This window comes from Arachis ipaensis, chromosome B3, assembly GCF_059453495.1.
Source record: "Arachis ipaensis isolate K30076 ecotype BB chromosome B3, ASM5945349v1, whole genome shotgun sequence".
NCBI lineage: Eukaryota > Viridiplantae > Streptophyta > Magnoliopsida > Fabales > Fabaceae > Arachis > Arachis ipaensis.
Window position 1 is genome coordinate 140,560,937 of NC_142438.1, and position 120,310 is coordinate 140,681,246.

General features: G+C 35.4%; 14 protein-coding genes, 1 non-coding gene and 1 pseudogene across 25 annotated transcripts; 9 read left to right on the forward strand and 7 right to left on the reverse strand.

The window, feature by feature from the left end:
- Nucleotides 1-6,638: 6,638 nt before the first annotated feature.
- QUL2 (QUASIMODO2 LIKE 2) lies at nt 6,639-12,145 on the forward strand. Of its 2 annotated transcripts, none has more exons than XM_088508841.1 (9): nt 6,639-7,768; nt 7,929-8,064; nt 8,286-8,526; nt 9,592-9,817; nt 10,007-10,163; nt 10,282-10,586; nt 10,814-10,946; nt 11,212-11,417; nt 11,749-12,145. In XM_088508841.1, exons 1-8 carry the CDS (start codon nt 7,248-7,250, stop codon nt 11,359-11,361), a joined length of 1,869 nt encoding a protein of 622 aa, XP_088364967.1. In that variant the 5' UTR covers nt 6,639-7,247; the 3' UTR covers nt 11,362-11,417; nt 11,749-12,145. The 2 variants fall into 2 exon arrangements, with proteins under 2 accessions (XP_088364967.1, XP_088364968.1); XM_088508842.1 differs by lacking the exon at nt 11,749-12,145 and adding an exon at nt 11,559-11,579.
- Nucleotides 12,146-19,337: 7,192 nt separating this feature from the next.
- On the forward strand, nt 19,338-22,082 carry LOC107634771 (14-3-3-like protein GF14 iota). The gene is made up of 7 exons (XM_016338193.3): nt 19,338-19,539; nt 20,196-20,502; nt 20,588-20,675; nt 20,754-20,863; nt 20,931-21,079; nt 21,188-21,244; nt 21,701-22,082. The coding sequence occupies exons 1-6, from the start codon at nt 19,467-19,469 to the stop codon at nt 21,241-21,243; spliced, it is 783 nt and encodes a 260-aa protein (XP_016193679.1). The 5' UTR covers nt 19,338-19,466; the 3' UTR covers nt 21,244; nt 21,701-22,082.
- Nucleotides 22,083-31,637: 9,555 nt separating this feature from the next.
- Nucleotides 31,638-33,935, forward strand: LOC107631832 (Carbohydrate-binding X8 domain superfamily protein). Its single transcript, XM_016335401.3, has 4 exons — nt 31,638-31,842; nt 32,147-32,386; nt 32,471-32,507; nt 33,383-33,935. Exons 1-4 carry the CDS (start codon nt 31,791-31,793, stop codon nt 33,651-33,653), a joined length of 600 nt encoding a protein of 199 aa, XP_016190887.1. The 5' UTR covers nt 31,638-31,790; the 3' UTR covers nt 33,654-33,935.
- Nucleotides 33,936-34,736: 801 nt separating this feature from the next.
- Nucleotides 34,737-38,809, reverse strand: LOC107631831 (alpha/beta hydrolase domain-containing protein VTE7). Of its 4 annotated transcripts, none has more exons than XM_088507506.1 (11): nt 38,682-38,809; nt 38,344-38,531; nt 37,751-37,848; nt 37,563-37,660; nt 37,417-37,466; nt 37,137-37,232; nt 36,910-36,999; nt 36,488-36,580; nt 36,098-36,193; nt 35,378-35,443; nt 34,737-35,217 (listed from the first exon to the last, which is right to left on the reverse strand). In XM_088507506.1, the coding sequence occupies exons 2-11, from the start codon at nt 38,518-38,520 to the stop codon at nt 35,062-35,064; spliced, it is 1,020 nt and encodes a 339-aa protein (XP_088363632.1). In that variant the 5' UTR covers nt 38,521-38,531; nt 38,682-38,809; the 3' UTR covers nt 34,737-35,061. The 4 variants fall into 4 exon arrangements, with proteins under 4 accessions (XP_088363632.1, XP_088363631.1, XP_016190886.1 ...); XM_088507505.1 differs by having other exon boundaries at nt 37,417-37,469; XM_016335400.3 differs by lacking the exon at nt 38,682-38,809 and having other exon boundaries at nt 38,344-38,583.
- Nucleotides 38,810-39,089: 280 nt separating this feature from the next.
- Nucleotides 39,090-42,170, forward strand: LOC107631830 (SPFH/Band 7/PHB domain-containing membrane-associated protein family). Its single transcript, XM_016335398.3, has 9 exons — nt 39,090-39,352; nt 40,029-40,152; nt 40,256-40,323; nt 40,405-40,464; nt 40,567-40,725; nt 41,061-41,207; nt 41,292-41,506; nt 41,623-41,731; nt 41,815-42,170. Exons 1-9 carry the CDS (start codon nt 39,233-39,235, stop codon nt 41,905-41,907), a joined length of 1,095 nt encoding a protein of 364 aa, XP_016190884.1. The 5' UTR covers nt 39,090-39,232; the 3' UTR covers nt 41,908-42,170.
- Nucleotides 42,171-42,919: 749 nt separating this feature from the next.
- On the reverse strand, nt 42,920-46,712 carry LOC107631829 (nuclear transport factor 2). The gene is made up of 9 exons (XM_016335396.3): nt 46,589-46,712; nt 45,792-45,967; nt 44,901-45,204; nt 44,544-44,779; nt 44,298-44,454; nt 44,065-44,186; nt 43,896-43,961; nt 43,570-43,624; nt 42,920-43,470 (listed from the first exon to the last, which is right to left on the reverse strand). The coding sequence occupies exons 2-9, from the start codon at nt 45,963-45,965 to the stop codon at nt 43,205-43,207; spliced, it is 1,380 nt and encodes a 459-aa protein (XP_016190882.1). The 5' UTR covers nt 45,966-45,967; nt 46,589-46,712; the 3' UTR covers nt 42,920-43,204.
- A 3,241-nt stretch (nt 46,713-49,953) lies between these two features.
- On the forward strand, nt 49,954-51,644 carry LOC148572623 (uncharacterized). The gene is made up of 4 exons (XM_088507662.1): nt 49,954-50,076; nt 50,306-50,654; nt 50,721-51,115; nt 51,210-51,644. Exons 1-4 carry the CDS (start codon nt 49,954-49,956, stop codon nt 51,642-51,644), a joined length of 1,302 nt encoding a protein of 433 aa, XP_088363788.1.
- Nucleotides 51,645-61,482: 9,838 nt separating this feature from the next.
- On the reverse strand, nt 61,483-61,554 carry TRNAT-CGU (transfer RNA threonine (anticodon CGU)). Its single transcript has one exon. It is a non-coding gene; the product is annotated as a tRNA-Thr (tRNA).
- A 56-nt stretch (nt 61,555-61,610) lies between these two features.
- LOC107631828 (Asparagine synthase family protein) lies at nt 61,611-68,118 on the forward strand. The gene is made up of 14 exons (XM_016335394.3): nt 61,611-61,751; nt 61,840-62,128; nt 62,472-62,656; nt 62,771-62,906; nt 63,115-63,327; nt 63,541-63,638; nt 64,258-64,372; nt 64,545-64,650; nt 65,422-65,515; nt 65,929-66,128; nt 66,367-66,466; nt 66,591-66,707; nt 67,118-67,174; nt 67,778-68,118. The coding sequence occupies exons 1-14, from the start codon at nt 61,671-61,673 to the stop codon at nt 67,889-67,891; spliced, it is 1,905 nt and encodes a 634-aa protein (XP_016190880.1). The 5' UTR covers nt 61,611-61,670; the 3' UTR covers nt 67,892-68,118.
- An 847-nt stretch (nt 68,119-68,965) lies between these two features.
- LOC107634770 (L-ascorbate oxidase homolog) lies at nt 68,966-71,014 on the reverse strand. The gene is made up of 3 exons (XM_016338192.3): nt 70,686-71,014; nt 69,503-70,609; nt 68,966-69,419 (listed from the first exon to the last, which is right to left on the reverse strand). Exons 1-3 carry the CDS (start codon nt 70,934-70,936, stop codon nt 69,122-69,124), a joined length of 1,656 nt encoding a protein of 551 aa, XP_016193678.1. The 5' UTR covers nt 70,937-71,014; the 3' UTR covers nt 68,966-69,121.
- Nucleotides 71,015-73,653: 2,639 nt separating this feature from the next.
- On the reverse strand, nt 73,654-75,720 carry LOC107634769 (L-ascorbate oxidase homolog). Its single transcript, XM_016338191.3, has 2 exons — nt 74,299-75,720; nt 73,654-74,211 (listed from the first exon to the last, which is right to left on the reverse strand). The coding sequence occupies exons 1-2, from the start codon at nt 75,642-75,644 to the stop codon at nt 73,911-73,913; spliced, it is 1,647 nt and encodes a 548-aa protein (XP_016193677.2). The 5' UTR covers nt 75,645-75,720; the 3' UTR covers nt 73,654-73,910.
- A 3,750-nt stretch (nt 75,721-79,470) lies between these two features.
- On the reverse strand, nt 79,471-81,203 carry LOC107633938 (protein SKU5 SIMILAR 14-like). The gene is made up of 2 exons (XM_016337526.3): nt 79,855-81,203; nt 79,471-79,771 (listed from the first exon to the last, which is right to left on the reverse strand). The coding sequence occupies exons 1-2, from the start codon at nt 81,201-81,203 to the stop codon at nt 79,471-79,473; spliced, it is 1,650 nt and encodes a 549-aa protein (XP_016193012.1).
- A 5,157-nt stretch (nt 81,204-86,360) lies between these two features.
- On the forward strand, nt 86,361-88,957 carry LOC107633937 (uncharacterized). The gene is made up of 3 exons (XM_021117617.2): nt 86,361-86,976; nt 87,060-88,058; nt 88,137-88,957. Exons 1-3 carry the CDS (start codon nt 86,361-86,363, stop codon nt 88,955-88,957), a joined length of 2,436 nt encoding a protein of 811 aa, XP_020973276.2.
- A 2,629-nt stretch (nt 88,958-91,586) lies between these two features.
- Nucleotides 91,587-98,761, reverse strand: LOC107631826 (RNA-binding CRS1 / YhbY (CRM) domain protein). Of its 7 annotated transcripts, XM_088507511.1 has the most exons (10): nt 98,267-98,707; nt 98,000-98,130; nt 97,842-97,912; nt 94,129-94,212; nt 93,968-94,042; nt 93,119-93,572; nt 92,463-92,864; nt 92,087-92,227; nt 91,821-91,881; nt 91,587-91,700 (listed from the first exon to the last, which is right to left on the reverse strand). In XM_088507511.1, coding segments are annotated over exons 5-10 (1,119 nt in total). In that variant the 5' UTR covers nt 94,027-94,042; nt 94,129-94,212; nt 97,842-97,912; nt 98,000-98,130; nt 98,267-98,707; the 3' UTR covers nt 91,587-91,698. The 7 variants fall into 7 exon arrangements, with proteins under 7 accessions (XP_088363637.1, XP_088363636.1, XP_088363634.1 ...); XM_088507508.1 differs by lacking the exon at nt 98,000-98,130 and adding an exon at nt 97,175-97,547 and having other exon boundaries at nt 91,639-91,881; nt 94,129-94,248; nt 98,267-98,761; XM_088507513.1 differs by having other exon boundaries at nt 91,639-91,881; nt 93,146-93,572; nt 98,267-98,740.
- Nucleotides 98,762-106,136: 7,375 nt separating this feature from the next.
- LOC107631825 (endoglucanase 8) lies at nt 106,137-111,131 on the forward strand. Its single transcript, XM_016335387.3, has 7 exons — nt 106,137-106,465; nt 106,570-106,983; nt 107,375-107,467; nt 107,555-107,716; nt 109,540-109,651; nt 110,100-110,263; nt 110,536-111,131. The coding sequence occupies exons 1-7, from the start codon at nt 106,250-106,252 to the stop codon at nt 110,860-110,862; spliced, it is 1,488 nt and encodes a 495-aa protein (XP_016190873.3). The 5' UTR covers nt 106,137-106,249; the 3' UTR covers nt 110,863-111,131.
- A 1,457-nt stretch (nt 111,132-112,588) lies between these two features.
- LOC148572624 (uncharacterized) lies at nt 112,589-113,453 on the forward strand (annotated as a pseudogene).
- The last annotated feature ends 6,857 nt before the right edge of the window (nt 113,454-120,310 follow it).

Genomic DNA, 120,310 nt, shown 5'->3' on the forward strand with positions numbered 1-120,310 from the left:
TTTTGTTTGAGTTGTTCTTTTATAAATAGTATGATATTGATATCTGTATAATCGTTGATTCAGTTACTAATTATTTTATCAATCAAATAATTATTCATCAGAAATAACTCTTATATAACCAATGTTTTATGCATGGAGAGATTGGCATGCTTCATTTTTAAACAAGTTGACGAGAGTATTTGGGATGGTGTGGCTGTTTCTAGAGAGGGACTTAGAGTTTCTCACTTGATGTTTGCAGATGACCTCCTCCTTTTTTGTAAAGCGAAGAAAAGTCAAGTTTAGAATGTTGTGCACACCTTGGAGTTGTTCTGTAAAGCTCCAGGTATGAAGGTTAACATTGAAAAATCTAAAGCTATTTGTTCTAAAAATATCTCTAATAGAAGGAAAGAAATGTTGTCTGGTGTTTCTCATATTCCTTTTACTAGTGGCCTGGGCAAATACTTGGGGGTGAACCTTAATCATCCTCGAGTTGCTAGATCTATTTTTTCGGACTCTTTAGAGAAGATCAAAAATAGGCTGGCTAGTTGGAAAGGTCGGCTCCTTAACAGAGCAGGCAGGCTTTGCTTAATTAAATCTGTTGCTTCTTCTCTTCCTATTTATCAGATGCAAGTGACTCTTTTTCCTACTTCGGTTTGTCAAAAGATTGATTCTGTGCTTAGACAATTCTTGTGGAAGGGAAAGGTGGGGGAGCGTTGTTTAAATTTGGTCAAGTGGAGCAAAGTTGTCATTCCAAGAAAATATAGAGGCTTGGGAATTAGAGATACTCAATGCGTAAATTTTGCTTTACTCGAAAAGCTTGTTTGGCAATTATTGCATAATAAAGATAAGTTTTGGGTAAGAATTATGTTGGCAAAATATTTATATGAGAGTTCTTGCTTTTCACCCAAATTTTCTAATAATGTTTCAAGCACTTGGTGAGCGATTTATAAGACAATAGAAAAGCTTCGTGATGGTTTTGATTGGTGTACAGGCAGGATGTCTCAATCCTTTTGGTATCATGCTTGGCGACCATGTGGAACGCTAGCTCCTTTGGTTCCTTTTGTGCACATTTCTGATTCTCACTTGAAGTTAGAAGATGTCTGGCACCTTGGGCATTGGCGGTGGGATATTCTTTGCACAATGATTCCGGAAGAAGTTAAACTTGATTTGATGCTCTTTGATCCTATCAAGCAGGCAGGAGATAAAACAGGTTGGTTTTGGACAAACTCAAATACTCTCACATACTCGACTAAAAGCGGGTATGAATGGCTATTGAAGAAGAAATTTGGCTGGAATGATAATGAAAATTGGCTTTGGCTTTGGCGCTTGAGAATACCGGAGAAGATAAAGTGTCTGCTCTGACTTTGCCTCAACAACGGAGTTTCCACAGCTAGTTACCGGTTTCAAAGAGGTATTTCTACTTCTGATTTTTGTCAGAGATGTTATCTTGCTCTAGAGGATATTAACCACTGCTTTAGGATTTGCCAAAAAGCTCGTCAGATTTGGATTAGCTTAAATTTGGGAATGACCGCTGAGGACTCTAGATTGGATTTTGTGTCTTGGATTCGTTCTAACCTCAACAAAAATGAGTTTCTCTTTGCAGCGGCCTTTTGGTGGATTTGGAGGGATAGGAACAATGACATCTTCCACCAAGATGATCCATGGAGTAAGGAGAAAATTGTTCACTTAGTTAAACATGTTGCTCGAGATTTCTCTAATGTTGTTATCAACCAAAAACATATTATTCCTTCTTCTTTGAAATATAACTGGGAACCACCTCCAATGAATGTCTGTAAAGTGAACTGCGATGCAAGCGTTTTTGAAAATGAGCAATTAGCTGGTTTTGGATGTATTATTAGAGACAGCATGGGAATTTGGATAAAATGTTGTTCTGTCAGTATACCTATTTCTAGTGTTTTCTGTTGTGAGCTTCATGCTATTTGGAGAGGATTTGTTATGGCTTGGGATTGCGAGTGCAAAGAGGTCATATGTGAAACTGATAATCTTGATGCGTTTCTTCTTGTTTCGCGAGGCACAACCAGCATGATTATGAATGACTCTGATCTGCTTGACAAAATCAAAGAGATGCTCCAGCGCAATTGGACAGCTACTTTAGTACAGTGTTCATCCAGCGAACAGCAAATAGAGCGGCTGATTTAATAGCTAAGACTGCTGTTTTAAACAAGCAGGTGTATTTAGAGTGGTTACTGCCTCCTAATAATTTAGACATTATTATTAGAGAGGAGTACTACTCTTTTTTTTAGGTCTTTTTTCTTTGTATTATGTTCAGTCACAAAAAAAATGTATAAAGTAATAAAATATATTAATATTCGACTTATAAATAAATAATAGGCGAATTAAAGCGGTCAGATCATATTTAAATTGAAATAATTTGAATTAAGAATTTATTACTGTGATTAGAATCAATCATGTAAAATAGGAATTTAATTGGTTTAGAAATAAATATTTGTTTTTGTAATGTATAATTTAAATCGATAATTTTACTTTTAATCCTTTATTTATGACATAATTTTTTGTTAAACAATCAGCGCCTATCACTAGACCATCACTGCTAATTTTTTTTTTTTTTTTAGACTATTGCCAGGCAATATCACATGCAATTGTTGAATTCTATCCAATTCCTTTTAAATTAGAGAATAATATAGTCACAAAAAAAAATTAGAGAATAATATGACATGTTTTCTTATTATTAAACGAAATAAATTAACTTATCATAATTAATTTTAACTTTTAATTAAACCTAAATTTTGTTAATTTAATTAATTTATTATGATGTATTTTTGTTTATAAATTATAAAATTTATTAAAAAATAGTTTAAATTTATAATTTTTTATTTTTCTCAAATTATATATTTATTAATCAATTTCAAATTTGCAATCACAAAATATAAAAAATCTCAAAAGACAAAGAATAAATAAAAAATATTCAAGAAGCACACAAAATTTAAAATTTTTAAAATTTTCTCTCTTTTGCTTTCTTAAATTTTTTGAAAAAAATAATAAAATATAAAATAAAATTCTTTAATAATTTTTAACTATAGTATATTTTTTTTTAATCTAACCTAAATTTTTTTAACCTAATGAATTAACTATGGTATATTTTTTTTTACAAATTATAAAAACGATTAGAGAAGTTCTATTTTATATTTTATTAGTTTTTCCAAAAAATTTAAGAAAACAAAAGAGAAAAAATTTTGAAAATTTTAAATTTTTTGTGCCTCTTGAAAATTTTTTTATTTGTTCTTTGTCTTTTGAGATTTTTTATTTTGCGATTGAAATTGATTAATAAATTTATAATTTGAGAAAAATAAAAAATAATAAAATTAATTTTTTTGATAATTTTTATAATTTGAAAAAAAAAAATACATCATGATTAATTAATTAAATTAACAAAATTTAGGTTATATTAAATATAAAGTTAATCATGATAAATTAATTATTTTATTTCGGTTAATAATAAGAAGATATGTCATAAGAGATAACTTATCCTTTAATTTAAGAAGGATTACATAATATTTAATTTTTTTTATATTAATATCTAAATGTTTAAAATTATTATTTTTTTATTATTAGCTACCAAACCATTTTATCTCCAATCAAATTCTCTTAACAATAAAAAAGACTTGATCTTAGTTATAATGTAAAGTAAATTCCATGAATCTACAAATCAAATCAAAATTTCAATTCCATTACTCCAATCATACTATATTATGAGTTGAAAGAAGGGAAAAAAGTGTTAGAAAAAGAAATAATTGTTTTTTTTTTTTGGAATAGTACGAAATAAAGGATAAACAAAAAAAATAAAAATTGAAATTGAATGAAAAGATAAATTAAAACTAAAATAGAAAATAAAAACGATAAAAATTAAATATAAAAAATATTCTATTTTTTATTTTATTTTTTGATATAAATAAAAAAAGACTCATTCAATTTAAATTGTCTATACTATAATGTGAAAATTGAATAGAATAGAATCAATCAAATCTTTTACCAAATCTTTTGATATAATAAAAGAGATTCAGTTAACTTCACTTATTCACACTAATTTTATTAAAAAATTAAAAAGTGTTTTGAAATTCTGTTAATTACTCTATAATAATTATAATAGTTTATGAGATATTTATAATTTTTATTAAGTCAAAGTAAAATAAAAATTTAAAAATATTTAAATTTTTTATATCACAAATATTTAAAATATTTTAAAAAATGGTAAGTACTAAGGTAGCGTTTGTTTTGAGGTACTGAGACAGAGACTGAGAGACTGAGACTCAGTATCGTGTTTGTTAGTTCAGAGACTGGTACTAAAATTTCTGTCTCTGTCTCTAAAATTTCAGTATTTCAGTACCTCTAAAAAGTAGGGACACAGGGGACTAAAATTTTTAGAGATGGAGACTGAAACTTTAATAACATTTTATACCTAAAATATTTTCATTTCAATTAATTAATTCTAATTTTACCCTTTGTGCAAATTAAATTAGAGTTTCATTCTTGTTTCAATTCCTGTCTCCCATTTTGCACCAAACAGAATATTGAGATTTATTTCAATCCCTGTCTCTTAGTCTCTGTCTCTCAGTCTTAGTCTTTCGGTCTCTGTCTCTCCACCAAACGCTACCTAAAGGAAATACGACAACATTTTGGAGTTATTTACTAACAAGAACAAAAGGATATTGTTTTTGTTAAGTGCTTTTTGGCACTTATTTGTCTTTGCAACGTGATTCACATATATAAAAATATCGGTAAATACTACCTCAATTCAATTTTTTAATAAAAAATTAACTTAATTTAAGCGTGAAATACTGAAATTTCATAAACACTATTTAACGTTATTAACTTGGTTCTCTTAATTCAAAGGTTCTACTTATGATGAATATTATGTGTTGTCAAATTTATGTAATATTTACAGACTATTTAACGTTATTTTCAGTTACATATAAATGTATCATTAATAAACTCTAGATCATATTTAATTATATTCTTTTGTCATATTTTTTACTAGGAAAGAAATAGAAGATGAAAATAACTGGTTTTTTTTTTCTTCTGTCTAATAAGTAATAACAATTAATTACTAAATGGACTCTTCTATAAAAAAAAGGATGGTTGATTAGTCTGCTAATAAAATTTTAATTATTCATCGTAAACAAAATCGATTATTGTAGGAAGAAAATATTTAATATTAAACATAGGGTTATGCTACGTGTATACTAAAATCAGTTACCAAAGTCAGTTACCAGTATAAAATACACATTGAAAATGAATTAAACCACACATATATTTATATACAAATACATTAGTAACTGATTTTAGTAGCTGATTTTAGTGTACAAATAACAATTCTCTTAAAAATATATATATATTATGACAAATTATTAACATTGATATACTTGTTAGACAATTGTCATTCCTTCTACACCAATACCCAAAACCAATAGAAGTTAGGTTTTGTTTTTTTTATTATAGATACGAGTAGGGGTGTACAGACCCGGCCGGGTCCGAAGGCTCGGTCTGGTCCCGAACACTTTAGGGGCTAATTTGGTGTTATTTCATTGGGTTTAGGGTCGGGTAAGGGTCTCAAAAATAGACTCGGTCATTATTTCGGGTCGGGTCCGGGTCATAGCTCGGGTCACCCGAAGTCGGCCCGGTGGCCCGGTCATCATACACAATTAATATTTTGTATTAGTGATGGATCATGACTATTCTTATGTGGAATTTAAGTATTATAAACCTTAATATTTTGTGTTATTAGTCATTATAAAACTATAAGTGAATGTTTTATGTTTAGAATGCATAAGACTTTAGACTAATGCATAATATTGTGTTATTTGTATTGATTTAAATATTTGGTATTATTAGATAATATTAGTATTGATTGTGGTTTTTTTTATAGTATTGATTGTGATTATACTTTAATTTTAAAGAAGGGTTGGTTTTTGTTATACTTTTCTAAGTGAAATTTACCATGTTAAATAATGGTTGGAGTCTTGGAAATTTGGATATTTTTACATGTTAGCTTACAAGAAGGTATCAACGTAATGTAATGTTAACGGCCCGGTTTTCGCCCGGTATAATTGTGGCCTGAAAGTGTATTAATTTCATCGGGTCTAGGATCGAGTTCGGGTCTAATAAATAGACCTGGTGTATATTTCGGATCGAGTTTGGGTCACATCAAACCTGGCTTCACCCGACCCATGTGCACCCCTAGATACGAGACAAGGATATACAAATATAAAATTATATTTAATAAATAAAGTATAAATAAAAATATTATATTTAAAGAATAAAAATATTAAATTAATATATTTTATGTTTATCATAATAAAAAATATAAAAATATTAATAAAAAATAAATTTTTATTGATTTTTAATTTTTTAATTAATTTTTTATAATTATATTTTTTTAAATTTTTAAATAAAAAATAAAAATAAATTAAATTTTTATAATTTATTTTAATTTATATTAAATAAAATATAAAATATTAATTTTATATTTTTATTTTTTATATCTTTATTTTTAGTATTTTATCTTGTTCATCTAGCCATAGGTAGCGCATTTAATTTCGATTAATTAATTTTACTTCTTTTAATGAAAACATTTGGATCTGATTAATAAATGATTGGTGTGGACTATGAGCTATTTTATTATCAATATATAAAGGAAAAAAAAAAAAAAAAGAGAAAAAGGAAAAGAGGAAAAGGAGCAATCTAAAGACTTTTGACACAACCGGAAATAGCGCTCTTCTTCCACCGTTGAGGAATTTGCTTGCTCAATCAAATCGCACTCTCTTCTCTTCACATTTTTTTTCTTCAACCAAAAACCCTAAATTCTCCATTTCCATTCACTGACAATTCTACGCTCTTTGATTTTGATTCGATTTACTTGGCGTTGCGTTTCTGAAATAAAGACAATAATAAAAACTTCGGATTCAGTAGTGACTTGTCCAAATTCTGTAGAGGCGATCCGAACTTTTGATCGGTGAGTTTGCGCGATCAGCATTGCTTGATAATCTCCTCAGATTCAGAATCGTTTGTTTCGGCGGGTGAAAATTCGAACTTTGTTTTATTCTTGTAATTGCGCCGAGCTCCTTGTTTCAATGCTTCCAAGGAGAGTAAGGAGGATTCACGCTTTAAAGCTATGTTCTGATTCGAAAATTAGGGTTCACGGAATTCAAAATTTAGTGCGGTTTTTAAATATATTGTTTTGAGCGTGTGAAAAGTGGCTGAAGTGAAGTTCTCGAGAATTTTCTTTGGACATGAGAAGCTCCTGGTTCAATAAATTGTTCATAATTATTGGTCCAAAACCGCCACTGAGCTGGTTAGTCGTGTGTCTGATCAGCGTGCTAGCTCTAATTGCATTGTTAAGTTCTTCTCCGTCTTCTTCCAGTGCCATTGATTCAGCAACTCGTAATCCGGCATCAATCGTCTACTCTAACTACAGAAGGATAAAAGAGCAAACAGCCGCTGATTATTTGGAGCTGACGTCTGTGTCGTCCGCTGGTGGCGCTAAGCCGAGGGAACTGGGAATTTGTGGAAAGGAGAGGGAGAACTTTGTGCCCTGCCACAATGTCTCTGCCAATTTGTTGTCTGGGTTTAAAGGAGGGGAGGAGTTTGATCGGCATTGCGAAGCGTCGAGGGGACTGGAGAGGTGTTTGGTTCGCCCTCCCAAGGATTACAAGATTCCCCTGCAATGGCCGATTGGCCGGGATGTTATCTGGAGTGGGAATGTGAAGTTAAGCAAAGATCAGTTTCTTTCCTCTGGAAGTATGACCAAAAGGTACTTCATTTATTTGTAGGATAGAGTGCGAAGGATGACCTTGTTTGGGTTAACAATTAAAATACTGTTCCTGCATTTCAGTTTTTGTTAGGTTTTCTCTGTTGTGATTCATACTTTTGTTGTTTGCACTTACTTTTTTTTCTTGGGTCAACTTCCATAGGTTGATGCTACTAGAAGAGAACCAAATTGCTTTTCACTCAGAGGATGGCTTGATCTTCGATGGTGTGAAAGATTACTCTCGCCAGCTTGCAGAGATGATAGGTTTAGGAAGTGATGCTGATTTTCTCCAAGCTGGTGTAAGTCTTATACATATCATAATCCGAAAATTGGTGTTCTTTGGGGAAGGATATAATGTTTTAGAGGGAAAGGGGTTGGGTATGACATTTCCATGTATAGGAAGTTAAGAAATGGTTCTGATATGCAGCTGTCTCTGTTCTGTCTTCTGATTCTAATCAAGGATCATGTTGTTTGGCTGAATAATATATGTGACTGATCTAGATTGATCTCATTGTAACAGGTTCAAACTGTACTAGATATTAATTGTGGATTTGGTAGTTTTGGAGCTCATTTGTTGTCACTGAAAATAATGGCAGTCTGTATTGCGGCATATGAGGCAACTGGAAGCCAAGTCCAATTGGCACTTGAGAGAGGCATCCCTGCTATGATTGGCAACTTTATTGCAAGACAGCTTCCATATCCGTCATTATCATATGGCATGGTTCACTGTGCTAAATGTGGCATCATTTGGGATGAAAAAAGTAATTATGGTTTATGAGCATTACTCTCATTTTTTGCATTGTAGATTTCCTTTTAGTCACATATATAATGTTCAATTCCTCTTGTTAGTATTATTTCTTTTCACGTTGATATATGGTGTCATATGTTTTGACAATTGGTATAGTTTTTTGTCAAAAGTTTTGTTAAATAACAAATGAGAGGAGATGATTAAGCTGTATCACATATGCGGTTGAAGCCTGCATGGCTGTATAAGTATAATAAGAATGTCTGTCAAATGCCAAATAGTTGATTGAGTTAACACTGATCCTTAATATAACACAATCTGTTGAACCTTGTTTACAAATTTATTCTTAGCCACTACCTAACAGTTGACGGTTTTGGGTTAGTTGATTCTTGACAGGTAATTAGAGCATCGTTAACCATATGTCATGATACTTGTCTCCCCACTCTTTATGACTATCGTTTTCTTTACGAGATAAAGTGGGCCTACAGCCCTATACATTATCCATTCTTTAAGCTTTTAGGGCTCGTGCATGAAGGGGTTTTTAACTAATAGCCATAACTTTGGGATTGTTGATCCTTGATGATGGACAGTAATAAGTTTTTTGTGCAGGTTTTGGATAGCAATTTCCGTAGCCTTTATGTGTTTCATATTTATGTATCTTCTATATGACGTATCAGGGAATGGATATCATTATAGTCAAGGCCTAATTCACTTGTATTAGATAGTTTATGCCTTTATGGCCAGTAGTCTGTGATCTATTGTTCCATGGCTGGATTATACCTTAGTTTTTTGGCATTTAAATTTTTTTGGGTTTATTAAATAATATAATGTTGGTTTCATTTGCAAGTAATTTGTTTGTCTCAATCAAGTTGATACTTGAAATGATGTAAGAATGGTCATATGAGAATCATATGTATTTTTTTCTTTTTCTTTCACTTCCATTCTCTGTAATTTCTCTATCATTTCCATTTCTCTTTACTTTTCCATCTTGCAATGACTTTTATAACATCGTGAATATAGTATAGCTTCTGCATGAACTTCTCTCTTTCTTTTGCTCACTAACATTGACTTCATCCCACAGATGGAATGTTCCTTATAGAGGTTGACCGTGTTCTTAAACCTGGAGGATATTTTGTTCTAACATCGCCCACAATCAGGCCACAGGGCAGTTCATCACGGGAGAAAAATAGAATCATGTTGAACCCAATGGAAGAGCTGACCCAGCAACTCTGTTGGACTCTTCTAGCTCAGCAAGATGAGACTTTTATCTGGCAAAAGACTGCTGATGTTGATTGTTATTCATCTCGGTAGGGATAGTGGTATAATGTGAACAACATAAATGACTAGTAATATTAGTCAATAGCTGTTTCTTTGATAATGCTAATATTAACACTTAGTCCTCCAATCCTTTTTAAAAACTCAATTGCTAATATTCTGAAACACTTACTCGTCCAACTATAGTTTTTTTTTGTTGAAGTTTATTTCTTATATTGTAGGAAGCAGCGTGGTATACAGCTATGCAAAGGAGATGATGCCCATTTATATTATCATCCTATTGTACCATGTATCAGTGGGACCTCTAGCAGGCGCTGGATTGCAATACAGAACAGATCCATTGGATCTGAGCTGAGCCCAGCTGAACTTGAAATTCATGGAAAGTATTGTGACTTATCAGCTTTTTGCAATCTGCATATTTCTACCTGCTTTTCTTCCGTAATTTCATTCCTGTTTTAAAATGCTTTGCCTTTTCAAAATTCCCTCTATCATTGCAGGAGTTCAGCCTGAAGAATTTTATGAAGACATGCAATTCTGGAGATCAGCAGTCAATAATTATTGGTCATTGCTTACACCACTAATTTTCTCTGACCATCCAAAGAGACCTGGAGATGAAGACCCAATGCCTCCATATAACATGATACGAAATGTTATGGATATGAACGCTAATTATGGAGGTTTAAATGCTGCTCTTCTAGAGGAGAAAAAATCGGTGTGGGTTATGAATGTTGTTCCCGCCAGGGCTACTAATGCACTTCCTCTTATACTAGATAGAGGTTTTGTTGGTGTTATGCATGACTGGTAAGTTGCTATTTGTTATTTGTGTATGCATGTTGGGTTTCAAACTGCTTTATATATGTTATATAGCAAAATCCATTTCTGAAGAACATCCAACTGTTCAAACCTCAAAATTTCCTCCTCTATACCATCTTTTTGTTTGAGTTCATCAACAAAACTCATTGTAAAATAAAGTTGATGCTTCTTCTGGCTTGAGTAGTTCATTGTTTAATCTGGCTATTGATCTCAAGGTGTGAACCTTTCCCCACCTACCCGCGGACATATGATATGCTTCATGCGAATGGTCTCATCTCACATCTCGCATCAGAGAGTTGCAACATGCTAGAATTATTCTTGGAGATGGATAGAATATTACGTCCAGAGGTACAACATCCCTGTTACTTACAGTTTCATGGTTACTATGGAAGAAAGTTCATCATTGATTTTGTACACTGTACTAACTACTGACGAAAAAGAGAGCAGAGAACGTATTCAGTTTTTGCCATGTGACTCTAATGATGCGTATTCATTTTATTGTTGTGATGCGCACATAACATAGTTTGTTGGTTTATTACGTATAGTTTAAGTATTAGAATATTGGAATGGTCCATAAAATCCTAATTGTCTATTACATGCCATCATTTTCTAGGGATGGATAATTCTTTCTGATACTATGTGGGCTATAGAGTTGGCTCGGAAGCTTGCAACACAGCTACGTTGGGAGGCCAGGTTAATTGATCTTCAGAATGGCAGTGACCAACGGCTTCTTGTATGCCAGAAACAATTTGTGAAAAAATAATTGGTTGAAGACTAGTATTTCTCACCATTGCATATGATCACGATTCTTTTGCTCTGGTAATTACTCACAATCACTTTCTAATCTGTATAGCATTTTCCCTTTTTTCAGTTAAACGGGGTAGAGATCTTTTATGAGACTTAAAAATTGAAAATTATGGCTGCACTAAAACAAACAAAACTCCGTGTTTGTTTAGGCAGAAATACATTTGCATTGGTCTTGATGGTGACACACTTGGATATTGATCCATGTACCATGTTGCATGTTGTAAAGAGTCTATGATATCATAACCAACCCCCCCAAAAAAAACGGCGTCAGAAATTTTGCATCTTAATGTTTATGTTGAGTGCCTGCTACGAATTGATAATTGCCCTGTTTGTAACATTACAGAAAATGGATATATTTTAGTTGGCACGTCTTGTATATAGAGTGCTCAAAGCCTTGACGTTCCCCATGTTTTCCACAACTGCGTCAGGGAATTGAGGAAGCTGTAGATTGTGAAGGTTCATGTTGAATTCAGTTCCACCTTAATTTTTTTTTGTTAATGTTGATTGTAGTAATTCATTCATCTAATATCTTTTAGCATTTTTTTCCCTTCATGATTTCTTTATTGAATCATTGATTTACTAGTTTTTGAGAAAAAAATTGTGAATGGCCTCGAAATCCAAGAATGAAATTGATATTGCAACTCCATCTACTTGGGTTCATCTGGTCTAACTTCGGTCGGCCGGTGATGATCTTAAACTCTCTGTCTTGCTGTAATTCCATTAAATACACTGTCTTGCTGAAATTCCATTGATTCCATCTAATGTCTTTTAAGAGACACTTGTTAAATTAAGACTTTCAAAATAAAATGTACTTGGAATGATCATGCTCTTGCAGATCCTTTTTTTATGTAATGTTTTACAGGTGAAAATTGAGTTGGACCCATCAGATAAATAAATAATTGAGTTTGATGGTCATTCCTGTTCCGAAATAAATAAACGAGGAAGAGGTAATAAATATAAAATAGAGAAATATAAATATAAGACTCTAGTATTATTATTCACCAATATTCTTATCTCACTATAATAGAGGTAATTTTTATAAAAATTATAATTATTTTAAGTTAAAGCCATAGAAAGAGAAAGAGTTCATAGTATAATGTAAAGAGAGAAAAATATTTGTTTTATTGCATGTGTATTGTTTCAGATATATGCTTCTATTTATACATGCATAGAGGTTTTTTTTCCACTTTCACTGAATGTAAGGACCTTGGTAACATAGTATTTCAGTATGGAAAAGATGAGCCGTCCATGGTTATCCATTTCATTCTTATCACAACACTCCCCTTAAATGATCATTTAGGATTATGTCTAGTTAAAACTTTACTTAAAAAAAACTCAATCGGAAAAAACCTTTAGTAAAGGAAATATGCTTAAATTGAGCAATGTATACTGTATTATTTTTAAATAGAACAGTTGGAGCTATCTTTTGATCAATCAGTCCACATGATGACAGAACATATTGGATCAAACTCCTGAGCCAAAAACACTCGCGACTAGCTTCATGTATCGCTAGTATTTCAGCATAATTACAGGATGTTGCCGCAATCGTTTGTTTTGTGGACCTCCATGATATAGCTGTACCACCATATGTGAATAGGTATCCTGTTTGAGATCTCACTTTGTGTGGTTCAGACAAGTATCCTGTATCTACATAGCCAACTAATTGTGACTTGGATCCATAGGGATAAAACAATCCCATATCAACCGTTCCATGAAGATTTCAAAATATTTGTTTGATTCCATTCCAATGTCTTCTGGTTGGAGAGGAATTATATCTTGCTAGTAAATTCACTGCAAATGATATATCGAGTCTTGTATTATTAGCAAGATACATTAGCGCTCTAATGGCACTAAGATATGTACTTCAGGACCAAGGATATTTTCATTTTCTTTCTTAGGACGGAATTGATCATTTTCTACATCCAAAGATCTTACGATCATTGGGGTACTTAATGAATGTGATTTATCCATATAAAATCTCTTCAAGATCTTTTCTATGTATGTTGTTTGATGAATAAAGATCCCATTTTTTGTATGCTTGATTTGCAGGCCGAGACAAAATTTAGTCTTTCCAAGATCTTTCATCTCAAATTCTTTTTTTAGAGTTTTTATAATTGTTCGAATCTTTTCAAGAGTTCCAATGATATTTAAATCATCAACGTACACAACAATTATAATGAATCCAGATGCAGATTTCTTTATGAAAACATGGGCAGATATCATCATTCTTGAATCTATTTTTGGCCAAATACTCAGTAAGACGATTATATCACATTCATCCAGATTGCTTCAAACCATATAAAGATTTTTGCAATTTAACTGAGTATAATCCTTGTGAATATTCATTGGATGGTTTAGATATCTTTAATCCTTCAAGGACTTTCATATAGATATCGCGATCTAATGAGCCGTATAAGTAGGTTGTTACCACATCCATTAAATGCATATGTAGTTTATAATATGCAGATAAACTGACCAAATAACGCAATGTTATTGCATCCACTACAGGGGAATACGTTTCTTTATAATCTATACCGGTTCTTTGTGAAAAACCTTGTGCTACAAGTCGAGCTTTGTAACGTACAACTTCATTTTTCTCATTTCGTTTTCTCACAAATACCCATCGGTATCCAACAGGTTTTACATCTTCTGGTGTACGGACTATAGGTCCAAAGACTTTACGTTTTGCAAGTGGGCCTTCATGGCTTCTTCCCATTTTGGCCAATCATTTCTTTGTTGACATTCTTCGACAGATCTTGACTCAAGATCCTTACTTTCATGCATGATATTTAATGCCACATTATATGCAAATATTTCATTGACAATTGTGTTATTTCGGTCCCATTTCTCTCCTGTAAAGACATAATTTATCGAGATCTTGTCATTTTCACAATTTTCAGGTACCTGAACGTTTTCTGGCGTTAAAATTATATCAGAATTTTGGACAACTGCAAGTGTCTTTACTATGTCTTTTTTAACAGGAATATTATTTTCTTCTTTTCTTTTTTGAGAATTTTTGTCTTTAGAACCGACAAGCCTGTCACGCTTCTGGCGTGAATTTGTTTCAGTGGCAATTTGTCTGACTGGGACATCAATTCGAATTGGGGTATTTTTCGCTGGTATATAATATTTGGTTATTCTCTTTGTATCGGAAAATGCATCAGGCAATTCATTTGCTATTCTTTGCAAATGTATAATCTTTTGAACTTCTAATTCACATTGTCCGGATCGAGGATCTAAATGCATCAAGGATGATGCATTCCAATTAAGTTCCTTTTTATGAAGCTTATTCTCTACCCCTAATATTGAAAATTTTGATTCATCAAAATGACAATCTGCATATCGGCATTTAAATACATCTCCAGTTTGTATCTCAAGATACCTTATTATAGAGGGAGAATCATATTCAACATATATCCCCAATTTTCTTTGGGGTCCCATTTTGGTGTGAGAAGGTGGTGCAATGGGAACATATATTGCACACCCGAATATTTTTAAATGAGAAAGATTTGGTTGCTGGCCAAAAGCTAATTACATAGGAGAGAACTGATAGTAACTTGTTGGCCTCAAACGAATAAGTGCTGCGGCATGTAAAATAGTTTGTTCTCGTAAGTAAGGGTCTAGCAATTAATTTGAGGTATTTAATAAGTGATTCTGCTAGCCCATTTTGTATGTGAACATGAGCTACTGGATGTTCAACACTTATTCCATTAGCAATACAATAAGCATCAAAAGCTTAGGAAGTAAATTCACCAGCATTATCAAGACGAATTGCTTTGATTGGATTTTCTGAAAATTGTGCTTTTAATCGAATAATTTGAGCCAGTAATCTCGCAAATACTAGGTTCCGAGAAGACAATAAGCACACAAGTGGCCATCTTGAAGATGCGTCTATTAGGACTATAAAATATCTAAAAGATCCACAGGGCGGATGAATAGGTCCACATATATCGCCTTGAATCCTTTCTAGGAATTCAGAGGCATCAAATCCAATCTTTACTAGTGATGACCTTAAAATTAACTTCTCTTGAAAACATGCAGCACAACGAAATTCACTAGATTTAAGAATTTTCTGGTTCTTTAGTGAATGTTCACGGGAGTTTTCAATAATTCTCCACATCATGGTTGTTCCCAGATGACCCAATCGGTCGTGCCAAGTTATGAATTCATTTGGGCTAGTAAATTTCTGGTTTACAATGGCATGCGATTCAATTGCACTAATCTTGGTATAATATAACCCAGATGAAATTGAGGGCAACTTTTCTAATATAACTTTTTCATTTGAATGATAAGTTGTGATACATAAGTACTCATGACTTCCCTCATTCATAGTCTCAATATGATATCCATTCGGCGAATATCTTTGAAACTCAATAAGTTCCTTAGAGACTTAGTAGACAATAGTGCATTATTTATTATGAATTTTGTTCCTCCAGAAAACAAAATTATAGCTCTTCCGGAACTTTCTATCACATTTCTTGAGTCAATAATAGTATTAACATATTCTTCTTTTGGCACAAGATGGGTAAAATATATATCACTTTTGAGAATGGTGTGCAAACTTGCACTATCCGCAAGGCATACATCATTACATCTTCATTATATATCCTTGTCATTTTTTTCAAAGATAAATAATAATAAAAATGAGTAGTAATACATGCACAGTCAAATTGAATTCTTGATTGTAATTATTTTTCTAAGAAATACTGTACATAATGTCATATACTAAAATTTTATTATTATCACTATTATTATTATTATTATTATTATTTTTAAAAGTTGACACATTTAATGATTTCAAAAATTTTTAAACATAAACATTAATATTTTATTATTTATATACATTATATTTAAAACTTAAATACATAGAAAGTAAAACTTAACAATAAATTTCTTACATTATTTATTTACATGAATATTTAATAATCTCACATATTAAACTATGTCATCATTGATCAAATGATCAATATTTCCTTCAAGATCCTCAAAGAAATCAGATACATCATAATGAGTGGTGGAATTTTCGGCATCATTTGAAACAAAATTTGTTTCCTTTTCTTTGTCATCCTTTTTCAGAGATGCTTGATAAAGATCAACTAGGTGCCTTGGGATACGGCAGGTACGTGACCAATGACCCTTTCCACCACAACAGAAACATTTATCCTCAGTTGATTTATTTTGCCTATTTTTTCTTTCTTTATCCTACTTCTAGTGAGATCCTTTATTGTGAACATAATTCTTTTTCCTTCCATAATTTTTCTTGCTACTAAAACCTTGCCATTTACCTCTTCTGGGGTAATGATTTGCCGCATTTGCTTCAGGAAATGGAACGGTACCAGCTGGTCGTGCTTCATAATTTTTTAAAAACAACTCATTGTTGCATTCAGCAACAAGAAGGCAAAAAATTAACTCAGAATATTTTTAAATCTTTTTTCTCGATACTACTGCTGTAGGAGCACATTCGAAGCATAGAAGGTTAAGAAAGTTTTCTCTAACATATCATTATCAATTATCTTTTTTCCACATGATTTCATTCGTGAGGTGATTCGAAATATTGCAGAATTATATTCATTTATGGATTTAAAATCCTGTAAACGCAAGTGCATCCATTCATATCGTGCTTGAGGAAGTATCACTGTCTTTTGATGATTATACCTTTATTCAAGATCTTTCCACAGATCTGCAAGATCTTTTAATGTGAGATATTCATTTTTCAATTCTTCGTCAAGATGATGACGAAGGAAAATCATGGCTTTGGCTTTATCCTTCTGGGATGTATTATTTTCAGCCTTAATAGTATCTCCAAGATCCATTGAATCAAGATGGATTTCAGCATCTAGTATCCATATTAAATAGTTGTTTCTAGATATATCAAGAGTATTAAATTCAAGATGAGAGAGTTTTGACATAATAAAAATTTGTTACCTGAGTCTTCCTAAATTTTTATCAGAGTCTCGTGCTGATAACGTGTTGTGAAATAAATAAATGAGGAAGAAGTAATAAATATAAAATAGAGAAATATAAATATAAGACTCTAGTATTATCGTTTACCAATACTCTTATCTCACTATAACAGAGGTCATTTTTTATAAAAAATTATAATTATTCTAAGTTAAAACCACATAAAGAGAAAGAATTCATATTATAATGTAAAGAGAGAAAAAAATATTTATTTTATTACATGTGTATTATTTTAGATACGTGTCTCTATTTATACATGTATAAAGGTTTTTTTTTCCACTTTCATTAAATATAAGGACCTTGGTAACATAGCATTTCAATATGAAAAAAATGAGCCATCATCCATTTCATTCTTATCACAACAATTTCCACTTTTGAAGTTCATTCTTATCACAACAATTTCCACTTTTAAAGTTGAGGGGTAGCTTATTTACTTTACACATGTTAATTAATTCTAAAGCTATATTTATTTTCTATTACTCTGTCCATGCATCCCAATCCAGCTGATGTAGGTTTTGACTTTTGAAGGATCATGCTTGTTTAGCAAACTGGTAATTGCGGTTTGTGTTCATACTTCATATCACATCACCATTATGGCCGGCTACTACTGGGTATTGGTCAAAAGAATGACATTATACAAAAATAAGCTAGACTTTATCTTAATTTTGTCCTCCCAAATATTATATCAACTCTCACCATTGTAAGTTTAATAACTATTATTCACCAAAATCAAACACGCCATAACTTTGAGTTGGTAGATCGAGGGCCTATCACTATTACATACTCATAGATGTAAGCAAAAAATAAGCCAATCTAACTTTGTTCTGTTCTCGCAACTAAAACAACTTCGATATCATATTCTAATTTAAAAGCTTTGCATCGGCATATCTTTATATTCTTAGTGATGGAATACTTTTGTTGTCCATATTCGAATTCTATGAATCGAACAAAGAATCTCACTCTATCAAGAGATGAAAATATTAACACGTAAGATCATGCTCTATGTTACGTTGAAAAACTCATCTCTAGGTTAGCCAACTTTGTTTTCTTTTTTGGTGAACCTAGTTCACATAATATATTAAGGCTCCGTTTGTTTACATAGACAGGACACGGAAACACAAAATCGTATTTGACAGAGAAGACATGGATAGAGACAATGTGTCCAGGAACACTGAATTAGTGTATTTTTGTTAATTTTTTATTATTATATTTTTCGTCTCAAATTTTTTGAATGAAAAAAATAAGAATAAATTAAATTTTCATAATTTGTTCTAATTTATTACCAAATAGGATACAAAAATACAAAATTTTGTGTCTTTATCCTTTATATCTTGTTCTCACTATCTTGTCTTTAAAAAACAAACGTAGCTTTAGTTACACTGCTTTTATTCTCTTATAATTTTTAGAAAATAATGTTGATGCACATAAAAGTTTTCTATAAAAGAACACACAAATTTCCTATAAAACTATCTCATTCTCCTCAACCTTTCGATTAGATCGATTCCTACAAAAGTTAATTGACAAATCAAACAAAAGTTCGGCCATTTCCACTCTTTCCATCCTATATAAAGACAGTCTATAACTTTTTTTTTCTTATTTGAATTGGAAACTAAATCAAATTATTCCAATTAAACTTGATTATTTTTATTTTTAACATGCCCCATGTCAAAGTCAAAGGAGACAGAAGTTGTACACCCTATAAAGAAGACATGTCCAGCAACAATACTGAATATATATTACCGGTATATACACGTATGTATGCATTATTGTATGGTGCACATAAATCCAAATCATCGTATGATTATTTTTAAGAAAGAATACAATTAAAGTAGATGGAATTACAGCATAGCAGTGAAGAGGTTGATTTCCGTTTTGGTCGGTTCCAAAATAATCTAACGGCACAGATTCGGTCTTACATTCTCCTCCACAACTTGCTCCTTCCTTTATAACAACTCCACCCCACCTTCCCTTCTTTCACGCATTCTTATTCTTTTTCTTCTTCTTTTTCTTCACAATCACCAAACACATTATTATTGTTGTTGTTGTTATTGCACATTATTACAAAGCTATTGTTGTTTTGATCTCTCTCTGATACAAACAATGTCTACCGAGAAGGAGAGAGAGACTCAGGTTTACCTAGCCAAGCTTTCTGAGCAGGCTGAAAGATATGAAGGTCCTTTTTAGTTTTTACCATTCCTTGTTATGATTTGTTTTTTTTTTTAATCTTAATTAACATAACTTCATTTCATTTTAATGATTAATCACATGTACATCATGCTTATGCTGAATGTATTATATTACTCACCTTCGGAATTGTTGGATTTGTTCAAAAAAGAAATGCAAATGCAAATGCAAATCCGAATAACAAACCCATTAGCTTTCATAAATCTAATTAAGAAAAGGACAAAAATTAGGAGGGATGATATGATTAGAAAAGAATATAACTAGTTTTTTATTTTCAAATTAACGAGAGTTGTTGCCTAATAAGAAATGGTGGTGAGATCCATTTTTATAGATACAAAATGTGTTATTAAGTATTATTATAAGAAAAATTGATCTAAAATACTTTATAAAAATATAAAAATATTATGTATATATTAAAAATCAACTACCAAATCAGTTATTATATATTTATGTATAAATATATATATTATTTAATTTATTTTTAATATTTATTTTGTATTTTAACGTATATTTTATATCTATATTTTATATTATTAGTCCATAAAAATTAATCTCTAATAATATATAATCAATTTAAAATAATATTAGTGTTATATGACTAGTGAATATTATTAATTATTAAAGAATTGGAGAAATGTGATGCAGAGATGGTAGAATGCATGAAGACAGTGGCAAAGCTGGATCTGGAACTGACAGTGGAAGAGAGGAACCTGCTGTCAGTGGGATACAAGAACGTGATTGGTGCAAGAAGAGCTTCATGGCGCATCATGTCTTCAATCGAACAGAAGGAAGAGTCAAAGGGGAATGAGGCCAACGTCAAAATCATCAAGGGTTACCGCCAAAAGGTGGAGGAGGAGCTTTCCAAGATCTGCAGTGATATTCTCGACATCATTGACCACCATCTCATTCCTTCTTCCCACTCTGGAGAAGCCACTGTTTTCTACTACAAGATGTATATATCATTCATCTCTCTTCTTAGAGATATAATTATTTATGTTATTTTTTTTAATCAGCTTAACTTTGTTTTCGTAATCCAGGAAAGGTGACTACTATCGTTACCTTGCTGAGTTCAAGACTGAGCAAGAAAGGAAAGAGATAGCTGAACAGTCACTCAAGGCATACGAGGTATTTTATAGGAGTAATTGATTTTTTATGTAATAATTGGTGGATGCTTATGTATGTTTGTTTGCATTGTATGAATAGGCTGCTTCAGCAACTGCAAACTCAGATCTTCCATCAACACATCCAATCCGTCTTGGACTTGCACTCAACTTCTCAGTGTTTTATTATGAGATCATGAACTCTCCTGAAAGGTATTATTAGGTTATATATGCTACTAGCTATGTATTGGGATTATTACTGAAATAAATTGAATTAAAGGGCTTGCCATTTGGCAAAACAAGCATTTGATGAGGCAATTGCGGAGTTAGACACATTGAGTGAAGAGTCATACAAAGACAGCACTTTGATCATGCAATTGTTGAGAGACAATCTCACTCTCTGGACCTCCGATTTGCCTGAGGATGGAGGTATTTCTTTATATTCATGCCAATATCAAGCTTTTATGTTTTAGTTATTTATAATATCTGATAATATATATACTGCATTCAAAAAGTAAATGCTCTCATTAAATGCAGGTGAAGAATTCAAACCAGTAGAAGAAGCATCAAAACCTGCCGAACCTGAGTCCTAAGGTATGTATTTGGAATATTTTTTATTCTTAATTTTGTTTGACTTAAAATCTAAATAGAAATATAAGATAGTATAATAATTAGAGGAATATTAGATAACTATCAGAATTTATTGGTTTAAGTCGTCAATTAATCACTAATATTTAAATGTATAAAATAAAGTATGTTGTTGGATTACTAAACAAAAAATTTAAACTAAAAAATTAAATTAATGACTAAGTGATAACTAAAAATAATAAATTCTGATATTCCTTTAACAATTTTTTTAATGACTACACTTCCTTTTTGTTGAAATACCAGTTTTTTTTTAAGTAAATTGTTCAAATATATTAATTTTTCAATAGATCTAAAAATAAGTTAAAAAAAAAGCTCAATTTAATAAAAAAAATATATTATTTTAGTCAACCAATCATAGTGTTTTTAAACAATTTTGACTTTTTTTTTGTCTGTTTAATTTAGATATTGCAGCAATGATAGGGATAAGAATAATCCTAGATATATGCAAGAAAGGCCAACTTTTCAGCATTTTTGTTGCAATGGATCTGGACCGGACAATATAATGCAGAGTTGCAAACCACAGCCACTTCCTAATTCTTGCGCTTTCCCTTACAATCCAACAACCAAAGCTTTTATTATTACTGCTTTATAATTTTTTTAATTAATTAAGTAGTAAATTGAAACAATATAATGATGAGTCATATTTACGTTCACCTACTAAAAGCATCTATTATTTTTCGATGATTACTTTTTAATTGATTCACTCCAAAATGTTTGTCTTCCCTCTATTAAATAGATTTTGTTGTTATTGGAGAAATTCTATTGTCTTGGTTTGATGATTTTTTATTTTTTGTTTTTTTTTTTTAATGAATTCTAAGTTACAATCGAAGTATTGAATGGAATGATAAAATCTAACTTAGAGATTATCAATTAGTTAGTAGTTACTGACAAACAAATATTCGAGAGTTTATGTCTATTAATCTAAAAAAATAAAACTTTTTTTCACCAAATGTATATGTTGTAATCTATAAAAACTGAATATTTAGGAATTTATGTGTCTATCTAAATCTAAATAACAAGAATGCCAAATATTTCAAATTTACAGTGTTCATGAAGCATAAAAAAATAACACATTATTGTCATATTTCATTTAGATATTATAATTGAATTCCCTTAAAACATGTTAGTAGTAGTATTTATACATTTACCATCTCAATATTCACCCTGGCGAACCCTACCCAGCCACCAAATTAAATAAGGCTCAATTGGATATTGATTAAGTAATTAATTAGGGAGTAAAATTACTATTCTTAAATTATTGATGATGTCATTTTAATCTGAGATATATTATTTTTAATAAATATACAACTCTACCAGAAAAAATAAACTTATTAAATTGAGAGTGACATTATTAATTTTATAACGAAAATAATCAAATATCCCCATGAACTAATCAAACCTTTATCCTTCACTCCTTTCTGAAGTGCTGTCCATGGGTCCAGTAACTTTCTGTATCTCTAATGGTCAAAACCCCAATTAAGCACTTTTTAGGAATATATATACAAAGTAATCTAAAAGCAATGTTGGAATTGCAAGCGGGTTGGTGGCATCGGATTTAATGTGATTTAGATTCAGTCCAAAATATATATCGAATCTATTTGTTATTTATTAGATTCGAATTTGATTTTAGATCCGATGAAACTTACACATTTTTTGGCCAAAATTATACCGGATAAAAACTGAGCTGTTAACATTACTTTCTTATAAGTTAGCATATAAAAATATCTAAATTTTCAAAACTTCAACTATTATTTGACATGATAAAATTCACTTAGAAAAATATAACAAGAACTAACTCTTTTCTAAAATTAAAACATAACCACAGTCAATATTAATATTGTCTAATAATACCAAATATTTAAATTAATACAAATAAGTGAATAACACAATATTATACATTAGTCTAGTTAGTCTTATGCATTTTAAACATAAAACATTAACTTATATATAGTTTTATAATGACTAATAACACAAAATATTAAGATTTATAATACTTAAATTCCATATAAGAATAATCATTATCTATCACTAATAACACAAAATATTAATTGTGTATAATGACCGAGTCACCGGCGGGCCGAGTTCGAGTGATCCGAGCTATGACTTGGACTCGACTCAAAATAATGACCGGGTCTAATTCTAAGATCCTTACCCAACCCTAAATCCAGTGAAATCACACTAAATTAGCCCCTAAAATATTCGGAACCAGGTCGGACCAGATTATGTACACCCCTAACAAATAGTAATCTTGTGCAATAAATAAATGAGTTTTGTATAGTGTGTTTCAAGTTTTATATATGATGTTTTATTTTTTTAAGAGATAGTTAAATAATATTTTTCTTCTTTTTATTTAAAAAATATATTTTATTTTTTTGTATAAGATTAAAATAAGGGGTAAGTACGATTTTGGTCCCTTAAGTATGGGGCCAGAATCGAATTCGTCCCTCTTCTTATTTTGCCATTAAAATCGTCCTTAATGTTTTTTTCGTATTAAAATCGTCATTTTTAATAAAAAATTTTGTTTTATTCCTAAACTACCCCTATTCCTATTTTAATAATAAAAATTATAAAATAAAAAAAAAAAAACAAAACGGGTGTTTGGGGAAGGGGGGAAGAAAACGCGTGGGTGGGGAGGGGAGGGGAGGGGAAGGGAAGGGGGGGAGGGAAGGGGGGAGGGGGCTGGCGCCGGGGAGGGAGCAGCTCGCTGCTGCTCGCGTTGCTGCCGTCAGACCCTGTCGCCGCCGTTCGTGCTTCAGTCGCCGCCACCATCGCACCGTTTGGAGCCGCCGTCAGACCCATTGAGAGGGGTCACGGGCTTGGAGCCGCCGCGCGTTCATCACCACCGCGTCCTCGCCGCGCTGCCGCCGTCGTCCTCACCACGCTACCGGGGGGTGGAGGTGGAAAGAAGGGGGGAACAGGGAGGTCGCCGCCGTGACCTCCTCGTCGTCGTCGCTTGCGCTCCGCTGCTGGTCGCCGCCTCGCCACTGCTGCTCGCCGCCTCTGCTTCTTGCTTCGATTTCTTTCTGCTTCGTCTTCTGCTTCTTGATTTGTTGAATCTTTGATTTGTTGATTTATCTCTGTTTGTTGTTTGCTGTGGTGGTGGTGGTGGTGGGGGTGGAGGGGAAGGGAAGAGCGGGGAGGGAGGTGACGTGGGGTGGGGTGGGGGTGCTGGGAAGGGAAGACAGGGAGGGGGTGACGCGGGGTGGGAGTAGGGGTGCTGGGAAGGGAAGAAGGGGAGGGGGGTGACGCGGGGTGGGAGTGGGGAAAGGGAAGAGGGGGAGGGGAAGGGGGAGGGGAGGCGAGGAGGGGGTGGGGGTGGAGGTGGGGGGAAGGGGAGGCGGGGAGGGGGTGGAGTTGGGGGGAAGGGGAGGACGACGCGGTGTGGTGGTGGTGGTGGGGGGAAAGGGGGCGCGGGGTGGTGGTGGGGGTGTGGGGGTGGGGGTGGGGGTGGTGGTGGTGGTGGGGGGTGGGGACGTAGGGGTGCTGGGAAGGGAAGACGGGGAGGGGCATTTTTGTCCAAAAAAATAAAAAGGACGATTTTAATACGAAAAAAAACATTAAGGACGATTTTAATGGCAAAATAAGAAGAGGGACGAATTCGATTCTGGCCCCATACTTAAGGGACCAAAATCGTACTTACCCCTTAAAATAACTACTCTTTAATGTATTAGACCAAACTACTATGTAATAATATTTTATATATATATATATATATATATTGTTTATTCAAGTTATAAAAATAGAGAAAAATATAGATTTTATAAATAGAAAAAAAGAATGTTATTTAAGTATCTCTGAGAGAAAACCATTAAACTCTAAAGTATTACTATAAACAGATGTACGGCGTTTTGGCCATTTGCTTTTATTTTTTGCTAGTTTATTCAACACTAAATTGTTGAGGTTAAAACTTAAAAGTTTACAATATATAATAAGAGTTTTAAAATATTTTAGTCCTCTAATAATATTTTTTTTTATAATTATTCACGTAATTAATATAAAAAATAATTATTTGTTGTGATATAATATTATATATATATATATATTTTGGTAGTAGATTAAAATTAAATTTATATAACAATAATTACCATCACTTCTTTTAATATGAAATTATTGAGCAAATAATTTTTAATAAATAATTAAGAAAATATGTATGTACAACTGCTGAAAAAATTATCAAAAATATCAATGAAATTTATAAATGTTGATAAAAGTATCCATAAATTAAAGAAATTAATGATGTACTTATGAAAGATGGGTTTTGTACGACAAAAATATTCAAATGCTAATTTTTGGGTATTTTACTTAAATAAATGAAACAAAAATCAATTTTACTGGATTTCCCTAAAACAAATTTCCAAACGTGTTTCCCTCTTCCTAATATTATGTAAATTGTCTTAGGGTGATAAGGGTTATGTAATTCATTAAACATGGCACCGTAGAACGATTTATGCATGCATGGCCTAGTTCGAAATAGCCATAAATTGTGCCAGGTACTCATGGTTACAACTTGAATATAAATCATCCCACCCTACTAGGATTCACGTGATTTTAGGTTAAAGCACAAAGACCCGCCACGATTAATATCCTTTTCTAACCCTAACAATCCTGATGCGATTTACGTTCTCTTTGCTAAACCTAATAGGCCTACCACGATTTACACGCAACGTAGTAACCCTGAGGAGCCTAGAACAATTTATGATGATAAAAATTTTATAAATAAACGAGTGTGGCGTAAACAAATCACACTTGAAGTTTTGTGAGTTTAGCGAGAGATGGCTGAGAGTATATTTTTATTAATTCATCATCGAGGAAAGATTGATGAAAACACAAGTGAAGGTGTTGTGTTCTCTAGTAAAAAACAGATAGGTGTATTTGTAAATCCGTCAAAAGACTTTGATGGAATTACATAGTAGGATATTACATGAGGCAGAAAAGTGTGGCAAAAAATGTGTGAAACAATTATTTTTTCGTATTCCTATATCACTGAGGCAAGGTTATGTTAAGTTTGGAAAGTACGAGATGCTTGGCGATGACGACGTACGAGCTATATTCCACAGCCAAGGAAGATTTTCCGACTTAGGCGCTATAGAGTTGTTTGCCATAATAGTTGATGTAGAGGATAGCTCTGGTGGATTCGCTCCGAATTCGCCAACTGGCATCATAGAAGGGAATTCCAGCGCCATTCCAGCTGGACAACCGGTGACTCCTTTAGTTTCATCCCCATCATTTGCTACTGATTTTTCCGTTCCGGCAGATGACTTGGGTGATGGGCGTACGTTTGGGCAGCTCGCAGTTGCAATGGGAGCAGCATCTATAGTAGATGGTGCACCGGCATTCATGGAGATAAGAGAGAGAGATCCATTTGCGGAGGCTATAGGCGATGATGGATCGGATTCGGAGCCACCAATTATTGGTGATGAAAGCGATGGCGAGGAAGACACCACACGTGCTAGGGGAGCACAAACCCATGCAAGCAGTCAGACGCAGTAGTACCCTCGACACTTTTTCACTTTGGACCTTGATGCAATGAACCAGCCTGCATTTTTAGATCAACAACACCCTACTATTGACGGAGATAGGCCTATTATAATTGGCACGGACGAATTTGAAATCGGGCAATCGTTTGAAACCAAAGACGAAGCTATACTGACAATCAAGAGTTATAATATTCGTCGTGTGTAAAATATAAAGTGATTGAGTCCGACCGATTGAAGTATCATGGGAAGTGTGTGCAGTTCAGGAATGGATGTAACTGGCTGATACGTGTGACTATGTAGCAGAGGAAAGGCTACTGGAAAGTTAGAAAGTACAACAGACTACACACATGTCTAGCAACTGAGATATCAACGGATCACAGGCAGCTCGATTATCATGTCATCTGTGCTTCAATTCTATCCTTGATCATGGCGGATGCATCAGTCTCCATTAAGGTATTCCAAAATGCGGTGTCGTCAAAGTTTGGTTTCAACCCCATCTACAAGAAGGTTTGGATGGCCAAGCAGAAGGCCATTGCTTAGATATATGGAGATTGGGAGGAGTCTTACAACCACGTACCAAAGTGGATCACCGGGGTTCAGTTGTATATGCCGGACACTATAGCGGTGTTGCATACTTCACCAGTGAGGGCAGGTAATATGGTGGATGGAACGAGGGTTTTCTTTCATCGATTATTTTGGACGTTTCCTTCGTGAATTGAGGCATTCAAGTATTGCAAGCCACTGATATCCATTGATGGTACTCATTTATATGGAAAGTATGGAGATACTTTGCTAATGGCTATTGCCCAAGATGAAAACTCGAACATTCTCCCAGTAGCATTCGGGTTAGTCGAAGGCGAAAACACATATTTGTGGAAGTTTTTTCTTGGCCACCTTTGTCAGCATGTGACTCCCCAGCATGGCATTTTAGTGATCTCTGACCGGCATTTTCTCCGCCTATTCAGGAAGAGCTATTGACCGTATATGAGGGACCTCATGTGATCCCCGATCTCAGCATGATGCGAGCTGCTATTGGAAGACCTCAGAGTACCAGGATAAGGAATAGTATGGATGAGACTGAGCTGGATCGACTAAAGAGATGCGGAATGTGTAGGACCCCAGGTCATACATCTGTAATCCCGTGTATAGATCTGTACCGTTGCCTCTGATTCATTGGCGGGCAAGACTCTAAACTTGTTTTGGAACCATGAAAAAGAAACTGTGAAGTCATCGATACAATCATCCGGTGGAAGTTCGTCGAATAGATCTCCAAACCACACTTAGACAGGCTTCCCTCCCTCTATCAACCGCTCGAAGTCACTGAGACACCCGCTCACTGCATGTATGTCAATAGGGAGGCCAAACTGGTATGCCACATTTAACATTTTGTAGTGTTATCGTGCACGTTCCGAACGACATATGGAACGTATGGGTTTCAGGACGCCATCGCTCCACGAATGCACTGATCAGCGGCTCATCAAGCTTGAACCAATAATCATTCAACCTTACAACATACAGTAAATTGGCACGATCTAAGTACGGCAGTATACAATCGTGCATTATCATCTTCTGTTGTCTACGAACGCTCCTAACGCATCGAGTTAACTGATAAAACATAAATATTAGTGAAACAATTTAACCGGTCATTATACAAAAAAAAAATTACTCAATATAAAAGGTTTATCCAATAAGCTACTAAAATTAAAAAGGCCAGGTTATATGTATTCATCAAAGTATCACACTTCTAGCAGCACAAGAAAAAATTTATCACCAGTCTCAAGCATAAAATTATCGACTACTTTATCCACACCTCTTTAAAAAATTCAAACTCTAACATCGTTTAACCCAACCAAAAACCTACGAAATCATTAAACAGCCAAACCCACAAAATCCTTATTAAAAAATGTTCTAACATGCATATTCAAACTAATATTCATCAACATATTAGTGTAATCACCAGAGCCATGACATCAACCAACTCAACTAAATTTACATTTCGATGACTAACCTCGTCGTCGATAAATCTGACAACATGCACAATACCATTAAGGCAGTACATATCTCCGTGGTTGGTCGCCATCCTTCTCGCAAGACAGATTCCTCCCACTCCGCCACGCAACCCATCACTTTGTGCCTCACTATGTCGGCCAATGGTTCCTCTGGCCCAGCCGCTGCCGCGCCGTCGCCGGTGAACGCCCCACGCCTCTGCTTATTGCCACCTCCTCCACCGCTGTGGGCTGTCTTCCTCCCAACCCTTCTCTCCCAAAGCTAGCCGATTATGGTGGCTCCTTCCACACCAACGTAAGTCGCCGCTGTGTGTTGAGGGAAGACTCAAGCAACAACTCGTTGCAACCACCTTAGGGTAACTCTTCAAGCATTAATCGTCCCTAGGCTTTGAGGGTCTCCAAAAAGACCATAAATCGCGCCAGGCTACCCAGGTTATGCTATTGCATGTGAATCGTGGCATGCATTTGTGCTTTAGCCCAAATTCACGTGACTCCTATCAGGGTGAGACGATTTATGTGTAAATGTAACCCTGCCAGCCCTGTGACGATTTACACGTGAATCCCCTAGGCCATGCATGCATAAATCATTTTAGGGTGCCATGTTTAACATATTACATAACCCTTATCATCCTAGGACGATTTACATAATATTAGGAAGAGGAAAAACACGTTTTGAAATTTGTTTACATAATATTAGGAAGAGGAAAAACACGTTTTCAAATTTGTTTTAGGGGAATCCAGTAAAATTGGTTTTTGTTTCATTTATTTAAGTAAAAAATCCCTAATTTTTTGTTAATTTTTTAATAAAATTTCCAAACTACCCCACCCTAATCCCATTCTACCGTCACTCCCTCTCTTCTCACTTCTTCTTCTTTCCTCACTTCTTCTTCTCTCAAAAATCCTCACAGAGTCACATAACTCTCCTTCTACTTTCTCACTGCCGTCCGCCACCCATCTACCCCGTCACCGCCAATCTCCTCCCCTCTCACTCTTAAGGTGACTACAACATTTTCGTCGCACGTCTGTGACCCAACCTAAGGAGAACATTGCCGTGGCGCTCCTGTCCCAGCCGAGGAGAATACCGTCGTCGCGCACCTGAGAAGAAAGAGGGGTCGTGGTGCTGCTGCATGCAGAAAGAGGATTCGGTAAACTTATAACTAAACCGGTTGAGGTCTGATCCTCCACCACCACCACCACCATACTATTACCATTGATTTCGGCCTGATCTGTTATAGGAGTAGTTTTGGACTCAATGACAAGGGTTTTAAAGGTCAGATTAGGTTATGGAAGGTTGAAAAAGTGAATTGAGGTTGAGGGTATAGTAGTTTGAGAATTTTATTAAAAAATCAACAAAAAAAATAAAATTTGGATACTTTTATCATATAAAACCTATCTTTTATAAATGCATCATTAATTTTTTTAATTTATAGGTATTTTTGTTAACGTTCATAAACTTCATGGATATTTTTTATAATTTTTCCCGCAACTACTTAAGGTGAAGTGCTGCTCCAACTCGAAGCCGACGCACATGTAGTAGAAGAAAGGACCACGCAATATATGGAATGAGAATTCTTGAAAAGAAGCTTTTCACATATGGGTCTATCTTTGTAATTGTGCCAAATATTCCTATACATTTCATATACATATAAACGCTAATTCAAACAAAATTTCCCATATTTGGAATTCCATGCCAATTGACAAGTCGTTGCCGCGGAACATAACCTTCTTTACCCCTCTAAATTAAAGTGCAAATCTACTCATGAAAAGCATTAAGGAAATTTTTAAGTAAACACAAGTTTAATGGCTTAGATCTTTGTGTGTGTGTATATATATATATATCCTGTAATTTATTAGTTTCTTGGTAACACTTTTTGAAACTAAAAATATGCTCTAATTTTGATATACTAAATTTAAATCCTGAAGTAAACTAATCAATATCAAACTTATTTTTATACTTTTCTAATAAAAGAAATATATTTAACATGGTGGTTGAACTCACAATATTACTTTAACATCTCATACATGTCTAGCTAGGCCTCTTTTTATGGAATATCAACCTTATCTCTTATATAATATTTTAATGTGGATTTAATTTCATTATAACATGGATTAAACTTTTAATTTGATCACACAAGTTGATGATAGAGTACTGATGAAGAAAAATGCTGTTTGTAATTGTTTGTTTATATAAAAGTGGTCCTATCTTCTCCTTAACCTTTTCTTTAATTATTAATCTTATTTACTACCAGCGAGTACAATAAAAAAAATCCTTATAATAACGGAAAAGAAACCATTTTCAACGACTCAAAATTATTGTTCAATAATTTTAGATAGAACTAATTAAAAAATATGTGTGTTTTATATATTTTTGTATGAAGTTCACTTCTTTGATTCTTTCTTCCCTTTAACACATGGAATCAAAATCAATACTAATAAACAATTTAAAAAAAAATAAAATAATAAATAAATCTCTAAAAATTTACATTTCAGACAAACTAATCTCTAAAAAAAAGTACTAATAAAATCTTTCGAATAGTAAATGTAATCACACTATCTTTAAATTAGTTCTATGATTACGATAGAATGTTTTAATTTAAATTAATTTCTTTACGTTTGTTATCTTAAAAAATTTTATTAATTTTTTTTTACAAATTAATCTATCCAAAATGTAAATTTGCAAGAATTTCTATGTCACCTTACTCTAAAAAAAAACATTTTTACAGTAAAATTGGCCGTTTGAAAACATGAGAAAGTAATGAGTGAATTATAAAACTAAGGAAATCCTGTACACAATTCCCCAGAACAGTACCCTCCCAGTTTATGCCTTTATATTGTATAATAATGCCTTTATCATTCACTTAAATGATGTAAAACACAAGCCATAGTGATATATAGTTTGATAGAGACACCTAAACCACAACACTTCTCTCTTGTCCCTCACAGATTCTTCATTCATTCTCCAAACGCTTTTATCTCTCTTTTCTTCTCCCTTTCTTACTCTATCTTTTCATGGCCCTTTTCCTCTATTTCCTGCTTCTCTTGGCCCTCACTGGCCATTCAAGTAAGTCTTTCTATTTTTGAAGTTTCAAAATTTATAGATAGCTGCTGATCCATGTATGTTTTCTCTGACATCATGAGTTCCTATAATTGATTATTGCTTTTTCTTGCTTTAAGTTCTTGTGAGGTGGATTTCTACTATGATGATCAAAGACATACTATGTAATTCTAGTTGAGAGAGTGAATTTTAGTTGCTAGTTAAGGAAATTTCTAAACATGTTTTTTGTTCCTTGTTGATTTTGCTATTTCTGAATTGCATGTTTTGATTGCTGTATGAGCTGACTGTTCTTGTTTATTTTGTGCAATAGATGCTCTGTACTGTTTATGCAAAGATGGTGTAGGTGATCAAGCACTTCAGAAAGCAATAGATTATGCTTGTGGGAATGGAGCTGATTGTAGTGCTATTCTCCAAAATGGAGCTTGTTACCAACCAAACACTGTGAAAGATCACTGTAACTATGCTGTTAATAGCTATTACCAAAGGAAGGGTAATGCTCAAGACAGCTGTGATTTTTCTGGTGCTGCTTCCACTAGTCAAAATCCACCTTGTAAGTACAACTCCAATTTTAATTTTTATTCTTCTCTTCCTTATTTTTCTTTACTAATTTATTTGCTTAATTTTTAATCTGCAGCTACATCTTCTGGTTGTGTTTACCCCTCAAGTCCTAGGTATGTATATCTTGACTGATTATGTCTTATGATCCTATGAAACTAGTTTGTTTTGGGAGTGTTTTCTGTTCCTACTCTCGAATCTCTTTCATTTAGATGTAAAGGTGATTTAGCATGATTCCTTTTTTTAGGATTATTCCACTTTTCCATTTGGGGTGGGTGGCTAAGCTTATTAGAATCTTTGGTGGGTTTCAGCAATATACAAAAGCATTTCAAAAACTGAGTGCTTTTATTCAGCATTCAAAAAACGTTGCATTTTACAACATTAGTCAAAACCGTTATTATTATTATTATTATTATTATTATTATTATTATTATTATTATTATTATTATTATTGTTGGGTTATAGTAAAAGAAGCCTTTTTTTTTTCTTTGGTTTATGTACCCTGAAAAAAATTAGTCTAAACAGTCTAAACTTGCGTTATTTGACAGTTTTAGCTAAAAATTTTTGTTTTTCAAGACTTCTAGATTTCCACCAGTTGAGCTAAGCCGTGTCATATGCTTGTTCTATTGAAATTGAAATATTAGCTGTCATGATTAGGATGTTCCACAATTATTCTTGTCAACTTCAACCACTTTGATCTTTACATCTGTGCTCTCATATATAATATTCTTAGATAGCATATTTATTTTATTTTTTTATATCAAATATTATGCCAACTCATTTATCATTTACCATTAGATAAAATGTGAATCTCGCTGAATTTTTATCAGATAGAAAATACTAATAAATCAATGGCGCCCTCTAAAAAATGAGTACAACAAACATTTTCTGAGTTACATAAGAGTTATTGTTATTGATTGATACTTCTTGTATTATATTAATCCCTAAAGTCTTTATTTGCTGATATTTTTATTCTATGGTTCTGTTGCAGCAATGCTGGATCAGGCTCTACAACACCCTCAACCGGTACACCAGGAACATCACCTTCCACTACACCATCAACAGGCACCGGCACCGGCAACGGCACCAGCACCGGCACCGGTTTTGGCACAGGGAGTCCTACTGGTGTGTTTGGAATAAGTCCATCATCTTCAACTGGTGTCAATGATGGGAGTGGAGCTGCTTTGAGTCCTTTACAAGGCACCAAAACCATGTTTCTAATGTCCCTTTTTCTTACCTTATTGTTAGTCTTGAGGGTCTAAATTAAACTTGTTTTGCATATGTATGGACCAGATTTTGCAACCATAGTCATCAATTCAAGCAAAACCCAATTTTTTTCTTTTTTGGAATAAAAAAGGGGTAGGGGAATTTGGCTTCATTATCATCACTTTATATTTGATTGATTTTGACTACATATTAGTGTAGAAACAAACCTAGTCAGTTTTCTTAGCTTTGTTCCATTTGTATATCTATGACTATGAGAGGCACTATTTCTTAATTTAATGGAACCTCCTAGCCCATATATAAATTATTTTTTTAATCTATGATTCCATGCCACTTTGCCATTTTTCTTCTCCCATTTCTTAAATAATTATCCTGCATGATTAGCACAACACTTTACATGTTATTCATATATTCACTTTCTTTCATTTTCAGCTGCACAAGTTTTTTATTAGTATGATATATACCCTGATTGTTTGTTACCTGGCATGGTACCGCATATACATATTTTTTTTTTTTGCAAGTGGTTAAAAAAAAACCTGAAAAACAGTTTGCAACATTCATATTCCTAATGAAAAAGTTTAGTTAGTTCAAAGGTCTTTTCAATGACTAATGAGGAACACGATTTCATTTGTGATTTTCCTTTCTCGTGTGGGGGTGTGGCTGCTGATCATTCATTCCGTGGGAACGTTTTCTCTTATGGATGTTCCAAGTCAATACTCAATACACCAACTTAGAATAACTTTAGTTTGATGTAACAACATGCGTAGCTGACAAATGAGAAAATAAAAAATATATAAAGGTGCATGCTTTAGACGACATCTTAGTAATTTTGAACAGAATCAAACTAGGAAAAAATAATATAATTAGACAGATTTGATCTACCTAATTTGGTTTTAAACTTCTAATATAAAAGTAGAATCCTGTGTATATTTAAACTATTGCAAAGTTTTGCATAGTTGACCTAAGTTAGGCCGTCAAAAGATTGACAGTTATCTAGTTTACAAAGAAACTTGATCGAATCTTTGTAGTATTATGGCAGAGTTAAGTCGTTAACCTATGCTTAGCATGATTCCTAACATTTTCCAACCTTCTGTTTAGTATAAAAGATAGGAATTTGGATATTTGAAATCTTACGAACAAATTAAACAATCATAGTAACACCCTAATAAACATTTACAAGTAGTGTGCCAATGTCACAAAACAAAATCATGGTTAAGCTAAGAAAAATTATGACTGAATGAAGAACAACAGTCTGCACATTCTCTAATACATAATGTTAGGGATATGGAATTCCAACAAGAATCAAGAATCAAGATTGTCTCCTGTTAGTTTCGAGCATAACAATGTTGTTTTGAACATATTTAGCTCTATTGATCACCAGCTTGCTCCTTTTGCAAAATGTTACCTGTTCAGTAGTTTTCTCTGTTGGAGAGTGGAAAAAGGTGATCATTCTGCTGAAACACATTGATTTACTAACTTGGTTTCTCTCTGAACAAACTCAATAATGAATTTGACGACAGAAGCCGGTCTTTCGACATGTGGAAGGTGGCCGCAATCTGGTATTTGGCGTATAATTGCATCAGATAACTCACAGTGCAGTTGCTGAAAAGATGATATAGTCAGTAAACTTTATCAAGGAACAAAATTAAGTCAAATAAACCTGAAACAAAAATAACCGAGGGTTATGTTTCAAAATCAGACATTTTTGTGGCATGTTATGTGTTTCTTGCTTATAATAATATAGAAAGATGAACTAACTAACCACAGCAAGCTTATTGCTGATGATCCGGTCATTCTCTCCCCAAATGATAAGTGTTTTCTGCTTTACCTGAGAAACATATACAAAATATAAAACATCTTATTCAGGAAGATGTTAAGTTCTGGACATACAATTATGGAAGAAAACTACTACATTCAAAAGTAGTCAAGCATGTTTCTGTTATTAACAAAGTTATGCTTCTAGTCATGTGAGGATAAACTTGAACCGTAACTGTTTTAATTTGAAAAGTATAATAAAGGGGAACACTAGTCACCTTGCAGGGTTTCAATTCTCACCATTATCAGTGAACAACAGACTAATAAATGATAGCAGCCTTCTGAGGATGTAATGTATACAGCACTTCAGTGCAAAAACAGTCTCAAATACAATACTATATTGCCTTACCTGAATGTGTCTTGATATAATAACATTTTAACAAAGTATGACTCATACAATTAAAATTTTTTGGTAAGTATATTCCCAAGCACACAGAGAAATGTAGGCCAAAATATGAACTTATAGTCATACTGATGGTAGACTGTTTTGTTTTGGTGATGGGGATAGGGTATATTATTGAAAACGTCACATAACTTAATGGAATTATCAAATTTTGATATATATTCATCAAAAGAATGATGAAACCTTCATATTCCAATGCCGTAACAACATAATGTCACCACTACAACATACATTTACAAACTTGTAATACTGCAATGAAAATACCTTTCTTATCTGGGAAACAACATTATAACCACCACTAATCATAAAATCCACTGTAGCATCCTCCCACCATGGAAACAAACAATGCAAGCGGCCGATCTGATAAGAATTATAATATTATATATAAAGACCATGTTAATCAACCTTATTTTGCAATTTAAATACGTGCAAGTATAAGTGCCATTTAGTACGATGAGGGCACTTTGGTGGATGCTTGAACATACACAATAAGTTCCAGGCAGGACACATTCCTATATGGCTAGGCAAGTATAAGGGTCGAGGATTGCATGTGCCAAATGGCAAATTTTTTAACTAGAAAACATATATAGATTATCTGGTGTATATACACAATGTGATCAAAGAACATGATAGCTTTAGGACCTGGGAACTTACATTAGTCCAATCAAGGCTGGTACTGAAAGAAATGTCATTGAACGTCAAATAGTTTGCATACAACCGTAATGGAACACTCTTCAATACATATGCCTGAATGAAGAGAGAGCAGAGGTGAATGTAAGTTGCATCATATAAGGGTGATTACATCCTCACCACTCCCATACGTATCTTTCCCCACAAAAGTAAAACTCTGGTTAAGAGATTGAACTTGTCTTTCCATAGAATCTACCAATGAATAAGCATTACGGAAAACAAATTACTGCCATTATAAGGTTTAAGCAGAAAAAGGAGTGAAAATTATTAGACTGATAATATTTTCCAATACAAAGCAATGGCAGTCATGATGCTTAGATATGATAGACTTTTCATGATAATTATGGGTAACATGTTTACGCTTAGTAACTTGGAAAAACACTCACCCCGGCATAGGCTATAAGTCTAGGTAAGGTTGCTAGGTTTCCTGTTCCCTCTGTATATACACTAGCATCAATCAAAACAAGCTTTTCCACCTGAAAAGATGAACTGCAAATGAATGATAAGTTCACACCAGAGTCACTAAATGAAAATTTTGCTTAATGTAAAATAAATTACTCAGAAACTGGCTTGTTGTGGATAGTCTGAATTTAAATTATTAGATAGCACATACAGCTTCCGGATAATTGACTGCAAAATCAATGGCGACAGCTGAGCCAAGGCTTGGTCCAACCAATATCATTGGCCTTTTGATGTAAGACTTCCAAAACTGGTAGGTAAATCAAATCCATCCTCAATACAATCCGGAACAATTGCAAGGAAAACAACAATATACACATTGAATGAAACTTGAAAATTGGCAATACAAACATTCCTTCAGAATATAGGCTGAGGAACAAGTCAGACCCTATAGAATAACTGTCTTACTCAAATTCACATAGTTTATTAAGCACCTCATAGAAGTGTTCGCGCTTTGATACCACATCACATGAAGTAAGTTTTTCTGCTGAAGAAAAGACGACAAACTGAACATCATTAAAATGAAAAATCAGGGAGAGGAACAAACATAAAATAGGAAGAGTAAGTAACAAAAACAAACCTAGATCGGAGAATCCCCAACCGAGAATGTCAAAGGCCCATGTCTCAAAACCAGCCTCCTCAAGCAATGGAAATGTATATCTCCATTCTAAACATGAGCTGAAAATAATAAGAAAGAGAGTGAAATCCAGGGCTAGTCTTAGCACAAAAATGTAGAATCTAATTATGTCTCTTGCACATTTGGAGTACCTGTCGAAACCATGAAGAAGGACAACTGGATTTGCCTTGTTCTGTATCATTAATGGCTTCACACAACTACTCATGATAGGATTCTCTGAGAACTTAACCTGATTGTGTCATATTGAAATAGAGAATGATCCATATACTAATTAGATTTATGAATAATAATGATGATGACGATGATGATTATGGAGTGGAATTCAAATATATTCATGAGGTGGCCATATTAGCCGCCTGCAGGCACAACAATTCATTATCAAACATTGAACAATTTTCTGAAGTTGACAAGATTGGATTACTTTCTGAAATTTCAGCTACTCTAGCCAATTGAAAGATAAATTCTGTTTTTTATGGAACAAATTGAAGTGTTAATTCTTGTATATCCATGGGTTTAGACTTTAGAGAATTATGCCTTGTCAGAAAATATTAATCATAATCACAAATTACAAACAACAGCAGCTAGTCATTTCCAATAACCACAGTTAATAGCAACTTTAAAACATATATAAAATGTACATGTGAGTCTGCAGAGCAAAAGAGTTGAATCACAAAAAGTGAAACGCAGAGAGAGCAAAGTAATGAGTAAGTAGTTTAGTTGTTACAGAAACGGGTAGCCGGTGAATACGCATGGCGAGGTTTCGAGCAAAGGGGTCTTTGATTGTGTGAACTTGCTTCGGAAGAAACGAAGGGAAGCCATTGTTAGGTTTAGCTTGAGCTTCACTTACTTTGGTGGCTGTGACTCTGCTGAATGGATATGCCAATGATAAAGCACCCATCATTTTTCTCAAGCCTACGAATTTTTAACCGCTAACTGACTCAGGTGCCAATAAAATGCGCCTCACACACACACACACATAATAATAATAATAATAATAATAATAATAATAATAATAATAATAATAATAATTAACAAGTAGACTATTTTCAGAAAAAATTTTACCTGGATAGTGGATGCTATGTCAAAGAGTCAAAGGGGTTGAATGTCAGTGTTTTCATTCTTCCATGTGGCCAAGCACCTGAAGTTTCTCAACAAACTACAAGCAATTATCTTCGAAATGAGTTTACAAAATTTTTATATTAAAATACTCGCTACTTTCTAACACTTTGCCATCTTATGATGGGAGAAAAGAAGCAAGAGAGAGTGAAATTTCATTGCCATCTTATATGAAATTACTTATACAAAATTCCTATTTTAGTACAGTAATAATATTTATAATTTAAAATATACAGATATAATTATTTATTTAAATAAAAAATCTAAAAAACTAATTATATAACAAGTCAATTAAGTCATTTTTTTTATTTTTTATTTTAAAATTTAAAAAATTAGATAATAAACTTGGAGTTGGCTGAACCGTTTATATAAATATTGCAAATAGATACCCACTTACGCAGAGAAGAGTATACATAACACAACTCGGATAATCAAAGGGAGTGACGTTAAGTTTAAGGGCAAGTCACTAGCGTGCTTGTTTGCGTTGTTCCACCGCCATGGATCGCCCGCCGTCGCAACGACCACAAACACCTTTCACTCCTCCGATGCCGCGCCAACCTGATTCCACCTCCTCGATTCTCGTCCCCTTCCTCATCTTCCTCGCCATTGTCGCCATGGTATGTATATCTCTCCACTTCACATTTGCACTATTGCAGCATTCCATCAGTATGTAATGTTGCATCTGGAAACTCACGCTTTTGTTGCTCTTGATCTTGTACTCCTAGCTACAAATCTCATTCGTCCAATGGATACTTTACCAATTCGGTTTTCTGATTTGCTATAACTGTAACAAGTAGAGTACCAATTAGTTTTGATTTATGCCTCGCGTTGCGTTCCTGCATAGTGCCGTTTCTTTCCCTTTCATTCATCGATTTTCTGGATATCTCACAAGTTAAATTCCTTTTACTATTGGAAGATTTCTCGTCAATGGACATGTTTGCTCTTAGTCGCAGCTTTGCTTTTCTAGGTTGAGAAACCCTTAGGTACTCTAACCTAACTCAAAATGATCATGAATGGCCTATTGTGGTAATGCATTGTTCTTTATGTCATTAGTTCTTTATTACTATGTTTTCGGGAAGGAAATCAGTTCAAAGAATGCAATAGTGCATTATTGGTGCTTTACTATTTTCGTTTGTGGTTTGCGCTGTAAACATTATCTAGGTTGGAAGTTTTAGTGAATTGGATAGGGTTTCTCACCAAAATTGACTAGTATAATAAGGGTTGGTTATCGTTTTCTTTGTACTGTTTACTACTTTGGAAAACATCTCTTCAAATACGAGATATTATCTACAGGTTCTGGTTCCTTCGGGATCACCATCCTTCAAAAATTCATTATCCATTCTGCACCAAGTTCCGGAAGGGCATGTGGGAGTATATTGGAGGGGAGGTGCCCTTTTGAAAACCATTTCGGATCCAGGTACCAACCACTCTTTGCTCTATTTCTTCAATGTTTTCCTTTTTTCTTCAATATGTGCTTGCAAACAAGTTTTTGCTTCTGATCTCGGTCAATATTGTTCCAGGTTTCCATCTAAAAATGCCTTTCATAACTCAGTATGAACCTGTACAAGTGACACTTCAGACAGATATGGTAAATTTATTAGAACAACTTTGAATTGTCATTTATTTTCGCTCTATAAGTTCAATTTTGGGATTACGCCTACCGTCGCAGGTGACAGATATACCATGTGGTACTAAAGGTGGTGTCATGATTAATTTTGGGAAGATCGAGGTACTAACGAGTGCATCTTTTCTTCTGCAATGTTTCTGATTAACCAGTGGTGTACCCTTTACATCCTTAATTATATATGCGATGATGTGTATTCTTTTGTAGGTTGTTAACCGACTCAGCAAAGAATTTGTCTATGAGACATTGCTCAATTATGGTGTGGAGTATGATAAGACATGGATATATGATAAAATTCATCATGAGATTAATCAGTTCTGCAGCTCTCACAGTCTTCAACAAGTCTATATAGATGTGTTTGATCAGGTTAGGTCTGAATTTTTACAAGTATAATTTAAAACCAACAGTTTAATTTAAATTTAATACAGATTTTTAATGGGGCAAAAATTACTGGGACTTCGATTTAAGCCAATGTAATTGTCTAGGGTTCATAGTTGAACGATGTAATTGTGCTTAGCAAATTGTGGCTCCTATTGTCATCCACAGACCACAAGAAAGGATTTTATGCAAGTCTTAAAGATTTTATCATTCTGGACTCTCTGGCTTTTTCTCCTCTGTAATAGATGGATTAAATCATTATGTCCTTCCATTTCTTTGTTCTTAATAAAATCATAACAAAGCAAGCATTGGAGCCCTTTCAGATTGATGAAAAGATGAAAGATGCTCTTCAAGTTGACTGCACCCGCTATGCTCCGGGTATTGAGATCATCAGTGTCCGTGTAACAAAACCCACAATTCCGGATAGCATAAGACGAAACTTCGAACAAATGGAAGAGGAGCGTACTAAGGTTTATTTTTTACCGTAACAGTATGTCCTTTTCTCTGTTTTGAATGAGGCTAACCAGCAATGTGCTTTGCATATTATCGGATAGGTCTTAATTGCTATTGAGAAGCAGAAAGTAGCTGAGAAGGAGGCAGAGACAATGAAGAAGATGGCTATTAGTGAGGCTGAGAAGAATGCTAATGTTAGCAGGATCCTTATGGAGCAAAAGTTGTTGGAAAAGGATAGTGCTAGAAGACAAGAAGAAATCGAGAATGCAATGTACCTGGCACGTGAAAAGAGTCTTGCAGATGCAGATTTCTACCGGTGAGATTTTATATTCCTAATTTCTTTGATGCAAGTTTATGAATTTCATATTTCATTTTGTAATCCATGGTCTTAGAAAAAAGAAATTATTAATTCTGTTGCCTTTGAGATTTTAGTGTAACAAAGGAAGCTGAAGCAAACAAGTTGAAGCTTACCCCTGAATTTCTTGAGCTTAAGTTTATCGAGTCCATTGCTAATAATACGAAGATTTTCTTTGGAGACAAGGTATTCTCCTCTCCTCGGACCTCGGTTGTTTTAGTTTGTCTGTCCTTGTTTTAAGGTTCTTGACATTTGAATTTTCTCTCCAGGTTCCAAACATGATTTTGGATCAGAGGGTATTTGGAAACTACCTTCAAGAAGTTTCTAGAGGGGCAGCTAAGATGGTCAAGGTCGATGCGTAAATTGTTAGAAGTTAGATGCTCAGAAATCGGAAGTCTCAGCTAAGCATTGCCAGGATTTTGTAGAAGATTCAAACGCAGAGTTATCTTTTACAGAACGGGAAGAAAGAAAAGAGAAGAGAGTTTGACGAAGTTTATCGTTTTCTTTTCAAGTGGGAGAGGGGTGTGTAATGTAGATAAGAGGTTTGTCCCTATCAATATACAGAATTACAGACTAATTGCTATTGCGACAATGAAATTTAGGACGTGTTGGGATGAGTTTTTAATAATTTTTTTAATTATTATTTTTTTAAAATTTTTTAAAAAAACAAAAGTAATTTTTTATTTGAATATTTTTAATAATTTTTTTATTAATTATATTTAGATATAATAATATAAAATTATTTTTTATTTATTTATTATGTAAAATATCTTTTTTTATTTTTTTAAATGTAAATTATAACTTTTTAAAAAAAATATTTTAATTTTTTTAATATTTTTATTTTTACTATTAAAAATTTGTTTGCAAAAAATTAAAATTTCTTTTATTAAAGAATTTTTACTATTAATTTAATAATACCCAAATAAGCACTCAGTTAAACCTAAAAGTTTATATATAATATATAATTTAAATCCATCGAGCCCTTCTTGATACACTTGATATTGGAAACTTAAATACACTAGTAATTTCTTTCATTTTTATTTTAGATGTGAATTTTTTTATCTCATGATAAGAAATAATTCAACTTCCATCAAAATCGAGCAACCTAAAATCAATTTTACAAAAACAACCAAAATAGTCACATAGCGGCAAAAGAGCAGGTCTAAACAACTTTTTTACTCAAAATGATCCACCTTGGTGTTAATTTGTCACCCTTTGCAAGGATGTTCAGTAATCATGAGGAATTTGTAAGAAATTAAGAATGACGTTCGAAGTAACCTCTACACAAGAGAGAAATGTTTTTTTTTTAATGTCTAAGGAAAGACTAATGCATCATTCAGTTAATCAATTGTATGAATAGACTACTAGTGAATATGCGACCAAAAAAATTGTATTAAAAAATGGAGTTTAACCGTAACCAATTCCAAACAATTATTCAAGAAAATTAGATACAAAACGTAACAAAATTGGAAGAGATCAAAAAAGCAAGGGAGACGAAGGTATGAGTAATAACTTGGTTTAGCCAACGAACTCATAAGTAGAAGGATCACAACAGCTACAACGAAGAAAACTCTAATCCAATTGCACACCAAAATCCCTAAAGCCGCTATCTATCGGAGAATGCCAATGTTCACTCAATTGCCAATAAAATGAAGAACTTTACTGAACCTTCACTGGTTGACGGGCAACCTTCCCTCCATTTGCATAACTCCTTGGAACAGCTTCTCCATTGCTCCGACCATTAGCATTGCCTCCACGAGGTCGACCAGAGAACTCATTCCGCTTCTCAAAATCATTCCTGTTCATATAGCTGCCGCCACCTCCGCCACGACTACCTCCAAAGTTGCCACGGCCCCTGAAGTTTTCATTTCTATCATTTCGGTATCCACCCCGTCCTGATGGATATCTCACCCTATCATTATTGGCTGAAATAACAAGAATGCATGTTAGTAACAGAGGATATGAGGTGACATGTTGGTTTCAACAATATTGTCAATTTAACAAGAGAAATGTTGGTCACATACCTCGCCTTTCTTCAATTGAAAGTTTACGGTTGTCCAACATAACCGGAGGAGAGGCCTGAAAATACATCCACGTTAGATTAGATGACAGACATACCTTGCAAAAGACATCTACACTACTCGTGCATTAAAATATAATAAAATATGGAAACACATCAACTGAAAAACACAATAACTAAGCTACAAATGCCATGAATCACATGCTTGCCATGATAAGAAACACAAACCATTAGTAACAACAAACCCAAACCTAGAAAGTTCAAAAAGGACATAAAGCCTAATAAGAAATGAAAGGCATTTAAGGCATTTGATATTAGGCAAGTCAATACCTCAAGGGCTCCTTGCATTGAAGTAGCAGATTCAAATTCCACAAAACCAAAGCACGATCCTTGTTGCTGCGAAGGGTAACAAAATATTTATCAGCATTTGTGTTGCTGATGTGCATTCAAAAGAACAGATTAACATTATTTTAGAAAAAAGGGCTTTAAATATACTGACCTTGTTACTTCTCACTTGAATACCATCACGTTTAATGGGCCCAAATTTCTTGAAGACCCGTTCTAGTTGTTCTACTGTTGCATTCAATGGCAAGTTTGCAACAAATATTGCATAAGCCTTCCCTGTTGGAAGAAATGGACAAGTAAGGAAAGAATTCCCCAATAAATTGACAACAAATTCAAAATATAAACTACATATATGAAATATAATTAACCATAAAAGGAGCAAATTACCTGTATTCTCAGTGTTCTTTTCCAACGGACTGTCAGGGACAGGTGCAGGTGCTTGAGGTTCTAATGCAGGCACATTAGATACACGTGGTTGTTCAACAGGTTTCACAGGGGATGTCCTCACATGGAAGGGAGCAGCATTTTCTTTCAATGCATTCACCTAAAGTAAATAATTTAGAAGAGTGGCATAAGTCAAATGCTACACAACAATAAAATAAGAACAGAATAAAGTTGGGGGAATTAACATACAATGGATGCAAAAGACTTCTTTGGAGCATCATCCTGCATATTAGAAGCAACTTTCTCAATGCTTGGTTGATGTTCCTGATGGTTTGGTTCTTTCACATGATTAACTGGAACAACAGAATCAGCAGCAGACAATTTTCCATTCTCCAGTGGTTGACTTGCTTCTTTGCTGATGCTAGTTTCAGCATCCACAGTAGCTGCTTGACTAGGTGGAATGCTTTCAGGAACAGGGATTGGCTCTATATTCACAGTCAAAAGCAAAATTTTAGAACAAGAATTAGAATATTAGACAGCACACAGTGACAAGCAACAGGAATGGAATCATCTTTTACAATCATAATATGTAAACAGAAGAATTACCTGGTTCAGGGGTAAAAGTATCAGCTTGGGCACTTTCAGCAACATCATTCACTGGCACAGACTCAATCTCAATTGAGTTGTATTCATCAACATATCTAAATACATCATTCAAAACATAGTATCCTTTGTCCTGTGGAGCTAGGAAAAATGACTGAGTAAACTTCCTCTTCAAATTGTCACTTCCAGTTAAGCAGCCAGTCACGACAACCATCACCCCTTCTTTATAAGACGGCTGAGCATCAGCACTCAAAATCTCTACCCTAAAGCTTGTGTAGTCCAGTGATAGTATCTTTTTATTGATGTCCTGTTGCATAATAAAGTAAAATAATTAAAAAAAAAGCAGATACTTAATTATATTTGCAATTCACCACAGAAAAATAAATTAATTGGAACACATAAAATCCCAGTGAAAAACTAGCATGGACAATTCACTGCTGATTTTTTTAATACTCATTTTTATTTCTCATAGACCAGAAACAGCTCAATCGGCTACCAGAAGTGAATTCATTCAGGATAAGTTTCGAATAAACAACGATTTGGATATACCATGGAAGAGTGTATAGGACTGAATAGCAAGACAAACAAATTAATCTAAAATATGAAAACCCAATAGAAAAATATAATATATAATACTACTATCAATAATGCCGTGCTAATGAGGTTCATCTCAGTCATCCATATGGCTAACTGTTATTCCATGCCATTTTCTTTAACTATAGTAATTGTGACAAACAATCAAGATCACCTGGATTGCAACGACAATCGTGACACACACTAATTTAGAACCATGCAATTCCAAAAGCTTGTGTGATATTAACAGCTGGGGAAATTATACGGGTCAATTTGGATTCATGTTGCTTAAGAGATGCAAAGTCAGTTGATACTACTTACTTCTATAGTGGTCACCGTTGTCATGGTACCGTCATCTTCAGGCCGACTTAGGACACTGGTATCATGGTAAAATCTATGAACTTGGCCTGGATCTTGATGCAGGATAGAGTAATACTGCTCCACAAAAGCATTGCCAACCATCTGCGGGGTCGGGGATCCATCAGACACTGCCATCTCTGCAGCAAACAATACATCAACCACAGAGAGACTCATGGGTTAGGCTAATGACACAAGACAATCAGTCACTCAAACATTACAGCAACCACAACTAATAAATTATTTCCAAAACCCTTTATAACAAATAGAGGAATAAAGAAGAGACTGTTCAAAGAGAATACTACAAGAATGCAATTACCCTCCTTAACCTCAATTAATTAGCTGTATATATTTAATGCAGGCAGAATAATTACTGTCATCAGCTACAGATGAATACGACATGACCATGCGTCACAAAAGCATTCAAATCCAGCCTTTTTAGGTAAAAACAAAAAATCCAGCAGCTATAGTTAATTGATTTAAATAACAATAAATATAAACCCTAAGCCATGATCCGTTTCAAGCTATTTTTGAATAGGAAAAAATCAAAGCCCTAATAAATCCCAACACACCAGTCTAACAAACGAAACCAAATCGATCGTCAAAAAGAGCACAAAACTACAACCGTAGCATTCAACTGTCTTCGCTCAAAACATTTATAAGAGAAACAAAAATTAAAATTCGTCAGTTTCGAGCGGGGTAGTAAGAAGTGAAATTTATTATGCTTTAAAAAAAGGGTGAAGAACAGAACGAAGAGGTACCTCCGAGGGGGGAATGAAAACCTAGGAGCGAGAGAAGGAGAGAGACAGAGAGAGAAAGAGAGGGAAGAAGAGGTGATGCGAGAGGAGGCGGTTGAGTAGAGTGAGATCTCTACAGCTCCAACAAGTGCCAAATTTACCGAATATATTTATAGCCGGTTTTTCTGGTTTCGGCTCGATTTGGCCCAACCCGGTTTGTTTAGTTTTCTTTGCATGAACCGGGTTTATTTATTTATAATGTTGTTTCTGATTTTGGTTTTAAGAGGAGGATGTGGGGCCATGGCGAAGAATTCGGTGTCAATGTGTACCTACGAGTTTTGAATTTCAAAAACACACATGTATTTATGCATATTCATGGAGGTGATTTTGACCTGAATGAATTCCCTGATATATTAGTATATCAGTGGAACATCATCATCAACATCAAGTCAGCTAAGCTACTAAATTTATTTGATTTTGTAAATTTGATTCTTGAGAAGTTTTTTCTTTACCTTTTGGTTTTTGAACTTTTTAATCTTTTATTCAATTAAATTCATTAACGACTTAGAGTTAATTAGATTTTGGATTAAATTTCCACAAATAGTAGTATATGTTAGGAATAAATTGATTTCATTAACTCAGATCATCTATATCAAATCATCAAAAATATATCATATCATAATGCGGAAGCGTACCTAAATTCATAAACATGAATTCTACAATCAGAAGAGTTTGGATCTTGTGGTTATTTCGATCTTCCTCAATCAAAGCCTTCTGTATTCTTAGGTGGCTAAACTGTAACTCTTTCGACGGAGAAAGAGCAACAAAGGCGGCTTTGGCATATTGGGGATCGAAATCCTGTAGGTCTATTTATATTTGAGCATGGCACCCATTAAACCCTTAAGCCCAAATAAAATAGTATCTAAAGCCCAAAAGATAATATATCTAAAATCCAAAAAGATAATTATTCAAGGAACAAAAGATAATATCTGATTTTATTCTCATTTAATTCTAAATTAAAAGTAATAATGAGTTATTCAATTAGCATTTAAAACAATAAATGAGATCATCATTATATAAGTCATTTAATTTGAAATAGCATAATTTGTGATTATAATTAATATATGCATTGCCCACAAATAAATTAGGAAATCAAATAATTAAATTCATTAACGACTTAGAGTTAATTAGATTTTGGATTAAATTTCCACAACTAGTAGTATATTCAAGTTCAAATTCTCCTTTCGACTTACTTCTTTGTTAAGTTTCAGGTTTCTTTTCAAGGTTTTTTCCCTAGTGTTATAGTCTCTTTCAATTTTAGAATTTTTGATAAAAAAAATTAGAACAAAGAATAAAGAGATACCAAAAGAAGGACATAAAAAGACACAAACAAATAAAGAAAGAGATACAGTAAAAATATACGAATGATAGATAAAAAAAAAAAATTTAAGGCTCATTTTTTTGGATATGAGAAGCATAAGTGTGTTATGCGTTATCGTGGAGAATATGGGTGTTAGATATGGATGTGTGACCGCTTTTTCTGAAACAATGGATGAAGAAATTGGACCATCCGATTTTTTCGTAAAAAAAATTAAGCTTACTAATCGGACAGTCCGATTAGTGTGGAAGAGAAAATTTAAATTTTGGCAAAGGTAATCGGACCCTCCGATTTGTGTTTAAAACATTAAAAAAATTTGGGGGTCCTATTTGTGTTCCCAAAAATCGAACGGTCCGATTTTTGTTTCTGACACCACAGTTGCATAAAGCACTTATACACTTCATAACTACGTCCTACACCATTCTCCCAACCACATCTAAATTAAAAAGTGTTTTTTTAAGATACCTATTCTTAGCATTTTAGGTCTCTAGAAATAATTTTCTACTAGACCTTCAAAGAACTTGTGATTGATAACCTAAATCAGAAGGCTAAAGTTGAAGAATCACTTTAAGTTGAATCTTTCAATCTTTTTTATTCAAAAATTGAAGCAAATCACTCACCTCACTTAATCACACAATAAAAAACGTGTATAAAGCAATGAAAATTTTATTCATCAAAAGTTGTGTAAATTGTCTCACAACAAGTGTTTAAATAGACCCATAACAAACTAGCTAAAAGATAAGATAAGATAACTTAATTAAAATCTACTAAAGATAAGATAAATAATTTAAATTAGATTTGACATTATTTGATTAGATTATATTTGATTTAAATTTAATATCTTAAAGATATGATAATTAATTTAAATCAGATTTATCTTATTAGATAAAATCAGATTTGATTAAAATTAAAAATTTCTAAAAATACTACTTGTTCCGTTCGTGTATAACCGAGGTATGAGAACTCCTTCCAGCGACTGTTCGGTTTTGACCGAGAGTTATGCGTTGTGCAGGGAAAGGGGTGATACACCTCGGCAGTACGCAACACAACGACGGGAGCACCTGCAAAAAGCACTCCGACGCTCAAATTAGGAGAATATATTAAGGAGATAATTTAAAGAAGAAACAAAGCATGGTGTGTGACCTGCCTTCCTCCGGGCTATTTGATTTGTTTATATAGATGACTGAAGTGTTGGCTTTCCTTTGTTTGTTCCGATCTTTCAGTTGTATTGTGAGTGTCGTTGTTATTGGTAACGGACTGTGGATGATGTTTGACTCATTTGAAACTGTAACCAAGTTGTGATTTGAGTTCTCCCGCATTATTATCTCCGGATTGTGTGGTCGGTTTTTATTTTGATCTCGTTTCCGTATCCATAGGGTACACGTCATAGCCCCCAAGCTTGTTTGGCTTTATGAAAAAAGCAACAGGCAAGCTTTTCATATGTTCGTGTTTTGTGTGTGTATTGTCCCGCGCGTATGGGTTTGATTAGTTTTTAGGTGTGGCACGCATTTTGGTGCGCTCCTAATCTCTTTGAGGTGAAGGTTAAGATGTTTTACTCCTTATGTTAGTGTATGATCCAAGTTTTAGTGATGTGTCGAGCCTCTCGCAATCTTGGGCCTTCCATGGGTCGCATTTTAAGTGGTGAAGATGAAAAAATAAAAAGAAATATGGGAGAGACCGAAAGAAAGTTAGGGGACTTTTTTACCTCGTGAAATGTATTATAATTAACGCATTTCCTCACCGTTTGGGTTTTTTATGCTTGAGCGGTTATTGCTTGTGTTACCCACTAAGTTAGTGGGCTTGTAATAATAGTTGTTGCTGTTTTGAAATTGACATTCTGATCTTTCAAATTCCTCTCCCCAGTTTGACTCCAATATGACTTCCAAAGGTTAGTGTATTTTCCTAAAGATTCTTTGTTTCTGTTTTTGCAATGGCGAAAGAGAAAGAGAAAGAAAAATAGAACGTGGTTGAAGTAAAAAAAGATAACCTGTATCATTAGGTACATGATGACATGAGGACTCGTTCCTCGTCGTATGTGGACGCCGAGTCGTTGTGTGAACTCAAGGGTTTGAAACTTGTGAAAGATGGCTCTAGTGTGGCTGTTGAGCTTCTCCACTGTTCTAGTGAGGATAGGGTTTGTGAGAGGAGGGGATTGGCAATATTTTTACATGTACACCCCTTTTCTCACTGAACTGCGTGTGAGATTTCCCTTTTCTGATTTTGAGTATGATGTTCTTACTCAACTCAACTGCGCACCCTCGCAGTTGCATCCTAACTCTTGGGCATTTCTTCGTGCTTTTCAATGTCTGATGGATTTTCTTTCTTTTCCATGTTCTCTGTCTATATTTTTCTCATTGTTTCAGTCCAAAGGGGTTCGGAAAGGGTTATGGGTTTTTCTGAGTAGCTTTTTTGGGCACTCTCTTTTCTTGTTATACAAATCTTCTTTTAAAAACTTTAAGTCTTTGTTTGTTAAAGTGCGGTCGGTAGAGACCAATTACCCCTTTTATCTGGACGACGAGCTTATAGAAAAATTTCTCCTTTATTGGTGCTCCAAACCGATTCAAATCCTTAAGGCTACTGAGCAGAGCAAGAAAGAAGACTGTTTTTTAGAATTTCTGATAGAAAGCCTTGCTGCTGGGGAATGTTTGTCCATTTCTGAACTTCTACGTTTGCATGATTCTGGTGATAGTGAGGGTTTGAAAACTTACATAGGTAATACTTGTTGTTATTTTTCTTGCCAGTTTTACATTTTTCTGACTTTTTGCTTTGTGCCTCCAGGTGGAGGAGTTTCTCATCTTGATCCTTCTCGGTTTCAATCTTTTCTTAAAAAGAAAAGGGAGAGAGATGTGGTTGGTTCCAGGACTCTGGAGGAGGGCGGTGGGGATGCTGCTCAGTCTACCGCCCAGCCGGCATCTTCTTTTAAGAGAAAAAGAGATGACACCGATAAGTCCCTGAAGGTTATATTTGAGGGTGACAAGGAAGCTATTGGCAGTAGTAAGTCCGCCTTTGATAGGCAAAAAAGACTTCATCGTTTCATTCCTGCTACGAGTCCTCACTCACTGTGGAGCGATCAATTTCCTTTTGCTGAGCTTTCTGATAGGGTCTCCCAATATCCTGGTGATATGCTTATGACCCACCGAATTGGTATCGAAGGGATGGGAAAGTTTATTCGGGTCGGTCTGTATATATGTATGTATGTTTTTTGTTTTGTCTTTGTTTGGTCTGTTTGTTGCTTTATGTTTACATGTTGTATGTCTTTTGTCATAGATCGTTGCTTCACGTTTGATGTGTGTTGGCCGCACGACTAAACTGCTCGGAGCTGAGCAGCAGGTGGCCGTGGAGAGGGTTGTCGAGCTAGAGAGATCGTCGAAAGAGAAGGATGACGTCATTGTGGATGTTACAGCAAAAATGAAGGAGTCTGAAGAGGAGGTTATTCGTCTTCGGGATCAGATTCGGCCTTTGCAGGCAGAGATAAAAGAAAGTGATAAGACTAAAGGGCAGCTGACCTCCAGAGTCCATGAGTTGGAAGAGGAGGGAATGGAGATGTTTTCCTCTATATTCGACCGAGCTGTTAGTCAGATTGCTGTATTGGCCCCCGAGTTTGATTGTGGTCAGCTTGATGTGACCAATATTGTTATCAGCGGGAAGCTTGTTGTAGATGGGACTGTGGAGGATCATGATGAGAATGTTCCTCCCTATTGATATGTATATGTTTGGTTTATTTGTTCCTTTTTTCGGTTTTGAAAACTTCGTCTGTTTGAGTTTGGATTAGACTGACTTTGTTCTGACTGTGTTTGAGTCAGATTGACAATTTGGTATTTTGATGATTTAGAAATATGTATGTTTTGACTTCTTTTGCATTTGTGTATTGAAAGTAGACTAAAGACACAAGATCGTTTATTCATATGTCAGTACAATCTCTATTTATGATTTGACATATTGGGCGTCCGACCTCGTTAAAACCCTCCTTAGGTAAAACCCGTATTTGGGAAAAAACCTCTAAGGGGAGAAAAAGAGTACCTTCATCTGCAGATACAATAATTTATGATCTATACAACTTTAGGGAAGAGATATTCCAGTTACCTAATAGTGAGTCGCCTTTCAGCATCTGTAATTGATAAGCCCCCATTCCAAGTACTTTTGCGATCCGAAATGGTCCTTCCCAGTTTGCTACGAGTTTGCCATGTGATGGAGGTCGTCTCGCTTCCTCTGTTCTTCTGAGGACGAGGTCTCCCTCGTTGAATGTTCTGGGTACTACCTTCTTGTTGTGTTTTCTTTCGATAAGTTGCTTCATTGCCATTTGTTTGATAACAGCAATTTCTCTGTCTTCCTCCATGAGGTCTAGTTTCAGCTTTCCTTGCGTCAACATTGTGGTTTTGACTGTATATCTTGGCCCTTAAGGTGGGGATACCGACCTCGATCGATATCATTGCTTTTGCTCCGTATACTAATTTGAATGGGGTTTCGCCTGTAGTGATTTGTATTGTTGTGTTATAGCTCCACAGTATTTCTGAGATCAGGTTTGCCCATTCACCTTTCGCATCATTGAGCTTTTTTCTCATTGCCTGCAAGATTACTCGGTTAGCAACTTCGGCCTGCCCATTTGTCTGTGGGTGCTCGACCGAGCTAAAATGATGTTGTATGTTAAAGTTTTTCAAGAATGATGCAAGTTTGTTATCTGTAAATTGCCTACCGTTATCCGATATTATCTCCTTAGGTATTCTAAATCGGCATATGATATTTTTCCATATGAAAGATCGTACCTTTTCGGTTGTTATTCTTGCTAGTGGTTGTGCTTCTATCCATTTTGAGAAATAATCTATTGATACTAAAAGAAATTTTACCTGTCCTGGTTCTATTGGGAATGGGCCGAGAATGTCAAGCCCCCAACTATGGAAAGGCCAGCTTACCTCCATGCTATGTAATACTTCGGCGGGATTCACTGAGATGGCGGCATGCTTTTGACAGTTGTCACATGCTTTTACCTTTGCTATGCAATCCCTTTTCATTGTCGGCCAATAATATCCTGTTCGGATAATCTTGGTCGCCAGTGCTCGTCCTCCTATGTGGTTGCCGCACACGCCTTCGTGGACCTCGTTCATGGCTTCATTGGCTTCGTTCTTGCCGAGGCATTTTAGTAGTGGGTGTGAGAAACCTCGTCTGTATAGTTCTCCTGCCACAGTTGTAAAAGAACTTGCTTTTCGCCTAAAGCTTTGAGGATTAGTCTCGTTTCTGAGGATGGTCCCTGTATCAATATACTCAAGAAAAGGTATTCTCCAGTCGTTTGTATGGGTGATGTTCATTATGCACAATGATTCGATGCTAGGATTTTCTAGTGTAAGTTGTGATAGTGCTGACGTGTGTGTATTTGCTCTAGTAGTGGCGAGTTTATATAATATATCAGCTCTAGTGTTCTCTCTATGCACATGTGATATAATAAATTTATCAAACTTTGAAATAAGATCCTTTGCTATGAGCCAATACTGCTCTAACAGAGGATCCTTTACCTAGAAATCTCCTTTGATTTGTTGGACCACCAAGAATGAATCACAGTATACTATCAGGCGTTCTACTTGGAAGCTGAAGGCGAGCTTGAGACCTTCTATGAGCGCCTCATACTCGGCTTGGTTATTGCTTGCTGAGAAGTGGAATTGAAGGGATTGTTCGGCCATTACTGTTTCTTCTTCCTTTAGTACTATCCCAGCTCCGCTCCCTTCTCGGTTTGATGCTCCATATACATGCAACTCCCAAGCCTGTTCGTGGTGGTGCTCGTCGGATGTAAGTTCGGAAACGAAGTTTGCCAGGATCTATGATTTCAGAGCCGGTCTTGATTGAAACTGAATATCAAACTCAGAAAGTTCGATGGACCACTTGGTCAGTCGTCTTACCAATTTTGGTTTCATCAGTATTTGCCTTAGTGGTTGGTTCGTCCTTACGACTATTGTGTGTCTCTGGAAATAGTGTCTTAGTCTCCTTGCTGTTGTCACCAATGCCAAGGCCAGTTGTTCTATTCTGGGATATCTTCTTTCTGTTAGTTGCATGACTTTACTAACAAAGTATACTGGGTTTTGTGCTTTTCCTGCCTTAGTAACAAGGACCGAACTTAGAGAATACTTGGAACAGATAAGTATAAATACAAGGAAGTACCGATTTCTGGACTTTGCAGTACTGGTGGTGAGGATAGGATGGCTTTGAGTTCGACAAATGCTGCCTCACATTCTTTTGTCCATTCCAAATTTTTGTTTTTGGAAGTTGTCTAGAAAAAATGATATGATCGGTTTGATACTACGGGCAGAAATCGTGACAGAGTGGCTACTCTCCCTGCTATTTGTTGTACTTCTTTTATTGTTTTCGGGTTTGCCATGTTGAGTATTGCCTCACATTTTTCGGGGTTCGCTTTGATTCCTCGTGAAGTCAGCATGAAACTGAGGAACTTTCCTCCTTGTACCCCAAAAGCACATTTCTCTAGATTGAGTCTCATACTATATGCTCTAATCTGGTTGAATATTTCTCCGAGGTCGTCGCAGTGCGATCTTTCTGATGGAGTCTTGGCCACCATGTCATCTACGTAGATCTCTATATTCTGACCTATTTGTTGATAGAATACCTTGTCCATTAGTCGTTGATATGTTGCACCTGCATTCTTTAGGCCGAATGGCATTACTCTATAACAAAAATTCCCATGTTCAGTTGTGAAAGTTGTTTTGCTTTGGTCTTCTGGATGCATAAGGATCTGGTTGTAACCGAAGTATGCGTCCATGAAGCTTAAGCTTTTGAATCATGAAGCATTATCTACCAGTTTGTCAATACAAAGGCAATGGATAAGCATCTTTCGGACATTCCCTGTTAAGATTTATAAAGTCGACGCACATGCGCCATTTACCTGAGTTTTTTCTTACCATTACCACATTCGAGAGCCACGTGGTGAAGCGGATTTCTTTGATGAAGTCGGCACTGAGGAGCTTCTTAGTCTCTTCTAGGGCTGCCTTTGATTTTTCCGCCCCAAGGTGCCTTTTCTTCTAAGCCACAGGTCAGATCGTTCTATTAATGGTGAGTTTGTGGCAAATGATGTTCGGGTCTATCCCTAGCATGTCTGCTGGGGTCCAAGCGAACAAATCGGCGTTGTCTTGTAGTACCTTTATTAGTTTTAGTTGCTCCTATCCTTCAAGAGCTCGGCCGATGTAAGTAAATTGTTTTGGTTTTGAGGTCAGGGGGCCTTTTGGAGTTCGTCTGCTAGCTGAGGTCTTTCCTGGGAATCCTCCCGAGGATCGAGTTCTGCTAGGGGCAGTACTTCGTCTGTGCTGTAGATAGCCTTGACTTCTTGTTGAAGTTTTCCTCTTGTGTTGGCCCCTTTTAGGCTTGCATTGTAACATTGCCGAGCTTGTTGGCGATCTGAGTGGACTGTTGCTATCTTGTCGTCCTGTACTTGAAACTTAACACAAAAATGTAAGATAGATACCACTGCTCTGAATGTGTTCAGAGCAGGTCTTCTAAGAATAATATTGTAAAGACTGGGGCAGTCGACTATAAGGTACTGGACATCAATGGTCCGTGTATGTAGCCTTTTATTAGGACCCTCTCTCCGAGAACCCTACCAATTCTCCGGATGAAGGTTGCATGGCTTTTTCAGATAATTTCATTTTTTGGAAGGTAGAGTAAAAGAGGACATCTGCGCTACTATCTGGGTCCAGGAGGACTTTTCTTACCAATAATTCACCTGTTTGGATAGAAATCACCACTGGGTCATCCAGGTTTGGGCCAGGTGAAGATAGGTCGGCCTGGCTGAAGGTTATGTTGAGATCTGTTGTATCCTTGTTTCTTTGGGGTACTGTTCCTTCGATTGCCAGCATTGCTCGGTAACTTCATTTTTGTGCCGTATTTGTCTCACCTTCCCCCTCGAATCCTCCGAATATGCAGTTTATGACCCCCTTTGGTGGGTTAGGGTTGGACCATCTACTGTCATCCTTTTCTTCCGAGGTTCGTTGACGCTCTTCTCGGTCTCGGTCCCGAGTGTTTTCCTTACTTCTTCTTCCTTCGACGTATTTGTCAAGGAGGCCTTGTCGGGCTAATCTTTATAATAAGTCCGTGGCGATTATGCATTCGTCCGTTGTGTGTCCGTACTTCTGATGGAAAGCACAATGTTTGTTTTTGTCTACAAATTGTTGGTATTGGTAACTTCCTGCTCGGGTGGGGGCTTTATTATTTTGGCATTGAGAATCTCTTTGATTATTTTTTTCTCTTTGTGTTGAATCTGGTATAAGTATCAAACTTTGGGGTGAGCTTGAATGGCTTCCTTGGTTCCTTATTGTTTGGCAATCTTAGAGTCTTATCTTCTTCTCTCCTGGGCGGTTGCCTGTCTGTTTTTTGAGCTTCACGGAGTTTTTCGATCTCCATTTGACCCGCGGCCATTTCTCATAATTCCTCCAACGTCTTAGGTTTGGTCACTGCGATTGTCTCCCGAAACTTACCAGGTCTAAGGCCGGCCTTAAGGGCGTGTAAGTGGACTGCTGGGTCTAAGTCTGGAATTTCCATGGTTGCTTCAGCAAACCGAGTCATCTAGTCCTTTAAGCTTTCGTGTTGCCCTTGTCTGATTGTACCTAGATAATCTGATATGTGTACGTATATTCTTGATGCTGCGAAGTAGTCGATGAAGGATCTCACCAGCTCCTCAAATGAGGAGATCGAACCTGTAGACAACTTAGAAAACCAAAGTAATGCAGCACTATCAAGATAAGTAGGAAAAGTTCGGCAAAGCACATGTTCATTGTTAGCGCCGTTAAAAAACATCATAGATTGAAATTTTTTAACACGAGCGCGGGTCACCAATCCTCTTATATGGCTCAAGAGTAGTAGGTAACACGAAGTTTTTCGGCATCTGAAACTTGGTGATCTCTTCGGAGAAAGGGTTGTCTAAGGTCAGCTTTTTCTTTAGCGGACTGATGCTCAGTGGGTCTGTATTGCCCTGAGCCGAGCCTTTAGAATTTCCTTCCTCATGCTTTCCCACGTTATTGGCGGAGGACAGCTCGACTATCCTCCAAACTTCTGCCTGAAACTCAGCAATCTGAGCTAGGAGTTCTGCTTGCGTGGGTTGTTGGACCCCATTATCGGCCATGCCAGGAATCCTGTAGAAAAAAGAGTAAAAGAGCTAGGCAAAGAATAGTGGGGTCAGATAAATTTTCGGGCCCACATTAGGCGCCAAATGTTCCGTTTGTGTATAACCGAGGTATGAGAACTCCTTCCAGTGACTGTTCGGTTTTGACAGAAAGCTATACGTCGTCCTGGGAGAGGGCTGATACACCTCGGCAGTACGCAACACAGCGGCGGGAGCACCTGCAAAAAGCACTCTGACGCTCAAGTTAGGAGAATATATTAAGGAGATAATTTAAAGAAGAAACAAAGCGTGGTGTGTGACCTGCCTTCCCCCGGGCTATTTGGTTTGTTTATATAGATGAGTGAAGTGTTGGCTTTCCTTTGTTTGTTCCGATCTTTCGATTGTATTGTGAGTGCCGTTATTATTGGTAACGGACTGTGGATGATGTTTGACTCATTTAAAACTGTAAGCGAGTTGTGATTTGAGTTCTCCCGCATAATTATCTCCGGATTGTGTGGTCGATTTTGATTTTGATCTCGTTTCCGTATTCATAGGGTACACGAACATCACACTCAAAATCAGAAAAGGGAAATCTCATACGCAATTCAGTGAGACAAAGGGTGTACATGTAAAAATATTGCCAATCCCCCTCCTCTCACAAACCCTATCCTCACCAGAACAGTGGAGAAAGCTCAACAACCACACTAGAGCCATCTTTCACAAGTTTCAAACCCTTGAGTTCACACAATGACTCGGTGTCCACATACGACGAGGAACGAGTCCTCACGTCATCATGTACCCAATGATACGGGTTATCTTTTTTTACTTCAACCATCTTCTGTTTTTCTTTCTCTTTCTCTTTCACCATCAAACCAAACTAAAATATATGCCTAATAACTTTGAAAATTAATATTAAATTTGTGTTTTCTACTGGATTTGAAAAATACTGTTGGACCTCCTGTTGTTTTGATTTGGCCCAATAAACTTTATGAGTTGTCATCATTTCAGCACTACTATTTTTTAAATGAATTCTCGGTCTCCTTAATGTCCAAGAGTCCAAGACTAACATGGTATAATTTTTCTTAAGTCTTTAAATATGATAAAATTACCATTCTGCCCTCTATTTTTAAAATAACGAAAATTTCCTCTGTATCAATTTTCAATGTATTTCGGTTCGGTTTTTTATTTTCCTTGCGTGTATTATTATTATTGGAATATCGCAATTTGAATAAAGCACCAATTCTTCACCCAAATTTTTGAACCCTGACATAAATGATTTCATTTTTTTTAACGACAAAAAAAATTCTCACTATATTTAAAAAAAAATATTTGTATATTAAAATTAGTCACTAAAATTAATTAAGATTTTGTTAGGTAGACAATGACTTTTGTGAACAATAGGTTCTAGAATTAACACAATAGAATAAAAAAAATACTCCACCTTCAAATTATCTCTTAAACTCTAACATTAGGATAATTATCCGCACACCTAGTGAATTAAATATCCAACCACGTTAACTATGCATAAGTAAACCGAATAAAAATAAATAACCTTCCAATTAAAAATCAATATAATCAACCATCTGCATACCTATTGAATTGAACATCCGACATATTTATTGTTCACATTGTTTAGTATTTTCATTATCTATCTATACTTTTCAAATTAATTAATATATATTAATGTATAAATACATATGTTATTTTTCTTTCAATTTTAATATTATCGACTATGTAATTCGTTAATTTTATAATGAACTATATCTTTTATAAAAGAAAACGAAAATTTCTTTATATTCAAAATGTAAATATAGATCTTAATTTATAAAAATGAAATGTTTAGAACAAATCTTATTTAAATATTAATGAACTCAGGTTAACTTTTGAAATAAAAAAAATAATTTAAAAATCTTAATATCAACGATATTAATAGTTACAATTCTCATTTTCATTATTTTTGATAAAAATATTTTGATCTCTAATTTTTATTATTTTTTTCTTTTTTCCTCTTTCACGGTCTCCCCTACTACGTTTAAAAGCATGATACTAGCTTAAAAAAGATAACATTCATTTATCGCTAAATGCCTAAAGCACATTTTAGAACATCAAATAATTTAGCTGCTTGTCACTTCGCCAATCTGTCTAGAATTTAAAATTTTAAAATTAAAGTGTGAAGGAAGCATCTTTAAAGAAAAAAAGCTAACTAGATTTGGATGTATATTTCGCACTGAAGCTAGGAATTAAATTCATGGCAGTTGAAAAAGGTCCTTGGAATGACTGTGCTACGAGATGAAGTTTGAGAGATTTGGCGTGGTTTGCTGATGGTCTTGGAAGTGGAAGTTAATCATGTGATCTACCACCAGATTGATTTAATGGATGCGTTTCTCTTTGTTAATCATTGGTGCTATCCAAAAGATCATGAGAAAATGATATTATTAAAAAAATAGATAAATACTATGGTACTTATTATACTATACTGGACTTAAATTACTAAAAAATATTTTACCATCTAATAAATTTAGATATGATCCAAGTCAATTAATTTGTTTTGTCTTTTTTTATTTTTTTATTTAGTCACAAAAAAAAATACTAAAAAATAAAAATAAATAATATTTAATAAATTTTAGATAATTTATTTTTTATTTTAAATATTTTATTTTTTTATTTTAAAATATAAATTAGACAATTTAGACGTTACAACAAAAGTACCATAAAATTTACCAAAAAAATTTGAATTCAAGTATCGTCTAAGTTGGCAGCTGCGATTTGTTCTTATACAAAGAAGTGCGAACGGTGTGGCAAATTATTTGGCCAAAGAAGGGGCTTTTGGAGAGTGGCGGAATTTGAAACAAAATTTTGGAGGGCTAGATAGAAAATAATTGTCAAAATATTTTTGATATGGACCAATTTAAGATAAGCTCGTCTAATCTCATCTCTCTGGTTTGAGTGATATTGCCAAATTTAAAACTGTTTTTCAAGATCTCGTTCCAAAAAGTTAAGGTTAAAGTCATAGATGTAACTTTTTGAACTTTTGAAGGTTATATCTCACTTTCTTCGTTATTCATTAAAGTAGAAGAACTATCTATAGGTGTTGATATTGTAAAAGTTATATGTTCTCCTTCTTAAATATTAGCATTCATCTTAAAAAATGTATCAATTCTTTGATTTTTTATTATTATTTTATATAAAAATTTGAATATATATCTTGTAAAATATGTAAAGAAGAAGTTAGAAGGACAAATATTAAAATTTATAATATTTATTGAATTTTTTTATCAATTTATACAAATACAATAATATTAATACTTATTGAATATTCTATTTTTTTATTATATAAAAATTAAATTAAACAAATAGTAAAATATAAATAATATTAAATTAAATAAATAAAAAATATCTAATTTTTTATATTTAAACTTAAAGATAGAGAGAGTGTTGTTTATTGAACTTATTAGATACTTTAAGTCATAGTAAAATATTTAAGTCAATTGAACTATTTTTTATCTTTTAAAAAAGTACTACTAAGTTTTTTATAAAAAGTTTGGAAAGGCCATGGTCCCTTGTCTGAATTAAGTGGACACTATGATGTAGGGCTGCATTTGGTTTTAAATGTTTTAAAAATAAGATAAGATACAACACTAAAAATAAGATACAAATGATAGATACACAAAAAATAATATTTTTTTTATTTTGTTTAATAATAAACTCAATAGCGAAAAGAATAAAATTATAAAAGTATAATTTATTCTTATTTTTTCCCATAAAAAAAAATTTAAAAAAAAATATATATATAACTATAAAGAGTTAATAGAAATAGTAAAAGAAAAAAAAATTAATATTTCTAAATATAATATTTATATTTATATTCATCTATTAAATATAATTTTATATTCCTGTATTCTTATCTTAGTACTTTGTGCTTATAAACAAATATAACCCTGACTTTAGCCACAATCTCTCATGCTTCGACTGCTTCTGAATGATTTAGATCAGGAGCTATCTTTTTCATCCTTCCGTTCTTTTATTTCTCTTTTTTTTTCTTTTAAAACAAAATAAATAAATAGCAATATTAAATTTATTAAATCAGAACAAAAAATAATAATTATAATCAAAACATATTCATTAATTCTAATAATTAATTAATTAGCTAATTTTTTTTTTTAAAAAGGAAGGGTTCCTTGAAAAAAAGCAAAGAGCAAGGAGAGGCTTACAAAACAACGTCTCAACTGTTAGTTAAAAATCTAGTTAAATCAGTTATCAACTTTCACGACCATAAATAAATAATCACTTGAGTTTCCACCATAAATAAATAATCAGGCTTGGCCGCTCCGGGTTAACTCCATCGGTCCATGAGTCCATCATTCAATAACTCCACAAATCTACAACCAAAAGCAGGCGCCAACAAACGGGACCACAAAACAACGACAGCGAGAGCTCGGGTAAAACGAAAGCTCCCGGCGAGGATCGAACTCGCGACCTTTCGCTTACGAAGCGAACGCACTACCACTATGCTACGGAAGCCGCTGTTGAAAGAAGGATTCAAGATTATCTTTTTAAACCCTAACTAAATGCATCAATAAAATTCAAAACCCCAACGAAAACCACAATCGTAGCAGTAGCAGCCAAGCAGGGCGGAGATGTGCGGAATCGCATTGATTGTCTCTGCCATTCGCATCACCTCATCCTCCTTAACATCCCCACCTCCTGCAACTGAGAAAGTAAGCTCAATTCAAAGTTTCAACTGTTACTGCCATTCTTTCTTTTTTTACGCCGTTTAAAGTTGCTTGCTCATGTTTCTTTTTACAGCTGTCGTTCTCCGTGGATGACGTCAAGGAAGCTCTCCGGAGAAGGGGTCCCGACAGTTTAGGTGTAAAGAAAGTCTCCCTGCAACGCAGCGTTTTGGGGAGAAACCATATCTCATCTTCCTTCATAGCAGCAGGTGATGAAGGACACGGATTCTGTTCTCAAGGGAATGATGATAATGGAGAATGTACGGCGCAGCTTCATTTCATTGGTGCAACTTTGCAGCTCAGGGGAAGCAATCCTCTTGTTCAGCCTCTCGTAGATGCATCTGGAAATGTTCTTGTGTATAATGGTACTGGAACATTTTACATCTTATATATATGTTTTTCATAATCATTTTAGATTATATATGTTATATGAATGAGACTCTGCTTGCGTTGCAAGCACTATTGTCTCACGGCAGCAACATTGCGGCTGCAATTGTAGTTGCCTGGCAATTTAAAACTACTGTATATATAGCCAACCACCATGTGTCAACGTGTGAAATGTCTTATCAGTTTATCTTTATGGTTTTGCTCTGTGTTATTGGTTGTGTTTTCTATTTATTTATATATCTGAGGGATATGTCTCCCATTTTTTTCATCTTGGTGAGTAGTGAATCATTTTAGGTTTTGATTTTTATTGTGCCTCTTTAGGTGAGATTTTTGGAGGACTTGACATTGCAAGTGATTGCAATGATGCTGAATTCCTCTTGCAAACTCTAGGAAGGTGTTGCTCCTGTGGTTATTGTGCTACCGCCCAGTGTGCTAGAAGTGGGAAGAGTACTGTTCCAGATGTTCTTTCTACTATTAAAGGGCCGTGGGCTATCATCTATTGGCAGGTAACTCGAAGTGGTAAGTTTCTGTTTGTCCAAATTTTGGGCTCTATCTGTTTCTTCTGCACGAATCATGAAGTTTGAGGTGGTACCTTCTTTTTTCATTTTGGTCTTTTGTAGGATAGTTCACGGACTCTCTGGTTTGGCCGAGATGCATTTGGTAGAAGGAGCCTCCTTGTTCACTGGCCTACACAAGATGACTCCACCTTCCTGCTTTCTTCTGTCTCACCTATTTTTCCTACTGAGCAGACCTCTGGTATTTCCCTTCTATGGAGCATATTTGGTTAATCTTCTACTTATGCTTCACTTTCTGTGAACTAGACTTATTTGGATAGATTATATTTGTCTTTCATAAACTATGTAGGACTATTTTCTACTTATGTTTCACTTCCGGTTGTGCAGGTTATTGAATTTGTAAATTAAAGCTTTTGACAATTGGGCTTATTTATAGTAATTTGCTGCAGAGTATGAAACACATAATGGACTCAGTTGTCCTAGTTACTGGGAGGAGCTACCATGTGGGATATATAGTCTGGATGTGGATGGTTCAAAATCAAATGGACATATGGCTGGTGAGCTCAAGCTACATGAATACACAAATTCCATGTTAAAGGAACTTATTAAGTGGGAGAGAACTTCCATTGAACCCAACTCTGAAGACCTGCAGATATACAAATGTAAGTTTTTTAACAGGGAAACACAATATGCATTCTGCTTCTTAAGAGGCAGTTCCATGTGATAAAGGTGTTATCATATATTAATGCTGAATGCTCCATTTAATTATTGGAAAATTTAATTCCTAGTATATGTTCCAACCCCTTTTGTACTATTTGGCAATTTGGTTGTTTTTAGTTTTATTAGATTGTGACATCTTCGTCTTGACTAAGCAGGCTCAACTCAGTCAACAATTCCAGTGCCAGCTCATGTTTTGCTAAATGCTTTACACGAGTCTGTGTTGCGGCGTACTTCAATGTATACAATATACCAGGTCTCTGATTTGATGGAAATTGGATTACTGACATTGAATATGAATGTTGCTGATATGATTTATGTCTTTTGTGGCTTTTGTCTGTGATAAATGGTAGTAACAGGATATGTTCTTACTAGTCTGTTTGTTAAGATGTTTTCAGCTGTGGGGATATTTGATAGTTTGTTTGATGGATGAATGATTTTAGCTCTAACTGAATGTAATTGACACAAGGAAACTTACATAGTGTTTCCTGAAAGGTTATTTCATGGTGAAGGGCTCCCAGTTAGATTACACCACGTGCTGAGTGAAAATCGACGAACTTAGCTACCCTGATAACCCTTGAGTCCTTGATTATTGACATTAAATCAGATTCAATCTAAGACCACTGCATAGCATTTTATTAGACGTTTTTCACACAACCAATTATTGGATTGGAAGTTCCTTTCATGTCAATCATACCCATAAAACTTAACAGTAATCTAAAACCTTTTTAGATATATGGATCATATATCTGATGTGATTGCCATGGAGGACCTTTGAGTTTATGCTTGAACTGTCAATGTTTTCCACTTTTCCTTCTGTCAATATTATTTATATTTGCCAGGATTAATTGAAATATTTGGATTTGATTGCACAGGCAGCAATATCGAGTACTAAAGAAGAGAACTTTGTTCCTGTGGCCATTCTTTTCTCTGGTGGTCTGGATTCTATGATACTTGCAGCATTATTAGATCAATGCCTAGATCAAAGTTGTGAGTGCTTCCCAATAAGCTTCATTTGATTTCTTTGCTGTTACTTTACATAATCCTAGTTAGTTAATTATCTGGTTAGAAACACATGGAGTAGAACTAGTTGAGTTGGCATGTTTTTTATTTTGAAGATTTCAACTGAGCTGATTGCTTAATCTTTCTTTTGTGTTGGCAGATCAAATTGATCTACTTAATGTAAGCTTTGATGGTCAGTTTGCTCCAGATAGAATATCTGCCAAGGCTGGGTTAAAAGAACTGAAAAGAGTTGCACCTTCCAGAAGGTATGCAATGGTAACTGAAGTGTTTCATGGGCCTGTCTTACTTTCTGTTTTCTAGTTTCTTGTTAGAAAATATAGGTATGAATTGTTCTACTTTTTCCTTTAGGTATTATATTTTTGTGTATGCATTAACTTGAGTATCTTTTGCTATTATGTACTGAATAGTTTTTAAACTCAAGCTGAGTAATATTGAATTGTATCTATTGTCTTTCCTGTTGAAGATTTTGAGAAAGAAAAGAATGTTTTATTTCTACTGAAGTCTCCGAATAATCTCTCTTCCATTGTTATGGACGTTGAATATTGGTGACTGATGACATCAGTTTACTGGGAAATTTTGCTTTGTCACCGTTGGTAATGACTAACAAAAGTAATCGAATTTCAAATAGAAATGTATTCAACCAATACTTGCAGAAACGTATCAACATTGAATATGATAAAAGTTAATGGGTTTGTGATTTGAAGATGAATAAATTTAAATGAGATTTTAGTTTCGATTTTAGAAAATGTCATTGCCAGAAACTTAAGCTGGGAGGTGAGAATTTGGATCCTCTCATGTATATTTGAACATGAGAGGATACAAATTCATTAGGTAAAGGAACATGTAGATCAAATACAGTGGTTTAAAAACTATATCTAGTTTACTCTGTAATATGGAGTCTCTTATTTTTGCTTTATTCTTGTGATTATGCATCTTGGGCACTGTACATACTTCCATAGAAACAATGTTATTTCTAGTTTCTATCGTGTTCAAATGTTTTCTCATTGTAAACACAGGTGGAGACTTGTGGAGATTGATTCTGAATTGTCAGACTTGGTGTTCGAAACTAGTCATGTTATGTCACTCATAAATCCTGCTAATACCTACATGGTACCAGTTAATCCTGTGAACCAATATTTATTTTTTTAGTCTGTCATTTAAGTAATTATGTTAATTTATATTACCACCTGATTCTCTAAGGTAACCTATGTTGCACCAATGCAGATACAAGTATTAAATATGATACTATGATACGTAAATCCAGGAATTTTATTAAAAAGTCTGTCACATATTTAAGAAGTTTAAGGTAATACAAATAGATGAGTAAAAATGAAGCTTTTGTGCATCATAGAAGTATATAAAGTAATATAAAAAGTTACTTATAATGCACTAACATGAACTACAAACTCAAGTCAAAGATATATACCTTTTATCGAAGTATCCCTGAAACCCATTTTCTAAGTTTCCAGACTCACTCTACTATTTCTGATCTGGTGATGTGAGTGGTTTCCACATCATTTCAGGATCTTAATATTGGAATAGCTTTATGGCTCGCTGCTGGTGGTGATGGATGGGTGTCTGGTGCAAATATAGATGATAATGATGATGAAAATCCTGCACGAGCTAAGTATAAGTCCAGTGCAAGGATTCTCCTTGTTGGTTCTGGCGCTGATGAACAATGTGCTGGGTATGGTCGACATAGAACAAGTTATAGTCGAGGAAGGTATTACTATGATACTGGTGAATTGTGTTTTAACATTATATACAAGGACAAGACTTAAAATTATAAAATTCATGATTCCATGTTGTAGAGAATGAAATTCTTTTCCCTTTTTAGATTTTCCTGGATGATATAATTTTCTAGTTTTGTGCCTTTGTGATTGTGGTCGTGCTTTCTTCCATATTGATATTTGTGAATCGTCATTTCAATGCATCCTGATGGTATAATATGCCTGTATCAGTTGGCTGGGGCTACACGAAGAAATGAAACTAGACATGCAAAGAATCTGGAAAAGAAATTTAGGGAGAGATGATAGATGTATTGCTGATAATGGAAAGGAGGTAATGTTCAATTTTACATATAAGAAAAATCAATGTTCTTGACTTTGTAGACTGACCAGTTACCCCCCCTTTTCTTCTGTTTTTCCTTGTTTCTAGTTTCTAATAAAGTATATTTTTCTTTCAGGCTAGATTTCCATTCTTGGATGAGGATGTGATTAGGGTTTTGCTCAACTTTCCTTTGTGGGAGATTGCCAACCTTGATCAACCTAGTGGCATCGGTGATAAAAGGATTTTAAGAGAGGTATTGCTGTTTTATTTGTGTTTCAAAGATGCATTTACTCCCCATGTTTTTTAATGTCATGCACTTGTTATGGATATACATTTTGTTGGACATTTTAAGGCTGACTGGCATTGCTTCCTCGAGACTTTTTTGAATCATTGACTCAGCTTAATAAAAAATGTTATGTGCGGTTGGTAACACAATTTTATGCTTGCGAATGGGAATGACTTGAAACTTTGGCGCTGATACCTGAACTGAGTCTATAGAGTGGAAACACTTTTGGTATAAATAGCCAATTGATGTTAGTATCTGAAAAGCTTTCTTACTGCAGTGAGATTATTGTGCCAAATCTTTCTCATTTCTGTCTGAAGAAAGAAACAAGAAATGATTTCTAACGACTTGGACGTTACTGTTGTACGTGTTTCTTGAAGGTTGCAGCATTGCTTGGTTTGAATGAGGCAGCAATTCTGCCAAAACGGGCAATCCAGGTATGCATATCTAAACTCCACGGTTCTGAATTTATGTTTTACGTATGGAATCAACGGTTGGGTAGTGAATCTACACAACCATTGGGGTAAACAATATAGCCTTTGAGTGCTTGCAATTTTTTAAGGCATTTGTAATCAGAGCTCTGGTGCCTGTCTGTAATAAAATTGAGAGCTCTGTGATTTTTTTAGTTTTGGTCCATTTTCGGGATCCTAATGTAGTAATGTTCTATAGAAATCTACAAGAACTCGTTTTCTACTCAGCTATTTGTCCTTTTCAAATGTCAACGAGAAACTTGGTGCTCTTCCCCCAAGGATGAGTTATGTGAGTTGGAGTTTTGGGGGGAAAGGCTTGAATATTGCAGAGGATTTCATCTTACTCTTAAAGTCAAAGACCTTCTGTTTCCCCCATTTTCCTCCAAGATCCCAACTCGCAAATACACCCTTCGTAATATTTCAACAACACTTGGAGGGGATGCAACACCACTGCAGGTGGCTGACAATGACTATAATTTATATTAAGTTGGAACATTTATTTGGCCCTGCCAATAGAAATGGCCACTCTTGCACTTTAATTGATTTGTCTTTATTACTCTATGTATGTAGTTTGGCTCTAGAATTGCAAGGGAATCAAATCGAAAGAACTTTGGGAGTAATCGAGCAGCAAATCAGGCTTCTGCAGGCAGTGTTAGGATTGATAAAAGATCGAACTATAGTTGATCCCTTTAGGTCTCAAGTTAATTTTCTAATATATTTATCATCAATAGACCACACGTGTCTGGGCCATTACAAATGCCTGCCCATTTAAAAAAATTGTTTAAACCGTTTGGGTAAGTAGATATTGGGTTTGTTTATTTGCGAGAAGAATTTTTGTCAGAAGTAGAAGTAGAAAAATATTTTGTATTTGAATATATTTATAGAAGTTTTTTCTATTAGCATTAGAAACAGTTGCAAATATATAAATTGTTTTAATAAAATTATATTATTGTGTAGAAACCCTTAAATGGAGCTTGTGACGGATTACCGGTGTAGCTGGGTGATACCGGGAGAAACAAAAAAAAAAAAATTACAATAATGTTCATGAATAAAAAATACTTATATAACATCATATTTCAAATAAGCGTGTCTGTAGAAGTGTTTTTTTATTTTTGTTAGCACAAAAAGATGTAGAAAATATGTATGTCGGACTAATATAAATTGAGTATAATATCTAGTATGTAATATGTAAACAAATGAGGTATCTATACTTTATAGATTTTGAACAACATAACTACAAATTCTTTAGTGCAATTGGACACAGAAGACGTCTGTAGACGAATATCAATTGACTGTCATATGTGTATCAGTGTATCTAACATGTAAATAGGGAAACTCAACAAGTATCTATAATTTATAGATTTTGAACAACGTAACTATATACTCTGGAGCTGTACAAATGTTATGACGAGAAGTGAACAGCGAACAAAAAAAAAACCCTTGCACATAATGTTACTCTTCGTGCAGAAATTTGCCTTTTTTAAGAAAAAATAAACATAATAAGAGGCTTTTAGTTGGGTGAAATCTATGTATAAAAAGTAAAAACAATTAAAAATTCAGATATATACTCTTTTTATTTTTGTAAGTATTATGTGAGATAAGATTGTGTATATATATATACATCTTCTCCATATATTACTTTTGCATGTGATCTTATTTATTCATCTCATTTTTTTTTATAGGTTTTCAAGAGTATGTATATTAAAAAAACTAATGTGAAAATACAAAAATGTAATGCGATTTTTAAACACGGTTTGTTCCAGACTGATCAACATCTCTAACTGATCAACAAATTTCCCCCTACTTTTGGTATTTGAAAAAAAAAAAAAAAATCACTAGCTGACCATCTCATCAAAGGATTACAAAGCTAGCTTTATAGAAGAAAAGAAAAGGAGTGACATTTTACAAAAATGATTAGGCGTATGGTGGTGGCTTTGGCAAATCCTTGACGGCGCCACAAAGCAAGCAATTATTTGGAATGTTGAACTCATCCCTGATTGAACGTTCAGGGGACAAAACGCTTATGTATAGTTGTTGTCCTAAGTAGCGGTTCTCAGCTATCTCCGACCTCAAGTTCCATACTCCGGCATTGTCGAATGTCAGCAGTATCGCCGCCCATGACTTTGGGAACACCTGTACTGTGTTCCTGCTCACCGTATCAAGCATGTTATAGCTCTTCCTCTTCTCTGGCGTCCACATCCCTGGCTCTATGCTGCATCATTTCATTTTTAATAACAGATCAGATCGAACAACTAAAGAAAGAAACAGATAAAGAAAACATGAATGCGCGCTTACGCGACAAAGAAGAAAGAATAGCCGCAAAGATGATATGACTGGATGCTCTTCTCATGGTTCTCAAAGACGATCTCAACAAAGGTGCGGTACGTGATGTTAAGCACATTGGGTTGTACGGTGAGGGTGGTTGCGACGCTGCTAGGGTTATCGGAGATGACATTGTACTTGAAGACCTTGTCAGGGATTTCAAAGTACTCAGCAAGCTTGATGGGTGTTTCCGGGTCAACATGTGAAACACCGTTGAGTCCATAAAGGAGCTTCCCACTGCCCCTACTAACCGAATTAACGAGCTTAATGGTTCGGGTAATGTTGATCTGACCGTAGTGGTAACTTCCCTGAGGATTAGGCCTTGCAGCGCTGGCGGTAAGGTTCCATCTGAAGGACTTGAATTGGTTCAGCGACCAAGCCCAACCAATCGGTGCTGCTGGAATTTCAGGTGAAGCTGGACCTTTTCCGTTGCTGTACCTTATGATCCCTTTTCCAGTAATTAGGGTTTTGCTAAACCTAGTTGAAGCAACCATGTAATAATCCCTGGGTTTCTTGTCGGCAGTTACGAGAACACTGAAGCACATTCCGACGTGGACGTCGAGGGAATCGTATGTGTTCTGAACGGTGTGAGAACCTTCCATCTCGACGAGCAGCATAGGGTGGTCTTGGATCCTGAAGTTGAGGGTGTCCTTGAGGCCAACGTTGCAGACTCTGTACTTGTAAGTCTTCCCTTCTTTCATTTCGAAGAGGGGCTTGTCGGAGCCGTCGCCTTTGGCGTTCTGGCCGTTGATGAGCACCCCTTCCGGCCGCCCCAGGGAGCGGCCGCCATCTAGAAATTTCTTGAGGGTTGCGTGGCTCTTTGTGAACCAGTCGCCAATGAGGACAGTGTAGTCGTCCTCCGGATCTGGGTATGGGACGGGGATGAGTAGGCGGCTGTTTATGCGGAGGCCGCCGAATCCTCCGGCTGCCCTGTGGAGGCCGAGGCTGGGGTAGTAGAAGTAGCTTCCTATCTGATCCTTCACCTGAAACTTGTATGTGAAGTTGGCACCTGGTTGGATTGGGCAATTCGTCCCTGGAAGACCGTCTTGCCATGAATTCTTTCTTTGTTGCACCCCGGACCTACAAATTTATGAGTTCAAGGAGAATTCACAATAATTTTGAATAATGAATAATGAATAATGATGATGATCCATACCAATGAAAAAGCAAGGGCTCATCAAGATTGTTGAAAACATTAACAACGATGTTATTGTTGCTGGTGGAATTGATATTTGGTCCTGGAAATTGGTCATTGATGAGAATCACTTGTTGTGGAACACCTAATGGGGAAGCAATTCCATAAGTAACCTTCCATGTAAAGTACCAATATGGATCTTCACTTCGTACCACCGAGATTGTCCATGAAAACAGACATGCCAATAACAAATATATTATTACCCTATCCATCTCCTATATATACATAAATTTATTAATCTTTTTGTTTTCTTGAAGGTGTAATGTTTTTGTTTTTGTTTTCAATGACTAGCTAGCTAGCTAGCTTTATTCTGTGCTATGATTCTTCTCGTTAATTATCATGTTTATATGGGCGTTGCTCGCTATTTCTCAACCATGAAAATCTCTGTATCCGCTAACACCTCTCGCTTCCAAATTGCTTATATATGCTCCTTGGAATGCGTACTTCCTCTTACGGTTATTCATTTTCCACTTCAAAGCACTTTCTTGTTGCTATTTTTGGAATGCTGATGACATTCGTTGAATTGTGTTACAAACTTCATGGGTCTTTTTTTTTTAAAGAATATTGCGCTAATAATATTTTTTTTTAAATAATTCATTGTGAAACTATTTTTTTTAATTAAAGAATATAACATTTTAAAAATTTCAATCATATTAAATATATAAAAAACTATCTTTATATATGTATATACTTTTTTTACCTTAACATTCTTAACAATCTAGTGTTCTCAAGGCACTTGCTTATGAGGACGTTTTTATAAAGCACTTGTGATTTAAGGATACTTTATTATCGAACCACTTTTGAAGAAAGAAATTCTAAAAAATAAAGAAATTGTGTTTGTTATGTTATTATTTGAAAATGATTGATTACACATTTTACAGTAGCACACATTCATTGTGATTGGGTTTGAGAATTTGTTTGTTTGGGCACTGAAATTTGTTTTCACTTTTGACACCTATATTAAACCAGCATTATAAAGAATGGATAAATGACTAATGAATGAAATTAGCTACTTGATTTACTAATTATAAGATCGGTTCCGTTACGTTACCAACAGCATATGTGCCAATTTCTGCTAATTCTTATTTATAATTGTGTTTCATGGAAGTGTGTTTGTGGATGTGTCTAATAAAAATGTCTTTTTTATAGCTGTGTTTAATAAAAGTGTCTTTATAGATATATTTTCTGAATGTGTCTCTTTATATATGTATTTAAAATATATTAATTATTAGACACATCCACAAACACAATTATAAATAAGAATTGGCAGAAGTTGGCAGATATGCTGTTGGTAACGTAGACTTTTCCTTATAAGATTGGTATGTAAATTATATCATTTTTGTTTTTGTGAAAAACGTTGCATTGTTCGTTTTTTTATAATTAAGTCCCAACATATATTAGTTACATTTGGTTTTTGTGCCACATAACTGCCTCTTCTGTTTTTTTTTTTAATATTCTATCCATTTTTTTATGCAAATAACAAAAGAATTTTTTTAAGATAACAGAGAAATATTTTTATAAAAGTGAAAAATAAAATTCTCTAAAATTAACATATATAAAATTTCTAACAAAACAACACAAAAGTTCTACGAAAATAATATAATGCAAAATTCTTTTAAAAACAATGCATAAATAATAAATTCTTTCAAATGAAAGAGTGAAGGTTAGCACTGCTCAATTTTAATTAGATTTAGCTAAAACAGCGTCTTAAATTCATTGGTTAAGAGAATTACAGTAAAAAGTTCTGTTTTTTCCAAATACGACATTCAATGTATATGCAACTTAAAAAAGTTTGCATTTAATTTGCATTTTGTATTCAAACTATCTAATTGTAATATATTTTAAAGAGTATTTTTAAGGAACTTGCTAGCAATACTTTTTATAACCCTTATTTTGAATTGCATTTCATTTTGTTCAGTCTTAAAAGCTTAATTATATGAAATTTCCTTTTACATAAATATAGTAAAAAAATGCAGAAGAAAAACTACCTAGTATGGCGGTAGCATTTTATGACATAGAAATTGTACTTCAATTTTGTTTATAATAATAAATATTAAATAAGATAAATTTAGATATTTTTTTATTATTTTTCTAATATTATCTTTTTCTTTTCACGTATTCAAGTTTGTGAAAATAATTGAGGTGGATCTAGTTTTTTTGTCCTTCCCAAAAATTTGATTTTGAGAAAGGTTTTTTCTTTATTTTTTAAAAAAAGCATAAATGTATAGTATTTAAGAGACCAAAAAAAATGTATAGTATTTAAGTAGTAGAGTAATATATTCTGCAGAGTGTTTAATTTTTCCCACTTCAAATAAAGAAAAAGTGTGGTGTGTATTAAATTATGTTGTTGATTTATTTAATTATGAATATAAATTTCATACTAGCTGAACATTATAACTCAAATTACTTTTTGGTAATGAGTTTAAAATAAAATAGGTGTTATTCCCCTCTTTGTTATTTTATTGGTAATGACTCAAATTATAAATATATTGTATCAAATTAAAATGCATTAACTGATAAATGCATCAAAATTTTAAAATGTCGAATAAAAATAGAAAGAGAATAATAAATTATAATGTTGAAGTATATATATACAACATATGTTTAATCATAGTTGTTCTTTTAGATTTAAGAGTTAGATATATTAGGCAAAGAAATTAAAAAAAATGAAGATAAATGCATCAAAATTTTAAAATGTCGAATAAAAATAGAAAGAGAATAATAAATAAATTATAATGTTGAAGTGTATAGAACATATGTTTAATTTTAGTTGTTCTTTTAGATTTAAGAGTTAGATACATTAAGAAGAAGAAGAAGGTGGCGTGGTTGTAGGGTTTTTTTCATGCTTCTTTATCTCAGATATATAGTTTAGCAATTAGCAGCGGAGAAATTGAAAGAACATAGATATTGTTGCGATGCAAAACACTAATGGAAGAAATAAAAAGGGAGCTGAAATGAATTCAATATAAGTAGTTACATATGTTTGTATTAAATGAGGGAAATTATTTCACTGGATGAAAAAAGCATTGATACAATTTCATGAGCTAGCACCGAACCCAGTTACCAAAGCAAACATACATCCATTTGAATAGTAATAAATACGATATTATAAAGGGGAAAAAAAATGCTCCATCTCCTCTCTTATGACGATGAATGAATAACGCTCAGCCGGCGAGAGAAGGGCTTCTAGCTGTAAACGGGTGCTGGTACAGGCAGGTCCTTGAGGAAACCGCAGGTTTGCTGAGTGATAGGAAGATTGTACTCATCCCTCAATGATTTTCCTGGAGATAGAACACTGAAGTACATCTGTTGTCCCAAGTAGCGGTTTTCGGCATTCTCAGACCTCATGTTCCACATTCCGGCGTTGTCGAATGTCAACATGATTGCTGACCATGACTTGGGGAACACCTGCACCGTGTGCCTGTTCACTGCATCCAGAAGGTTGTAGTTCTGCCTCTTTGATTCGTCCCACCTTCCTGGCTCCATGCTGATCCATCATAACATACATATTTAAATAACAGTAATAGTAATCATAATAATAATAATAATAATAATTAATTTGTTTAATGCTTACGCGACGAGGAAGAAGGAGTAACCGTCGAGGTTGTAGGACTGGATGCTCTTCTCGTGGTTCTCGAAGATGATTTCAATGAAGTCCCTGAAGGTGGCGTTAAGGACGTTAGGTGCAATGGTGATCTTGCTGACGTCGGTGGGGTTATCGCTGATGAGGTTGTAGTCGAAGACCTTGCTGGCGTAACCGTAGTACTCAGCGAGCTTCAATGGAACATCGGGATCGGCGTGGGAAACACCGTTGATGGCGTACCTGAGCTTACCACCTTCCCTGGAGACAGAGTTGACGATCTTGATGGTGCGGGTGATGTTGATCTGACCGTAGTGGTAAGAACCCTGAGGGTTAGGTCTTGCAGCGCTGGCAGTTAGGTTCCACCTGAATGACCTGAACTGGTTGAGAGACCAGGCCCAACCAACCGGAGCAGGTGGAAGATCAGGTGACGGGGGAGTGCTGGAGCCCTCGTAGGAGATGATGGCCTTTCCGGTGAGGCTGTATTTGGTGAAGCGAGTTGATGCAACGACGATGTAGTCCTTGGGCTCCTGATCGGCGGTGATGAGGGTGGTGAAGCACTGTCCGACGTGGACGTCAAGAGAGTCGTAGACGTTCTGAACGGTGTGTGAGCCTTCAGTCTCAACAAGGGTCAATGGATGATTCTGGATTCTGAAGTTCAAGGAGTCCTTGGTGCCAGTGTTGCAGATTCTCAACTTGTAGGTCTTTCCAGCCTTCATTGTGTACATGGGCTTGTCAGATCCGTCTCCCTTGGCGGTTTGGCCGTTGATGACAACGCCGTCGGGCCTTCCGATGGAGCGACCGCTGTCAAGGAAGCCTTGGAGAGTCTTGTGGCTCTTGGTGTACCAGTCACCGATGATGAACCAGTACTCATCCTCGGGATCTGGGTATGGAACTGGGATCAACAACCTGCTGAACACTCTCAGGCCACCGACTCCACCAGCAACTCTCTGAAGGCCAATGGTGGGGAAGTAGAAGTAGGAACCGATCTGGTCCTTCACCTGGAACTTGTAGGTGAAGTTGGTGCCTGGTTGAATGGGGCACATTGTTCCAGGGGTACCATCCTGCCATGAATTCTTCCTCAGCTGGATACCATGCCAGGTGAAGAGGAGGGGCTCGTCGATGTTGTTGAAGACATTGACAACAATGTTGTTGTTGCTGGAGCCATTGATCTCAGGGCCTGGAAACTGGTTGTTGATGAGGATAGCTTGTTGTGGAACACCCAATGGAGAAATGGTGCCATAGGAGACATTCCATGTGTAGTAGACGTATGGATCTTCAGCAATCACGGTTGCTGCCAAGATGCACAGCATCACCACCGACACAACCGTGCGCGTCATTGTTTCCAGCTTCGTCTTTTGGTGACTTTGCTCTGTGTCTTTCTTAGTGAAGGAGAGAGGGCAAGGGCAATCCACCTTTCGCTTCTCTGCTTCCCTGCTTTATTGTGCTTCAACAACATCTATATTCCTCTTTTCGCTTCCTTGGATTGCGTACCACCTCTTGTTCTTTTTCCATTCTCCACTTCAAAACCAATAATTTTCCTAATCTTAGAATCTTGACTCCCATTTTTAGCACACCTTTCCAGGGGCTTGCCTTTTTTTTCTCTCATCAACCATGACCTCTCAAAATACTCTCTCTTCTTTTTTTAGGAAACAAAATGTTAGACAAGTTAAATTTTCTGATTCAATGGATTTATTTTCCTCTTCATGAAACTTGTTTGGACTAACTGGAGTTAAATTCTTATCTTCTTCACATGCTTCGTAAAATTATACTGGCTATATATATCTACCAACTGACTTTAATGTGATTAATGTATGCTAAAACATATTTTAATATTTTTAATGTATATTTTTTTTTTAATTTTATCTTGAAAAAATAAGAATTAACTAACGATACATCATACATTAATTATAACAAAGTCTTATTTTTCTATGTAGGATCAACTATACATACATGAATCAAAATAATATCGTTGTATCTTATCATATGTTATGTTTATAATAAAACTCTTCACACATAGATCATCTTTGATAATCTTTCTCTAATTGAAAACTTTGTCGATCTTCTCTTCAATCGTCAAATCACCTAAGATGATATCCTACTATATCTATTTAGCAATAAAAGACGTTATTTGAATATTCTCTCTTATATATTATCGCTTTTTATTGTATTCATATATGTTTCACTGTTTATTTATTTAAGTATTATCATCTCTCATACATTAAATTTAGAAAAAATCTAGGAAACCGGCACTTTTATTAAAATTTGATCAGTATTTAACCAACAAAATAAAATGAATAATTTCACACTATTAAAATTATTAATAATAATAATTAATTGATAGTTATAAATCACAAAATTTACTGACTCTCTAAAACTCCTCTTAAATTTATGCTTATATCTTTGTGGTGGTTTAATATTCTGCTATAATATAATGAGCAATGCTAAGGGCCAGCAACTTTGGTATTTTGTAACCATCAATTGGTTATCAATAGTGTTTTTAATGGTGTGAGATTACATCTAATGATGAGAAATCACTCACTTTTCTTTTGATAGTTAAATATTGGCCAAAAATTACAAAAGTTGCTGGCTCTAGACTTTTCCATAATATATAATATAATACATAACATAGCTGATCTAATGGAGTGAGATAAAACTTATCCAACGATACATTAGGGCCTTAGGACATGAGTTTATGGATGTAGAAGATGAAACCTTTAAGCATGTGATGTTAGTTGTAAGGAGTTGTGAAGTTTTAAATATGGAAAAAAGGTTCTTTGAATTTAAGACTTACACTTTGTCGGAAACTAACTTTTACGAGACGATTGAAGATTAAGAGAAAGTGCTAGGATTTGAATAACTCAAGGCATGCAGGAAAATGAAGTGCAATAAGTTGGGTTGGGTTGTTACAAAATGGTACGAGAGTTAAAATCTGAATCGATGTTTTAACAAAGACGTTGGCTCTCATTAGGAGCAGAAACTGAAATGTAAGTCTCATATCAGTTGAAGAAGAGAACGAAACATATTTTATAAAAATGTGAAAATAATTTTTTTGTGAAATATTTTTTTGTGGACATATTTTGATGAATGAGTATAGGGGATTTGCCATCATTCTTACGGTAAGAAATAAAATTGTGAGATTTTCACGCCTGAACACCAAAGCAGAAAATCCACAAACAGTTGGGATAGACTTTATATTAAAAATACTTTTTGTCAAATATAAATTTTGACATACTTCACCACTTTAACCAATCCACTTGAATTTTATAGTTTACATCTTTTTAAATTTTTCCATTATCCTATGTAATACGTTCAACATACTTAAATCTCTTTATGGTATGATATTTTTTCAGATTTATTTATGTTAATAGTTGTCTACCTTGTATTGAATTTAGGGTTAAGTATAATTTTGGTTTTTAAGTTATATGTCAAAAAATTTTTTTATCCTTAACATTTTTTTCATATAAAATTATCTCCAAGATTTGACTTGATTTTAAATGGTCTTTATTTTAAGGACTAAAATTAAACGAAAGTGGCGGTAAAATTATGGACCGTTTCTTCTTCTTTCCTTTTTCTTTTTCTTTTTTTTATTTTCTTTTCGCAGCAGTAGAAACACTTTTTTATTTTATTTATTTATTTTATAAATTTTTTTGTTATAAAAAATTTGGTCTAAAATTTTAATATTTAAATAAAAATGACAATTTTAAAATTTGATTTTAAATCTTAGAAATGATTTTGTGTATACCTTAGAAATTAAATCGGATTTAACCCTTGAATTTACATTCTATAATTCTTTCTTACCAAGGATTATTCGTCATTTCTTTTGAGTTGTTCTTTTGATATGAAGAAATACTTTCAAGTTACATAAATTCTACATCCACCAAATGATTTTTCTTTTTTTTTTAAAAAAAAAAACTAACATTGAAAATCATTTGTTTCGCTGTATCTTACACATGAGTACCACTATATATTATGAATTTATGTCAGCTGAACTTTCATACTTCAACTTTGATATGAAGAAAAACACTGATATTTCAAACAAGATGTGTTTGGATATCAGACAAATTTTAGACGACACACGTGTGGCGTATATCCTGCATGCATATATATATATATATATACAAAGAAAAGTCTAGAGGGCCAGCAACTTTTGTATTTTCTGGCTAGCACTTAACCATCAAAACAAAAGTGAATGATTTCTCAATATTAGATGTAATCTCACACCATTAAAAATACTATTGATGGCCAATTGATGGTTACAAAACACCAAAATTACTGACCCTCTAATATTCCTCTATATATAATTGTAACTTAGTAAAAGATTGGTGTGTCTAATATTATTCGTAGCTTATATTTTTAAAACGAGTTTGGAAATAAAATTTGTTATTAATTAATTATTACAAAAAAGTAATTTAAATATTAATATAAATAAATATCCAAATGTAATTTTATTTTATCTAAAAAAATTATATTTTATATTAGTTCTAACAAATTTTTAGAATTTGACATGTTACTATATTTTAAAGTGTGCTGTATCTTGTGTTTGTGTCTGTGTATTAGAGTTAAAAATATTCAGTACTTCTTAATTTGGGTATATAGAATTTAACAGTTTGTAGGACATTCCGGTTTAAGTTAGTTTACAGATATTTCTAGTTACAATAAAACTTTTGTTTGCCTAGTGTTGCTCGAGTGAAAGGATACCTCTAAATACTTTTGGCCATGCTAAACGAAAAGTATAAAACTAATTTGAAGAATACAAATGTTATGTAAATACTAAAAATAAAATTAGTCATTAAAATAAATTATTATGTATTTATATATATAGTTTAATCCAACCAACAAATTAAAAAATAATTTTTATTAATATTAGACTAATTTAATTATATTTAGTCGACAAAAAATCATCTCGTACATATAATATTACTCAAAATATTTATCTTTCATACTATTAAAAAAAAGAACGTATACAGAGAAAAAAAAAAAGAAAAGAAAAGAAAAAAAAAAAAGAAAGAAAGAAAGAAAGAAGAAGAAAGCTTATTGGGGCGCTAATGACATGGTTGATACATAACATTTATATCAACCTACACCACACGAGTTACGAAAGCATGCAGAAATATCTCCCTTTCCTACACAAGCCGCGATGATGTTCCTTGCATTGTCCTCACTCTAGTGGTACACAGGTCCCGGAACTGGCATGTCCTTTACGATACCGCAGATTTGCTGCGTCAGGGGAAGGTTGTACTCATCCCTCAACGACTTCTCCGGTGACAACACACTAATGTACATCTGTTGTCCCAGGTAGCGGTTCTCCGCATTCTCCGACCTCAAGTTCCACATTCCAGCGTTGTCGAATGTCAACAAAATCGCCGACCATGAATTAGGGAACACTTGCACGGTGTGCCTGCTCACTGCATCAAGAAGGTTGTAGGTCTCTCTCTTTTCTGGGCCCCACCTTCCTTCCTCCATGCTGCGCAAACCATATTTAATTTATTTGTTAGATATATAACACAAAACTAACTAACTAACTAACCAACTCATTGATGTACTTACCCGACGAGGAAGAAGGAGTAACCGCCAAGGTTGTAGGACTGGACGGATATGGTGGGGTTCTCGAAGATGATCTCGATGAAATCCCGGAAGGTGGCGGTGAGGACGTTAGGGGCGACGGTGATCTTGCTGATGAAATCGTGGGGGTTGTCGCTGATGATGTTGTACTTGAAGACCTTATCATCAACGCCGTAGTACTGAGCGAGTTTGAGTGGAGTCTCGGGATCAACGTGGGAAACACCGTTGATGGCGTACCTGAGCTTGCCACGATCCCTGAAGACAGAGTTGACGAACTTGATGGTGCGAGTAATGTTAATCTGACCGTAATGGTAAGATCCCTGAGGGTTAGGCCTGGCGGCGCTAGCAGTAAGGTTCCATCTGAATGTCTTGAACTGGTTGAGAGACCAGAACCAGGTTATAGGAGCGTGTGGAATGAACAAGGAAGCGGCTTTATCGGAGCCTTCGTAGCCAATGAGTGCCTTTCCGTCAAGGAAGTAACCGGTGAAGCGAGTGGAGGCAACAACGACGTAGTCCCTTGGCTCCTGATTGGCGGTGACGAGAACGGTGAAGCACTGTCCGACGTGGACATCAAGGGACTCGTAGGTGTTCTGAACGGTGTGGGAGCCTTCAGTCTCAACAAGTGTCATGGGATGGCCTTGGATTCTGAAGTTCAAGGAGTCTTTGTTACCAATGTTGCAGATTCTGAGTTTGTAGGTCTTTCCAGGCTTCATTGTGTAGAGTGGTTTCTCTTTGCCGTCGAGTTTGGCAGTTTGACCGTTGATGAGAACACCGTCAGGCATTCCAATGGACTCGCCTCTGTCAAGGATCTGCTTGAGCGCCTTGTGGCCCTTGGTGTACCAGTCACCAATGAGGAACCAGTACTCATCCTCGGGATCTGGGTATGGAACTGGGATCAACAACCTGCTGAATATTCTCAAGCCACCAACACCACCAGCCATTCTATGGAGCCCAAGGCTTGGGAAGTAGAAGTAGCTACCGATCTGATCCTTCACCTGGAACTTGTAGGTGTAGTTGGTCCCCGGTTGGATGGGGCACATTGTTCCTGGTGTACCATCTTGCCATGAATTCTTCCTCAACTGGATACCATGCCAGGTGAAGAGGAGAGGCTCGTCCAGGTTGTTGAAGACATTGACAACGATGTTGTTGTTGCTGGAGCAATTGATCTCAGGGCCAGGGAACAGGTTGTTGATGAGGATAGCTTGTTGTGGAGTACCCAATGGAGAAATCGTACCATAAGAGACATTCCATGTGTAGTAAACATATGGATCTTCAGCAATCACGGTTGCTGCATAGAGGCAAAACATTGCCACTAAAATGACTGCGCGAGCCATTTCAATGTTTTATTGTTCCCTTTCAGGGGTTATTCTTTCTGGGTTTATTCTTTTGGGAAGAAGTATTAGATGTTTGTATGCTTTTTATTCTTTTGATTTGATTTGATTAGTGCCTTGCCCCTAATTCCCCTTTTATACACACTTTTAGGTGCCTACCTGCCATTGGTTTCTAAGTTTCTTCCGAACTTGTGTCTCCACCACTGTGCTTTCTTGGTTCACCTTAAGAAACTACCTAATATTAGGAACACAGATGCAATTATTACGGGTTTGTATTGTTGGCGAAAATTCTTACTATCATGTGAGTATGGAGATTATTTATCTTCACTGTTTTTTTTTTTAGTTTGACTCTAGATTCTAAATAACTGTTAATTATTCGTCCTACATTAAGATGAAAATTGCTCTATTAAATTCAAGAAAAAAAAAACAGAAATGTTCAATGTGGCTTATGGCTTAGTCCCTTAAAAAGATTTTATGTTATATTTATCTATTGTTATTTTTGTCCCTAATTCATATATCTTTTGTATACAAATGATCCCTAGTTATTATATCTACACCCAAATACCAGTAATTCTATAAAGAGAACAGTATTTGTATACTTTTTTATGTATATCTCTTTTGTATACTTTTTCATGGTATAAAAGGGGAAAAAAGAAGTATTTTCTCTTACTTTTTATTAATCACTTTTAATTGTAAAAAATAAAAAATATATAAAAATATATACAAAAATAATATGTATAACAATCATATTCTATATAAACTAAGAGCATATTCCACCTAATCGACTCAAGAGCATACAAAACATATTTCAGTGATGACAGTAATACAAAACATATTTCAGGTGATGACAGTAATGGTAGAGATTATGCTTTTATGGCCTATTGGCCTCCAATGTAGCCCAAAAAACGTAAAAAAGGGACACTGCCAATGGTAAGTGAAACTTTGTTTACCGCAATTATTTCTACAAATGTATCTTCACAAATTTTAACTCTAAATCATGTCCCAAAAAAAACGTTAAATAGTTCTCTTCCCAAAGAAATTAGAGTCCAAATAAAAGAGGGCTGTAGATTAGGGTTTTCACCACAAAAAATTGGTATAAAGTGTATATTTGTCATTTGAGTATTAACTTCTGGACAAATAATATTCATTTACTACGCGTTGAGCCAGAAGCGGGGATTGATGGTGATTTGGGACAGAATGTGGGTTTTATCATTTATGGGATTGTTGTATAATTGGGGGGCCTATGTTTAATATTTACGTCATGGGGGTTATTGTATAAAAATAAGAAAATAGCTATACAGCAAAAATCCAGAAATAAATTTGGTTATGAAGAAAAGATTGGTGATCAACGTGTATATAGATGCATGGTGTGTTGTCTCGAATTGTGGACCTGTGTCTGCAAAACGCAGGTAATATTTTGACAGCGATTGGTGAGGGAGGAGAACCAGCAAGCGAAACGTGCCCTGCATGCCGACAGGAGCAGAGCCACAGGCTTCCTAGCTGCATGCGCGCCACATGTACACGGATGTCTCAGCTTGGTGCTTATAAGCGGAAAACCCAAATGGAAGGAAGCAAAGTAAAAACTTAGTTATCGAAGCAAAGTGAAAAATAGTTGAGGGAGAGTGGGACGGAAGCAAGAGTTTACTATGAGAAGGAGCTTGTTGAAGAAGAAGGGCACGGTGTAGGAAAAAAAAATTATGCGTGACTATACCAAACCAAAAGAACATATTATTGAGTATTTGGATCATCTTTAATTTGTAAGTAATTTTTTTAATATTTAATAATAAATATATAAATTTATTCGAATTTTATTTATTTATTTGTGTTGTAATTAATAGTATTGGGGTTAATATTATTATAACTAATATTATGTTGTTATTTATTTTTCATTACAATTTAATTTTTTTAATACTGGTATTATATTATTATTGTTATTAATAGGCAGTGTTGTTAGTGACGTTGTTGTTGTTGTTGTTGTTGTTGTTGTTGTTGTTGTTGTTGTTGTTGTTGAAAATAATTTATTAATAATTTTTAATAATAATTTGTAATAATTTATTATTAATTTTTAGTGATTTATTATTATTTTTTATGATAATAATAATAATAATAATAATAATAATAATAATAATAATAATAATAATAATAATAATAATAATAATAATAATAATAATACTGTTAACAGTAAACGGTTTTTTTAATAATGTTTAATTAAAAAAAATTATTATGTTTACTACTATATTAAGGTTTGTAATAATAATTAATACTGTATGTTAATAACAATCCGTGTATGTTATAGATAATATAATAAATGGTTATTATTATTGTTATTATTGTTATATTTGAGTAATTATTATTATAATTAGAGTGTTATTATGATTATTTGATAATACTGGTTATGATAGTGAGAATAAGTTTGCTTCAAATTTTTAATAATTAATAATACTGTTTAATAAATAATAGATTAATATTTATGATTTTTTAATAATTTATTATTATGTTTTAAGATAATAATAATAATAATACTGTTTATTTGTTGTTGCTAATTATTTTTTTTTGAACAAATTATTAATCGATATTATTTAGAATTTAATAATTATCATTTTTCTTTTTGTAGGCTATTAGAAATTTGTTGCCCAGAAAATTGGATCAGCTAGATACCTTTAACGAGGTAGCTGCAGCGACATTGGCATTGACTGGGTTTCAGCACGTTTCGCGAGTAGGCGAAATGAGAGGTCATTCTGCACTACTGAGTGCTTTGGTGGAACGCTGGAGGCCGGAGACTCACACATTTCATCTTCCGGTCGGTGAAGTGACGGTGACGCTAGAAGATGTGAGCTATATTCTTGGTCTCCCGATTAATGGGGAGGCCGTTACAGGTAGATCAGATAGCAGCCACGAGTTTTTGGTGGAGAACTGCATTGCGTGTTTTGGTCGGGAGTCCGGTCCGGACGATCACATGTTCGGGAAGGTACATATTGCTTGGGTCCGGCTGTGCAGAGACAGCGAGCCTTGTGATACTCAGGAGTCCCTCAAGCGGTACGTCCGGTCGCACATTTTCTGCGTGCTCGAAACAATTGTGTTTCCGGATAAGTCCAACTTGGCATGATCTTATGAAATCGTGCCCATGGTGCACGTGTGCTTGCCATTGTATCTCTTGATCTCCCAACAAGCTTTTTTTCGAATCAAGCTAGCTCGGATAAGCCAGTCGCACCCTGCACCATACCCCTTGCATTTCGCATAGAATGTCTGCGGCTCAGACTCATACACAGTGTAATCAATTCCTCTAGAGATGGTGTAGCTTTTGATTGCAGATATCACCGACTCTCTCGAACCAAATTCCATTCCGACACTAAACTCGTCATCTTCCGCCGCAATGTTGCCTTCACCTACGACATGCGCACCACCATCAGTCAGACAAGGCAAATAAATTAAGCACTATAGGAAACTTGAGTTAATAATCATAACATACCCGTATTTGCATACTCAGGAAATTTCGGGGCATGCATAGCTTCGAGATCTAGAGTCCGCATAAAAGACGGAACACCAAACGTTCAAACGGGTGTTGGCTTACAATGGCATCCGCCTCATTCTGCATCGCCGGATTGCCTGCCAAGTCTCCGTCATCGTTTTCGTCATCGACTTCATAGTTAGCTTCGAATTCTTCTTTGCTGTCATTATTATCTTCTTCCCAATCTATATCCCCGAGCTCATCAACATTGACCTCGTCGCCGACCGTACCCATCCCCAACTGCTGTTCAAACTCAATGTACAGTTCTATCACCAGCACGTGAAATCGGGTTTGTCGATAAATATAGAACATATGCTGCATACTTGCTTCGTCAGTGATGGACATTATTTGAAACTGTATCAACCCACCAAATACTTGTACAGAATTTCTGTACAAAATGTTGCTCACCCTTTTCGAAATGTGACTTTGTATGTTCACACAAAGACCATTTTGCAACTCTACAAAACTCGTGCTGTATGGAATAGCAAATAAAAATGGACATTCACAAACAAAAGCCACTCCTTCATGTGTATTCAGTATAATCTCACCGTTATAATACACTCGTATATTTGCAATATCCTCCATATTCTCACTTTTTTTACCCTTCTAATAACCAAAAAATCTCACAAGCATCAGATACATGAAAAAAAAGGAAAATGGGAGTACAAGTGAGGAAGCAGAAGTGAGGTGCGAGTTGAAATTAGCTGTGTTAGCTATTTATATACAAGGCTCTTTATTAAAATATTATTTCACATACAAAACGTAAGCTGCGTTTTGTAGAGTTCGAAAAAAAAATTTAAACCCAAATAAAACGCAACCTGCGTTTTCTCTTCGTCCAAAAAAATTTGAATAAATCCATCTGGCAAACGCAACCTGCGTTTTACTTTATAGAAAAAATTAATTAACTTTTTCTGACAAACGCAACTTGCGTTCTTGCTTTTCTCAAAAACCAAAAAAATTTCAAATACTAAACGAAAGTTACGTTTTGTTTAATTTGAAACATAAAAAAAAAGGAAATGCTGGAAAATAAAAAATGTAACCTACGTTTTTCTCCTGACACCCATAGCAGTGGATTTTTTTTTTCATGCCTCCATTTCATAGTGTTACACCATGAAATTTTCTATTTGCAAAAAACTGAGCCACAAAAATCAAGCTTGAAAGTGGGGCTCATTTTTTGGCAAATGGAGAAGTTCATTGAGTAACACCATGAAATGGAGGCATGGCAAAATATTGCACTGCTATGGGTCAGTGACAAAACGTAACTTACGTTTTGTGTTTATTTATTTTTTTTGAATTTTAAAATATACCAAACGTAGCTTACGTTTTGGTTTTTCTTTTTTTTTTTTGGTTTAATACTAAACGCAAGTTGCGTTTTACTATGTTAGAAAAAGAAAAAAATTTTTGAAGCCCACAAAACGCAGGTTGCGTTTTGTTAGGGTCAAAAATTTTGTATTGGAAGCCCCAAAACGCATGTTGCGTTTTGTACACAGAATAATATTTAAATCCACAAGTTTGCCTATAAATATGAAGTCCGGTGATGTTCATCTTCATCTTCACTTCTCCTCTTGTTTTTTCTTGCATAAAGTCCTTAGAGAGGTGTTTTTTTGGCAGATAACTGTGTCAAAAAAATAGAGTTAGTTAAGGCTGAAGTTATGGAAGGTGTTGCAAACTTGCGAGTATATTATAACGGTGAGGTTGTAACAAACACAAATGAAGGAGTCACTTTTGTTTGTGAATGTCCGTTGTCATTTGCCATTCCATGTACCATGGGTTTTGTCGAGTTGCAAAATGGTCTTTGTAATAACATTCAAAGCCACATTTTGAAAAGGGTGAGCAATCTTTTATACAGAAGTCCTGTGCAAGTATTTGGTGGCTTAATACAGTTTCAAATAATACCCATCACTGACGATGCTAATATGCAGCAGATGTTGTATATTTATCAACAAACCCGATCTCACGTGCCAATGATAGAGCTGTACGTTGAGTTTGAACAGCAGCCGGGGATGAGTATGGTCGACGACGAGATCAATGTTGATGAGCTTGGGGATATAGATTGGGAAGAAGATAATAATGACAGTGAAGACGAATTCGAAGCTAACTATGAAGTCGATGACGAAAACGATGACAGAGACTTGGCAGGCAATTCGGCGGTGCAAGATGAAGCAAATGCGATTGTAAGCCAGCACCCGTTTGGTGTTCCGTCTTTTATGCGGACTCTAGATCTCGAAGCCATGCATGCTCCGGAATTTCCTGAGTATGCGAATACAGGTATGTCATAATTATTAACTGAAGTTTTCTATAGTGCTTATTTTATTTGCCTTGTCTGACTGATGGCGGTGCGCATGTCGTAGGTGAAGGCAATGTTGCGGCGGAAGATGGCGAGTTTAGTGTCGGAATGAAATTTGGTTCGAGAGAGTCGGTGATATCTGCAATCAAAAGCTACACCATCTCTAGAGGAGTTGATTACACTGTGTATGAGTCTGAGCCGCAGACATTCTATACGAAATGCAAGGGGTATGGTGCAGGGTGTGACTGGCTTATCCGAGCTAGCCTGATTCGAAAAAAAGCTTGTTGGGAGATCAGGAGATACAATGGCAAGCACACGTGCACCATGGGCACGATTTCACAAGATCATGCCAAGTTGGACTCAGACACAATTGCAGATGCCATTAGGCCATTGGTCGAAGCAGACCCCTCGATAAAGGTGAAGTCTGTTATTGCAGAAGTTCAAGGCAAGTTCAACTATACTGTGAGTTACCGCAAGGCTTGGTTGGCAAAGCAGAAAGCTGTCGCAAAAATTTTCGGCGATTGGGAAGTTTCTTACCAGACTCTGCCAGTATGGTTGAAAGCAATGACAGTGAAGATGCCAAGGTCTCGTGTTCAAATTAAAACGCTCCCCGTTTACCGCGAGAGTGAGGAGGTTCAAGGTGTAAGAGTTCTGCACCGTATTTTTTGGAGCTTCTATCCGTGTATTGTAGCATTCAGACACTACAAGCCACTGTTGCAGGTTGATGGCACGCACCTGTACGGAAAATATAAAGGAGCACTTCTGGTAGCAGTTGCACAAGATGGGAATCAAAACATTGTGCCTATTGCATTTGCGATTGTCGAGGGCGAGACAGCAGACGCGTGGGAGTTTTTTCTAACCAATTTGCGAAGATATGTTGTTACCATTGATGGTGTGGGTATTATTTATGACCGCCATACCTCCATCGACGCTGCAATAGCTCGCAGTAACGGTGCATGGTCACCACCAAGGGCGTGGCACATGTATTGCATCAGGCACATCGGGTCCAACTTCTTAAGGAGGTTCAAGGCTCCATATTTGCATAAACTTGTGGTGAATACAGGTATTTCAAATTGCTATTATGGTTCTATTCATAGTAAATTTGTGGCATCTGCTTATGATTAAATGGTTTGTTCAACAGGCTATTTTAGGACGGAGCAGGAGTACAACAAAAACTACCAAAGGCTTAAAGAGCAGGGTGAGGCATATACTCAATGGTGCGATGAGATCGGTATTGAGAGATGGGTGTTGGCATTCGATGGTGGTCATCGTTGGGGACATATGACGACAAACTTGGTAGAGTGCATAAATTCTGTCCTGAAGGGTGCACGCAACCTTCCTGTAACTGCCCTTGTCCGGTCAACTTTTTATCGGCTGAATGAGTTGTTCACTCGGAAGAGTACCGAGGCTCATGAGCGTCGCCGCAACGGATTCACGTATTCAGAATTTGCAACGAAGAGAGTTGAGGAAAGCTTTCGACGTGCAGGAAACGTTGTGGTCAACCGGTTTGACAAGCGCAATGAGATGTTTGAGGTTCGCGAAATGCAAGATGGTACCATTTACACGGTCAACCTTGCGCAACGACACTGCGACTGTGGCCATTTCCAGGTCGAGCGACTTCCATGTCGCCACGTGCTTGCATGTTGCGCCAATCAGCGTCTCGACTGGCAAGTGTACGTAAACGATGTGTACAAGATGTCTAAAATTTGCAAGGTTTACAGAGGCGAGTTTGTTCCGATGGGTGACCCATCTACATGGGATAGATACGAAGGAGCGAAGGTGATCGCCAACTGGACATTGAGGCGCGCGACGAAAGGTAGACCGAAGTCCACCCGCTACTTGAATGAGATGGATTCACGTGAGATGCGTGATCCTCGCCGGTGCACTATATGTGGACGCGAGGGACATAGCCGCAGCCGATGTCCTCAGCGCGCAGGTCCAAGCTCCGCTGGAGGTCATTAGTGATTAAACTTTTCATTGTAACTTTGTTATGACCTACTTCACGATTATATGTAACTTTTTATGTAATATCGTCATGTATTTTAACCTAGTTAACAATTTATAATAAATAAAGTTTTTAATTTCGTTATGATAAATAAAGTTTTTAACCTAGTTAACATTTTTTAGAGTTACACGGTACAAAGCTAAATATGTCATAATAATAAATACTAGTATTATAAAATAATCATAATAACATTCTAATTATAATAATAGTTATCCAAATATAACAATAATAACAATAATAATAACCATTTATTATAATAACTATAACCTACAAGGCTTGTTATTATTAACATACAGTATTAATTATTATTACAAAATATTACTGAAAAAAACCATTTATTATAATATCTATAATAATAATTTTTTTCCAACGTAGATATTATTAACAAAACCGTTTACTGTTGATGATAGTATTATTATTATTATTATTACTATCATAAAAAATAATAGTAAATCACTAAAAAATAATAATTTATTACACATTATTCTTATTAAATATTATTAATAAATTATTTTCATTAACAGATCCACTATAATAATAATAATAATAATAATAATAATAATAATAATAACAACAACGTTACTAACAATAAAGAGATTAATTTATTAGAATATCATAATTAGGGAACAAAATCAGAAAAATATCAAAGAGGATTAGAAAAAAATCAATGTAATTTATTAGGATATTATTCCATAACGAGTGTACTCTTAGCGTATTTTTGGTCTATATATTGATAAGAACTTTGTAATCACAAATGAGAAATATGAATAAAAATAATACTTTTTTAAATAATTCTTCGTTTCTTTCCTAAACTCTTTGTACCATGGTAACATAATTTGCCTAATAATAATAATAATAATAATAATAATAATAATAATAATAATAATAATAATAATAATAACGGTATTAAAAAATTTAAGACGTAACGCAAAATTAATAATAACATAATATTCATTATAATAATATTAATAACCTCAATACTACTAATTACAACACAAATAAATAAAATTTAAATAAATTTATATATTTATTGTTAAATATTAAAAAAATTTACTTACAAAATAGGGATGATCCAAATACTCAATAATATGATCTTCTGGTTTGGTATAGTCACGCACCATTTTTTTTTTCTAGACCATACCATGTAGCTCTTCTTCACCGAGCTGATTCACATCTCTTTCACTCTCCCCCAACTATTTCTTTGGTAATGAGTTTGCTTCAGTAACTATGCTTCTTCAATCTGCGTTTCTCACTTATAAGGACCCAGCTGAACCCCTCCCAAAACACGTGGCACGCATGCATGCATGTATGGAGCCTGCAAAACGCAATCAGCGTTTTGCTCTGGTTCACTGACAAACGCATTCTGCGTTTTGCTCAGTTCGAAGTTGGTCAAGCTTTGGTCCTGTCGGCATGCAGGACACATTTCAATTTCTTGTTCCATTTCCACGCCAATCGCAGCCTGCGTTTTGCAGGGCCTGCAATTTTCTGTTTCTTGTTTCTGCAAAACGTTACGTGCGTTTTGCAGGTCTCTGGTCTTCACAGGTCCACATTTATGGACATCATCCTATGCATCCATTTATCTGCACTTCACCATTCTGTTATCCATTTTGAAATTAATTTCTGTGAAAGTGGCTTCGGTATTAAGATCAGAGCTCATCGGACTATTAAAGTTATCTCTAACTGTATAACTTTTTATTGTTTTTTTTTTTTTTTGTCTTACTTATAAAATTAATGGTAAAAAATTATATTTATCTTCTCAAGTGAAAAAAAAAATTGAGAAAATTTATTTCTCTTATAACATATATCTTTATGCATATGCTCTGTTAAAAAACGGTATAATTTTTTAATTATTTAAAAATGTAAACTTAGTTAAGTTAGTTTAAGCTTATTAACTTATTATTGATTGTAAAAGCCTAATTAGTGCAGGTACAACATACATAAAGCCTTCATTTTAAATTAATGAAGATAATAAAAAAAAACATTCATTGATGTCCCACCTAAACATTTCCTAAGGAGGAGTTTTGCAAAAAAGAATAGAAAGCAATTCATCATTTAAGACAGCTGATAGGCTTAAGACCAGAAAGGGAGGAAGTCAAAAAAACAAAATAAATGTTTCACAACATTTAAAGAAATGCAAAAAGTTAAAAAGTGGCAGTAAATCCATATCTTATTGATGTCTAATTGTCTATTAATGTCTCCAAGACTCCAACCCAACTTTCTCTATAATAATTTCTTTTTATCTAATTTATCTTGTGTGTTTACTCCTGTCTACTTATTCCACAAAGCAACCCTAGCGCTGCAATATTAAGCTTATTTCTTATAGCTTATTAGTTATTACTAATCAACATTTATTCACACAGCATTGCTGATTTTATATTTTTTGTGGTCCTAACTTAACGATAAAATTAACATAAAATGATGTGTTATCATACAAATCTTTACAAGATAGACACCAAAAAAATCTTTACAAGATAAAAAAGGATAAAAGAATGTTTAATCATAATTGCATGTTTTTTTTTTTTTTGGGTGAATAATTGCATGTTTGATATATAGCAACTTGACAATTCTAGGCCTCGAGACTACAAATAAATATTCAAATGTGAGATCTTATACTCCCTTAAGCGCAAACAATATAACATTGTCCGAAGCTCGGGTATACGTTAAAAGTCCACCATTGGTAGATTCATGCTTCTACAATTTCTGACCAAATAACCACAAATTAAATTGGGTGGGAAAAAAAGTAGTTGATGCAATATGGTGTTTGAACATTAAAGCTTAGTCATTATCCATTTATTCCCGTTCATTGTTCTTTCCACTTACATTTTTCCTTTAAAACAGTGTGTAATCCTCCAGTTTTATTTGTCCTGGTAGATGATGGTGCCTGCCACAATTTGGAAAGAATAGTTATTACAAAATTTATTATTTATCATAAAAGTTAGGAATAACTACTATTTTGGTCTCTAAGATTTGGGGTCAAAATCGAAATCATCCCCAAAATAGTATTTATCCCTAAAAGTTATGAATTCTAATGAATTTTTTTATTTGGAGATAAATTTCCACAATTGGCTATAAGATAATGGACCAACCTTAATATCTTTAGGTGTATCATCTTTCCCTTTTCTAAATTTTGCAAGGTGCTGGTGATACTCTTCAAGCTCATTCTCCAACTTTTCAATGAACTGGCTTGTATGTTCAAGTGACTGCTCGTATCTATATTTCTCCAAGGCCTATAAATTTTACGTATACAAAATAAGTTAAAAACCATAAGCATTATGCAGAAAAAATAGAATCCACTACTTTTCGCAACAAAATATATTTCAACTTAAAACAATTGTCAACTACAAAGGAAGGATGCTACCCTTCTGAATGACAGAAATACACATAATCCAATGTTAAATATTATATATCATATTTATCAAGAACTACATTTGGTAAATGCATAACTAACACAGCTGAAATTACCTTTGCTTTTGATAATGTATCTGGAGGTGACATTACTTTTGGCTGTTCGTAATTCTTACCACGGAAGAAAATGATAGTATTATTAGGCTTGATGTCAATCACAATGCCTTTGCTCAGTCGAGCAAGCTCTTCAGCATATTCGTGAACCTGCCCAGGTTTGCAAGGTTTGCATATAACCTTTACTGTCTCATGATTCTTCCAATGAAGATGCATGTTAAGAACTACCCCACCAAACACTCCTCGTCTCCCAACCATAACAAAATGCTTCTTTTTCTCACCTGTTCGCTTCAGGTAATGCCTCTCTTCCTCAGTTAAAATTTCAGGATCAAATGTTTCTGCAGGGATTTTCAGCACATGATATTTCCTTAGCTTCTCAATCAACCATGTTTCTTTTCGCTTGGCCTGCAGGTTTATAAGTTAGAGAGGAAAATCAAACCTCACAGAAGCACTTAATTCAATTACAAGTGGATGTAGCTATGTTCTGATATCCAATTCCCAGATGGCAAAAAGCACTAGCATCACCTTTCAATCACAGATTATTAGAATTCACCCTAAGGATTATTAAAAATATGTAAAAAGTAAATTATCATTACTGAAAAATCAAGCAAATGAAACAGGGTACAAAAATTTACATTACAGAAATAAGTCAAGCCAACCTTTTCAAGCTTATATCTAATTCGAACCTCTGGATTTGGGGAATTCATCTTCTTTTTAGCCTTCAAGCGGTAGAATCTGAGCTCATTCAATTTAGCTTTTCTAGACATTTTCTTCTTTGGGCTCTTTTTTATGGAACTAATATCATCAGGTGACCCAAGAGAGAACCTCACAACATCATAATCAGTCTTCACCTGAACTGATTCATTACTTAGATATCTGGCAGGTTTTGAGTTTCTCAAAATATCAGGGATTCCAAATATATTTGATCTCTGCCAAAGATATCCCGATTGAGAAGGTAGATATGGAACCCTTGAAAGATGCCATGCTGTGTTGCAAGTTTGTGGATGTATGCACGTATGAAGAGTAGAAAACTGGAAACACCAACTTGCTGTAGGATATGATGCAATGGTCGGAAAATCCTCAACTAGACAGTATAACGTGAATAAGCTATCTCTGCATTTGTGAGAATAAGTAATCAGAAGCTAGGGCCTATGAGCTCTATAAAATTATTAGGAACTACAACAAATACATTCACAACAATGAATCAACTGCATACTGATGCTAGCTTGAAGAGTACTTAGGGGTCCCGATTCTAGTTGAGGAGAATGGAGAAAAAACAGTTATATAAGATCTTATGTTATATATAATGGCATGAAAGTAAGTCATATTGTAAAAAATATATGTTGTTGTGTTAACTAAAATTCTAACCCCCTTCCCTCTCTTTTTTCTCTCTTTCTCTTCTTGCTCTTGCCCTATAGGTAAAGAAAGCAAGTAGTAGGGATCAGAAGAAAAGAAAAAATCACAAGAAATAAATATGTAACTAAAAAAGGCATAAGATAGAAGTTAACCTCTTGAATGTACTTGAAAACCCATGCCTTGCAGCTCTGAATAAGGCCACAGAAAACATATAAGATCAAATCCAACTGAAAAATAACAAATGGAAAACTGATAAGGAAATAACGGATAGAAGGATAAAGAATTGAATTAACTAAAAAGTAGAGAAAAAGACCTGAAGGCTCTGGGATAGGCCTACTGAATGTGGGAGGAAAAAGAACTCAGGTGACGACGATTACTGACTCTTCAATGCTGAATCCTGATTCATCCAGTTATGGATTCCGATTATGCATATCTGTCGATTTAGATCAGACATTAAATAAATAAGTGATATAAGCAATCAAAAGGCAATTCATGATTACCAGTTTTCATATAACTAAGACAAACTGCATACATATATTAGTTTAAGAGAAGAAAAGTAAAGTTCAGAGGATATTACAAGCTATACAAGTTAGACTTGCCATGAGTGCCTACATTCATTAATGTGCAATGAGAATAGAATTAGCCAGTTAGGTAGTTCTTTGAAAAATAAATATGAGTCTGTTACCAACTTGACAAATTGACAAATTATTAACAAATTAACATGACAACAGCAAGAAGTGAACAACACAGCAACCAGCGGAAAGAAAAACTAGGCAGCAATAACAACATAGCAAAAAAATTTAATAAACCCAACAAGAAACAACTAACACAGCAGCAATTAACAAATTAACAACACAGCAACCAGCAGCAAGAAGTGAACAACACAGCAACCAGCAGCAACAACACAGCAGCAAGAAGTGAAAAACACTGCCAACACAGCAACCAGCAGCAAGAAGTGAACAACACAGCAAGGATCTAAGAGTAGAGAACTACACCTACCAGAACTGAGGCACTGACGGAGACAGATGAAAGGCAAACACAGCAGCGGCTGGGCGGCGACCATAGCCACGGCTGGAAGGTGACTGGAAGGAACGAACGGAAGGAGAGGATGCTGTGAAGGCAATGGCGATGAGGAGAAGATAGGAAGGCGACAGCGGCGGGAGAGGTTGGCGGATTCTAAGAGAGGGAGAAGGAAACTCGTGGCTTCAGGAAGAGGAAGAAGGAAACAGCAAAATGCACGGTTGTTGGGACTTTTGAGAAGAGGAATTGAAGGTGCATGCTGGAAGAGAGAAGTGAGAACGGTGGCTGGCTGGGAGAAGTGGGGGACGGTGTCTCTGTGAGCAATAGAGGATGAGACGAAGTAACTTCTCCCTCTCTCATCCTTTCTCTTTTCATTTTTTTTAAATTTCTTTTTAATTTTTATCCGTTTTGGGTTTTTTTTTTTCAAGGTTTTAAAAACCGAACCAATTATTAAACCGTTCTAGTTACTAGTTTATTGGTTCAACTATAGTTCAACCGAAATAATCATTTTATAATAAAATAATAAATAAATTATAAATAAACACAGTAAAACATAATTAGAGTGAACTCAATATTTGTATGAAAATCTTAATTTTGCTGTTTGACTTGATAAATCTGAAAGAAAACATATGTAAAAAGATGATGGATTCAATGAAAATAAGCAAGCCCCACTTAAAGTGAAAACAAAGTCAAATATTTTTAAACCCAATGTTTACATCATAGAGTTTGATCATAGCTGCAGCAAATTGAAGCTAAAGCATGCCAGTTAATAGCTCATTACTCATTGAGCCCTCACTCTCATGAATCAGTAAACATCCCTTTTCTTAATCTGCAAAAATTTGTGACACAAGAAAATTGATCTAGCTTAGTGTGGTGAAATAATAAATTTAATGAGAAAACTTCTTGACAACAAGACAAATGATAAATCATACTCGTAACTACTTCATGCAAAATAAGGGCAACAAAGTTCACCAGATACACATATTCTTTGCCCTTACCAAACTTCATCTTAAGATGCAACAATGCAAAAGTTACATTACAAAAGTCATTAGCATCAAGGTTCTGAAAACCAAACCGATCATCGAACCGCTTTAGTTATTGGTTCACTGGTTTAGTGGTCCAATCGGTCCAACCGTGATCCAACCGAAAAAATCGTTTTATATTAAAATAATAAATAAAATTATAAATAAATACTTTAAAACATAATTATAGTCTAATATAAACTTTAAAATATCTTCTAAATTTAAAACACTACATGAAAAGTTATCAACCACAATCTTAAGATCTTTAGATAGTACAAACTTAAATATTTTAATAAACTGAAGCTTTTGCTTTCAAAGTTTGCTATAAGAGAGACCAAAATTCTTTCTTCATCCTATAAATGTTTGCTTTGATGACATTAATCAATAAAACAATTACATCCAAAAAATATCAAACCATTTCCAACTCTAGTTTAAATTTGTCCAAGCAACAAAGAAAAAGAATGAAGGTTCCTCGAAATAGCAACTGTACAATCCACATCATTTAACACAAACTAAAAGTTCAAAAATCTCGTTCTTCCATAGCTGCAGGCTCAAAGCTATCGCCAGCTAAATCTAACCTACCACCTAACATATCACAAATTTCTAATCAAGAGGAGACTCAAACTTGCAGGCTCACAGAATTGTATTCACTTGAGGAGACTCAAAACAAATCAGGAAAATCAAAAGGATTTCACAATAACCCAGAGCTAAACTTGACATTTTAATGCTCCTTCATCGTGTTACTCAATAAATCATCAAAACAGCCACAATCCAAGCACATGTGTATCACAAAACGTGACCCTACACTTGTCTACTTTGCCATTTAACAGTGCTGGAAACACAAAACAAAGTTACAGGTAAATTCTAGTTTCTAACCCTGCCAACCCAAATTTCAGCACCTCTAAATTCTATTAAAAGCTCAGTTACTAATATGCAAGGTCAATTATTAGAGCGTGATCCTCAAAATCTTAGTAAAACAACACATAATTTCGATTAAGCAACATTAAGCCAAGATAATCCGTATTGATCAGCATCATGCCATAATTCATCTTTACTGGCTGAGGTATTATTATCAACAATTATTCAACCCACTATCAATAGCAAGGTTCACAGATTAACTAACAACAATTATTCAAAATTATCCACAATCCTAAAAGAAAAAATCACAGCTCACAGATAAACTAACAAGAAGAAAATTAATAGTTCACAGTTCACAAAATTAACAAAAAAATAATAATAATAGTTCACAGTTCACAATTCACAAAATTAATGAAAAATTATTCAATCAAAGTTACAAAAAAAAAAAAAATTGAATACCAGGGACTGAGGGAGCGGAGAACAGGGCAGAGCTGGCGCATGAGGGGGACAGGGAGCGGTGGAGCACGATTGAAGGCTGAAGGTGGAACACAGCTGGCGCCGGCGGGACGACTGTGCGATGGAGGGGAAGGAAGTTGCGATGGATGCTGCGCAACGGAGGGGAAGGAAGATGCGACGGCGTGACGGTGACTTCCAAGTTCGCAATTGCATTGGCGGTGGCAGCAGACGGTGGCTGGACGGGAGTGACGGAGGAGCAGAAGCTCGATGAGAGGAGCTCGGACTGGCTGAGTGTGAGAGGCAGGAGCGCGTTTTGGTTAGGGGACAGGGGGATTAGGGCTGGGGATGGTAAGGGTTACCTCCCGTGCTCAATATGCTGCAAAACGGCGCGCTGTAAGCTTAATTCAAAAAATCGGTCGTGTTACAGTTCGGTTCGACCGATCAATTTTTGGCTAATTTGACGGTTCAAAGACGATTTTTGAATTTTTCGATTTTAATATCTGACCGATTCGTTTTTCTTTTCGGTTCACAGTTCAATCGGTTCAACCAGTCTGTTCAAATCGGTTTTTAGAACCTTGATTAGCATGATAAGAAAGTCAAAGTTTCAGAAGTACATACACGATAAATAGTTAAATTCATAAATAAAGAAACAAGTCCACCTATTAGTTACCTCTTAAAAACTCTATATCTTCATCTACACAAGATTAAGCAATTGATCATAACCTTTTAGAGTTCCTGTCACTGTAATTCAACAAAGTAAAATGTAATGAAAGTATGTATAAGAGTCTGCAACCATTTTAATTCAAGAAAGATGCACAAAATCTCAACTTAGAATTGATTAGCAAATGTTCATAACTTGCAGTTGAGCACTATTCATTTGAACTCAAAATAAACAGCAGTGATTTAAAACAAAAAAATATTGCCAAACTGACACGATATTTTGTTCCGAAAGATAGGACCTACATCAAGATTCAAGAGTAAGCATAACAGAATCAAGAACATCATCAACAATCCTAAACCACAGTAATAATTGAATAAAAATCACATATTAACAATCCTAAACCAATTAAAACAACAATAATCGTAAAATATTACCTTCTAGAGCACAGAGGTGAGGGAGACGATGGAAGGCTGGACCGGGCAGAACTGGAGAAGAGGTATCCCGGACTGCCGCGGAACTGAAGCCGAGGAGGATGGTGCACAGTGGAACTGGAGCAGAGAAGGGGGTGTGCGGTGGAACTGGAGCAGAGGAGGGTGGAGGGTGGCAGAACTGGAGCGGAGAAGGGCTGGAGCGAGATGGAACAGAGCCGGCGTGGCAGAACAGCGGCTGTGCGGCAGAGGAACGACGCGAGACGAGTTACAATGGGGACAGCAGCTTCGTGCACTGTCAGAGATGATCGTACTGGGAATTGCGGCCTCGAGCAGTCGCGACTTGCGATGGCGGCAGTGATACGGCGGTGGCAAGACGGAGCAAGTTATAGGACTTCTTCTGTTGAGGGAGTGAGGGAAGAGATCGAGAGGAAGGAGATGCTGAGTAAGTGAGTAAACTGCTGAGCTTAGGGAACCGAATCATGGTTCTTTTTTTTCCTTCCGTTAATGAAACGGCGTTATTTTCATATAAAATGTGAAAATCGGATGGATTCCGATTCGGTTCGACTGGTCGATTCCTGTCCGATTTGGTAGCCCGACGGCAGTTTTTAAAACAAACGGTTATGGTTATTAGCCAAACTACCTTTTTTTTTTTTCGGTTCATGGCTTGATCGATTTGACCAACCAATTCGAACAAGTTTTTATAATCTTTTTTTTTCCTACTCAAAACAAGCCATTTTGGCCTTAGTCCAAAAATCCAGTATTTAATCCAACTATAAAAAAACACGCAAGTATTAACCTTCCTCATAAATATATTACTCTTTCTTTTCCATTCTTCTTTTCTGTTCTTTAAATAAGTTCAGTCAAAATGTCTAGCGATGAATATATTTTTTGGAGTGTATATCCTAAACAGTGATGATGGTGCTGTATTTGAAAGTGATACTTCTATCTTTTTACGTACTCATCGTTTAAATTCTCTATTTTGAGTTAAATAGTCTACTATTGACGAGTATGGGTACTAATGCGACAACGGAGGTTCAAATAGTTGAGTATAGGTTGTTAGAACCGATGGAAAATAGAGTATTTTGTTTTCATAATTTTTGGCTCGATGGCAATGAGCATTTGTGCCTAATGTTTGATGTCCATGGGATAATCATGGCCCGTCAAGTGATGGAGCCTTCTATGGAGGTTGTGATGTAGGTGGCAGTGATTCTGGGTATCCAAATTTTGTCCAAGATGATACACTTCTTGCACCACCCCTTTTGCACTGTACTAGTCCAGTGGAACACATGAACATGGATATTGAGGAGTCGGATGAAAAATACGTTACAGGTAGTAGTGAAAGTAGTTATACTGAGCATGAGAAGGAATTTATACCTGGGACTCTGGTAGGTGGAATAGTTCAATACCTTGCCCCACAACCAGTTTCGGAATTGCCAATAGTAGCTGACCACCATCGCATGCTGAATCTTGACGCAATGCATGAGGATACTCCATTTTTCAATATGGGGGCAGATGATTACAACACAGACGACAGCGCGAAATTTCCTATTGGTCGTAGATTCAAGAGCAGGGGAGCTGTCATGCTAAATGTGAAGAATTACAGCATTCGGAGGAGTTTCGAGTATAGGGTTATAGAGTCTGATAGAGAAAAGTACCATGTGCATTGCAGACAATTTGCAACAGGATGTCCTTACAATTTCCGTGTTGCACTCCGACAGAATCTTGGATATTTGTAAGCTACTACCTGATGTCTCAAGTAAGTTTATTCTTGTTTATCATGATTATTGTGGAAGAACGTATAACGATCACATTTTAATCTGATAGGGAGGTGCGTAAGTTTGGAGGATCACACATTTGTTTAGCTTCCATCATGTCTTAGGACCATCAACAGTTTTGGGCAACAACCTCGTTTTTAGTATCATCATGCCTCTTATATAGTCTAACCCATCTATTACTATCCATGTCCTAAAAGGTGTAGTTAAGTAAAGCTATCACTTCAAACCCTCATACAATAAGGTTTGGGAGGCGAAGTAAAATGCAATTGCCTAAATCCATAATTATCGGGAGGAGTCACATAAAAAGGTTCCAATGTTGTTGCAAGTATTGCAGAGTTGTTGTCCCAGTATGATGATTGATTTCAGTTCGGTACTATATTATGGTGGACACTTGGTGGTTCGCAATTGCTGCCAATTTAACAAGGTCTCTTGGGCCTTTCTTACTTGTGTTGAGGCTTTCAAGCACCACAAGCCCTTTGTATCTGTGGATGGCATGCACCTGTACAATAAGAATGGTAGTATGTTGCTACTTGCCGTGACATAAGACGGTAATAGTAACATACTGTCAATTGCTTTTGCTATCATTGAGTTTGATATGATTGACGTGTCTTAAGACCATCAACAGCTGGACAGCAACCTCGTTCGTAGTGTCATCATACCCCTCATACAGTCCAACCCATCTATTACTATCCCTGTCCTACAAGATGTAGTTAAGTAGACCTATCACTTCGAAACCTCATACAATAAAATTTGGAAGGCGAAGTAAATGCAATTGCCTAAATCCATGATGATTGGGAGGAGTCAAATAACAAGGTTCCAGTGTTGTTGCAAGTATTGCAGAGTTGTTGTCCCAACACGATGACTGATTTCAGTTCAGTACTGTACTGTACTATGATGGACCACTTGGTGCTCCGCGATTACTGCCAATTTGACAAGATTTTTTTGGGTCTTTTCTCATTGTCTTGAGGCTTTCAAACACCACAAGCCCTTTGTATCTGTGGATGACATGCACCTGTACGACAAATATGGTAATATATTGCTATTTGCCATGACACAAGATGGTAATAGTAACATATTGTCAATTGCTTTTGCTGTTGTTGAGTTTGAGATAACTGAGTTGTGGTCGTTTTATTTTTTACCAATCTAAGATGACATGTCACACCATAAGAAGAACTTTTGATTATATCTGATAGGTCCCAACCGATCGAAGTCGCACTGCATGTCAACGACAATTGTTGGAAGCCTCCTAGTACTTATCATGCATACTGTGTCAGACACATAGCAGCGAACTTCATGACCCATTTCAAATCTGCAGAGGGAAAGTGATACTTGATGAATGCTGCATAAGTGCATATAATCCAAGTAAGGCATGATACGAATGATGTATGGATGCGTTGAAGGGTTTATCCTGTGAGATATTAGACTAGGCCAACAGATTTAACTAGGAGATATGATTACAACATTGTGATAGCGATTGTAAGTTCAGTCACATGACGACAAACCTCTCAGAATGTATGAACGCATTGCTAAAAGGTATGTGATATTTACTGGTTGAAGAGAGAAGTGTAGAGAGGGATTGCACGAAGAAAAGATATAGATGACATTGCACGTTAGATTTGAATTGATTTACTTCGTCAACTAGGCAAGGTTAGGTCTCCCAAGTTTTAACCCATAATCAATTGAGTAGTTTGATTGAATAGTTTTTATTTTTCGAATCTGACTAATCTACTATAAAACCAAGACAAAATTCATCAATTTTTTTTTTCAGACTAGTCTTTGGATCAAACTGAGCCACATACACCCCTACTAGGTTTCATTGTGGTCTAGTCCTATAGGCAGCATTTGTTTGTCGTCCATGTATGTCTACTAGAGACATGGGCACGGTGGTACGCGTACATCGTTTGTTTTATAAAACATAAATTTATTACGAACACGGTTACACACACTATAGACATATAATTTGTGTCTCTTCAAAAGAGTGAGACACGACTTTTTAAAGGTGGACATAGAATCATAATAAAATGTTTAGACAATTTTATCTTTAGTTAATTTATAAAATTCCTAAATCTACCCTCATATCTACTTTATCCCTTCCCACTTCTACACCATCATCTTCTTCATCTTTCTTCTTTTCCAAACCACTTTATCTTCTTGAATCCATACCTCTATAACAATCATTGCCGCTCCTCTGCCAAAATCGCTGCCGCTTCTCTTCCAAAACCGTTGCCGCCTCCTTTACTGGAACCGCCGCCGCTGCCTCTCTCAAAATCACAGAGTCGTCGCTTTCACTGACTCTGTCAGATTTGCCACCGCTGTCTCTCCCAGTTTAGTAAATCAAACTGTCACTATCGTGCCTTTTCGAGATTCGCCATCGCTGCCTCTCCCAGAATCGTAGAACTCTTCTCTTTGCCTCCGCCAGAACTACCATTGCCGCCACCTTTGCCAAAATCACCACTCTTGCCTCCTGGAGTTGCAGAACCGCCGGTGCTGCAACTTTTGCCAAAATTGGTGCACTGCTTCTGCCAGAAACGCCTCAACCAATGCATCCTGTCAGATCTATCTTTCTATTTTTACCTCTGTTTCCATCTGTATCTCTTCCCTTGGTTTTCTATTTTTTTACAGAAAAAATTAAACATTTAATTGAAGCTTGATTGATGTTTGTTATATCTGTGTCATTTTGTTTTGATTAAATTTTTTGATTAATTTAGAAGTTATTAATAGTAACAGAAAAATTGTGGTGATAGTGGCAGTTTAGATAATAGTAAAGAAAAAATAGAGTGGTGGTATTTGTGATAAAAAATAATATTAAAATTTTTATATGGTTATTTTATCGTTTTATTTTTGTATTTAATTATTAAACAATTTAAAAATTTTGTTTCTCATTATGTCTATATCTTCAATGTTTATATTTATGTCTTAAGCCATTCATGAACTAAACGTACCTATATTGTATGGTACAACCTTCGATTCTAATAGTGTTTATTAAGATCTAATCTAATTAAGTTGAGCTCAATTAGGATTGGTATATATTACTCTACATTTTATCGAAGAATACATATTAGTAAGTTATAGATGGATCACGCACAAAAAAAGAACCAAACTTTGTTATTTAGTGATGATTAAATATCTCTTATAATTTTAAAACGAAAAGAATACTTAAAAATAAAAAGCAAGAGAGCTAGAACTGGAATAATTTAAGTTCCATAACAATAATTACTATAAAATATTTTCATAATTAGAAGCATGATTGTTAAAATTTGGTTAGATTTATACAAATCATATCAACTTACTTAAAATCCAAGTTTCAGTAAATTCAAATAAATACATCAAGAGTTTACTGTTACATCTTTTTCTTAAATTGAAGTATACATAAAGTGGAAAATGATATTTTACATATAAAAAAATATAGGGTGTTTTCCTAAATCATGCCGCTGTTAGTGATGAGCATACCCATATGGTATTTCATAAACACTTAAGAAATTTATTCTATGCTTCTTTTAGTTTTTTACAGCAAAAATAGATCACAAAGAAAAAAAAAAAAAGTAGAAGTTGATGATAATAACATGTGCCACAAAGTTGAACCATTTATAATTCAAATTGGAGACTGGACAATGAGAAATATTAACCATTTATGCCACGTGTCACAATGCTATTTGTTCACGTGTCATCTACTATATTATCGTTATATGTGTATTAAATTGGTCTCTTACTTTGCATCAAATAACTCATTTTAGTTCATGAAATTGAATGTTGTGCACCAAATTAGTCTTTTTATCAGTTTTTTCTCATTTTTTTTATAAATTTAAAATTCTCAATATTTTTTTATACACAAATTTATATTGATTAATAGTGTAATATATGAAAAAGCTACCTAACTAAGTTATAGATAAAATGAATTATTATAATTTGCAGTATAAATCTATCTTATTAATTTAGTGAGAAGTCAATTATATGGAAAATCGGACATTCTTAAAATAGATGGGAATAATGAATTTATATTAGTTAATAAGTGCCTTATCAAGTATTCTTAAAATATTTATTAAAGATTTAAAGTGTTAAATATTAAAAAAATTGTATTAAGGAATATTATTATACTCTTAACTTACACTCTTTACTAAATCAATACCAATATCTCACATAATTTATTTAATAAAATATTATTAAAAAATTGTATAATTAAAACTAAAATTTTAAAAATATTTTATAAAAATATTTGTATTTAAATAACTTGTGAAAAGATAAAATTAAAATTAGTGTATATATATAACGAGAATTTTAAATTTATAAAAAAAATGAAAAAAAACTGATGAAGGGACTAATTTGATGCACGACATTCAATTTCAAAAACTAAAATGAGTCCGTTAATGCAAAGTAAGAGACCAATTTGGTGCACATGTAACGATCACATAGTGGATGACACGTGGACAAATGGCATTGTGACACATGACATAACCTGACACGTGGAAAAATAGCATTGTGACGCATGGCATAATCATCCACGCCAGCATGCCACGTGTCATTGACTGACACATCATCATACTGTTACACGTGGCCAAACCATGAGGTGACACGTGTCACCAAAGGTTAACAGCAAGCCACGTCAATGCGTCATTAACGAAAAACGGGTCAGAGACTAATATAGTAATATGGTGCAATTTTTTCAATCTTAGGAATGTAATTGGTGCAATTGAAATCTCAAAAATGATTTGTGTACGGCGTCAATCTCACGAACTACTGTGGGAATTTAGTCCGCCAACAAATAAAACAATCCCAAAATAACAGACAAAATTAAAGGAGAAAAAAAAAAATGAAACACCTCCATTTATTTTTCCCAAACAAATGGATGGAACATGGAAGAAGCATTTTATTGAAGAGAGGATATGATCTCCACAATTCTCAAAAATAAAGAATAAGAAAAAGAATTATAAATTGACCAATAGAGAACTGACAAAAGATAAGAAATGGTAATTGAAAACTTGAGCAAATAGTGCAATTTAAGCTAGGCAGTATGCACTATTGCATTATACATATAAGATTTGACCGACTTGATTTGATTTGTTTGTTGAAAAAAGAACAAAATAAAGTCTTACAATTCATCTAAAACTAGCAAGTTTGAATAATATGGAGAATTCTGTGAATTAAGTTGGAAGCTTTTTGCCTTGGCAGAGGGGTATCGTGATATATGGTGCGAGAAACTAATTGACTGGAGGTTTATCAGCTGCTTCAATCTTGCAAGGTGATTAATGTCATGACTCATGATTATGTGATGTGGAGTGCCAATATTTGTGGCATATCAAATGGCGGAAATTGGGGCTTCATCCCCTGCTTCCTTAGCATATAGACCTTTGCCTAGATTGACATCATTGTTATTTTTATGAAAACCCACCCAATAATTTTGAATTTTGATGCGTTATATTCCATAAAGGAATCCCTCTATTGCAATTCCAAGAGCTAAACTCTAATTTTATACCTAATTTTCACAACTTGTGTGTATTAGCCACTATATGGCAACTTACACTGTTACAGTTACATATATAGGATATATTACAAGATGATATTTCGTTTTCTTCCTCAATTGGCAAGAAAATATTTCAATCTTTTTGAGAAAACCAACCTGTGAAAGCACCAATATATCCAAATGAGTGAGCATGAATTTAACAACCCAGCATAAGCTCACATGCTTCCCTCTTCCCCATACAGATAGGCATAGGATTATACTCCATACAGTCACAGTTCATACAAATCAGACGCATCATAGCCATTCCTCCATTTTCCATCAAAAAGCTGCGGCTACACCACATGCTCCCTACCCCCGGTCCCACAACTCTCCTTTCCTCCTATTCCACGTGTTCCCCACCAATTGGCGGTGCCAGTCACATGCTCCCATCATACTAACTTTGACCCGGTCATAACACCACACCCGAACAAATACCCGTTTCCCATTTCATTTCAGTCTTCGTTCCAATTTCCATGTCTGCATCGGGCTCCGAAAACCCAACCATTAATGTTTATCCACGTGCCAACAATGCATTGGAGAACTCCCTGGAATCCAAAGATGCTTTCTCGTTCTCGTTTATATAACTAACCACCTTGACGGTTTCACCTTCATCACTTCACTCACACACTCCCTCACTTGGCAGTTGGCATTCCTCACAAACTAACACCACCGCACAGGGGCAGAGTGGGCAAAACACCAAAAAGAAAAGAAAAAATGGCGCCAAATGCCCTCTCCTATGCTCCCGCCTTTCGCATTCTCACCATAATCCTCCTCCTGATCCGCCCAAGCGCGGCCACCGCCCATGACTACCACGACGCTCTCCGCAAGAGCATCCTCTTCTTCGAAGGCCAGCGCTCCGGCAGACTCCCACCCGACCAGCGCCTCCGATGGCGCCACGACTCCGCATTACACGACGGCGCCACCGCCGGAGTAATCACGCTACTCTGTCATAATCTACCATTATTTTTCACAATGTAGCACTTTAATGACCTGCATTATGTTGTTTTCTGTGTTTTGGTGTTGCTCACTGGCAGTTGGACTTGACTGGAGGGTACTACGACGCCGGGGACAACATCAAGTTCGGGTTTCCGATGGCGTTCACTACAACAATGCTGGCGTGGAGCGTGATAGACTTCGGGAGGAGCATGGGGCCTGAGCTCGGGAACGCATTGAAGGCGGTGAGGTGGGGAACGGACTACCTGCTGAAGGCAACGTCGAAGGTAGGGACCGGTGTGGTGTTCGTGCAGGTGGGAGACCCTCTCTCGGACCATAACTGTTGGGAGAGGCCAGAGGACATGGACACTCTCCGTACCGTTTACAAGGTGGATGGGTCCCACCCTGGCTCTGACGTGGCAGGAGAAACGGCCGCTGCACTTGCCGCTGCCTCCATCGTCTTTAGATCACGTGATCCCGCTTACTCTAGACTTCTCCTCAATCGAGCCGTTACGGTACAGTCGCTTTCATCCCTCACTCTCATTCTACTCTTTCTTCCCTATTCCATTTTTCTTAACTTTTCTTCCTTCCTTCCTTTTACCCTCGCCTTTAACTTGTTCGCAACTGTGGTAAGTTTGAAAAGTGATTCGTAAAAGAACAGACAACCACCCTATACTTTACTGGGAATTGTGTTTTTTGACTTTTTCCTTTTCTCCTGTATTTGTATTTTCTTAAAATAAATATATATGCATAGCAGAGACTAGAGAGTAGAGTAGTGTAGGACTGTAGGTAGTACGTGAGATTAAAAAAAAAAAAGTGAAAAATGACATTTAATGGTAATTTGACTAATTTCCGTTAAAATATCGCGAGAAAATAACGGTTGGTTTGGTTGGGGTGAGGATGCAGGTGTTCGGGTTCGCTGACAGGCATCGTGGTGCATACAGTAACAGCCTAAAGAAAGCAGTCTGCCCATTTTACTGTGACGTCAATGGGTACCAGGTGCGTGTGTGAGAGAGTTGAGTGATAATCATGGATGTATCTAATACTAGCCGTCCGATTGGATGAATCTGATTGTTAATTTATCAGGACGAGCTGTTGTGGGCAGCAGCGTGGTTGCACAAGGCGTCGCGTAGGCGTCAGTACAGGGAATACATTGTAAGGAACGAGGTGGTATTGAGAGCTGGGGACACCATTAATGAGTTTGGTTGGGATAACAAGCATGCCGGGATTAATGTTCTCATTTCCAAGGTAGCATCCTCATCCTCCATATTTACTATTAGTATTTAGTACTACTACACTGCCCTGTATCTGATTTGCAACTTACAACTACATTTCGATTCCATTCTACTGCTAAGTGCCAACTTACTTTAATTACAGTAATTAATTAATAATTAATTGTTAGTATTCCTTATATAATTGAGCTGCTCCATTTTCGTTACATATTATATACTATTGTTTGTGGTAATCAAAATTGCTTTTGTCATTTTATGGTTGTATTTGGTTCTTCTTGTCTTGTGCACCCCGTTGGGCATGTGGGGGTACTCTGCCACTACTCATTCATTCAATCTAGCTGCACAATATAGGATAAAGTTCTACTCATCACGTGCTACGTCCAAATTGATTTACTTTTTTTCCCCTTTGTATGGGACTCCCATTCTTGCTGCTTCCTTCTCAATCTGTACACTTATCATATTATTAATCATTGATCATCACAAGCACAATAGGGAATTTAACACCTATAATATTCTTTCTTTACACCACACTAGCTTTTCTGTTTGTATGTTAAATTTTTATATCTATGATAGATTTAGATCATCTACTTTATTTTATTTTACTTTAAATAAGTTTTTTGAGTTTTATAACATACATGAACTATTACAACGGGCGTTTATTTTAAAACATACAAATAAACAACTTTAATATATAAACGGGCATAATGCTATATATTTAGGGAGTTGTTCATTTCTTGTACAGATCCCATGTTTTTCTACGAGACTTAACTGTATTTGTCTCTTTCATTCAATGCCAAACTCATGCCACAAAAATGGTTCATCTCAAAACAGTTGATATAATAAATAAAATAGGTTTTGCCAAATTAAATAAGCAAAATACAATGCACCAGTAGGGTTATCTCTTTTGCAAGCTCCATTGGTTGTTTTAAATAATGTGGAAAAAATGTAACAAAGAGAAAGGAATCTTAAATTTGACTTCATCTTATTGGTGGGTCATAAAAGGAATGTAGGTGATAGTAATAAGCTTGTTTGCATATGTATGGTACAACTTTAGATCACAGATAAGGAATGGGAATAATACAGACTGGATTTAAGAAAAGTTTTATCCTTTTATTCATGATTCATGAGTATAATGGAAGGAAAGTCAAGATGGCATTGAGAAAAGGGGGTGTGAAACGCTGATGATTGCACATGATATGGTGATTGTATGTGAGTTTAATGTGAGCACTAGCTTTTGTTATTATACAGGCGGGGACATTCCCTAATAATTGGTACTTGAAAGTAAATTATAGTATTGGAAATACCACTAGAATAGATTTGTTTATGGCATTAAAATATCAAGGGGGCAAATTTGTCTTTAAAATGGGTAAAGATTAGACTTGAAGGATATGTAGAGTGTCCTGTCTCTTCATTCAGAACCAAAATTAAGTGGCCAAAATGTAAGCACTCCGTATCGTCAGCATTTGGAACATAAAGTCTTGTCCTTAATTATTTTCATCCTATCAGATCTGGCAAATGGATGGGTCCCGGTACTGCATCATGCATGTGCACCATACTCTCAGCCATATTTTCTGCACAATCACTTTTCTTTCACTTGAATTGATTTTGATCCTGTGACTTTTTGTTTAAGCTCTCATCGCTATCACTTTTCTCCCTGTTCTGCACATTATGCGTTTTATGTTCAGATAAAAAAAAATTTAAAACGTTATCAATGGTTTTTGTTCTTGATGCTGTTGAAGTAGTTATCGGAGTCATGTTCATATACTACCAGTAACTTGCACCTTCAGCGCCACATAACACCATGGAATAATGCATAAATGAATACATATTTTTCCGTAGGAGGTGTTGATGGGAAGAGCAAACTATTTTGCGTCGTTCAAGCAAAATGCAGATGGATTTATTTGTTCGATATTGCCCGGAATTTCCCACCCTCAAGTTCAGTATTCCCCAGGTATTTCCTCATTTCTTTATTGTCTTTTCTAGAGAAAAGCGATTGCTCGCGTGTTTATTGCATGTAGTAATGTAAACAATGATTACCAGGCATCCAAAGCCATTAATTATCCCTTGCTTTTGTAAGGGCAAACAACAGAAAAGAAAAAGGCTTTGATTGAGCTTCGTATGCAAATCCGTGCATTGGTAATTCTGCACAATTATTTTAGTAACAAGGGCAGTTGGCCTTTGTTTTTTATTTTTAGGTGATTACTACAGTACTTGTATATAATTATTTAATTTAAAAATATAAAAATAAATAATTTGTAAATATTTAATACTTACTTTTAAAAGACAAGTTAGCAAATTCAATATCCAATTCAAAGAGAAAAAAAAAAATGTCGTATTTTTATTTTACTTTTTCCCCAAAAGCTAACTTATCCTCTCTTTTGATGGTATAATTGAAAAAGGTGGTCTTATTTTCAAGGCTGGAGGAAGCAACATGCAGCATGTAACGTCCCTCTCTTTTCTGCTCCTAGCCTATTCTAACTACCTAAGCCACGCCAATAAGGTTGTGCCATGTGGCGAGACCACTGCCACGCCAGCTTTGCTCAAACACCTTGCTAAACGCCAGGTCAGTGGTAACTTCATTCATTTATTCATTCATTTCTGCTACTGTTAATTGGGACCGAGCATCAGCTTCATACAACCGTTGATTGATTAGGGTCCAGTCAGTTCACACCGGGACCAGTTTCTAGTTTCCAACATCAGACAAAATTAACGGCTACAATTTGTCCTTTCTTTAAATTAAGTAAAATAACATCATCACGTGACATGCGTACAGTATAGTAATAAAATTATTATGTGGTTCTGATGGTGACGTACTAATAATGTGATGGTTACTAGGTGGACTACATTCTTGGGGATAACCCAATGGGAATGTCGTACATGGTTGGATACGGTGCTCGCTACCCACAGAGGATACATCACCGGGCCAGCTCGCTCCCATCGGTGGCGGTCCACCCAGCCCACATTGGATGCAAAGCTGGATCTCGATATTTCCTTAGCCCAAATCCCAACCCGAATGTATTGGTCGGAGCCGTGGTTGGTGGGCCTAACAACAACACAGATGCTTTCCCGGATTCCAGGCCTTTCTATCAGGAGACTGAGCCCACTACATATATCAATGCCCCTCTAGTGGGCCTGCTCGCTTTCTTTTCAGCCCACTCTTGAATCTGTAAAATGTATTATATTTTAGTTTATTGTTGCTAGGTGGTGCGCATATGGTCACCCTGCTTTGCTTCCTAAGGGTAAAAAAAGAAAAGAAAAATCAAAATGAAATGAAATGGAGAAGAATGCTTGTGTTAGTAATAGTATATCCTGATTGTGGTTGTTTCCTATCCATTAAGTGAAGTGATAGTGCAATCCGTAACTAGTCTAGAAGTTTTTATGTAACCGGGACAAAGTCTAGAAATTGGAAACTCTGCTCTTTTAAGGTTAAATGTTTTCAGTTTTATTTTTCACTATCAAATGCACACTGAAGTTCATCAATGTTAAGTGGAAGCTATTAAATCCTCAACAATTTGAGAGTTTGATAAAATTCGTAGAGTCCCACGAACAAAAAGCATGGTGTGACTTCAGAAGATAATCCCAAAAAGACACATTTTTTGTACGGTGATACCATAAAACACCATTTATCTAAAATCGAAATGCCCCAGTATACAACAAAAAGAATGAGGCATTGTTTTGGGACCTACTACTTGTGTGCTAACTGCTAAGTGGTAAGTGCTGACCAGAAAAGAGGAATACATTCATTGGGCATTTTGTTTTTACTGAGCACACATTTCACGTAAAGGTGAAACAGATAGTAGGCTTAGATTCAACGCCCACATAAGTTGGGCTCAAAATTGACGCTAATAGTAGTGTATGTAAAGGACTTGGGCTTTATAAGTTAGAGGGAAAAGAAAACTAGTTTTTGTCCCGCGAATGAACCTGCCGGAAACCTCCATGTAGGGATGGCAAAATTTCTCGAGATGCGGGGATCCCTGCGGGGACTGCCCCGAATGAGGATCCGATTGTGGGGAATTTTCCCCGCGGGGATGGGGATGGGGGACAAAATTTCCCCGAAGCAGGCGCGGGGACCCGAGCGGGGATCCCCGCCCCATCCCCGCTATTCTCCGAAATTTATGAATTCCTTGAATTATTCTTAATAGTTTATTTCTCAAATATGTTTTTTAGACATTTCTCACACACATATATATAAAAATCCAAAACTCCTAATATTTATTTGCATAACCTTTCTTCAATTCAGAGATTCCTAAGGCAGTCTATACTTCATCCAACCTCTCTGCAGCCACCCTCTCGTCACCCTTCTCACCGCATCGTAACACCTCACCGTGCCATCACCCTTACCGCATCGTAATTTCTTTTTGTGGCGTTCCTTTTCGTAACTCTGCCGTCGTGTCCATTCTCCTCTCTGTTGCCGCGTCTCCCACCTCGTCTATTACTTTGTTCTTTGGCTCGTCGTTGCGTCCCTATTGCGTTATTTCGAAAGAAGTCACCATCGTGTCATTTAGACTTTTTGTATAAAATCTTGCAGTTTTTTGTATAAGATAGATACTTGTAGCTCTATTCATATGGAAATTAATAATTAGTTAGAACTATTATGTACATGGAGGATGGGGTCCCCGCGGGGAATGGGGCCCTGTGGGAATGGGGATGGGGAGCAATATTCCCCCACGGCGGGAAATGGGGCGGGGATGGGGAGCAAATCTGAGGGCGGAGATGGGGAGCAGGGAGGCATCCCCCGCCCCCGCCCTGCCCTGCCCTATTGACATCCCTACCTCCATGGAAGAAGTTGATCAGCTACAAAAGCAAAAAAAAGCTACGTAATGACGGGAATGGATATGGAGGAGAAACTTCGAAGGTAGTTAGAGAGGAGGAGTGGATGTTTGACAAGATGACTTTTGCCGGAGCCAATGGTCTTAGAAGAACATATGCTGATTTAGTGATGCATGGAAGTTTGGAACCACACTTTGACTCTAAAATCGAGGAGGAAGAATCAGAAAAATCATCTGAAGATGAAGAAGAAGACAATATGGAGGAGGTGCTTGAAATGAGTCCGTTCTAGAGGGAAGCTTTAAAGAAAATAAAGAGGGAGGAAAGAACCACCCCTTCTATCTCTGCGAAACGACTCGAAAATGGAACTTTTAGCATCCATGTTAACATAACAGAAAAATGGAGGCTTGAGTGGCCATGAAAGAACACGTTTATAGTCAAGCTTTTGGGACGCAAGATTTTATATGCTGTTCTAAAGAGAAGACTAGAAATCATGTGGGCAAAAGTGGGAGGGCTAGACTTGATAGATCTGGGTAATGACTACTTTGTAGTCATGTTATTCAATGAAAGGCGGACCATGGCTGATTTACGACCACTATCTAACCATAAGGAAGCGGGTTCTAGATTTTAATATATTTTGCACCTCTATCAACAAGATAGCAGCTTGGGTAAGACTCCATGACTTGCCGATTGAATACTACAAGCGTTTTCTGGGAACAGTGGGAGACCATATTGGAAAGACACTTAAAGTTGATATGAACACAGTAAACCAGTCAAGAGGCAAATTCGCGCGCCTGTGTGTGGAGCTAGACCTGACCAAGCCTCTAGATGTAAAACATATGGTTAATGATAATACATATTTCATTGAATATGAGGGCTTACATATGATTTGTTTTAACTATGGACATTTTGGCCATGCTAATGAGGCATGTACACATGGAAACACTTCTGTATTTAACCATAACAATGCAGATAAAAACCAATAGCCAGGACAAGCAGTGGAGGAGCCCATGAAAAGAAACCAGGTGCAGAAAGAGGGAGACCAGAAGAGTGGAAAAGACAAGGATAAAATAGTAATTTCAGAAAATATAAATTATGGTGCTTGGATGATTGTACAAAAGCAAAGGAGGACAAAGAAAATAGTTGAAAAGGACAACCAGAACGTGAAAAGTGGGCACAAGCATAAGAGTGAAAAAAGTAGTGCACAAAAGGTGGACGACAAATTGAGATATGAGGTTCTATCCTCAGATACAACCAATGAGCAAATCATAGAGAATGATTATGATGAGAATGAGAATTAGCCTGCCACAAGAAAAGACAAAAATAATGAAGGCCTCAAGGAATTTCTTTCTGGAAGCCAAATGAGAAAAGCCCGTTCTGCAAACACACCTAGCCCCATCCATACATCCCCTAGCCTAATCACCGTGACCCAAAAAATGCAACCTGATCTGCTTCCTGAACCCAAAAAAAAAGTTCAAAATCTAAACTCTTCATTATCACTCATCACCTATGGCCCAAGACCAACCACTCCATGGCTCATACTATGAACCCAAACCAAGCGTCCCAAAACCAGCTTTATCCAACAATGCGATGTTAGTAGAGAAAACGATGGTCATGGAAATCCTGCTAGATCAAAACATTGGCCCAAAACCACCTAACCCACCTGAACTCAACTTTTCAGGATCTGACCTGGATGTGATAATGGCTGAAAGTACAACAACGATCCTAAATTGGAAAGAAAAGAAAGGCCCAGTAAAGGGCGAGTTGAATGGGGCCTAATTGGGCCTGTGTTTTAAACCAGTTCCCTAGCCAAGGGCTTTAAGCTCTTCCTTACAATGTGTTTAATATGATCATACTATTATGGAATGCGAGAGGGGTTGCAAGCCCATCCTTTGCTAAGACGTTGAAAGAGTATAACCTTCAGTATAAGCCCAACTTAATTGCCATACAGGAGACGAGATGCAGTAGACAAAATGCACTAAACTCCATCAAAAGGGTTGGTTTTAACTACCATCTTAGTGTGGATGCAAATCGATTTTCAGGAGAAATATGACTGACTTAGAACAACTTTAATCAAACTGTTCAGAAAATATGTCGGTGTGACCGAGCTTTACACACCAAGATTACTGATGACTCTGGAGTTTGGTACCTTACCATTATATACACTCACCCTCAAGAGAGCCGAAGAACAGATGTGAAAAATTTTATTAGCAAAATATCAGCAGACATACATCATCCTTGGGTTCTATGTGGCGACTTCAATGATATTAGTGATGCATCAGAGAAAAAAGGTGGAGCACATCCGGATATTCCCCAAATCAATAGATTCAAGCACTGGGTCGAAGCTTGTAATCTTATAGACCTGGGATATCAAGGAACAAGATTCACCTGGAGAGGTCCTGTCTGGCAGGATGGTTATCACATTTTCAAATGCCTTGACTGAGCGCTTTGCAATACTGATTGGCGCCTTCTGTTTCAAGATGCCATTGTGGAGACCCTCCCTCGAATCCACTCAGATCATCATCCAATTCTCACCAAGTGCAAAGGTAACCACCATTCCATTAGAAACAAGCCTTTTCGTTTTGAATATATGTGGATACAACATAAGAATTTTTCTTCTTTCTTGAATGAAAATTGGCACAAGGACCAGCCTTTAGCTCAATCAATCCAAAATTTTGTAAACAAGGTAAAGATCTAGAATCATCAGACTTTTGGCCATATTTTCCATCAGAAATGGTTGGTGCTTAGTAGATTGAAAGGCTTACAAAATTTTCCAAGATATGGGAGAAGTGAATTCTTGGACAGCCTTGAAGAAGAACTCAACAAAGAATTGGAGGCTATTCTAGATAAGGAGCAAGTTTTCTGGCTCCAAAAATCTAGAGAAACTTGGACGGTGGAGGGTGATCGTATACCAAGTATTACCATACAAAAACTATCATTAGGAGGCGCTGCACAAGATCCTCAAACTTCATGGACCTAGCGGGGAGTGGATTGATAATCAGGAGGACCTCAAGACTCATGCTATCCTTCATTTCAAAGTCGCTTCTAGGAACCTAACCGTAATAGAAAATGTGCTATTGATACTAACAATTTTTACCCCCTCTAAAGGAAGACAACATTCCCAAACTTAGAGCTTGTGTCACGCTTGAGGAAATTGAACAAGTGGTCTTTGCAATGGGATCACTAAAAGCACTGGGGGTTGATGGACTCCCTGTGGGTTTCTACAAAGAAAACTGGGTCATTGTTGGAAATAGCCTAAAAAAGTTTCTCATGCATAGTTGGCAAGTTTCCGAAACTATAGCTGATGTGAACAACACCCTCCTTGCACTTGTGCCAAAAATAAAACAACCTGAATTTGTTAACCAACTCAGACCCATTGCTTTATGTAACGTGTCCTATAAAACAATTACAAAAATCATAGCCAGCCGAATCAAACCCATCCTCGACAATAGAATTTTACCGGCTCAATCCAACTTTATCCCTGGAAGGAGGATCTAAGATAATATCATTGTTGCACAGTAAATCACCCATTCTATAAGGAGAAAATCAGGTAAAAAAGGATACATGACCATCAAGATCGATCTTGAGAAAGCCTATGATCACCTGAGCTAGGCTTTTATTGAGCAATGCTTAACAGACTTCTCCCTTCCCCCGAAAATCATTAAAATTGTCATGCGATGCGTCTGTACCACTAGCTTTTAGGTGCTGTGGAATAGAGAAGTAACAGAAAAGTTCTTTCCATCCTGTGGCATTAAACAGGGAGACCCGTTTTCACCCTATATTTTTGTGATATATCTAGACATACTTTCTCATCTTATAGAAGATATGGTTATGAATGGCAAGTGGAAGTCCTTTTCTCTGGGTAGGGGTGGGCCAACTATTTCCCACTTGATGATCTTATGTTGTTTGCAGAAGCAAGCTACGAACAAATAAACATCATCAAAAATTGTTTGAATACCTTCTGTGAAGCCTTTGGGCAGATTGTCAATGCCTAAAAAACCCAGATATATTTCTCTAGGAAAGTTCCTGAAAGCACCCGGAGAGAGATAATCCAGCTTGCAGGGTTTGAAGAAACAAAGAAAATAGGAAGATACCTCGGGGCATATATAATGGAAGGTCGAGGTAGCAAGAGGAAGTATGGGCATATCTTGGAAAAAGTTCAGAACAAATTGAAGGGATGGAAGCAAAAATGTTTTTCAATGGCTGGGCGAGTAGTACTTGCACAATCTGCCATTACCCCTATAACATATTTCACGATGCAACAAAATAGAAAAATTTCAACGGAGCTTTATCTGGGGATCGAATGACCAACAAAGAAAAGGCTCACCTTGTCAGTTGGAGTACTATTTGTTTACCAAAAGAAGCTAGAGGCTTAGGCTTCAAAAGACTATATTTGATGAACTCGGCATTTCTAATGAAGTTGTGTTGGGGCCTGATTAATAATCCAAACTCTCTCTGGGCCAAGATTCTTTGGGGAAAATATGGAAACATGAGAGAAAGCATTTCAGGTGGTAGTTCAAGCCTCTGGAAAGCCTTGCATAAACTTTGGCCTCAAATACAGAAAGGAGTGATCCATAGAATTGGCAATGGCCAGAACACGAAGTTCTGGACTGATTCCTGGCTCCATATGGATGGTTGCCTTCTTGATTACAATGATCCAAACACTAATATTGGTGAAATCAATGCCCGGGTGAGTGATTTTGTTATACCCTCCCAATAGTATAGCTTGGAAGCATTATCCGGATGGTTGATTTTCTGTAAAGTCAGGTTATCAAAATCTCTTCAACACCACGTCGGCCATGAGAAGGTTTGGCAGAAAATCTGGTCTTGGAAAGGACTGGAAAAAATAAAACTTTTCATATGGCAAGCCACACATGATAGACTGCTCACAAATAATAAGAGACATAGATGGTATGGGTCTCACCTGTGTGTCAATACTGTCAAAACCATATTGAGAATACTATTCATATCCTTCGAGATAGTCGAGGGGCAAAATCGATTTGGGATAAGCTGGTTTAGCCAGGTGCAATGAATCTGTTCTACAACCAACCTGTCAAAGATTGGATATACACTTGTCTAGAGTTGAACTTGGGGAGACCTAGGCAGACTCAATGGAGGAACATCTTTGCAGTAACGTGTTGGAAATTATGGCAATGGCAGAACATGGAAATCTTTCAACCTGATTTTCAAAGACCTCCCACAACAAATAGAATCATTCAAGATTACGCCAAGCTCATTCAAGAAGTTTTTACTACCAAAAACAAAAACAGAATATTCATAATGGCTGACAAAACAAACATAAAATGGTACCCACCACTAGAGGACTGAATTAAAATTAATACTGATGGTGCTGCTAAAAAGAACCCTAAAAAGGCAGGGTGTGGGGGACTGTTGAGAAATAGCTAAGGTCAGTGGATTATAGGGTTCACCAAGAATTTGGGTGAATGCTCTACGTTTATGGCAGAGCTCTGGGGGTTATGCATCGGACTAGAAACGGCTTGGACCCTAGGGTTCAAGAATGTCTACTTGGAGTGTGGCTCTAAATCTGTTACAGATAGCATAAAGAAAGGGAAAGATAGCACAAAATCAGGTTCAGTCTTGTATAGCAGAATACAAAACCTTCTGTCTAGAGATTGGTGAGTCCTTATCAATCATACCTATCGCGAGGCTAACTCTTGTGCAAATTGGTTAGCAAATTATAGTCTTGAATAGGACTATACTATTAGATACTAGAATTCTCTGCCTATGAGTTTCGGTCAATGTTTGCTAGGTGATGCTATTGGGGTCTATTGGCCCAGAAGAACCAATAGATGTAGTTTTCTTTGCTTGGGCCTTTTAGCCCCTTTTTAAACCGAAAAAAAATGACTTAGGCTTTTAAAAAAAAAGGACTTCCTAGGCTTTCACATCCATCAGGCTCTCCCTTACTATTCTTTGGGTCAACATACTCAACATACCCGCCCCACAATGTCATTCCACTATTTTGAGGCCTAAAAAGAAAATCCTAATAGTCTTTTTTTCTTTTTCTATTTTCAGAAAAGAAAACTAATGCATGAGCATCTTTTCTATATTTTCTTAGTAATTTGAATATAGATTTATTGAGTTTTTATGAGATTTTTATGTTTTAGACCTGTTTAAATGTTATTTTGATGCACATTGTGGTTTTATTGATTTCAGAAAAGATTCAAGCGAGTTTGACAGAGTTCATGCAGAAGAAAAAAATGAGAAAATTGGATGCTGTCAAGTTGGCGCTAAACGCTGCCAGGCACCTCGTACTTTGTGCAAGCTTTCTGCTAAGCTGGCGCTAAACGCCATGATTTGGCGCTTGGCGCCAGCTGCCTCGTAAAGTGCGCCCAGAACCACACGCTAGTGGCACTAAACGCTAACCCTGGCGTTTAGCACAAGGAGGACAGTAACTTCCACAATACTTTCTGACTCAGCGAGGTTAAACGCTGAATCTGGCTTTTAGCGCCAGTAGCGCATTTTGGAGTTCCAAGAAAGGCTTCGTTAGCTTTAGTTTCAGTTTTTTATTTATTTATTTATTTCCTTTTATTATTTAAAAAACACAATTTTTTAGGTTTTAGAATTTATTATTTTATTTTATTTTCAAATCAACTAGGTTAGATATAAAAAGAAAAAAGATTCAACCCTTCAAGCTCTCTGCTCTTCTTCTTCCTCATTCGGCACTTTACACAATTTTAGAACTCTAGTTTTTCTCTGAGCCATGAGCAATTAAACCTCCTCTGTTAAGGTTATGGACTCTATTTATTTTGATGAATTAATATTATTATCATTCTATTTTTAATTAATGACCGATTTACATTCAAGGATTGCTTTCATTCTTCATTGAATTAGAGTATATTGAAAGATAACCTCTTTCCACTTGAATTCTTATTGAATCTTGGAAAAAGTAACTCACTTAAATAATAGCTTGAAAGTAATTCTTCATAATTCTCTAATTACCTGGACTTAACGTGATATGTGACATATAATCATCTTATCTTTGGGTATTTAAGGTTTGTGTGGCTAATAAACTAGAATTGAATTTAAACCTTTAATCTAAATTAAGTGACCGAGGAATTGGCGGTTGATTAGGTTAAAGGAGATTAAATCACTAAGAAATTAGAGTTTAATCAATTATACTTTGCCATGAATTGAATCTTGTATGATTAAAGTAGTTGGTAAAAATTGTTAATCCAAAAAAGTAAATATTTCCAAAATCTTAACTGTTTTTCATATAATTTTTATATCCTCTTTATTGTTTATCTCATTAAATTCTCTAATTACTATTTTATGCAATTTAGAACTCAAAACACTCCTTTTTGCTTGTCTGACTAAGTTAATCACTCAGTTATTGTTACTTGATCCATCAATTCTAGTGGAATCGATCCTCACTCACTTGAAGTATTACTTGGTACGATAAGGTACATTTACTGGTTAGTTTGTGATTTTCGAAATTCCGCACCAAAAACCATAACATTTTTTATTTTTTTTCTCTACCGTGACCCAAGAAAAAAAAATACCCTATGATTACCGATCTATAATTTTGTTTCTGTTTTTCCCGCAAAAATAATACCACCCGCACCTTTGCTACCGTGGTGACGGCGGACACTACCTCCGAGTGAAAATATGCCTTCTCAGTTTATTTGGGTGAGTTCTTTTTTTAACTTTGGATATATATAAAAGAAGGAAGGATAATACGAAATGGTTTGCGGTTTTGATTCACTGTGTTCTAGTATATTCCCCCCTATTTCCTTCTATTTTGTTAATGATAATGAATTTGAACTCCGTGTCTTTATAGTTTCTTAGTGTTGAGTCTAGTTTAAATTTGGGCTAATATATGATG

What these genes read in the sequence shown, in the direction of transcription:
- QUL2 (XM_088508841.1), top strand. Translation starts at nt 7,248, where the DNA reads ATGAGAAGCTCCTGGTTCAATAAATTGTTCATAATTATTGGTCCAAAA. An exon ending in CTGATTTTCTCCAAGCTGGT is followed by an intron (nt 8,065 to 8,285) that starts GTAAGTCTTATA and finishes TCATTGTAACAG; the next exon opens with GTTCAAACTGTACTAGATAT. An exon ending in GTTGATTGTTATTCATCTCG is followed by an intron (nt 9,818 to 10,006) that starts GTAGGGATAGTG and finishes CTTATATTGTAG; the next exon opens with GAAGCAGCGTGGTATACAGC.
- LOC107634771 (XM_016338193.3), top strand. Translation starts at nt 19,467, where the DNA reads ATGTCTACCGAGAAGGAGAGAGAGACTCAGGTTTACCTAGCCAAGCTT. An exon ending in AGTCACTCAAGGCATACGAG is followed by an intron (nt 20,676 to 20,753) that starts GTATTTTATAGG and finishes TTGTATGAATAG; the next exon opens with GCTGCTTCAGCAACTGCAAA. An exon ending in CGATTTGCCTGAGGATGGAG is followed by an intron (nt 21,080 to 21,187) that starts GTATTTCTTTAT and finishes CATTAAATGCAG; the next exon opens with GTGAAGAATTCAAACCAGTA.
- LOC107631832 (XM_016335401.3), top strand. Translation starts at nt 31,791, where the DNA reads ATGGCCCTTTTCCTCTATTTCCTGCTTCTCTTGGCCCTCACTGGCCAT. An exon ending in CACTAGTCAAAATCCACCTT is followed by an intron (nt 32,387 to 32,470) that starts GTAAGTACAACT and finishes TTTAATCTGCAG; the next exon opens with CTACATCTTCTGGTTGTGTT. An exon ending in GTTTACCCCTCAAGTCCTAG is followed by an intron (nt 32,508 to 33,382) that starts GTATGTATATCT and finishes GTTCTGTTGCAG; the next exon opens with CAATGCTGGATCAGGCTCTA.
- LOC107631831 (XM_088507505.1), bottom strand. Translation starts at nt 38,520, where the DNA reads ATGATGGGTGCTTTATCATTGGCATATCCATTCAGCAGAGTCACAGCC. An exon ending in TTCACCGGCTACCCGTTTCT is followed by an intron (nt 37,849 to 38,343) that starts GTAACAACTAAA and finishes TGACACAATCAG; the next exon opens with GTTAAGTTCTCAGAGAATCC. An exon ending in GACTTATAGCCTATGCCGGG is followed by an intron (nt 36,581 to 36,909) that starts GTGAGTGTTTTT and finishes CTCTTCATTCAG; the next exon opens with GCATATGTATTGAAGAGTGT.
- LOC107631830 (XM_016335398.3), top strand. Translation starts at nt 39,233, where the DNA reads ATGGATCGCCCGCCGTCGCAACGACCACAAACACCTTTCACTCCTCCG. An exon ending in TCCTCGCCATTGTCGCCATG is followed by an intron (nt 39,353 to 40,028) that starts GTATGTATATCT and finishes TATTATCTACAG; the next exon opens with GTTCTGGTTCCTTCGGGATC. An exon ending in TGACACTTCAGACAGATATG is followed by an intron (nt 40,324 to 40,404) that starts GTAAATTTATTA and finishes CTACCGTCGCAG; the next exon opens with GTGACAGATATACCATGTGG.
- LOC107631829 (XM_016335396.3), bottom strand. Translation starts at nt 45,965, where the DNA reads ATGGCAGTGTCTGATGGATCCCCGACCCCGCAGATGGTTGGCAATGCT. An exon ending in AAAGAACACTGAGAATACAG is followed by an intron (nt 44,187 to 44,297) that starts GTAATTTGCTCC and finishes TTCTTCCAACAG; the next exon opens with GGAAGGCTTATGCAATATTT. An exon ending in TTCAATTGAAGAAAGGCGAG is followed by an intron (nt 43,471 to 43,569) that starts GTATGTGACCAA and finishes TTGTTATTTCAG; the next exon opens with CCAATAATGATAGGGTGAGA.
- LOC148572623 (XM_088507662.1), top strand. Translation starts at nt 49,954, where the DNA reads ATGAGGACTCGTTCCTCGTCGTATGTGGACGCCGAGTCGTTGTGTGAA. An exon ending in GGGTTTGAAAACTTACATAG is followed by an intron (nt 50,655 to 50,720) that starts GTAATACTTGTT and finishes TTGTGCCTCCAG; the next exon opens with GTGGAGGAGTTTCTCATCTT. An exon ending in GGATGGGAAAGTTTATTCGG is followed by an intron (nt 51,116 to 51,209) that starts GTCGGTCTGTAT and finishes CTTTTGTCATAG; the next exon opens with ATCGTTGCTTCACGTTTGAT.
- LOC107631828 (XM_016335394.3), top strand. Translation starts at nt 61,671, where the DNA reads ATGTGCGGAATCGCATTGATTGTCTCTGCCATTCGCATCACCTCATCC. An exon ending in CACCTCCTGCAACTGAGAAA is followed by an intron (nt 61,752 to 61,839) that starts GTAAGCTCAATT and finishes TTCTTTTTACAG; the next exon opens with CTGTCGTTCTCCGTGGATGA. An exon ending in AAATGTTCTTGTGTATAATG is followed by an intron (nt 62,129 to 62,471) that starts GTACTGGAACAT and finishes GTGCCTCTTTAG; the next exon opens with GTGAGATTTTTGGAGGACTT.
- LOC107634770 (XM_016338192.3), bottom strand. Translation starts at nt 70,936, where the DNA reads ATGGATAGGGTAATAATATATTTGTTATTGGCATGTCTGTTTTCATGG. An exon ending in GAGCCCTTGCTTTTTCATTG is followed by an intron (nt 70,610 to 70,685) that starts GTATGGATCATC and finishes ATAAATTTGTAG; the next exon opens with GTCCGGGGTGCAACAAAGAA. An exon ending in TATTCTTTCTTCTTTGTCGC is followed by an intron (nt 69,420 to 69,502) that starts GTAAGCGCGCAT and finishes GAAATGATGCAG; the next exon opens with CATAGAGCCAGGGATGTGGA.
- LOC107634769 (XM_016338191.3), bottom strand. Translation starts at nt 75,644, where the DNA reads ATGACGCGCACGGTTGTGTCGGTGGTGATGCTGTGCATCTTGGCAGCA. An exon ending in TACTCCTTCTTCCTCGTCGC is followed by an intron (nt 74,212 to 74,298) that starts GTAAGCATTAAA and finishes ATGATGGATCAG; the next exon opens with CATGGAGCCAGGAAGGTGGG.
- LOC107633938 (XM_016337526.3), bottom strand. Translation starts at nt 81,203, where the DNA reads ATGGCTCGCGCAGTCATTTTAGTGGCAATGTTTTGCCTCTATGCAGCA. An exon ending in TACTCCTTCTTCCTCGTCGG is followed by an intron (nt 79,772 to 79,854) that starts GTAAGTACATCA and finishes TGGTTTGCGCAG; the next exon opens with CATGGAGGAAGGAAGGTGGG.
- LOC107633937 (XM_021117617.2), top strand. Translation starts at nt 86,361, where the DNA reads ATGGAAGGTGTTGCAAACTTGCGAGTATATTATAACGGTGAGGTTGTA. An exon ending in TCCTGAGTATGCGAATACAG is followed by an intron (nt 86,977 to 87,059) that starts GTATGTCATAAT and finishes CGCATGTCGTAG; the next exon opens with GTGAAGGCAATGTTGCGGCG. An exon ending in TAAACTTGTGGTGAATACAG is followed by an intron (nt 88,059 to 88,136) that starts GTATTTCAAATT and finishes TTTGTTCAACAG; the next exon opens with GCTATTTTAGGACGGAGCAG.
- LOC107631826 (XM_088507508.1), bottom strand. Translation starts at nt 94,026, where the DNA reads ATGTTTTCTGTGGCCTTATTCAGAGCTGCAAGGCATGGGTTTTCAAGT. An exon ending in TTTTCAAGTACATTCAAGAG is followed by an intron (nt 93,573 to 93,967) that starts GTTAACTTCTAT and finishes TCACAAATGCAG; the next exon opens with AGATAGCTTATTCACGTTAT. An exon ending in ATACATTATCAAAAGCAAAG is followed by an intron (nt 92,228 to 92,462) that starts GTAATTTCAGCT and finishes TAAAATTTATAG; the next exon opens with GCCTTGGAGAAATATAGATA.
- LOC107631825 (XM_016335387.3), top strand. Translation starts at nt 106,250, where the DNA reads ATGGCGCCAAATGCCCTCTCCTATGCTCCCGCCTTTCGCATTCTCACC. An exon ending in ACGACGGCGCCACCGCCGGA is followed by an intron (nt 106,466 to 106,569) that starts GTAATCACGCTA and finishes GCTCACTGGCAG; the next exon opens with TTGGACTTGACTGGAGGGTA. An exon ending in TCAAGTTCAGTATTCCCCAG is followed by an intron (nt 109,652 to 110,099) that starts GTATTTCCTCAT and finishes TAATTGAAAAAG; the next exon opens with GTGGTCTTATTTTCAAGGCT.